The 116,063-nt window shown below is 40.3% G+C and overlaps 1 protein-coding gene across 1 annotated transcript; it reads left to right on the top strand.

Moving 5' to 3' along the window:
- Positions 1 to 2,462: 2,462 nt before the first annotated feature.
- On the top strand, positions 2,463 to 71,021 carry LOC124545630 (PR domain zinc finger protein 1). The gene is made up of 11 exons (XM_047124576.1): positions 2,463 to 2,478; positions 5,317 to 5,528; positions 56,779 to 56,898; positions 57,281 to 57,316; positions 59,241 to 59,366; positions 59,975 to 60,101; positions 61,479 to 61,734; positions 62,672 to 63,987; positions 64,501 to 64,729; positions 66,294 to 66,418; positions 67,724 to 71,021. Exons 1-11 carry the CDS (start codon positions 2,463 to 2,465, stop codon positions 67,879 to 67,881), a joined length of 2,721 nt encoding a protein of 906 aa, XP_046980532.1. The 3' UTR covers positions 67,882 to 71,021.
- The last annotated feature ends 45,042 nt before the right edge of the window (positions 71,022 to 116,063 follow it).

Below are 116,063 nucleotides of genomic sequence, written 5' to 3'. Positions count from 1 at the left end.
TTGATGCCGGAAAAATCTCAGTTTTACAAGGCAGTACTTCAGAGTCGGCCGCGTTCGAAAGGAGTTTCGTGTATCGTGGAAACTGCAAAACGACGGACTTTATTTTTGTTTCTTCGGCTAAACAGGGATCTCGGATGAAAGCATCTCAATTCAGTGGATAATGTGCAAGCTACTTCGAAGAAACATGAGCAATAAGTATTTTTTAAAAAATGTAACGCACTACTTTCCGGCCAAACCTTTTACGCCAGAACACTTCCTCCACTCGCCGTAGGTAAACTGGTGATAAAAGCGGCTCCCATCACTACAATTCGAACCAGCTATTTCTGGTCGAATGCCACTATATTATTGTTCTTACACTGATGATCTCTGTTAGGGGGGCGGGGAGGCTGATATGGAGTACAACTAAACGAAGATAATCCTTCAGCCATACTGTGCACGGTGAGAATGAGCTATGATTATGTCCATACAGACAAGCATTTTTATACAGTATTGTCTATGTTAAGGCGAATTTTTGACGCTTTAACTTCCAGGAGCTCTTACACTTGTGAACAGTCGTTTAACAACACTCAAATAAAACATTTGAAAGATCAACGTCTCTTCAGGTACATCTTTTGTTGTTAAAAGTTCGGAACTTCACAGACAATTTTGACAGCGGTACAGATCATAAACGGTTTAACCTCTACGTGTCTCTCAGTCAATAACGATTCTTCCCGTTAATGCTCGATAGTTTTCAACAAGTTGACTCATCTGAATCGCACTGATGAATGCCAGAAATGAAACCCATACGTTGCCAGCTCGCACAGACATTTTGTATTAGAGCAGATAAGACTTCGCAGCTAGAGCACACCAATGGAACAGTGCGCCGAGCTTCAAAATTCTACACTGTGCATGGCTATGTATTGTCCTCACATAGTCCTTTTTATGCGATCTGGAAATCCTTCTTGATGCGCGTAATGTTTGGCGTTTTTGAACTGATGCGAAATCACACAATGGCTGGCTTATCCGTCGCTGGAATAAACGTGTTTTGCCACCTTCCTCGCGTGCCAACGCCTGCGCTGCGCGGAGGATATTGTTAAGCGCACGACACCGCCATGGATAAAAGCTCTCCTAAAATTTACTCTGCAGCCCTTAATCATTTATTCTGATTCGGTTACAATAGTTGTTTTACAAGAGATCGCTCCCCGAAACTGTTTGCTTGTGAGCACGAGTGGACAACACTAACAGTGCAGGTACCGTCATGCTAGGTTTTTTACAAGTCAATATCCTCCGCTAAACACGCAAAGCAGTACCACCGAACGGGGAAAATCTTTATTCCAGTATTGGACACAACTGCATCGACGCTTCTGGCACTTTCGGACGCACCGAGGTATAACAAAAACGTAGAGCACTCGAAACAGGACTGGGAACTCTCAATTTGATCGTAAAGTAGTTACTGAGTCACTTACTTTTTCGCTTCAGACCGGCTAACGACTAAGTGTAACAAGTAAGACGATAAGTCAACTTTATATCCCATTTCTCCTTCACTTGTTTACTTCTTTCATTTCCCTTAGTTGCTATTACTTTTCTTAATTGCATTCCCTGACTTTTTTTTTTAATCTCGGGGGCTGTTTTACTTTCTAATACCATGTTCATATTTTGTTATACAGTTTAATTCACTCATTGCTTATTTATACCAATTTCATTAAGATTTTCGTGTCCGTTCCTAAATATTATGGGTTTAATTCTTGAAAGTATTCCTTAATATTTTTTGTGAGTTTGCCAAGATTCATTCGTTGGAAGTTTACGTAAAATACTAATAATTTTATCTTAATTACATCTAACTATTCCGAGGTGTTGGAATGCTTGTTCCTTACCTCTTAGCTAAAATTTTTTCTCCCTTGTTGTTTGTTTTTCTTTTATCGTTGCTAAGTCTGCGAATAATTATTAAAATTGAGCTGAATAGCTCTACTGTGATACTAAATTTCTAAAGAGTGTTTCCTTTGCTTTTGTAAATGTCTTTTGTTTGCTGAAAAGCGAATTCCTTCTTTCGACGATTTCGCTAAGGTACTTACATATATTACGTTTCCCGATTTTTTTGGTGGTGCCGTTTTATGCTTAGCTACGCTAGGAACTGAGCCTGTAGTAGAAGGAAAAATGTTAGACCGTCTTCCTCACTTTCTCATTAGACCTTATGTGAACTTGTTTGTGGTTAGAGTATTTTAGTTACTGTAATGCGTAACAGAAATTTGTAGTTTGCATTAAAAAATAAGGCAGGACTGTTAAGACAGCCGCTATTAACAGAATGGATACTAGTTCGAACCCCGCTCAATGTGCACGTGTACACTTTTCCAATTTATTTCAGATCTCTCCGTATAACGAGCGACACAGCGTTTTATCATTTCCTCCCTGGCTTTGGTAAGAAGATGAGGCTTCGCAGTGCTGAATAGTGCAATAACCGCCTATGCACTCTCCGTATGGCTAGGATGGGGCCCACTTGCCGTGAGTGGTTTCGATCGCTCGGCTAAAAAGATGCACCATTCACAATGAATAACACAGATACCGAGGTGGGAAGTAAAAAAATGGGTATGCTGATAGCTAAAAGACGAATGAAGACTATCGAGGAAGACGTTGAGTCATATTCCAGAAGATATGGTTATATTTCAAAAGATATATTCGTTTCTTACCAGCAGAATATTTGCATTTTTTATGATCTGTTGACTAATTTAAATGGCACAGTAAATCAAAAGCAGAAAAAGAATTATTGTTAGCAACAATATGTATTGTAACCTAATTAAAAATCCTGTGCTCTGTTCTTTTGCGTATGTAAATCATTCTTGTATCCACCATGTGTGGACTCTCACTGACTCTCATTCCACATCCAGTAACTACATTTTTCATATCTCTTAGCTCTAACACTCTTTGTTGCTAATTTTATGACCTCTGAGTTACCCCATTTCCCATCAGACATTTATTTGTGTTTGTGTGGATACACGTAGGTGAAAAGTGAAGAGAAATTCAGAACTATAAAGGTCTCAACATTATGTCGACTTCCAGATTACGCAGAGACGCATACGACAGACACTGACTTACGAAAGAGAACCATAGGAGTTAGGAAAAGTGCAATACTGCAGGCCATTGACTTTCGAGAGCGCTTTCTTGGATTGTATAACAGCAACTTGACAGTAAGAAAACCAGCTGAGTAATAAAGACCATATAACAACAACCTCTCACGAAAAAAAAGTCATTTATTCACTTTGGTTTCCGTAACTAATGTCAACAGGAGCGATCTAATCTCACGCCTGATCGATGCTTTAGTAATGGTTGCGAATACTGATGCTCAGCATCTGACACATGTATAATTTGTATAAACAAACTAGTTATCCGCCTGGACTGCGTGAGAAGTGATTTTAGTCGATTCTGAGAAGACGTAGAGAGATGGAGGGAAGGAGGGGGGAGGAGGAGAGAGAAAGAGAGAGAGAGGGAGAGAGAGAGAGAGAGAGAGATCGTCTCCTTACCGTTCAATCAGTTTCTTTGTGCTGGCGTCCATAAACGTAATATACTTCAGCGAAAAAAGCTTTCAAAAAATTTGGATTTCATTACGCCGCTTCTGACAGATTTCGGCCTTTATATATCGTGGCATAAACATTCGTGTACATGTGTGCCAAATACATTCCAGGTCGTAGGCTGTCTTTGTCCCACAGGAATTTAATTTTAGACAAGCAGAAGGATAAACTAGCTTTGGAAACTCTTGTATCTCAGAGCTTAGAGCTCAGTGGATCTCTCTGGACAAAATTAAAGAATGAAGCAAGGTTAATGACTGACTACTCTGAAAGGGATTCGGAGATTCTAAAATAGCTTTTACTCAGTATCAACAAAAAACGTACTGACGGTCTTCGATAAACAAGACATTTATTAAGCCTATGTTACAATACTGAAGAAAATACACTCGAATGACAAAAGTTGTCCGATATCGTGAAGCACCTCATTTCATCCCGGGTAGTACAGCATCTCGACGTAGCATGGAGTCAACAAGTTGTCTGGAAGTCCCTTGCAGGAATATTGAGCCATGCTGCCTCCATAGCCGTTAATAATTGTGAAACTGTTGCCGGTGTAGGATCTTGTGCACGAACAGACAGACCTAATCATCATGTTCCATAAATGTCCGATGGGATTCATGTCGGGCGATCTGGGTGGCCAAATCATTAGCTGGAATTTTCCGGAATGTTCTTCAAATCAGTCACGAACAATTGTGGTCGGTGACAAGACATAGTTTTCGGCAACATGAAGTGCGTGAACAGCTGTTCTCCAAGCCGGCAAACACAAACATTTACAATTAATGATAGGTTCACCTGCACCAGAGGACGCAGTACATTCCATTTAAACACAGCTCACACCATTTAGTAGCCTCCAATAGTTTGCACAATGCCTTGTTGACAACTTGGGTTCATGGCTTCGTGGGCCGGCCGGGGTTGGCCGAGCGGTTCTAGGCGCCACAGTCTGGAACCGCGAAACCGCTGCGGTCGCAGGTTCGAATCCTGCCTCGGGCATGGATGTGTGTGATGTCCTTAGGTTAGTTAGGTTTAAGTAGTTCTAAGTTCTAGGGTATTGATGACCTCAGAAGTTAAGTCCCATAGTGCTCAGAGCCATTTGAACGATTTACAGAAATGAGTGGCATATGACGAGCTGCTGCTCCATTATACCACATTACTTTCAACTCAGTGCGCAGAGCCATTGTGCTAGCTAGACTGCTACTAGCACTTTGGAACTCACGACTGGTTCTTTTCGCTGATTTCATGAAATTTTTTTAGACCCACCTTCCGCAAAGCTCGACGCTCCCTGTCCTGAAGTACCTGCTTCTACCTGTATTTGACTTAACTGTGGTCGTTACTTGGCTTTTCTTTGCCACAATCACACTCAACAACCGTCGACTCGGGCAGCTTTAGACTGGTTGAAATGTTCCTGACGAGTCTGATATTCAGTTGACATCCAATGGCTAGACCAGGTTGGAAGCTCCGATTCATATTGCTGTTACTGATTCTCTACGCACAAAAACACTCGCTGCCTTCTTTTATACTGGCAGGTACGCCTCTAGTGATATCTAGTGGTCAATTCCGCAATACACACGGATTCTAGATACCTTTTTTTCCGGCAGTGTAGGTGTAAGCAGGTCCCAGTACCTCGAGGGCCCTTGCCGGAAACTTCCACATCGCCATCACCACCATCAGCAGCGAGAAGCAAACAAAAGTTGTCTCCCACCTCTGACAGGCATCTTGTTTGTGGTACAGGAGGAGCGCGACGGTGGCGGAGGCGGGGGCGGGAGTGGCGCCGGCGCCGGAGGCGGAGGCGGCGGGGGCGGCAGTAGCGTCCCCGTGTCGGCCGTCGTTGGCGCCGACCCCGCTTTTGACCCGAGCACCCTTCGAGAGGATGAGTTCGAGAAGCACGTGGTGTACATCGTGCCTGACGTCGCCACGGAGCCGGGCTGCCCCAACCGCGCGCAGGAGTCGCTGCCCCGCAACCTGGTGCTGCGACCCAGCCAGGCGCTCAGCGATGTGAGTATCAACCCAACATGTCTCTAGCTACTCTCTTAGTCTCGCCAGCAAGGGAGGCAGGTGAGTCCCACCGTGTGGTAAACCCAACGACGACAGACACACCGCTGCCGTCATGAAGGTATGTCAATTAAGTCCTGAAAATCTGCACCCATCATGGACTTCTCTTGAACAGAACATTTCTGTACTAAGTACGGTATTATCGGAGGAAATACGACTTTGCTTCTTTCGAACTTTGGTCAGACTGTTAACGACGATATGGGCATACAAAATACACTACTGGCCATTAAAATTGCTACACCGAAAAAAAAAAAAATGCAGATGATAAATGGGTATTCATCGGACGAAAATATTATACTACAACTGACATGTGATTACATTTTCACCCAATTTGGGTGCATAGATCCTGAGAGGTCAATACCCAGAACAACCACCTCTGGCCATAATAAACGCCTTGATACGCCTGGGCATTGAGTCAAACAGAGCTTGGTTGGCGTGTACAGGTACAGCTGCCCATGCAGCTTCAACACGATTCTACAGTTCATCAAGAGTAGTAACTGGCGTATTGTAACGAACCAGTTGCTCGGCCACCATTGACCAGACGTTTTCAGTTGGTGAGAGATCTGGAGAATTTGCTCGTCAGGGCAGCAGTCTAACATTTTCTGTATCCAAAAAGGGCCGTACAGGGCCTACAACATGCGGTCGTGCATTATCCTGCTGAAATGTAGGGTTTCGCAGGGATCGAATGAAGGATAGAGCCACGGGCCGTAACATATCTGAAATGTAACGTCCACTGTTCAAAGTGCCGTCAATGCGAACAGGAGGTGACCGAGACGTATAACCAATGGCGCCCCGTACCATCACGCCGGGTGATACGCCAGTATGGCGATGACGAATACACGCTACCAATGTGCGTTCACCGTGATGTCACCAAACACGGACGCGACCATCATGATGCTGTAAACAGAACCTGGATTCATCTGAAAACATGACGTTTTGCCATTCGTGCACCCAGGTTCGCCGCTGAGTACACCATCGCAGGTGCTCCTGTCTGTGATGCAGCGTCAGGGGTACCGCAACCGTGGTCTCCGAGCTGATAATCAAAGGCTGCTGCAAACGTCATCGAACTGTTCGTGCAGATGGTTGTTGTCTTGCAAACGTCCCCATCTGCTGACTCAGGGATCGAGACGTGGCTGCACGATCCGGTACATCCATGCGGATAAGATGCCTGTCATCTCGACTGCTAGTGGTACGAGGCCATTGGGATCCAGCACGGCGTTCCGTATTACCCTCCTGTGCCCACCGATTCCATATCTTGCTAACAGTCATTGGATCTCGACCAACGCAAGCAGCAATGCCGCGATACGATAAACCGCAATCGCGGTAGGCTAAAATCCGACCTTCATCAAAGTCGGAAACGTGATGGTACGCATTTTTCCTTCTTACATGAGGCATCACAACAACGTTTCACTAGGCAACGCCGGTCAACTGCTGTTTGTGTACGAGAAAAAGTTTGGAAACTTTCCTCATGTCAGCACGTTGTACGTGTCGCCACCGGCGCCCACCTTGTTTGAATGCTCTGAAAAGCTAATCATTAGCATATTTCAGCATCTTCTTTCTGTCATCTAAATTTCGCGTCTGTAGCACGTCATCTTCGTGGTGTAGCGATTTCAATGGCCAGTAGTGTAGGTTCCCAAATATACGAATGGCTTGAAGATTTCTTAAGTAATAGGACTCAGTATATTGTCCTCGACAGCCAATATTTGTCAGGGACGAGGAGATCGTCAGGAGTGCCCCAGGGAAGTATTCTCTACCTGTATAAATGGTCTGACAGAAGAGGTGAGCAGCAGTCTGCACTTGTTTGCTGATGATGCTGTGGTGTACGGAAAATGTAGTCGTTGAGTGACTGTGGGAGGATACAAGATGACCTTAACAAAATTTCTGGTTGGTGTGATGACTAGCTGGTAGCTACAGCTGCAAAAGAATCTAAGTTAATGCAGACAAGTAGAATAAACAACCCGGTAATATTCGAATACAGCATCAACGGTGTCCAGGCTGACACAGTCACGTTGCTTAAATGTGTAGACGTAACGTTTAAACTGATGCGAAATGGAAAGAGCATGTAAGGACTGTAGTGGGAAAGGCGAATTGGTTACTTTGGGTTATTGGCAAAGTTTTAGGAACGTGTGGTTCATCTGTAAAGGAGACTACATGTAGAATACTACTGCGACCCACTCTTGAGTACTGCTGGAGTGGTTGAGTTCACCGCCAGTTCGGATTAAAGGAAGACAGTGAAGCAGTTCAGAGGCGGGCTGCTGCATTTGTTACAGGCAGACTCGATAAATACGCGAATATTGCGGAGATGCCTCAGGAACTGAAATGGAAATCCCAGGAGGGAAAGCGACTTTCTTTTAGAGCAACGGTATTTAGAGAAAAGCAATTTGAATCGGACTGCAGAACGATCCTACTGCCGCCAACGTAAGGTTTCGCGTAAGGACTACAAATAAGAAAAATTAGGGTTCGTACGGAGGTGTATAGGCAGTCGTTTACCACTCGCTCTATTTGCGAGTGTAACAGGAACCGAAATGACCAGTAGTGATACAACGTACTCTCTGCCACGCACCATACATTGACTTGTGGAGTATCAATGTAGATACAGATCTAGGTGACCCTTATCCAGTCAGTCAAACAGGGACTAACAGTTTAACAAAGTTCAAATGTTCAAATGTGTGTGAAATCTTATGGGACTTAACTGCTAAGGTCATCTGTCCCTAAGCTTACCCACAACTTAACCTAAATTATCCTAATGGCAAACACACACACCCATGCCCGAGGGAGTACTAGAACCTCCGCCGGTACTAGCCGCACAGTCCATGACTGCAGCGCCTCAGACCGCTCGGCTAATCCCGCGCGGCAACAGTTTAACCTGAACCCCAAACAGCTGTGGAAAAAATTGGGTATCTTTCATACTGGTAAATATTACCACAGGTGAAATATGTAGCGACGGTTATAATCGTGGAAATGTCGGAGGACTGAACCCAAGACCTTTGGATCCATAGCCCGGTAATTTATGACCAAGCTATCCAATATATCAGTAACGGAGTAGACACACTAAAAAGGAGAGAGTAGAATCTGAACTTCATTTGACGTTTTGGTCATTATTAAAGCACTGAGGAAGGAAATTGGTAGTGCCTTTTTTGAGAAACCACCGCAGTATTCGCTTTAAGCGATTTGGGGGAATCATGGAAGAGAGAAATCTGTATGGGTGGAAGGGGATTTGAACATAGTTTGAACATCGTCAGATGCGTCTGCCTTCCGGAACTAGTATAGTGGTCCCAGTCTAACACCCCTACGGTTGTGACGATTGTGCCAAGCGGGGTGTGATGAGGAGGATCTGTTCACGCTCGACAGCGTCAAGAAAACGTTATTCACAACGAGAGATTTATTGATCAGAAATACAGGTATGTCTTCTCCAGGCGCCAGTAGCTCACTCGGGCCAGCAGTGTGCGGACCCAGTCAGCAGTAGCGGAGTCGTGTCACTCGGCAGTAGTGCCGCAACCATTACATCATGGGTGGTTTACTGACTCCCAGGCATCGCATGTGGCATGACTCTCGATGGACGGCAGCACACAGCACCCTCTGCGGGCTGATCTCTTAAGTGCTCTCGTTGAATACGTCTACCCAGGATACTCACCCTCAAGCCAAGCCCGTAGTACTAGGTCTATGTAGAGTTCGACCGTGGCCTCCAGATAGGAGACACAGGCTGGCAGCATCAGCGCCGCCTGCAGGAACGGGACAAACAGCATCAGTGGCTCCCCCCACGACGGCGGAAGGCTAACCGCTTCTTGGACCTGCTGGGCAGGCCTTCAGTAGGCCAACAGGAGGATGATGGTCTCTGCACCACATCAGTTCCGACTCGGAAGTTGGCACTGCAACTTACAGTTAGGTTACAGTGGCAGAGTCTTTCCAGCGAAAAGGGCAACTGCGTAAATGATTATAGACGATTAGGCACGCAGAGGGTCGACTGATATAGCCTCCCCTATATCACAGGACAGCTGCAAGATTGAGATTAGGAAAGGTGTAGTATTGACGCTTGATCTTTTATACACTCTACTATGCTGGGGGTAACACTGACGTCATATACAAGCGTTTTCTCGCAAGTCTGCCCTTGAGACTTCCGTAACTTGGTCTTTCATACACTCTTTTCTGTCGTATCAGTGTCAGAAAAGTTACTGTTGCGTTACAACTGGGATTTCTTGTAACAGTCTGCTCTGCCACCAGTATGACGACACTTGTCTGTTCACATTACGTCATTGTGCTTCATCTGCAAACTGGGCACTCGGCCGGTCCCGCTGGTTGCAATCACTGCCGTGTTCACCTCGACCTGCTCAACATTTCCTCGTAGCTGGCAGTTTGCCAGTCACTGACTCGGCCGGCTTCATTCCTGGTGTCACCAATCAAGAGCTTCAACATATTTTTAGTGTTAGCCTGCGATGCATCTGATGATTTCATAGACCGAAAGCAGTCATGAAATGATCATATGGCATCATTGTCAGGGAGACCCTACCGCGTCAGGGGCTGTTCGTATGTCTGGCGGATATCCTTCTGCTTGACGCCACTTCGCTGACTTGCACGTCTTTGTGAAGAAGACAGATGAGATAAAATGATAAGGACAACACAAACATCCAGGCCCCGAGCGAAGAAAATCTCCAACCCGGCCGAGAATCGAACCCGGTACCCTGAAGTCTAGAGGCAGTGACGCTAACCGCTAGGCCGTGAGTCGCGGTCATAAAATAAAGAAAACAATTGCGATCAAAGACTGTTTTCAGATCCACAAATTTTGAACATTAGGTCGCTGTATCGTAGGGTCATACTTCATAAAGTTTTGTTTGTCCATGTGAATTCTCGAGAAAAGCACGAAATGCTTAAATGCAAACAGCATGCACAAGCTTTGCAATTCAACAATGCACACGATCACCTCGTAATATTGCTCCCAACAGTCACAGCGTTATATATTTTTCCCAAGCAGTCTTTTTGGAAAATGTTCAAATGTAGATTCGGTCGAGGTCGAGAGCAATTGGGCGTTTCCATTTCGTTCTTAGCGCCAGAATATCCGCTATCAGAGTTGAAAGAAAGCCTGTGTGCTTAATTTAGTGGAAAAATGTCCCTCATTAAGGTTATAATTACAAAACAGGGCTTTTGTCAACCGCCAAAAAAGTCTTCCGAAATTAGACTTGTTAGCTTAAGCTGAAGCGGTTAGTATTGGCCATGGTTTCGTTTCTGTTTGATTCTCATGAGGATGCACTATTCACAAAGACAATATTACTATCCGACTGATTATTGTCTCATCAACAGAGTTACGTGACAAAGTGGTAAACATCTGCTAGCGGCATAAGTATCTTCATCTAGTTACATGGTCACCATGTGGTCACCATAGTTTATACTTATTTCTCTTTCACAGTCAATAACCATATAAAGTGTCGAGCTCATGGCGTTCACAATAGTCCAGGTGCATTCTTTTAGACAGTGTTAATGATCGTTTTGATGAAGTGCAAGGTACATACACGTATCCAGCTTAAGAAATAGCTTTTAGCTAAACATAGTCGTATTTTGCCAACAAAAACGAGATTAGACATACGTGGGTTAAAAGTGGGTGCTACAAGGTGATTCGTAATAGTAAATACACCTTAGACGCACGGGATCGTCAAAATCTATCACAGTTCTGTAACGTATCAGATAACAAAATGGCGTGGCATAACATCGTCAGGAAGATTTTAGTTCATTCTGCAAAAGCAGCGAATTTCTTCACAGTCTGCTTTAGTATTACCACAAGTAATGACGGATTATAAACCAGCAGTTTACTAGCTACACTTACTTTTGGAACCCATACTTGGTAGTAATATGTCGAGAACAGTAGTTCTCGAAGTCATAAAATCTGTATATCAGTTGCCTATTGTAGCACTAGGCGGAATATTTTGATGATAAACATGGGCTACTATTTTCCTAATTTTGAGATTCTTAAATATTATTTTGCGTTGTTCATCTCCATTGTATCACTGCACAGCATATCGATTATGAACCGTCGCCATAAACAGACCTTCGATGCAATGTCAACACGCCCACGGATAACCATCATGCCACGTGTTGCCTGTGGTCATGCGATTATTGTTTCACTTCGCTCGACCTACCTACCTAGACTCAAAAACATATCATATCAGTATTAAGTTAACATTGTGTCAATACTTGAAACAAATTTTATTTTGAATCTGGTCTGAGCATTTCTCCTTCCTACAACAACGCTCCTTCTCTTTTGATAGTCTTCACATTGTTCCCAATAATTCTGTATAAGTTATTTAATAAAAAGCACAAATCTGTCTTGAAGATGGAGACTTGTCTTCATTCGGCCACGGTAGCGTGGAGTTTAATATTTTCTTTAAATAAATAAGAAAAAGGCTTTAGGATAGGATAGGCACTCCTGATCAGTTATGAAATCACACGCAACATTCTGCTAATGATAAAACTGTATGTTTAACTACGTTACTCACCTGCTATAGCGGCCTGTATAGCCTAACGCAGCTAATCCAAATACGTAGCAGTTCCGATATTCTTTAGGTATAACTATTTAAAGTCGATGCCATCATTTTATATGGCATCAAGTCACTCCAATACGTCAGCGAAAAGAGTATCTTTGGTTTTATCCAACATGGAATTAAATGTGATTTAGACACAGCAGACAGATTCTTTGATATTCATATTAACATTCACCGTAATTAACTGTTGCATTTCAGAGATGGAAATGCGGTTGAAATCATCTCAGTAAGAAATGCTGTGGCAATAATAAATATTACAGTAGCGTAATTTGCGAACAAAAGGTCGTGCCAATACCATCATAGTTAATAGAGCTATGATAGTAATTTTTAAAATATCGGTTAAAATAGAATGATGACCTCATTAACTGATGTTTAAGGGGAAACAGATTAGTTTCACTCAACGCGTATACATTTAAAAACGGAAACCGCACCGCGCTACATTTACTCTTAAAATATGGAGACAGTAGAAACTTCAGATGTCCGCAATGCGTTTTGCGCATTGCTGGCATGGAACGCGGAAAACGTAATGCATATATCTCTGGTCTGAGAAATCTCCTTCTAAACAGAACACGTTTTAAATTTCTTTATTAGAGCTTGTATTATTCCGCTCGAAATGCACAAACGCCTCTCCAACGACATTTTGAGAGTTAATTTAATTGCTCGCGTTCTGTTATTTACACCGAAAAATAATCAAATAAAAGGCTCTTCTTAATAAGAATTGCCGAGTTTTTAATATGCTTCTCCGGCAAAACAGAGCCAGGGAATAAATATTTCTTGAAAGCTACAGAGCATTGGCTTTCGCAGAAAACAGCTGCCAACGAACCCGTCTCGGTCATCAACTTTCAGATTCCTGGTGCAGCGAGACGAGAAACTAGTAAGCGACAGGCGCCGCTGCCAACGACCTGAAATAATTTCAAGAGTTCCTGCCACGTTCCGTACGTGTGTGTGTGGGGGGGGGGGGGGGGGGGGGGGCACGCATTTCGCCTTTCTTCCTTCTCCTGTGTGTGTACTGTGGAAGGTGGAAGACGCGAACCTGATGATTAGCGGGGGGGGGGGGGGGGGGGAGAAAGACGCGGGGAAGACGAAAACGAAGAGATCTTGTTCCATTAAGAAAGCAAAGCACGTCCGTGCCAGCGACGATTGCCTAGAAGAAAGGTAAACACCGTTGAACAGTTCCTCTACTATTTTGTACAAAGGCGTTTTCTGTATGTGAATCCGGCTGACCCGCTTGGTGCTGACGTAACTCAACGGTGACCTGTAATTGTGGCCGCATGGACGCTCCACTTGGCTCATCGCGTGGCGCACACCCCCTTTGATCCCGTGCAGTACGTGGATGATTCAAAAACTAGAGGCACTTACACTAAAACGTAAAAATCGCCTTACTCGTATGGCCACCAGTAAAATGGTTCCCAGAAGGACATTCTCTCTAAAACACAATTCTATAACGAACCTACACTTCATTCATTGATACTTTCACCTAACATATAATTAAATCTATTTTCGCACTGTAGTAGAAAGAACTGAATACGGTGAAATTTGTTGAAAAATGCTGGTACAGCTCTGGAATATCCACCTCACAGGAGGCTTAACTAAACAACACGATTTTCTGTGCATGTACTGTAAGTATTAATTTATAGTTAGTAGTGCAATATGATACATAATACTAACGTAAGAAGTTGCCGTGTATGCACCAAACTAGGTCTGTATTTTACCGATTCTTGCTATCAGTATTTTTTTTCCCCCATCACTACTACTTTCATCGACTAAATTGCGTAGGAATGCTGAAATCAGAGCAGGGAGATTACATCAGGTACAGAGGCGTGCAGGTAATCATCTTTTTCTCGCATCATACTCGAATGCAGTAAAACGTAGAGTGGCTAATATTTGTTAAAATTTGAGTCGTCATAGTAGGTATAATATGCACTCGGACGAACGCGGTACAGTGGTTTATGAAATATGTAGATACGGACCTGTGTGTAAAAGCAAAAATTCAGCCGTCCCACTCTAAGGACTCAACAAGGGAATAACAGTTACCTAACGTACAATCAAAACATTAGAAGAATGGGAACTCACACCAGATCGCTGCCTGACAGAAGTGAAGCACCCAGAGACGGAAACGAAACGGAACTTCACGAAGTGAGAAGAAACGCGATGTTATTATTCGAGTGATTACAATATCGAGTCAAATTTACAAAGAACGCCCGCATCTCGTGGTCGTGCGGTAGCGTTCTCGCTTCCCACGCCCGGGTTCCCGGGTTCGATTCCCGGCGGGGTCAGGGATTTTCTCTGCCTCGTGATGGCTGGGTGTTGTGTGCTGTCCTTAGGTTAGTTAGGTTTATGTAGTTCTAAGTTCTAGGGGACTGATGACCATAGATGTTAAGTCCCATAGTGCTTAGAGCCATATTTTACAAAGAACTTTTGTGGCAGTATGGGCCCACCTAGCCCTCCTATCGGAATGATGTGCCGCAAGTCACACGGGATGACTGCCGGCATAGCCCCTTCACGTTGCTCATTCTTCGTGCACTGTTTCTAATGACCTTAATGTCGATGAGACATTCTGTCCTCTAAACAACGTCTAATTAAAACGTTGTGTTGTAGTGTTAGTAGGACACATGAGCTGTAACATTATAAACTGCCGCAGGGCTACACATTACGCTGGGTGAAGTGTCCAGATATCCATCAAGAGGTAAAACCAGACGTCGAATCGCTGCAAACGATCTATTGAAGTTACGCCCGTGCGGGACGCTGGCGCTAGATTGACACTGCAGTTACTGTCGTACGAATTCCAATAGAGACATTTATCAGAGGAGGACATCTGTGTAAGGCATTTTGTGCAGTCGTGACAGGATCTGATTTCTGCCCAAATGACATGAACCGATTTTTATACAGCGTTATGCACACGGGCTGTTGACATTGCCGTGTAAGGCCCACATTTGGCTCAATTACCTTGCGTTTGTGTTATTCAAATGGGAGAAAATTACACACAACTGATGTGGTTTGGAGATAGGCGACTTCCAGCCACGAGCGCCGAATCGGCCTACAACTTCAATGAAAGTGGGCATTTACTGATCGCCACGGTGAATAAATAAACTAGAATAAAAATTTTAGCATAACAAAACAAATAAGCTCTAAAACAGAAGAAGATGACGCTCCACGAATTATCCGAGTGGGATGGAACTTTTTAGATTCGGGAAAAACAGGTGATTTATTGAAGAGAAAGAGCTTCACAAATTAAGCAGTTCAGTAACGCAATGGTCCACCTCTGGCCTTTCTTCAAGCAGTTTTCGACTTGGCATTGGTTCACAGAGTTGTTGAATGTCCTCCTGAGAAATAGGTTGCCAAATTCTGTCAATTGACACGTTAGATTTTCAAAATCCCGAGGTGGTTAGAGGGCCCTGCTCGTAATGCTCCAAACTTTCTCAGTAGGGGAGAGACCTGGCGACCTTGTTGGACAAGATAGGGTTTGGCAGACACGATGACATTCAATAGGAAATCGAGCGGTGCGCGGGCGGTTGTTACATTGCTGAAATGTAAGCCCAGGTTGGCTAGCCATGAAGGGCAATAAAACTGGGACTAGGATATGGTCGACGTATCGCTTTGCTGTAAGTACCGCGGATGAGAGCCAAAGGGGTCCTGATATGAAAAAAAGAATTGCTGTCGTGAATATCATTCCCGACTGTCGGACCGTATGGCGAGCGATAATCAGGTTAGTATCCCAGCGCTGTCCGGGGCGTCTCCAGCACGTCTTCGGTCTGGAATTTCATTGACTGGAGTAAAATTGTCGTCACTGATGAGTCCCGCTTCGAACTGAGCCCGTGATGACCAGCGAAAACGTGTCTGACGGACGCCAGAAAGTGGTGGGATAGCAGCCTGACAACCAGTAGCAATGGTCTGGGGCGTCATTTCTTTTTATAGTGGAGCCCCTTTGGATGTTATCTGCAGACCCTTACAGCACAGCAGTACGTTGACGATATTCTACAGCCCGTTTTGTTGCCTTCATGGCAAGCAATGCTGGGTTTACATTTCAATAAGATAATGCCCGCCCACATAAGGCGAAAGTTTATACTGCTCGTCTTCGTGCTTGCCAAATCCTACCTCGACCAGAAAATGGTTGAAATGGCTCTAAGCACTATGGGACTTAATATCTCAGGTTATCAGTTCTCTAGACTTAGAACTACTTAAACCTAACTAACCTAAGGACATTACATACAACCATGCCCGAGTCACGATTCGAACCTGCGACCGTAGCAGCAGCTCGGTTCCGGACTGAAGTGCCTAGAACCGCTCGGCACCTCGACCTACAAGGTTATTGGAGCATTATTGTCAGGGCCCTCAAACCATCTCAGGGTTCTGATCATCTAACTCAGCAGTTGCACATAACTTGGCACGATGTCACTTAAGAGGACATCCAACGACTCTATCAATCAATGCCAAGCCCAATTGCTGTTTTCATAGGTGCAAAGGTGGACCAACGCGTTATCGACTTGCTCAGTTTTTGAAGCTCTTTCTCTTGAATAAATTATCCAGTTTTTTCTGAAATTGTAATCATTTGCTTGCATGCATATCACATCCACCGAATTCCGTCCCATTTGGATAATATCTTCGTGGCGCGTCGCTTTTTTTCCTTGCATTAACGAAATTAGTTCTGGATTATGTTCCTGGGCGTAGGTTCTTACTCTCAATTTGCTCCTCAAAGCGTCGTCTACAGCTGCACGAATTCGTGGTTGCCATCCGCGTTAACAATACCATTTCGTTACCCATTTATACGACTTACATAATTGTCTTCGCCAAGTGTGATTATTTTAGAACAGCTTCCTGGCTGGACTTCAAGCAGGTATCACTGTAGACTTATCCTGAATTTCACACAGAACATTCATGGTAGGTTGGGTTAGCAGAAATTGGATTCAACCAGCTCTCCTCCCTTTTCTGTCGTCCGCAGCTCGTGGTCGCGCGGTAGCGTTCTCGCTTCCCGCGCCCGGGTTCCCGAGTTCGATTCCCGGCGGGGTCAGGGATTTTCTCTGCCTTGTGATGACTGGGTGTTGTGTGATGTCCTTAGGTTAGTTAGGTTTAAGTAGTTCTAAGTTCTAGGGGACTGATGACCATGGATGTTAAGTCCCATAGTGCTCAGAGCCATTTGAACCATTTTTTCCCCTTTTCTGATAAAAAAAAAACTGGACATCACAGCTTCTTCTGTCACAGGTTTTAGAGTCATTTACCTTCAGGTCAAGCGCCTGCTTCCTGATGTGCGTTTACGACCTTGCTCCCACCGGGTGTACTGCGTAATATGTCCGACAGAATATGCCGGACAGGTAATAGCGCAGTATGGTGCCCTTTCTGGCGGGAGGTCAGAACAAAAGCACTTGCTGCGCGTTTCCGCTGCTGCCGTCATAATCTAAATTCCCTCACCTTTCATCATTTTCGTCCCATATCGATGGCCACCTGTGTGACTGCGGGACTGCAGACAACGCCCTGCCCCCTTCCCCATAGATTGTCCGCTCCCCTCAGCGTTCCGCAGGGGGCGCTACATCACCGCCGACGTGTGACGGAAAGCTGAACTAAAATTCACGGCCAGCGACGCTCTAGCCGGCGAAATCACCTCCGGTTTGCGGTTGTTCGTGGGAGTCCCAGAACTGGCCAATAGCAGGCCGGGCTCTCGCCAATAGAGCAACGCGGCGACGTTTTGTCTGGGCCGCGATCGTCACACTTCCTGCCGGCGTCTAAATCGATGGCAGGCTTCTTATCATCACTTTTTGCTGCTTCTGCCAATGGGATACCGCTCCGCAGCTTCCAATCAGAATCGACCCTGAGATATTGGTCACTGCGCCACACTGCCAGTATCAGCTGCAAAAGGCTGGGCAGAGAACCCTAGTCATGAGAAATGCAGACGTCATTAACACCTGTCGACAACGTGATCGTAAGTGACATGTTCAGCTATGGGGGATGAAATCAGAGGAGAGTTTGGCGGATGAAACTGATATTTCTCTACGACTGAGTTACTGAAACCACAAGACACCTACACTGAATGGCTGGATCGATACTCGAGCCACGCTACTCCTGAACGACTGACAGTCCCCTCCACCCAGCCTAAATACGTTCCACCGCTCAGCATTCCGTTGAACATTTCTTTGGCAGTAAATAGAACAATCCGTTTTTCTCGTCTACGCAACTAATACCATGCCTCTGTTTCTCAAGAAGGCGTATGTAGAGAAGCAAAATGTACTTCACAAACATAGGTGCAACTAATGACTTTCATGTCCAGCAAGCTCATTAGATAAACACGTAACCATCAATTTTGGTCACATTGGTGAAGACGAAACTTTAAATCGCACACTGGCACTTCGCATAAGAAAACATTAAAACAGGAAGAATAACCAGTACTCCAGTAGCAATGTAGCGGCGCCTTGAATGCTACCGCCATGCAGCACCGCTACTCAGCCGCTGCTAGAGTACTGTGTGTCCGTGTTTTACTTTCTCTGCTAATACATATCGATAAATCGAATATCGCACCAGACTAATTTGGGACCGCTCTATCGAATGGGCACGAAAAATTCCGCTTTAAAAATCGTTTTGTTTGTAATGGGAAAAAACAGACACTTTCCGTCGATAATGGGCGTCGCATGAAAGACGTGATGAGCGTTGAGCATTATTTACCCACGTCAGCTACACATTACAAAAATGTAATTGCAAATATTTGTCAAAATACCGTTGGAAATGCTCCTGACGAATCTTAGAAGGAACACCTTGTTGCTATGTGCTAGCCATTTACAGGCTTTTTTTCTGTGAAAATGGTAATTTTTCTGTCAGTCAAGAATGCTTCTGTACTACACAGACAGTTTTTAAGGAGAAACGTCTTACATTTACATTTCAAAATACTTCTGCCGTCACTCATATTTTATTTCCATAGGTAGGTTGTCAAATGTTTTTATAGCCGCGTATTTCTCGCCTTTCTCTGTCAAAGTTAGATCCATTAATGGGTAATGAGGAACTTTATTTCTTCTTTCAGTGTTGTGCTTACGAGTATCTTAAACTCAGATGGACTGTTACCAGTTTCGTAAGCGAAGAAATGCACTGTGGCACTGTGTTTAATTTTTCCAGCTGCATAAAGAAATGTCTGCAAGATGCACGTGTGTGAACCCCACGTACAATTCTTGTACAACGAATATTTTCTGTCTTTGTGAAAAGTTACACCAGAATATTATCTCAATGAGATAGCTAAGCATTTCGGCCGGCCTGTATGGCCGTGCGGATCTACGCGCTTCAGTCTGGAACCGCGTGACCGCTGCAGTCGCAGGTTCGAATCCTGCCTCGGGCATGGATGTGTGTCATGTCCTTAGGTTAGTTAGGTTTAAGTAGTTCTAAGTTCTAGGGGACTGATGACCACAGATGTCAAGTCCCATAGTGCTCAGAGCCATTTTTTAAGCATTTAGGACCTTGTTAAAATAATCATTCAAGATTTCGACTGAGGTGAGTAACGAAGAACACAGAATAGTTGTATCTGGACGAACCTGGCAAGAGTGTGAACCAGGTCCTCTTAGGAAAAAAAAGACTGTACCACTTTAATATTACAGGACGTAACTTAAAATTAGGCTACTTTGAAGACTGATTCATTAGCACACGACTCTACAGTGTTCATGCGAGATTCGATGTAGAGCCAAGGAATACGACAGTTGCAGCTGCATCCCCGATTTTTAATCTATTTCCAGAGCCTGTCGGCGGTCGTTACTCTATTTGCTTACTGAAACGGCGCTCCCACTGAATGATGCTCTGCAAACGGATTTTATCGGTTTTCCTGAGAGGGTGTAACTCGAGAGCGTTTGAGAAGACTCCTTGAGTCTTGGTGTAAACTTCAGCCCGTCATGGCTTTATTTTATTGCATAGCGGTACAGAAATACGCACAGCATGAAAAAGAAGGTTGGTTAGAAGTATTTGTACTGATAACGTTAATATCGGTAGCATCCTAATGATATCTCGAGCCATTCCATTATCTACGCTGTTGTGCTGTAATATCACTTCATACGCAGATAAATAAGTCAGCTCAGCTACTTTATTCCAAATACTGAATGGAAAGGTAAGTTTTCTAAAATTAACTTCAGCGTGTAGTCTATCTCTTGAACAGCATAATGTTTCTGGCTGCACAGACAATGGAATTAAAGTTCATTGAGGAAAATCTGAAATGGCCATCGGTAACAGAAAAACTCAGAACGGAAAACATCATTCAGAATTCCTGAAAAGCTTTTAAAATCATTTACCTTCTAAATTGAACCCCAGTAGCTGCCACGGCGAACTCGAGCAAAGTTATTAATTATTCAAAGTCTTTAAAGCAAACATGTGAGGTCCATGACAGCTGTAATAAGTAAATCCGTTCGAGCGTTATTCGTTGAGAAAGATGAATGCAATAAAAGTGAAATTAACGTGTACACAGACTACGTGAAATATTGAGCGCAATTCAACTATGCTCTGTCTGCATGTTTCATTCAGGAAGGTAGATAGTAAGGCCGGAAACAGCAATTGACTCGCTGCCGCAGTAAAAACAAACCCTACAGCGCAAGATTAAAAGCACAGTGTATATTTAGATTCAAAAGCAAAATTTTTCTCCCTGCAGAATAGGAACATTAGACATGTCTAGTTTTTGCATATATTTTTCAGACGTGAACTTTAACACGGCATCCCACAATGCGTGATTTAGATTTAAGCCAGTTCTTGCATATTGGACGTCAGTGCAAATTGGTGACAGCAATGAGTGTATACACGTACTTAGAGTTCAGATTATCTGACCCTATATGACTTTTTTTTGCGTTCGACTGTTAAATGGACACGGAACATTTCAATAAGAATATTTTATACAATTTTTGTATTTATACAATTTTTATACAATTTTTTATTTACAGCTCAAACTCAATAAACCCACCGCCCTAACTCTGCCTGGACCACTTTCAATTGTCTTTTAATTTCTCTACAACAAGTCGGTAGTTTGTCAGTGCTTAAGGTTTTGAACGTTAGTCCGCTATATCTGTAATAGTTCGTTTCAATAAGTTGGAACCGCCACGATAAAAGCCTATCGTCAGTATGATTTTCTACGGATGTGCCATTAATTCCTCAAACCAGCACATCTTCGTTGAAACAGCCTAGGCAAATATAGACATTTTCGTCAACAGCACGACAATGCCGCTGCATTAAAGACGGCATGCATTGCACAGAAACTGATGGAAATCCAGCGATATACTTACTGATAAGATTCGACTCCACACTGGTTTTGGCTCTCCGGACATTACTATCGACATCAAACCGTCACAGCACTCAATAACATAATGCACATAGTCGTTGATTAGTGATGCGTCAGTACGCAACAGCACACGCCATAATGAAAAGTAACAAACTCTAAATTCTGTCCACTGCCGATCTAGTAGTGATGGTTCAAATGGCTCTGAGCACTATGGGACTTAACATCTGAGGTCATCAGTGCCCTAGAACTTAGAACTACTTATATCTAACTAACCTAAGGACATCACACATATCTATGCCCGAGGCAGGATTCGAACCTACGACCGTAGCAGTCGCGCGGTTCCGGACTGAAGCGCCTAGAACCGCTCGGTTGCAACGGCTGGCAGTCTTGAGGGTGTCGAGGTTCAGATCTTCTCCAGCTAGTCTGAATTAGACGTTACTGAATCATCTGAAGGCGTTGCGGGCATGGTTCTCTCAAAGAAGCCACAGCCGAGTCCTTGTCCCAAACTCGAGCAATTGAGATAGTGTTCATTCTCTAACGACCTTGGTATCGACAGAATATTAATCAGTGAACATATTTCTACCATGATGCAGTTTACACCAAAACAGAGAACCATTATCCATAAACACAGTTGCATTCAATACCAAGTAAAGTGTACAACAAATGTTGCGTTATTACAGTTTAAAATTCTCCGAAGTTCCGCAACTTCGGCTCTTACGTTAGCGGGCGACCGAGCGAGGGAGAGTAATACCTAGTCACTGGACTCTCATTCGGGAGGACGACAGTTCAGATCCATATCCAGCCATCCAGATTTAGGTTTTCCGTGATTTGAGAGTCTGCATAGTTGCGAGGGAGACAGAACATTTCAAACTGGATCAATGCTCGACTTTGTTTAGCAATAACGTACGTCAGAATTGGTCGTTGATACTAGCAGAGCCTCTGTTTAAATTGCGCTGGTCCATTTTTGTCTTCCAGCTCACGCCGGACGCTGACGCTCCTACAACTGTACGCAAATCTCAGGGCAGGCAACTTGTAACCAACGGGGCGCTCATCCGTTCCCTGTCTGTCTAGACAGACACAGATGTAGCCGACTCTGACAGCGGAGAGCGAATTATAGCGGTCGATTTGCAGCCTAATTCAGCTCCAACACGCAGCTTAGCGCAGCTGACCCACTTCCGCACCCCATCCTCGCCGGCACGGGGTATTTGTCGCAGCTCGGCGACGTGTAAAGCCGACACGACACAAAGGAAGCTTTCCTGAAAACCGCGGAGGGATCGGCTGCAAAATCTTCTTCAGAGACTGCAGCTTACTTCACAGTTTAACAAAATAATCAAGGAAAACAGTGAGGTTAAGGCTTTATATCTCGCCGACAGCAAGGAACACTTGCTTCTTTGGGGATACGAAAACAAAAGTGGCTGTGGTCTATTTGGAGGAACCATCCTGACATTCGGGCAAAGTACAGCTGTAAAACTACGGTAGGTTACCGTAGACTACCAAAAGTAAGTTGTGACTATAGTAGCTTTCCTATGGTCAGTTCGTGTCATACCCACATTACCTGTACGTAAGGTGTGTTGCATACCTAGTAGGCGTTACCTCATGACGATTACTTTCTTTACGTGTGCGGTCAGTGTCTTCCGAGTTTACCCTAAAAACCGGAAGCGGTAAGCCGTCTAGGAAATGAGAGAGGATATGCAAAGGGCTGTGTAACCTACAAAACATTTTTGTTCTGCATAGTTATCCAAAATAAACAGTATTTATAGTAAAGTAGAAATTGTCAATGTTTAATTCAGGTTTTATTCCAAAATTGTCGATTTGCAATGTGAAGCAGAGGGATGTTGTACTAAAAATAAAGGTAAAAAAATAGAGATTTGTCATACAGGGTTAGAAAATGTGAACAAACTGCAAAACAAAAATATCAAGCACCACTACAGTACTTCGTCGAATTTAAATAAAATATGTTTCTGTTATTCATAAACAACTTTCTGATTTATCAGTAATAACAGGAAACTTTTGCCTTTGATTATGATGACTGTTCTGTTGAGCACAAAGCAGTAATAATTACATATTTTTATTTGTCTGCACATGTAAACAGTACATGCATCAAAACCGCTTTCGCTCTCTTACAACACCGTCTTAGTCGACTATCTCGTCAACACGATTGATTTCAACTTTCCCGTGAGTGTAATGAAAGAAAAAAGACTCTTTTTAACGCGATTCAAAAACTAATTACGTTTACAATTCACTCCAAACTTAATCCTTACAACCACAGTAGTATAGTACACTGAGGAGACGAAAATCTTGGTCCCGGCGGAGGTTCGAGTCCTCCCTCGGGCATGGGCGTGTGTGTTTGTCCTTAGGATAATTTATGTTAAGTAGTGTGTAAGCTTAGGGACTGATGACCTTAGCAGTTAAGTCCCATCAGATTTCACACACATTTGAACATTTTGAACGAAAATCTTGGGATGCCTCCTAATATTGCGACCTCCTTATTTCCGGCGTAGTGCAGCAACTAGAAATGGCATTGACTCAACAAGTCGTTAGAAAGTCCTTACAGAAATATTGAGCCCGGTTGTCTGCACAGCCGTCCAAAATTGCTGAAGTGTTTTCAGTAAAGGATTTTGTGCGCGAACTCTCTGTTATGTCTCATAAATGTTCGATGGGGTTCATGTCGGGTGATCTGGGTAGCTAAATCATTCGCTCGATTTGTCCAGAACGTCCTTCGAACTAGTCGCAAAAAATTACGACACAGTGACATGCCATCCATAAAAATTCCATCATTGTTTGGGAACATGAAGCCCATGAATGGCTGTAAATAGTCTCCAAGTAGCCGAACATAATCATTTCCAGTTAACGATCGGTTCAGTTGGACCAGAGGACACAGTCCACTCCATATAAACACAGCCCACACCAATAAGAACCATCTTCAGCCTCCACTGTGCCTTAGTGACACCTTGGGTCCATGGCTTCGTGGGGTCTACGCCACAATCAGACTCCACCATCAGCTCCAACCAACAGAAAACGGGACTCATGTGACCAGGTCACGATTTTCCAGTCGTCTAGGGTCCATAGGACACTTGCGTTAGTCGTGAGCTTCCATAGCCCATTAACGCCCAATTTCGCAGCACTGTCCTAACGTATACATTCATCGTACATCCCGCATAGATTTGTGTATGTTGTTTGTATGTTCGCACTGAAACTCGACGCAAACACCGCTGCTCTCGCTGCATCGGCGTGGTAATGAAATGTCGTGTGGCTAGTGCCTCCCGTCGGGTAGACCGTTCGCCTGGTGCAGGTCTTTCGAGTTGACGCCACTTAGGCGGCCTGCGCGTCGATGGGGATGAAATGATGATGATTATGACAACACAACACCCAGTCCCTGAGCGGAGAAAATCTCCGACCCAGCCGGGAATCGAACCCGGGACCTTAGGATTGACATTCCGTGACGCTGACCACTCAGCTACCGGGGCCGGACATCGGCGTGGTGAGAGGTAATGCCTGAAATTTGGTATTGTCGGCGCACTCTGGACACTGCGTATTTCGTATAATTGAATTTCCTAATGATTTCCGAAATAGAATGTGCCATTAGTCTAGCTCCAACAACCATTCCGTGTTCAAAGCCTGTCATTTCCTGTCGTGCATCCACAGTCAACTTTTCCATATGGCGGCTGGTCCCGGCGGAGGTTCGAGTCCTCCCTCGGGCATGGGTGTGTGTGTTTGTCCTTAGGATAATTTAGGTTAAGTAGTGTGTAAGCTTAGGGACTGATGAGCTTAGCCGTTAAGTCCCATAATATTTCACACATTTTTCCATATGAAGCACCTGAGTACAAATGAAAGGCCCGCCAATGCACTGCGCTTTTATACCTTATGTACGTGATACTACTGCCATCTGTACGAGTATATGTACAGATCGCTGTCTTATTGACATTTGTCAGCTCAGTGTAGCAAGAATACAAAACAAAAAAAACTATTTGTTCGTTGACTTTATGCTGTTAAAATTCACAATATTCTGAGGCAAAATTTACACAAACGTCCGTTTTATGATTTGTAAGTGTAAATATAAGAAACGACTTTATACAAAATCTTCAGAAGCATGCATGCGCTGCAGCTTAGGTGGCTTTTGTAGACCAATTTGATGTTTTGTTTCCGAACTGATAAGACTGCAAGTGTCCTGTATTAATTTCTTCGTTTCATCTCTACGTACACCACTGTCGAACGTGTAAAATACTTATCGTATACACCGCGTGTATCGAAATTTCGTCAGTGTGCAGAAGAACGGCTGATACGAGAATTACAGTAACCAGTATCATATTTTTGAACAATATTTATTAAAGTTTGGAAGGTAGGAGACGAGATACTGGCAGAAGTAAAGCTGTGAGGACGGGGCGGGAGTCGTGCTTGGGTAGCTCAGTTGGTAGAGCACTTGCCCGCGAAAGACAAAGGTCCCGATTTCGAGTCTCGGTCCGGCACACAGTTTTAATCTGCCAGGAAGTTTAATATTTATTAAAACTGCAACCCATTTAGAGCATTCTGAGCCGGCCGGAGTGGCCTAGCGGTTCTAGGCGCTACAGTCCGGAAGCGCGCGACCGCTACGGTCGCAGGTTCGAATCTTGCCTCGGGCATGGATGTGTGTGATGTCCTTAGGTTAGTTAGGTTTAAGTAGTTCTGAGTCTAGGGAACTGATGACAGATGCAGCAGCGCGGTTCCAGACTGCAGCGCCTAGAACCGGTCGGACACAGCGGCCGGCCAATATAGTCAGTGCCAGTATGCCTCGTCGACGTCAAAGGGAGCCATATCGGAATGTGAGTGAGTTCGAATGGGGCAGAATGATAGGTCTCCGAGACACGGGGTTGTCATACCGTGACAGTTCGGCTCGCACATGGCATGCTGCTACGACAGTGATGTGTGCGTGGAAGCAGTGGATAGAGGAAGGTCGTACGCAGCGACGAGCGGGAAGTGGACCACGGAACATGACCACAGCACGGGATGACCGTCATCTTGTCCGCATGGCTGGAGCACTGCAACATGCGTGAACTTGTCTGCATCGACGGTTCGTCGCCGTCTGCTGCAGGTTGGACTGGTTGCGCGCATGCCATTACGTCGGCTTCGATTGTCCAGAAATCACAAGCTCCTCCAGCTGCAATGGGCACGTGAACTCCGTCACTGGGGTGCTGAGTGGCAACATGTAATCTTTTCGGATGAGTCCCACTTCAACGTATCCTACAGTGATGGCTGCATACGTGTTCGGCGGTACCGTGGTAAGCGCAACCTGGAGGGCTGCAATGTGGAGCGGCATAGCGGACAAACAACAGGTGTAATGGTTGGGGGCGCCATTGGTTACAACAACCGATCTCGCCTCGTTCGTATTGCGGGCACTTCGAACAGCAACCGGTACCTAACGGTGGTCGAGAGGCTGAGGTACTCGCCCATCGAACATGGTATGTCGTCCATCGAACATGTCCGGGATATGGTTGGTTGGCACCTGGTGCGTCACGGTCCTGCAGTAACTGGTGTCACGGATTTGTGGGCTCGGATGCAAACTGCGTGGAGGGAAATCCCTCAGGGACGTATTCAGAACCTAATTGATTCAATACCACGGCGTATAGCAGCTCTAAATGCAGCGCATGGTGGCCACACGACATACTGAATAGCAGGGGCAAAGGGTATGTACAGATTTGAAAAGGCAAGCAATTGTTACTTGTCATGTACCTAACCTGTGGCACTAAATTAATTGAATTCATGCGCTTCCTTCTCGGTGCTACAATTTCCACAAACGGCAGTGTATGACACGTGGTTAGGCATGTATATACTTCCTTAGGCAACACAAAGAGAGAGAAGGAGAGTGGTGATTGTTTTCTCATCCAGCAGATATGCACGCTATGCTATCTGATTTGTCAGAAATATAGGTATCTTGTTTGGCTGATTTGGGTAGCGAAATCTGCTGTTTCGTCAGCCGAATATCGCCGTCACCTTGATGAGCTGTATCGACAAATTTCTAGGTCCTCCTGGAAACGAAAATCATAGCAGTGAAGTGACATATATGTTTCTCTCGGTTGTATGGAACGGCAGTAGTGAGATTGATTGACATGGAGACTTGGAATAATGGCAGAGAGGACCTATGGTGTTTGGTTGTGCCCATGGCCACACTGCAATAATTATATCAACGAGGTTTGTCCAGCATTTTTATGAGGAATGGAACAACATATGCAGTCATGTAACATGGGATGAGAACAGTGGCTGTAAAAAAAATAAATAAAAAAAATTTAAAAAAAATCCTTACTGGCATGCACCACAGACGAATGTCACCACTTTCAATGGCAATCTGTTTAAAACTTAACAAGAATTTCTACTGTTGGTGAATGCAGGTCCATGTCAACCAGTTTCCGAACGAACGTTGCGGAAGGTACTACACAGAGTGGCACTGATCACAGCGGCACATACTGTTGCACTTCTACAACGGGTCAAATAACGCAAGAGTGGACACTAACTGAATGGTTCAAATGGCTCTGAGCACTATGGGACTTAACATCTGAGGTCATCAGTCCCCTAGAACTTAGAACTACTTAAACCTAACTAGCCTAAGGACACCACACACATCCATGCCCCAGGCCGTTAAAGCTGCAGTGTGCAATGGAAGCAGCTGAGGGTGGAGGTGATTCTGTGATGTTTTGGGGGATATCTTTCCCGCCATTTTAGGCCCATTCATCCAGCTTACCGTGAACATAGACCAGAACGTTTATTTCACGATTTAGGGCATTTTTCCTTTCTTGTACATCTTCATGATGAAGATGCTGTGGGCACCTCCACATGCCAAAGTGACGACAGCTGTGATCACAAGGCTTCAAGCATACATTCCTGGTTGGACAGGAGCTCGAACACTTCGACTAGCCCATTAATATACGTGATTTTATTCCTGTAGAAAATTTGTGGAACTATTTGGACTAGCGGATGAAATGTAGGAATCTCAATACCCTTGATTTTGTGGCTCTACGGATACTAATCCGCAGTGGGTGGCTTCAGCTGGATGTGGCATCTCTACAGAAGGTTGTGGACTCCCTTTCTAGCCGTATTGAGGCCCTAACTTAGGCTGCCGGCGATGTTAAACGGTATTGGTGACAAATTGTGTGGTTTGCTAGAATCTGCGAACTAAGACGAACGTCAGGAAAAGAGATGAAGAGTGTTAATATGGAAACAAGATGGAGGGAAAATGGGTGGATGCTCACCATCATTGTCGATTCGCTTTATTTGATCTCACCTCCTCCCATCCTTTCTCCATCTCGACCCTCTGCCGCACAGATAGAAAACATACAACAACAAGTCTGTGTAGTGATACAAAACTTGGGGACGTTTTTCCTCACCGAATTCTTCATCTACATCTAAATACATACTCCGCAGTCCACCATACGGTGGGTGACAGAGGGTTCCCTGTACCATTACTAGCCATTTCCTTTCCTGTTCCACACGCAAGCAGAGCAAGAGAAAAACGAATACCTTTCAAAAAATGGTCTAATGGCTCTGAGCACTATGGGACTTAACATCTGAGGTCATCAGTCCGCTAGAACTTAGAACCACTTAAACCTAAGTAAGGACATAACACACATCGATGCCCGAGGCAGGATTCGAACCTGCGACCGTAGCGGCCGCACGGTTCCAGACTGAAGCGCCTAGAACCGCTCGGTCACAACAGCTGGCGAATACCTTGATGCCTCCGTACAGCCGCAAATTTCTCGTATCTTACCTTCGTCGTCTTTACGCGAGATGTATGTTGGTGACAGTCGACTCCTTCTGCCGTTTCCCTGAATTTCCTCAATAGTGTTCCTTGAAAAGAACGTCGCTTTTCGTTTCTATATACGTAAATTATCTGGTATAGGATGGGCAGGAATCTGCAGTTGTTTACTGATGATGCTGTGGTGCACAGTGATGTGTCGAAGTTGGGTAACTGTGGGAGGAAGCAGAATTTCTATTTGGTGTGATGACTGGCAGCTAGTTCTATATGTAGAAAAATGTAAGTTAATGCGGATGAGTAGGAAAAACAAACTTGTGATGTTCGAATGCAGCATTGATAGTGTCCTGCTTGACACAGTCACGTCGTTTAAATATGTGGATATGTTTGCAGCCGGTCGCAGTGGCCGAACGGTTCTAGGCGCTTCAGTACGGAACCACGCAGCTGCTGCGTTCGCAAGTTCGAATCCTGCCTCGGGCATGGATGTGTGTGATGTCCTTAGATTAGTTAGGTTTAAGTAGTTCTAAGTCTAGGGGACTGATGACCTCAGCTTTTAAGTCCCACAGTGCTTAGAGCCATTTGAACAATATAAGTTTGCAAAGCGATATGAAATGGAACGAACATGTGGCTATTGTGGGTGGAGGGGGGGGGGGGGCGAATGGCCGACTTCGGTTTATTGGGAAAGGAGAATACAAATAGGACGCTAGTGCGACCTGTTCTTGACAACTGCTCGAGTGTTTGGAATCCGTACCAGGAAGGATTGGAGGAGGACATCGAGGAAATGCAGAGGTTGGCTCAAATGGCTCTGAGCACTATGGGACTCAACATCTTAGGTCATAAGTCCCCTAGAACTTAGAACTACTTAAACCTAACTAACCTAAGGACATCACACACACCCATGCCCGAGGCAGGATTCGAACCTGCGACCGTAGCAGTCCCGCGGTTCCGGACTGCAGCGCCAGAACCGCTAGACCACCGCGGCCGGCAAATGCAGAGGTGGGATGCTGGATTTGTTAGCGATAGGTTCGAACAACACGTGTTACAGATATGCTTCGGGAACTCAAATGGGAATCACTGAAGGGAAGATGCGTAACTTTGTGGGTCCTTTCTTTTACCCTCTGCTTTTTTCCAACCGCATGGGATTCTGCGTTGGGCGCTGGACGAGTGACTGGTGATAAACATAACCATCAAGGATAGAAGCGGTGTCGCACGGCATTGACGCAAAGTCTCCTGAGGATCCAATTTTTTATTTTATTTATTTATTTATTTTTTTAATCCGTTGAAGAGGGGCAGCAGCCTCTTCAGTAGTTGCAGGGGCAACAGTCTGGATGATTGACTGATCTGGCCTTGTAACGCTAACCAAAACGGCCCTACTGTGCTGATACTGCGAACGGCTGAAAGCAAGGGGAAACTACAGCCGTAATTTTTCCCGAAGGCATGCAAATTTACTGTATGCATGGAGAGCTGCATCAAACCAGTCTCAGGACTGAAGACAACAACAACAACAACAACAACAACAACATTATAGTCTGAGTAAACCCGACGTATTTGCGCAACATAAACGGTTTGATCATGAAACTTTGCTAATCCACGGCAGATGTCTTGAAGCGGAAATTCACAGTCGATAGCGCGTAGGCCAAACCCGTTGTACCACCTGTGTGATGTTAGCTGAGCGACACTAATTGTATCGTCCACTGTGCGCAGAGCGGGTGTACAGCTTGCGAACTAAACGATAGTGTGGATCTGCAAGTGAGCTCGAAGGAAAAGGTGTGGTTTGACGCCATAGACATTTCGTTTGGCAGCCGGTGCCCTGACCCCCAATCTCGGCCGCGCCGACGGAAAAAAAATCACAATAACAAATGTGCGTAGCCGCGGCACGTGCCGGCCGGTCCGGTGGGCCGAGCCTCCCCCCCTAGGCGCGCAGCTCGGCGCGAGCGCGCGCGGTTCGCGAGCGGTACTCGGTGCTCCGCCCCGGCAGATCGAACCCCGCGCCCTGGCGCTGACGTCAGCGTCACGTGACCGCCGGAGAGTGCCGCTCCGCCGCCGCTGCCGCGCCGCGCCGTCCTAGACCTAGACCTAGAGTAACTCGGCACGCGCCAGACAGCCCGCCGCCCCCCGCCCCCCGCACGCCAGCCCCCGGCCACACGGGTCCTCCTCCTGCCCCACTCCCGGCGGCGGCGGCAACGGCGGCGGCAGCAGCGGCCAGAATCCGGCGCGCGCTCTTCGCACTCTCTCGTGCGTCCAGTCCGGCTTCACATCCCGCCGGGCCCTGCGCAGACCGGAGCTGACACGGCCGCCTCTCCGCTGGCCTCTGGTCACGTAAGGAGCGATGACTCTGGCGTTCGCCTGCTACGCTGCGCGCTTACGCCCTTTAGCGCCTGCACGACGAAACACGCCTCACTATTCTCGTTATACTCCCGAACATACCTCTGTCCCATCACGCTGCCCTTCCCGTCCTGTCAAACAGTGCACCTCCGGCCGCGCATGCAAAGGTTTCCCGCGCGCTTGATTTTGTAAGGGGACGCTGGCCGTCCTAGCCGTAGGGCGCCTGCGCGCTCCCGATCTAGCCCTTCAGTTAACTGAACGTGCCTTCGCCGCGTCCCTTTCCGTCCCTTCCGCTCGACCCCTCCAACTTTGCTACTTTGCTACACCCCTTGGCACCAACCCACCTACCACCCCGTACATCCGACATTCTACCGCCTGTTTTTCTTTTATATAAATGCTGCCTGCGCGAAAACAGAGCTATCAATTTACCAATTAGCACGTGGCGGCGCGAATAAGTGACAGAGTGCCGCGCTCCTGTAATGCTAATTGGCCTAACTAACTCCCCGACCGATGACTGCAGTAAAAAATAGACTCGAATAGCACTGCCGATCAGTCGTGGTGAATAATACTTCAACTGTGTCACTCTTTTACACCGATTAACTGTAAGCCGAGACATCTAACAGGCTGCAAATTGCATCTCAGTGTCTACGCTGAAGCTAAATAATAGCTGCATGACGACGCTACAATAGTTCATAATTACACAGATTACTTCCAACGCTTTTATCTTTCATCTGTCTGTTTTTCGATTAGTTAATATAACTTATCATTCCCAACAGCTTTTACTAAACTACCTTTTATAAATAATAACAAGTACATTATCAAAGGTATGTATAATGCTACAATGCATGCTATTCTCTTTTGTCCCGTTGTAAATTAAGGTCCCATGTACAAATTCTACGAAAGATTTTTTTTCAATCATAATTGTGCTTCCAAATTTTCAGAGCAGCCTTCGACATTGCAGTACACCAAGCTTAAGTTTGCGAATCTGTTGTTCCATTTTTGAAAAAAAATTACATGTTTTTATCAGAATGTTTCCAGCTCACCTGATGGCGAATTTTAGTTACGAAAATTACGCAAGGCTGTTAGTGAATTTCAGTTATTGATCATACATAAGCCGTATGACATTTCAGCTTAATATTAGCCCATCGAATTTTTTTGTTATTCATTTGTAAATCTATGATGTAGTCTCTTTTCAGTATAAAATGTGTGCAAAAAAAAATCCCTGTCTGACATACGTTAGACCATGTTAAAGACGCAACAGGTATTGTGGTAATTGAAATATTGCTGTATATTCTCTGTATATTGTATGCTTCTATTGATTTTACGTGTTGTCACACAGTGATTCCGAAGAATCTCTCTCTTTCGTTTGTATCCTAGCGAGCTAGCGAGGGCACACGCCGCCAGCCCCCCACCACACACGCGGGAAGCGGGGGGGGGGGGGGGGCGGGGGGGAGAGGTTAAATACGGAGAAAACCCAAGGCGTTGAGATGGAAGCACGAAAAAAAAGAAAGGAAAGAATGAAAATTCCTTTTCTGTTCTTGCTCTTTTTTTGTGCGGGGGAATGGTGTGTGGAAAGAAATTTTACTTACCTGCTTGCAAACCACATGATCAACCCTCTTAAGCCAGCGGTATTTTAGCAACCCGCAGGGAAAGGTACCCACAGAACAACGCAAATTTATTACATTTATTTATTATGCAAGTTTTTGTTTTTCCAGACAAGTCTGCTTCTACGTTTAGAATTGTGTTTCATAGCATTTTGACAAATTATGGAGATCCTAGTCACGAGCCTGTCACATTACTAAAACCGGCGCCCATCATTATCTTAGGATCGTTGGCTGACCCTAGTAGAGTGTCAGAATGGATGTGATGAGGGATGGAAGGGGTGGTGGGTGATGGTAGGGAAAGGCTGCTTGCTACAACACACATGGGGAACTGTCTTAATGTTTACGTCAATTACGTGTGCTGCGAAGGTCTTTTCAAAATGAAAGCCCATTCCTTCATTTCTGGAGACATTTCAATGCGGCCGCTGCATGAGGTTGAGGTTGTCTGAGATGTGCTCTAGTAACTCTACACAAATGAGCGTGTATTTGATAGTACACTACGATGGGCATGGTTTACTCATAAGTGAAGCGTACTGGGGTGAGTTGGCGTTAGATGTCGGTCGACTCATTTTATTGGCAAACACAGTCACTTCCATCTGTTGACCAGGTTCGACCAGCACAACTCTTCTTCACTACTCGTACAACAAGCAGTGTGCTGTGGCATCCTGTGCATGCCCAAGTCAGGTGCTGTCATAGTCAATTTTCCATTACGCCCTCCAAAAATTTCTCGACACATTTTCACCTAGCATGAAAACGAACTTGAATAATCTCTTGTTCTTCCAAATTTCCAATATTTTGTAAACAGTAGCAATGAAAGTTTATATCATCGAATGCAGTATTCGTTCGTTTGACTGTCCTGCGTCATATACTCTACTAACATGTTTGCGAACAGACTAATTACGTGACTTTGCTTCATATATCGAATACCTCTTATATCAGTATCACCGAAACACAATGTCTGATTTTCCTAGTATTTGACTCAGCCCATCCACAAAACAACAAAAATTTTTTCGCTGCTGGTGTCCATTCCAGGAAGAAGACAGCAAGCAGTCAATGAGAGATGCAACGCCTTGTTATCCTAGGAATTTGTCTCCAAAATTTACACAGCTGTTGTTTATGCCAGTGAGGCTAGAAGTAAAGTTTTGTCGAAAAATTTACCGTAAGTTGGGACGGAATATTTTTGTACTTATATTTAAAATCTCCAGACTGGAATACATTTGAAATGATAGAATACGGTAAATTAAAAATAAAAAGACACCATTCTCGATGCCACAGAGGTCATATTACTAACTTGGGATAGCGACTGGATGATAACCGATTTCCAAGTAGAATCTATTAATGAACACCAGCTGAGCGAAGGAAACAAGGAAGTCCACCTATGAGATGGATGTAAGATGTTCATCACGCGATAAATGCTAGGGTCCTTCAGGAGGAGATTTTTTTTTTTTTTAATTATCTTTTGGAGGCGTGGTCATACAGCCACCTCAGTAGTGGAATGTCAGCAATGATTGTAAGGGCAACACAATACCCATTCCCAAGCACAGAAAATCTCCAATCCAGCTGGGAACTGAACTCAGGCCCCATAGATTAGGACTCTGCCACCCTGATCACACAGCTACTGGGCTGCATGCAGGAAGGAGATTGGACAGACAGGAAACTGTGGAAGCTGAGAAGCGGAAAACAATGACCATTGTTCAAATGACGGACATACGGGATGTTACAAAAGATATCGACAGACTTGGGGGGTTGAAGAGGATGTTGTGAGGAATGAACTGAGGATAGGAACCCATATCTGGAAATGTCATCTGACGACCCCACAGGGCATCGAAGTCATAGGTGCCAGCGCCTGCTAGCAGGCCACCCCTTTGGCATCAAACGTGACTTTGTACACTGACGGACGATAGGCGGAACGTCTCACAATGTTGTTTAGTGATTGCGGCTCTCCTATCCCCAATTTGTCCCTCAAGACACACTCTACAACCCCTCGAAGTTTGTCGGTATTGTTTTGTAACTCCATGTGTGGGGTACAAAAATTGTTTTATCTAACTCTCAGTAAACTGTTAAGAAGATCTTTTCACTTGACTTCGCTGGCACACACAACAACAACATCGCACCTGTAGCGTATGTAGACATACAAAAGAATGTATAATTAATACATGAGCACCTGATGATGGAAGTGTACTGCCAAAACGTATTTTGCCAAACTAAATATCGGTTTTAAATGTAACTGAAGCAGCAAATGGTGTTGCTTATAAAATTATTATTACTCTTTCTGTGGCTAGCCTTTCTAAATGGTAGAGTTCATGTAAAATAAGACATTGTAATACAGATAGATTGGCATTAATGAATGTACTGATACATGTAATTTATGGGAGATTAGGGGTAAGAGAGTGCCATTTAGTCCTTAAAAGTACGAATAAATTGAGAAACAAATAACTGATCATCAGGGTAGTGCTAGCTGGTAATAATTACTCATAGAGATCTAGTATGGGCTGTAATTATCGTATGGCAGTGAAACTTTGTAAATATTCTAATGCGTTAACGCGGAACCGATGTACGCTGGAAAAAAATTAGTTCCAGTTCTGGCCATCAAGTGCAAATCTAGCACAGCATCTCGTCGACGTCTCCGTTGGTCATACTGAACAATTTGTGTAAGTGACAGTTACTAACAAAATTAACATTTGACCTTTCCTGTCTACATCCCGTTCCTAATCCAATGCATATGGAAACTTTTTTATACGTCTTTGATGAAGTCACAGTGCCATATCTTCACCTGTGGCGTAAATTGGAAGTAGTTTTTTTCCAGCTTAAATCGGTTTCGCATTAACGCACTAGAATATCTACAAAGTTTCGCTGCCACACGATAACTACAGGCCACATTGGTACTCTATGAATAGCTGCACTTAAATTATAACCACCTGGTGTTATTAGCTCGCTGGTTTCGACATCCTTGTGGTCAGTAGGTATGATACTATAGCAGGCTGTAAGCTCCCGCGTTCTCTCGAGCTCTAAACGGGTGAACGTAGACATTGATTTGGGGGGGGGGGGGAGGTATAACATGAAATCTTTTGCTGACACGTTCAGGAAAAGAAAAGTGAGGCTTTCGCTTTCGAAGAAAGAGAAAAAGAGGGGATCGGTGGAAGAAGGATGGGGGGGGGAGGAGGAGTCTAAGTGAGAGGAATGGAGGCACAGCTTTCAGAAATAGAACGCAGAGTTGGCGTGCCCTCAAAGTGGAATGCGGCTCGCAGAGGCAGAAGCGGGCTTATAGCTGGTGCAGCGGCGGGAATATAACCTAACCCCAAGGCCGGGACAGCGCTAGCCGCGCGAATCCCAGAGACCAGAATAGAGCGCCGCGCCGCGCTGCACAGCGCACCGACTACCCGGAAACTGCGCGTCCCAGCGCGACCGCCGATTATCACCTTCTCGTCCCCAAGTTGCCACCACCTGCATTGCTGGTTAAGGCTGCGATAGGCACCTAGCAAAGAGTCCGACAACCAAGCGCATTTATTCGAAATTTCCCGTGCCTTACTGCATCCTTTTGTCGTTGTTCATCAGCATCAAAATCTGCACCTACACGTGGATATTAACTCCACAAGCCCCTGCATAGTAGGCGGTTCTTCATCAATAAAGGCCACTATTATCTCTATTCAGTTCGCGTATGTCGTACGGGAAATATGCCTCTCGATAACCTCTGTACGAAAGCTATGGGACGTTTAAGTAAAAAAGAGATTATTCTCCACAGAAGATTCTCAGAACATTTCCCGAGAAAGTTCTAAATGTCGTATGATTAAAAATTCGAAGCATATTCTCTGACGAGGCAGTTCTTACTCACTACCTCCCCTCCTTGAGATCGTCTGTGTCGTCTGCCACGTCCGGCACAGAAGACACGCGTAATCTCACATTTCAATAGCCTCGCTCAAACAGATAAACTATTCGATGTGCGAATATGGGGTTGGCAGAGTTGCACTACGTTTCGATTAATTTTTGATGTTCAAAAATGGTTCAAACGGCTCTGAGCACTATGCGACTTAACTTCTGAGGTCATCAGTCGCCTAGAACTTAGAACTAATCAAACCTAACTAACCTAAGGACATCACACACATCCATGCCCGAGGCAGGATTCGAACCTGCGACCGTAGCGGTCGCTCGGTTCCAGACTGTAGCGCCTAGAACCGCACGGCCACTCCGGCCGGCAATTTTTGATGTCTCGGGAACACATTATGCGAACGGAATCTCAAGAATACATTTTCGTCTTCTTCAAACCGGAACTCTGTCGGAGTTTTCTAAAACGAGATAATTTTGTTTAATTATGACGCATAATGATGCACTTGCACGTCAGGTACTTAAGCGGTTGCCATGCGGTTTAGTTACGAGAAACAGATACCTAGGTTTGTAATAAAACAGTTACAGATTTTTCTGATCCGCTAATTATTTCTAACAAAATCTAACATTTATGCCGTAAGAAAACATGATGATGACATCTGAAACTGTCTATGACGCAGTTGTTTAGTGTAATTTGTGTCTCCTCCTACGTCGGGGTGGAAACATGGATCTACACCGAGCGAGGTGGCGCAGTGGTTAGCACACTGAACTCGCATTCGGGAGGACGACGGTTCAATCCCGCGTCCGGCCATCCTGATTTAGGTTTTCCGTGATTTCCCTAAATCGCTCCAGGCAAATGTCGGGATGGTTCCTTTGAAAGGGCATTTCCCATTCAAATTCCCCAAGAATCTCTGTTCCACTTTTGTGTGGGCGATAGCGGCCTGTTACGATTTTAGCCACGAGAAAAGCTGTCCACACTTAGAAATAGTAATTCCTTCTAGGTAAGGCTCGCGAACACTCGAGCAGCATTCAGCAACAGACCGCGATTGAGTCTTGCGTGCATGTACCTTTCCTCCTAACGATTTCAAGTATTCGTTCAATATTACGTCACTCACTCCTAAGGATTTCACCTAGAAGTATATAATTAATAACTTAGAATCATATTAACCGATTCTTTTTTACTGCCTATACTCATCGAAACACGCAAAATTATCCAAATTATTCGGTTTTTCTTCTTCTTAAATTTGGCGAGAACACTTAATTGACATTCCGCCAATGAATTATTTGCTAAAAGGGTGCATTTGCTGTAAGAGCAGCGGGTGTTAGCGTCAGGATACCAATATTTGTAACTCCGCATTACATATGACTCAGACTTTTCTCGTTTTTTCCGTAATAATTAGAGAAACTGATTTCAATGTAAATAGTTTTGCTCTTTTAAAATAATTCTGCTTGTGACTTACTGCAGCGATATTATTTTTATTGTACGCATCAGATTCCGCCGTTATTTGCTTCGAATGCATCAGATGAAATATTTCAGCCTATTTGGCACATTCTTCTGGCAAATGGAGTACACGTTCACAATTTCCGTGTCAGGCATTCAATTCAAAGGCAAGCGTGACTCTGACCACATTTATTCCAAACCGACAGTTTTGTTTACAATTGGTGAGCTTATCATAAAATAACAATCAATCAGCATGTGTTGACCTCGATGAGTGCTATAGGAATTGTGTTAATGGATTCCGATTTGGACAGTCCGTTTAATGTATCTAAGAAGTAGCATCAGAACGCTTAGGCTAGAAATTCTACTGCGAGCTTTTCTTTAGCCTCTTTCTCGTCAAACCAACTGATACATTCATCTGTGCTGGTTCGCTAAATATCTTAACACCCTTGTGCTTTAGCGACACTGAAGACTGAACAAAAATCTCATTCAACAGTATATTCCTCCTGACTTCAAGATATATTTTTTACTTCTTGGTCACTGCTGCTGCTAATCATTTTACGTGATTAAATTCCTTGCTTAATATTCATGACAATACTCCTCCCTTCCGTTTCCCGATTCCTGATAAAACAACTTCAGAAAACGTTCTTCTCAACTGAAAGTAAGGCTGTTTGGAAATTATTTCACAGCGAAAAGAGTTTTCACCAAGAAAACGATGTATTCCATTCACGCCATCCACTTTAATGGGGATAAGAATACCCTCCACAGCTGTTCTGAAATTAGCCGTATATATCACGTCCCACTAAGTTTCAAAAGCAGCGAGGTCCCAATAACGGCCCGAAGAGTTACTACCTGTAGCATTTAAATTACACGCCTGGAGACCGGTGTGGCGCGAACTCGACGCCAGCAACTTCTTGTTCGTGACTATATACACTCCAGTGGCGCACAGTGTTTTGCAAACGAAAACCGCTCTGCAGTTAATCACACTGCGTATTGATTGTGTAATACGTGGCTGCAGGGACACATCGTAGAAGCTACGCCACTAATTAAATAGTCTGAGCGCCAGAATCGCATCTCGTGGTCGTGCGGTAGCGTTCTCGCTTCCCACGCCCGGGTTCCCGGGTTCGATTCCCGGCGGGGTCAGGGATTTTCTCTGCCTCGTGATGGCTGGGTGTTGTGTGATGTCCTTAGGTTAGTTAGGTTTAAGTAGTTCTAAGTTCTAGGGGACTGATGACCATAGATGTTAAGTCCCATAGTGCTCAGAGCCATTTGAGCGCCAGAAGGAAGCCAGCGCATACATCGTCATTGGTGTCAAAGAAAGCAGATTGAGCAAAACATTTACCAGAGGGGGAAAAAATTAAAATGTAGCCGTTACGCTCTGAAGTGGTGACTGTTATACACTTTATGACAGAAAAAAAAGACGCACCACGAAGAAATTATCCGAATGGGACGGAAATCGGTGGATGTTATGTACGTGTACAGGCAAGGAAATGATTACAATTTCGGAAAAACTGGATTATTTATTCAACTAAAAGAGCTTCACGTACTAAGCAAATCAATAACGCGTTAGTCCACCTCTGGCCCTTATGCAAGCAGTTATTCGACTTGGCTTTGATTGACAGAGTTGTTGAATGTCCTCCTGATAAATATCGTGCCAAATTCTGTCCAACTGGCGCTTTAGATCGTCAAAATACCGAATGGTAGGCGGGCCATGCCCAAGATGCTCCAAACGTTCTCAGTTGGAGAGATATCCGGCGACCTTGCTGGCCAAGGTACATTTGGCAAACACGAAATCAAACAGTAGAAACTCCCGCCCTGTGGGGGCGGGCATTCTCTTGGGGAAATGTAAGACCGGGACGGCTTGCCACGAAGGGAAATAAAACGGGGAACAGAATATCGTCAACGTAACACTTTTTTGTAAGGGTGCTGCGGACGACAACCAAAGGGGTCCTACTATGAAATAGCACCCCAGACCATAACTCCAGGTTATCGGGCCGTATGGCGGGAAACAGATTGGTATCCTATCTCCGTCCAGGGCGTCTCCAGACACGTTTCCGCTGGTCATCGGGGCTCAGTCCGAAGCGGAACTCATCATTGAAGACAATTCTACTACACTCAATGAGATTCCAGGCCGACGATGTGTCTGCCGACGCCTCGTACAGCAGTGGGTGGGATACCAACCAGACTGTAACCTTTCATACGGCTGGACAACCACGAGTGACGATCTGGGATGCCATTCCTTTCCGCAGTAGGATCCCTTTGGTTGTATCGCACCCTTACAGCACAGCAGTACGTCGATGACATTCCACTCTTCGTTTTGTTGTCCTTCATGGCAATCCTCCTGGGCTTACATTTCAGCAAGACAATGCCTCTCCCGCACACAGTGAGAGGTTCTGCTGCTTCTTTTCGTGCTTGGCGGACCCCCTACCTCGGCCAACTTGGTCGCTGGATCTCTCCCCAATTGAGAACGTATGGAGCAGGGCCCTGGAACCATCTCGGAATTTTAACCGTCTAGAGCGCCAATTGGACACAATTGGTCACTATATGCCTCAGGAGGATATGCAATAACTCTGTCAATCAATGCCAAGCCGAATAACTGCTTGCATATGGGCCATAGATGGATCAACGTCTTACTGATTTGTGGCCGAGTGGTTCTAGGCGCTTCAGTCTGGAACCGCGCGACCGCTACGGTCGCAGGTTCGAATCCTGCCTCGGGCATGGATGTGTGTGATGTCCTTAGGTTAGTTAGGTTTAAGTAGTTCTAAGTTCTAGGGGACTAATGACCTCTGATGTTAAGTCCCATAGTGCTCAGAGCCATTTGAACCATTTTTCTTACTGATTCGCTCAATTTGTGAAGCTCTTTCTCTAAAATAACCCACCCAATTTTTCTGAAATTGTAATCATCCTTTTTTCTGCGCATGTACATCACATCTGCCGACTTCCGTCTCATTCGGAAAATTGCTTCGTGCTCTTTTTAAGAATGTATTTTGTGCAATCTACGCAGGTTCGTTTCGTAAACATCATTAGTGATCTGGGATCGATAAGTTTATCTGTGAGTCAGCGGTTCTGGATTTAACCTTGTTACAAAGTAAATAAAATGGTTCAAATGGCTCTGAGCACTATGGGACTTAACATCTGTGGTCATCAGTCCCCTAGAACTTACAACTACTTAAACCTAACTAACCTAAGGACATCACACACATCCATGCCCGAGGCAGGATTCGAACCTGCGACCGTAGCGGTCACGCGGTTCCAGTCCGAAGCGCCTAGAACCGCACGGCCACACCGGCCGTCTACAAAGTAACTGGTCAGCTTATGAGCTAAATAGCCACCAACTTTGAAAGGCGTCCATTTCGCTCTTAAAATGTTGAATTACATTGTAGCTAATCGGAAATCGACGATACGTGAAATAACACGGCGAATGCAGATGAGAGATATTTTAAAAAAAAAAAAATCTCTTATGCACTGGTTTCGTTTTATCTTGTGACGAAAGTTAGTTTTTTTCCGAATAACTGGCATATTACAACAGCAAAGGAACATGTTGTACAAAAAAACCATGGCGAATTTGAATCTCGAATCACAGCCGAATGCTCATCATGGAACTGGTATTTTCTTTTTCACTGTTGCACTGACCAGCTCCCAGTAACCGTACAGGGAGTCAGTAATCGATAATGGCGTTACTTGCGCCTTCTGCTGTTTCTTTCGGATTTCCTTACGCGCGTTCACTTTCGCGGTTGCGGCAAGCCTTGGCAACCAGTTCATCCATTTGCTCCCTCACGGGCGCTTTGCCAGACCTGTGCTGACCCTCCCACCTTCTCCTCGCCCTTCCCCACCCTACGAGCTGTGAAGTCGTGACTTGGGCTGACTTAACCTGCGGATAAGCAAAGAATTGCTCTCTCTCTGTACAATTTCGATAGTCTTCCCTCATGGCGTAGTTCTGTTGCCTTTGTGTTTGCATATGCTCGTGCGGCACATATTGTGGCGGGAAAATATGTGTTTAAGAGGAGGATCTGGTCGAGAGATACGGAAAATGGCTGGACTTCGGGATTGTTTTTATCAAAATGGGGATTTTATCATTTCATTATACATACATTCGTGTATGAAAAAAAGAATTATGTCATAACAAATCATAAATGGCGGGTGCAGCCTCGCGGCACATCCTGGATTGCGCAACGCACTATATAGACTCAAAGCTGTTTCTAAAATCGAAAATTCTTAAAGCAGAATGAACTGAGAGGGGGTGGGGGGGGGGGGGGGTGGCACCACGATGTGGTTGTAAAAAATACCTCGGAAAGAATGGCAGTTATCTGAAAAAATGTCAATTTCTTGGCATGTTTTTCTAAGTTCAGGTGTTTAAAAAAATACTTGCAATTCGAATAAAATAAACTCCCGTTAAAGGACACCTAAATTTAATTATCCTTCATTTTAAGAAAATCAAGTGAATAGAGATACGTGCGTCTAAAGTTATACATGCTCTAGTTCTGAATCTGGAGTTGCATTTTTTTCAATCCGAGCTCTATTAACAAACTGATATATTCCTTGTTCCTGTCAGACCGCGAATTTTGTGCTGTTCGTCCCTATGACGATTCCTAACACATTCATGGTCTTCAAAACAGATGATAATCTTCGTTGAATATACCTGCAGCTATATATGCTACTATTTCAATTGTTATTGCCCTACAATAAAGATATTTCGGTACCAAAATGTTAAATGAATGTGCATGTTCCCTGAACATTACCACGAAGCGTAGAACAGATAAGGATGAAAGAAAATTTAATTTGTAATTGTTTAAATTTAAACAATATTCTATAAAAGATAAGCAATTAAGAATGTATGTTGCAATGAGTACTGGATTTTTGTGTGCGGTGTGTAATTAGAAATAAGAAGAGGTGCATTTATCACAAAAATAGCAATTATGCAGTGCATATGTGCAGATATTTCTACTGATGACGGAGGACAGTATACTGAACAACCTTACATTAGAATTTACCTCATTAACAAGGCTAATAATTATAGCTATTAAGAGTCTCATGTTTTTAGTTGGGTTAGTGGGCTATCTCTAAGTTAATGTAGCAAGAGCAAGCCACTAATGTTCATTTTCCCCTGCGCAGCAGGTAAGGAGTTGAGGCGTGGACGCAAAACCTTCTGTCTATAATGACAAGCGTAGTTCAGTTAATTGTGCAGTTACGGAGGCGCAGATATCACGTCGTAAAGTTTATGAAGTGTTTCTGGGAAGACTTCGACACAGAGAAAAAAATAGCCAACACACTGAAGAGTGAATATATTAAGGTACCACATACAAAAATACCTTCACTAATACTCATTACGCCCTGTATGTCTGACGTGCCTAGTCTGCAATGGCGCGCATGGCAGCAGCGGCCTAAAAAGACGGAACCAATGACTTACGAGCACCGTAGACAAGAGCACAACGCCAACGGTATAAAGCAGTGCTTTCCGTGTTCAGAAGTACAACGCTCTCACCGCACAACGATTGGTGGTTTTTGTTGTAGGCTATAAGCACATTTTAAAGTGTAAACTACATGGTGTGGTTTCCAGACAATAATCAAAATCATGCAAACACTCTGATATGTGTTAATAACGAAGTTCATACACCATAGCATTGTGCATCTAAGAGTGAATAACGTTAAAATATGTTTTTAATAAATCTAAACTTCCAAATAACGCAAGACTCCCTGTGGACTCTCCAGTCTGACTCTCCAGTCTGACTCTCCAGTTTGACTTTCCTAAGAGAGTCCAGCACTAGCACTAGCATTATCATTTATTAGCAGAGAGGCAATACACAATTTGAAGTAAGGTGCTCCCATTGGTAAATAAAGACCACGTTTAAAACGAAGACTTTATAAACTATTTTGCTCTGGCAAGTGCAGAGTGAATACCTTTTTACCTTCGTGGACCACCGCTTTCTTATCTGTTGTTTCCCATAACTCAAAGAACGACAGGTGCCGGTAATTTAGCGTTGAAAGTGGGCCCATTGATCACAGGAGCTGGGAACATATTTCAGATTACGCGGTAGCTATCGTAGGAACCAGAATTCGCGATTTTCAGCACATTTGGTCTGACTAATTGCTTGCTCGTCCCGTTTACAAACCCAGAGCCAACTGTTATTACTTTTTTTACTAGTCGTCTCACCCAATTTCCGCTGTCGATGGCAGACCTCGTAGCGCCCAGGAGAAATCACGAATCTGTTGCTAAACACCCGATGCGAATGTATTTCGGCTGCCATATTTCCATGCTACGAAATGTTAAAACTAATGTGGACACATCCAAAAATTTTTCACAAACAGTTCAAGATACCAAGATAATGTTCTCAGCAAATGATAGTACGTCAGGAGCAAATATTTTGTTTTATGACGGATACTTTTAAACTTTCATCTGTCGAAGAATTAAAAACCGCCTGTGGTTTTCAAATAGCACGATCTATTTTTAAGAGCATGCAGTAAGCCTTGAAAAAAAGAGTACAGTGCAATATGGTAGTATACGAGTATGTTCACAGTGGAACTTTTTTCACAAACTAGCCGGGAAAATTGCTTCTGAATGTAAAACCGAGCCAGGTGGCGTAGCGCAATTCCACGAATATTTCCATGAAAACATAGCGTAATGGCGCTAAAATTGCCAGAACTTCACCCTCAAATTCAGAACAAAAATTTCCGACTATTATCAGACAAATTCCACAGTGAACATCCCCATCTTGTATTTACATATTCGTATTCTCGCTTTCCACAGTTTATCTACCGAATACATTGGACGAGAAAGGCTCGAACTAGAAGAAACCACTAGAGAAAGAGTTCTTGCAGGCCGTAACAATGACTAGTACAGGATAGGGATGGCGGTTATCGCTGAAATGACCGTTTTTTCGGTTGTATCGTCTTTTTCGTGCCCAGTTTAACTTTGCTGTTAAATAGTTAAAAAGAACCGATTTTTGAAATAACCGATTTTCGTTTTTTTATTGCTGTTATTTTCAGTAATAAGTGTAGACATCGAACCATGACTGAAAAATTCCAAGACTTCCTCAGACTTTTGCATTAAGCTCTCAAGATATACAGAATCAAAATATAAAGTAGATAAAAAAAAAATTAGTCCGTCCACCGTTTGCTGTTTTTCTCGAAAAGTAGTAATGGGCTGAACACTACGAAAAATCACCAATGTCCTCTTGTTGATTCTAATTTTTTGAAACTCTGCTCAAAAAACATGTTGTAATCGAGGATCATACCACTATTTCAGCATCACGAATAGTCAGTGCTGAAGTGTGAAAACTGAGGTTGGAGCTCTCTTTATTTTTTTGCGTTCAATTGTCCGTTTCCAAGGGCTATAAGCAAATAAAGGCGTATGCACGCAGATCAGCTACTGTCTATTTCTATCATAAAGTATGTACGAGTTGTTAAGTTTTTTATTTATCACTGTTACCATAACATCCTTTTCCTTTTATTATTGCGCAGAAATGGTGGACACACAATACATTAACCTTAATTCAAATGAAAAATTTTTTAAAAGAAAGTTTTATTTAAAAACCAAAGATTTTAGCACCGCTGTTATGGTAAATTGATATTCCGATTTTTTATCCGATTATTATTAGTAAAAAAAGAAAGAAAACTGTTATAACCGAGGCGAAACAAATACCGAAAATTATTGGTTTTCAGAATTAAAATACCAGTATAGGTTTTAACCGGTCGCTTTTTTCCATACCTGCTACAAGATCCGTAGAATTTCTCAGTTCGGCCACGAGGAACAGCGGAAAAAAATTCAAAGATATGTGCGGATCAAGAACAAACTACAATCTCTTTTTTACTTCTTTCATGACATGAGATGGAAGGCAATAGATATAATTTCGCTTCGAGCAGCGGTTCCTTACAACAGCGACGGCTGAAGTTACGGCAAAGGCGTTCTACGGAAACTTTGATCCCAAGCTCATTTAGTCAAGAGGGTGGATATTGGCGCAATAGCGCAGAAGAAAGAAAATATAAATGCTAATTTGACCGGCAGCCGTTTCGAGTCACGCTAGTGCGGAATGATTTCCATTCATAAGCAGAGAACGGATATTTTCTCATTACAATGCTGCTGCTACCGATAGCTTCCGGAGCCTCTCAAGTCGGATAGATACATATGGTTTTACACTGGTAGCAACCTGCCTGAAAATGAGGCAAACTGGTTAAGAGTAAGCTATTATCAACCCTCGTAATGCCCTCGAATTACTAACGAAGGTGATGAAATACAAACTTGTACAATGCACAGATAGCGGAATTACTGCAGGTTTTCCGTGCAGTGGTTCCTCAGGGTGATTTACTGTTGCGTTACAAGCAACGCGCTGAGCTCTTTCTGCGTATACCGAGGAGACAAGGCGCTGGTTTTGTCTGTGTATCTGAAATTTATTGCCGACCTACCCCGACAGAGTAATGCGCTGACTGCTCGCTTCTAAGACAGGGAAGTAAGCCAGACGCGTTTTGAATGTAAGCCTTGCAAGAGTGTACCTCTTCACTATATCACTGCTGCATTTGTCTGGCATTTCATTCACTGTGACCATCGGGAAGGCTTCGAGTTACGATACATCACATTCCATAATTCTATAACCTGCGGTTCGGTAACAAAATGTAACGACTAAAAAAAAATATTTAAATCAATGTTACGATTGAACATTTGCGACTAGTTGAAACTGAATGTCGTTTTTGGTTGATACTTCATCGACAAACGTCTAGTAAAGAAGATACTACGGCCGACATCAATGGTTTCCAGTCGATATTATAGCTGATCAGATAATCTCACGGAAGACCCCACTTACATCACATTAATTTACACGCGGTGAATTTCGTTATAAGAGGAAAGAGCTGCGACTATGCCAAAATCATAGAGCTGATGTTCTCCATTTCGCTGGTTGCCAGTACATCGATTTGCAGATGGAAGAAGTTTCCACATTTCAGTAGATGAATGACAGACTGATTCCTCAGTTCAGCCTCCCTCTTCTAAGGCTCTGATGTATGTTGATGGAAATAAGAGGTCGATGTTGCGAGATTGTTGAGCGAAACAAGATGAGATTACTTCTATCGCCAAATAAGGAATTAATGTCTTTGATAAGCTTTTCCCACAGTTGTTAAATAATTCAAGCAAAATATGTTGAAAATATTAATCTATTTCACTATCAGTTTCGATGGTCAACGATCGTTCTTAGATAGCGAAACCGCCTTCTCACATCCTTAAGCGTAAACAACAGTGACGTCATAAATGCTACGTCAAATTAGTTATATCAAATGTGCTTCAAACGTGTTTATCCTCGATAAGAACATTTGTGATCAAATACATGTTCAGCTTATGTCATGGAAGTTAATACTTCCTATTTCACTGCGAAATACGATCGTTTGCAGTAGGTTTCATCTTTTAAAGTTGGCCCAGGCATAAACTCACTCGAAGTGCGTTTAGTTATAAATTATTTTAGGGAAGATGAAAATGTTTGAAACATATTTTATCTTACAGTTAATTTAGTACAGAATAAGGGTTTCCGACATCAGTAAGAGATGATGCAATCATTTCCGTTCCTGAAGATGATTTACTATTTTCGTAGAAATATCAAGTGACTCTTCTTTGCGCTGTTTGTTTTCTCAACAAAACTTCTGATGTTTCTCTCAGAGTTCTTGCTTACTTTGACGTCATTATTGATGAAATATGTGCAATAAGCTGGGGAAGAGCTTTTCCCATTGTACGTAGAGTGTTTAAATTCGCCTCGCAAAGCTGTTACAGTAATAAAATAACAAACATGTAATGAATCTGTTTTACTCGTCCATATAATCAGCTAGGTGATATGTTTAGAATGTTCAACGGTAATGTACACACGAAACGTTCAGTATTCACTGGTCACATTGCGCACTAAATATCTCTTCTTTCGCCGACGATCCGCATCCGTTACTACTATTACAATAGCAGTTACCGTTTGACATCGTTACCACAGTAGGTACTTGGTTACAAGTGCAATAGCTGCCATAATCACATTAATTAAACATCGATCTTTCGCCCAGCAAATAAAGGAAATTATCTCCTCGTTTCCGTTGTTTGTTCTTCTAGCACGGAAATCGTCTGTGTGAACATGCACAAATTCAGCCCATTATCTGTCCAGTAGAGAAACGCCTAACTCACTCAAAGAACGAGAAGTTTCTCACACCGTGCGTTTTAGGGCAGCGCAATGGTAATCAAGAAAATGCTGATGGCAGAACCAGAAAAAAATATACAAATGCCACTAACAGTGTCGTGTTACGTAAAATTTTTAAAATATGTGGTGCAATAACGTACTAAACGAATAGATTCCATACAGACTAGCTTCGGAAAGAATGTTACGCAAAAATGGAGCTAGAAGGGCTTAATCTGGCAACGGAGGTAACAGTGGGTGGAAACAATAGTAGAGCATAACAAAGACTACAACTGTGGCACAGATTATTCAATACTCTGTGTACAGGAAACACACGGAGATGAAGAATCGATGAATACTGAAAAGAAACAAAACACGGTGTAAAAGCACACTACACACATTATATCGATGGCTGTAAGCAAGCAAATACAAAAAAGAGAGAGAGAGAGAGAGAGAGAGGAAATACGATCTTCAAAATTGCTAATCGTGAACAAGTGCCGAATGATTAAATCAAATGAAAAAGTTCGAAAAATTTGGCTTAAAATCCCACTGGTACATTTATTTCTGTTTTTCATTTATTTTTCCGGTTGCAATAAGACTAGTTTCGACCGTTGTGTAGGGGCGCTAAATTTACAGTTCGCTTAAAATATTAACGTGTGTCGTGTGTGCGTGTCCGATACACCTTGTTCAGCATCATTTCTGAAAAGTTCGTCCTGAGACAGGTATCAGTTTATTCTGAACTGAGCCCATAGAGTTCTGACGCAACCGATAGCAAAAATTATTGCAAACGCGGGCAAGTTTCCAATAAAAATACGTGTTTCTGCTTGCAGCTTAGATATTACTAAAGGGCGCAGAACGCTTTGGGACGTGTTACACAGGGCAAGTCAAAGAAACTATTCACACTAGACATCTTTCTACTTGTTGAATAAATGTTAATTTCCACATACAGTAATAATGTCCTCTGGTGACATACCACACGCATCGTTACAGCATTGTTAGTGATCAGTACATATGTATTATTTTTAATGGCACAAATTCCGCGACGTGTTGATATTTGGTCTTCAACAAGTGGTTAGAGTGAAAGAGAAGATCTCTCTTACCTTTACGCATCGGGTCCAGAGCTGCGTGCTGCGATAGCGCAAAAATCTAATTGAAGGGAAGTTGGCTTAATACTCGTAGTTGGGAATTCATACCGTTTACAGGAAGAGCACAATTATAGCATCGATCTGACCGTACGAATCACCCTTAAGCCACGACCTACAAATAGCGGGTTGGTTTTTTCACAGGACAATTTCCTCACATCCAACTGAGTTACTGTTCGTGTTTACTTGACATTGAGTGAAAATAAGAGACGGGGGGAGGGCGGTCTGGTGAGGAAGGGTGAAGAGAGGAGAGATAAGCCTTTGATATGGATACCAAGTATGTATTCCAACCCAGGTTTTCGCTTTTCACAAACAGTATTTAAGGCAGCGGATGACAAGCAAAGGAAGACGAATACATTGTGTTAAAACGAGGAGTGCTTCTGGGTAGCCTAGCAGTTAAATATTCGCTGCGGACTATTTTCGATGTCCATTTCAGCAGTCAGTTTTAATTCAGTACAAACGTCCGATATCCGCGTGTTCCTAATTTGCTACTAAGCGATCACACCATCTCTAAAGTAATCATGAGAAGTCTCTATTAACAGTGGTGTTGGTTTGTGATTTGGCGAGCACGAAAATAAACCACTAGAGATAATAATTAAAGAAGTTCGTTGAAGGTCGACAAACACATCCTACTGCGTAAAATATGACCACGAATTATTTTTCCCCGTTCTAAAACTACTTTTGCGTTTATATCCACGTGTCTGTAGCCGTCCGAACACAATGCCGAAGTCGTTTGATACAGTCGAGAAGGTTTTACTAGCTCGCACTATGGAATACCACGATGTAGTCCTCACAGCAGAATAATATCCTTTATCTGACAGTGGAAAATCTTTCCCTCTCTCCTCTTCCTTTTTCTCTCTCTGTTGATTCCACTTCTTCTCACAGAGCTCGTCTCAAATACAAAACTGATACGGTGCTAATCGTCTCAAAATTATCCAGTGAAACGAACAACGGATATGTCATTTAAACGTTTTCTGTGTCATCTAATAGTCAGCATCTGGGAAACTTCATTCCACGCATGGTATTAGAACTTCTCGTTGTAGAACAATCGATTTTGCCAAATCTGCAGATTCATCAAACGACTGTATAGTTTTTTTGGATCTCAGAACTTTTGAAATCGGTTGAACATGTCTATCATATTGTTGCGTCCCTCCTTGTTGTTGGAACTGAAGTTCTCGTTACCTGGAAAAGACGAAACACTGCAATGAGTAACATACCAATACAATAGGTACCTGTACTTCGCAACACAGTTTTCTGAGGCGCTGCCCATATGACAATTAAATGCGAGGAAGATACATTCAGTGCTTTATCAGAAATACTGCACACAAGAATGGCGTGCTCCTGGTTAATTCCACTAACGCCATATCACGGAAGCATATGCATGCAATCCATATGCATGTTAAAAGGACTCAATTACACCAGTATCGCAGCACCTGATCTTTTTACCCTGTAGTCGTACTAAAACACCGGTAATCGTTTCTAGCGATACCTGGCAGAACTATGTTCAGAGTCATTTTGGGCAGCACCTCGCGAGTTTAAAAGCCACTGGATTAACTAGTTTTGTTATCCACACATGACAGTAAACGCACGCAAACGCAGTTTACGTTCAACAGGTTTGGAGCTTAGCTGCAACTCAAATTTTACACAACCGACTGCCCAACAAAATATTAGCAAAGACATTTGTTTCTCCCTGTAGTCCACGAAACAAAAAGTTTCACATCGTCTTCACGGCCACCCCTTGCAAGATGGCTTTATACACAATATTGTTTCGACAGACTCGTTTGAGACAGATGTTTAAGATTATTAACATAACAGTAGGAAAAAAGAAAAATGAAGGAAACGGTCATTATAATCTTCAAAATCAGGGCAATGAAAGTGAAGATAATCTGACTGAGATGGTGTAGCGGGTCACATACAGGACAAAATGGTTCAAATGGCTCTGAGCACTATGGGACTCAACTGCTGAGGTCATTAGTCCCCTAGAACTTAGAACTAGTTAAACCTAACTAACCTAAGGACATCACAAACATCCATGCCCGAGGCAGGATTCGAACCTGCGACCGTAGCGGTCTTGCGGTTCCAGACTGCAGCGCCTTTAACCGCACGGCCACTTCGGCCGGCACACATACAGGACAGGAACAGATTATATTTGCTACTTTTCTTGTTATGAGAGACCATAAAATTAAAAATATACCAGAACTGGTTAATAGGCAAAAAAGGGAAGCAGAGTATAGCGCAAAGACAAACGAATTCGACTAGATAAATAAAGTAGCAGAGTTACGAACGTTGCCAGATGACTGCAAAAGAAATCCCTCGGCTTATATCAAGCGTTTCTTTTTGTAAAGTAGATCACTACCGGAAGTCAATTACAAACAAATCTCAGCAAAGAGCGATAAGATAACGAACCAACTTCCTGTTCTACAAGAATAAGCATGTTAAGTGAAATTTTCAGTAGGCTTCATAAATACTCTAAGAAATAGGCGGATGTATCTTTTATTACAATAGTTTCTAAGAATAAGAGGAGAGAAATGGAAGTTCGCTAGCTACAGAACGAAATAAACCTGGAAGAAGTGCTGAATTTGAGTACGTTACTGTCACTGTGAAATTTCTTGCTCGGTTTATAAACAGGCTTACTCTACATATGCTGAGTCTGATTTACAAATATAAAAAATGACGTATACACTTCCTTTCTCCTGTGCTTCATACATACATAACAACAGGCCATAAGGAAAAGAATTTTCCTCACAGCAGTATTTCATCTTGAGGCATATTTTCGATAAAATGTTGTGACGAGAAATATTCCATCCAGAGGACTAGGTTTCAGTTGTTAGCTCCATAATTTCGTTCTGAGGCAGACTGAATACCTTGCTTAATATCTGCTCTTTGCAAAATGAGTCCTACCAAAGAGCGTCGCTCTACATCTCGTGTTCGTATCGCCTCTGTATATGCACAACTGTAAAGTGGATCATGGAACCTACAATTAAGAGTTCACGAAGCATGCGATAAAGCACTCGCACAGACTGCGTACGGAATAACCGCCAAAGTTACGAGAGCGGGGTTTCCCATAGCGTCTAGAGCGTATTAAATGGGGAAGTAGAGGAACGTAAATGTGGTGAGAGGACGTACAAAACCTAATTTCTTGTTTTTGTTCCCGACCGAAAAATTTTGTCCGAAAACCGGCACTCCAGAGCACAGGTAATCAAATTCGTGCTGGAAATTTTTTAGATTTCCCATTCAGGGAAACGTCGGTACAGTCGTAATTATCACAATAATTCTGCAAAATCCTACTACGATTCTCTAGCGCACAATCCGATTAAAACTTCAAGCACGTCTGGGCGAATTGGAGAGTATATCCTTTTTAATAGTAAGCTTTCGGTCGCCATTAATCGGCGTTGTTACTCATCTGATTATGCTAGGAGTAAAGTAAACACACGGCATTTATCGTCTCAGCAGAAGAGATCAAGGGCCAGGCTAAACCTATTTAACATAAAACGGGGAGAAATTTGCGTGAAATATAAGTAGTTCGCAAACAAATGGGTTCTTTTAATTGCCAATGACGTTTGGAAACTACTCAGATTTTTTTATCTTGTCGAACACCGGTATAATAATAATTGGTGCAAACAATTCCAATCGGCAAACTCCTGCTTCGATTCTGTGGCGCACCGCCAGATTAAAATTTTAGACAAATCTGAGCTTTCGTTACCCGCTAATTAGTGGTATTAGTCTGACCTACGCTAGGAGTAAAGAAAACACACAGCGTCTGTTGTCGTGGAATGAGCGTAGGAGAAGTCAAGACGTAGCCAAAAAACATGGAACCTAAAACGGGGAGATGTTTGTGTGAAATGTGAACCTTCGGCAAGAAGCTGACCGTTTTTAAGCAGGCCCAAGTCATATCTGGCACGTGAAGTTTGCTTCCCTGGAACAACATTATAAAAATGATGATCTCGCAGAGACGAGTCTGCAAAACAGAACATCACAGGTAATTATGAAGCTGGTGAAACACGTCAAATTTAAGGAAACGTACGTTAGTAAATGAAAGCACTTTATACGTACCGACAAATACAAAAGTTACCTTAATTACATGAATAAACCAACATCGTTTATGAAATGGTCACAGAAAAAAATGGAAGTTAACAGACGTAAGAGCCTACTACAGCAAATGAGATTACAAGTTCCTTCACCATTGCAGATAGACGCTATATGTCCACTTCCACGTCAACGTGAAGAATTGTAGCAGGTGTCAACCAACGTTTCTTCTTTGGTATTATGTTGGTGCTGTTCCGTTTTGAACACTTCCCCCGACGTCGATACAATATCAAACAAAACAAAAAAACAGAATATAATTCTCTCGCCTCTGTAGGTAACTTGACTGGTTATTCTTACCTCTTCACTTGCTTTAAATTTAGACAGCATAGTGTCAACAACAATAATATCAATACTCTCCTACGTTGCACCCTGCCCAAATCTTCCTTTGTCCCTTCTTTGGTCCACAACTCATAAAGAGTTCGAACAATAATCTCCTCGGATAGACGCATCTGTCCCGCTGTCAGGCGAGAGTACTACCGGCATATCGTAGAAGCTCACGTTAGACTTAACGCAAAGGCAGAACCGAGATGTAAAATGTTACTACGGGAATGGCGGTCCAAAAATAGAAACTGTAATTTCTTCCGCCATTCTCCGCTTCGATTAGAAACTGGGGCTAAAATTTCAATCCCAGTAAACTACAAAATACAAACATGGTAAAGCCAGATAACGATAAGCACAACAATTACATTTTTGTCGGTTGGTAATTGATTCGCGAGTTCACATGCTGCAATTTCCGAAAATTTATTTCATATTAGACATAAATTACACTACTTTAACCAGGGCGAGTGTTTTCGCAAACTAGTTCAATACCAGCTACGGACGCAGGTGGGAGGACACTCATAAGCTAAGTCAGTCTTAGCTACCAAAGAAAGCCTCCGCCGGAAATGCGGCTACCACCCTGTAACCTGTGCTGACTGAGACCCCGCAGTGAAAACTGACAGCTACTCGCGACAGCCCAGACTTGATTTGCTCCTGCATATATTTCGCCAGACCCGCTCCCTGGTGTGCTCGCCCGAATGCGACGCCGGGGGAACTGTCTAGTTGGCGCCAACCCGGGAAGGCACCCGACTGGTGCAGACGCAGATCCATCTGTCGGCGACTTCTGGAACCTCAACGCTAACTCTGCAGCGGCGCACGACGGCAGCGCTATAATATTAAGCGTCGACCTGAGAAATGAAAATGGGAGGGAAAAACGAAACGCATACTTAAGAGAGTTACGGCTTCGTAATAATTTTCGATCCGGCGTAAATCCTGCAAACATTTCTGAAATTCATTTTGAGCAGTTCTGTATTATTGACCTCGACTGTACTGTTCGTTATGTTTATTATAATTTATAAATACGGTATCCCACATTACTGTCAATGAAGAATACCACTATTAGTTTTCGGCAAGTCCTAATAAAACCATGAAGCAGCGTTCACTGCACATCAAGTAGATAGAAAAGTTATCGAAGATGTGTCACATCGAAAGGTTTGCACCAAGCTGGGAGCAACACAGCAATATTGTCAACGATATATAGTCTACAAAACTAACCATAGCTCTATTTAGTTGCCTGTACAGTAATAGTTATACAGGCTGAAGTAAAAAGTGAAGCTCTCATCAACGTACCTATATATACTCATTGTGCTATTTACGTGGTAGTAGTTATAAATTTTAATTCTTGGTCTGTTAAAACTTTTTTTTTTCTTCGTTTCTCATTTCTCCTATGATCTAGATATACCTTCAAGCGTATCAATACTGCAAGCGCGAAGTTTCTTAAAATAAAAGTGTGGCTTTCGTTTTCCGTAATCGGTTAACAAAATTCCGTGATCACTTCGGTAGAATAGTGCAGCAGTAATTTTTTAAGTGAAGCTAAAGCTGCTTTTTTCGCTGATCAGTGCCGACTGACGACCCGAGCTGGAGGCACCAAGCTCAGAGGGGCGCAGTGCAAATATTTTAATGGTCTTACCAAGAGTGTAAGGAGAGCTTTAAATCATACATGGCTTGTGACTTTGTGAGGCAAAATGGTTACGAATCAGTCCTGCCCACATCATTGTCCACCTGAGATGGTGATCATCTTCTAAAGACCTCCTTTCTTTAAAAGTGGAATAAGCTTAACGTTTCTACCATAATAACTTTTGATACGCAGTGAATACCAGGTTCACCCCAGAGACCAAACCATTCTTTCATCGTCCACATAAATTACAATTTTAATCGTGTTCCGATACTTGGTCAGTAAGTTAATTCCTTGTGCTAAAGGGAATATATAAGGGCCTACAAAAAAGTTTCCATTCAAAAGCTGTACTGTCCAGAATCAGTATGCCTAGCAGGCAAAATCACTGTGAGCATTGAGACAATCATCCCACCAATGCACCAGGTTGAAGATACCTGCTTGGTAAAAAACAGTCTCCTGTTGTGTGAAGATGTCCATAACTGCCCACTGCACATCCTAACCCAACAGGAATCCTCACCTCTTTTCTAAGAGACCGAAGGGGTGATAGTTGTATGAGGAGAGGCAGGACAGGCTCTTGAGTGTCTCCCATTTGAGTTAGCATAACTTCTGCATTATGACATTTGTGATGTGGGGATGTGCTTTTATCCTGAAGCAGCAGCACCCCTTGTCGCAGTTTTCATTCCACATCGGTAGTTTTTGACAGACATGCTGCCCCACATACATTCTTCGTTGTATGATGGATGTCTACCAGAGTTCGTCTTTCAGCAGCCAAAAATAACAGCATTTTGGCCGTGCATTTGGTAATAACATTGCCACAGTACATATTTACTGCTTGCACATCAGAAAGACACAAATGCCACATTAATCCCTTGTCTGCATGTCAGAGCTTACATACCTGCACCAGAGTCTCTCTACATTGCATGTATGCTGCAGCAATACCCTCAAATGGAAACTTTTTGATCGTCCCTTATATAATCTTCTTTCAGGTAAGCCTACGATGTGGACTTCTGTAGCTACCCATGACTTAGTTTCATACAATTATGTGTTGTTTGCCACAGATTGGCTCATGCTTATTTCATCTCTCTTCTGTTTATGCATTTATGATATTGTTTATTTATGGAATAACTGAACTTGTAAGCTTTTATTCTGACTGATTCTGTTTATTTCTATGCCAAAGACCATTTGTGCTGCACATTATGCAGGTAAGCAGTTTATTAACTTTACCATTTTTCTTTTATTTTAGGTACAAGGTGTTTGGAGTACTGGGTACATACCACCAGGAACCAGATTTGGTCCTCTTGTTGGAGAAGTTTATGCCAAGGATGCTGTTCCCAGCACTGCCAACAGAAAATATTTCTGGAGGGTAAGTACTCAACATGACATGTGTATGTATAGTAACCAACGAACCAACAACCACTGTTGTTACCTGTAACCATGGCACAAATTAACCACCTCCCAAAGGCATCAACTACAAGGTGGCTGGGCTATTACTTTCATTTACTATTGCTGGAGAAGTTAATGCATTGTTTGGGTTTCTTTATGTGTTAAAAAATCACGATATGGTGAATACATAATACACTTCACATAAAACTTTGCATCTTGAACAAGCTGTTACACATTAAATTATATCAGACCATCTAACAGTAATAATAATAAAATCTTTGTGACACTGGTGTATGGGTTTGTTTTCTTATTGCTTGTTTTTCCACTTCTTTTCATGTCATCCTTCTAAAACACACAATCAGGTGCAAATTAAAGAAGAACTGGGACACTGGCCTAAGGTACAATGATTATTATTTTCACATATCTGAAACTACTCACAATTAAATCACAAGGATAATATGTAAGCTAGTTAAAAGGTAGAAATTAAGGCACATATACAATAGCAGAATTAATTCTGGACACTTTGTAGAGATTCATTGAATATTGCATTCAGGTGTCCACCAACATCATCAGAGGTCTTGTGGTTTGATCACTCTGAACCATGAACTGCCTACGGCCTCTTGTAGCTCACTCTGGTTACTGGGATTCATGAAGCCATAATTTTCAATCTTGACCTCAAGTTCTCAATTGGGATGCTGTGAAGAGTGTTGCCAGGACAGGTCAGCACACTAATCTGGTGGTCAGTAAGCCATTTCTTAATGATTCTAGTGCTGTGACATGGTGCCCCACCTTGCTGAAAGTTGCACTGATGTCTATTATCTTGAAACAAATCGTGGATATGTGGCAGCAATTTGAGCACTACAACCTCCTCTTGGTGTTTTTGGTGCAGATGTTGCCCTGTAACACTTTCAGACACCCATTGCCATGTCTTGCAATGCAGCCCCACACATTGAAACAGATGGTATGCTTCATAGTGGCAGTGATGCACTCAGACAACAAGTCTTCATTTGGTCTACAATGAATGAATTTAAATCCACCATTTTCAAAGATACTGATCTTAGTCTCATCACTTCTAATGATTCTAACCCCATTCTCTTACATCCACTTCCTCTGTGCTAAGGCCCATTGCATACATTTCTGCCTCTGCATTTTGTTCAGGCAAGATTTATTTCTGGGAGTCACTGTTTGTAAACCATCTTCACAAAGTTATGATCTGACTGTTCGAACAGAAACTTCAACCTCTGAAGTCTTCAAGAAGGCATGAACGTCTTCAGAAAAATGTCAACAATCTTAAAGTCTTCATTAGTCAGTGTTGGTATTCTGCTGATTATTTGAGCAGTTTTGGTTAACGCGGTTTCTTCATACTGCTTGCAGATTTTCCTCACACCCAACTTTGCAACACCTGCACCCATGCTTTTTGCTATTTCTTCATAAGTGCAACCTTCTTCATGAATTATTATTGCCTTACTCCTTTTACTCTGTGACCAATCAGCATGTTATGGCCCCAGAAGCGTAATTTCCAATACTGTCTTCTGTCTCAGCTCACTTTAAATAAATCTTGCACTTCAACAACAATAATGTATTGCTTGCTTCTGTAGCTATAACAGTGTTCAGCATACTTTCTCTTACTATAATATGCATTCCTTGTTTGACCTGTCAGAACAGAACAAATGACAGGCTTGCTTTGCAGTTGCACAAGGATGTAAAACAGTGAAGTTTGCAACTGCATTTAGTGAAGTTTATTCATCTGCTTTTAATGAAAATATAACATATTCTATTTTCTAAAACTGATAAATATTTAGTATACACATCATACAGAAAAAATAGAAGAATAGCTCATTGATTTAGTATACTACAGCTTACATGCATCTCGTGATGTTAACTGAATGAATGTTTCAATTAAGTGTCCAGAATTAAAACCATCGTGTTTAAAAGCAAGCACATATAAAATAAGATGTTTAAACAAACCAAAAAACTGTCGAAAGTAAAAAGCACATGGCAATTATTATATTCTTCATTTTTCAAATCAATGCTCTATACATTATTGAATATACATGTCAAGAGTTTTAGTTTTCCTGCCTTTCATATACAAATGCATGCTTCACTTTTTTGCCTTTGTTACATATTTAAAAAAGAATAATGAAACAATATGAATGAAGTTTTCATTCCATTCATATATTGTATTCTGCCACATTCAGTACAAACATATAAATGACACCACATCATAGCTGATTAATTCCTACTGAATAGACTGATTAAAAACACATGTAATAAGTATTGTTTACCCATCTATCTAAAATGCAACCACTTTTGTCATTTTAGGTCTACAAGGACAATGAATTATATTATTATATGGATGGTTATGATGTCAGCAAGTCCAACTGGATGCGATTTGTAAACCCAGCATATTCATCAGAGTCTCAAAATCTGATTGCCTGCCAGTACAAGGTGAACATTATCTCCTTTTATACAAAAGATAGGAATAGCCATTTTCTTTTTATAGTTTTTCTTTTTATAATTTTAGTAAAAAAAAGAAAGAAAGAAACAAGGTGAACATGAATGTGCAACATCAGACCCAAAGAAATTCATTTGTTAACTCTGTAAAATCAAAATTGTACTTTTTAAAACTTTTAACAGTGGGAAAAAAGTAAGACAGACTTTTTGGGAGATACACATAAAAGTAATTAATTAATGGAGGAAAAATGAATATGAACATGGAAGCAACAGTTAAAGAGAGAAAGCAGCTTTTGTCTTCAAATTACAGTAGTGTGCTCATTAATAAGAATTGAAGTAGGTGGAGGATAATTGGTCCATTACAACTCCTTGTCTTACAGATAATTCACCATGCATTGGAAAAGCATTGTATTATTCTGAAAACATCTAACAGGTTTATTTTTAAGTATTTAAAAGCATTTCTATAAAGAGCAACAGAGAATTTAATTTTTTCATTAAATTAAGAAACATTAGACATTTTTTTAACTCTGTTTCAAAACTTCCATCAATAAAAATAGTTGCCTATAATAAATTTATCATTTATGCAAAATTTCTTCTTACAGATGAATATCTATTTTTACACAATCAAGCCAATCCTACCCAACCAAGAGCTGTTAGTGTGGTACTGTCGAGAGTTTGCAGAAAGGCTTAATTACCCACTCACTGGGGAGCTCATGTTGCAGAGAATACGTAAGTCAAAATTTACAGTCATTTGTGTGCATCTTTTGTTAGTCATCTTTATCTACATTGGTTTCATACATAACCATTTGTTCCAAGAATGTTTGAAGGAGGGGGTTGGCTGAGAGTTAAGGATTCATCTTCTAATGATTTTTTCATAATAACTAGGAATACATCTTCAGGACTGAGTATTAATGAAACTCCAAACAGCATGCTGAGAACTGATAACCAACTGTTTTGTATATTGTGGTGACAAAAGACTTGGGATAGTAATATGCACATATGCAGGTGGTGGCAGTACCACATACACAAGATATAAAAGGGCAACACTTTGACAGTTTTGTCATTTGCACTCACGTGATTCATGTGAAAAAGGTTTCCGATGTGATAATGGCTACATGATGGGAATAAGTAGACTCTGAATGCAGAATGGTAGTTGGACTAGATGCATTTTGAAAATTGTTGGGAATTCAATATTCTGAGATCCACTGTTTCAAGAGTGTGCCAAGAATACCAAATTTCAGGTATTGCCTCTCAGCACGGACAACCCATTGGCCAATGGATTTCAATTAATGACAGAGAGCAGCAGTTTGTGACCGTATCAACTGGAACCCTGATGACTGGAAAACTGTGGCCTAGTCACATGGGTCCGGATTTTAGTTGGTAAGAGCTGATGGTAGGGATCGAGTGTGGTGCAGACCCCACAAAATCATGGACTCAAGTTGTCGACAAAGCACTTTACAAGCTGGTGGTGGCTCTGCAATGGTGTGGACTATGTTTATACGGAGTCTACAGCGTTCTCTGGTGCAACTGAGCCAATCATTGACTGGAAATGGTTATTTTCAACTACTGGGAGACTATTTGCAGCCATTCACAGACATCATATTCCCAAATAATGATAGAATGTTTATGGACGACAATGTGCCAGTGGGCCACAATTGTTTGCAGTTGCTTTGAAGAACAAACTGTACAGTTTGAGTGAATGATTTGGCCACTAGATCACCCAATATGAAGCCCATTGAACATTTATAATAATTGAGAGGTCAGTTCATATGGCTACAAAGGCAACATGTCTCATTATTTTCTGCAAGGGACTTCCATCGACTTGTTGAGTCCATACCATGTCATGTTGCTTCACTATGCTGGATAAAATGAGGTCTGACACAATATCATGACATTAGAAGGTATCCCACGACTTTTGTCACCTCAGTGTGTGCTCACCCAGTGACACCATGACAAAAAAACCTTTGTATTACTGATACCTGACACTCCACAACACAGAACAAATAACAAAGTAATGGGAACAAATATCTCAATATAAAAACATATGCATTTTCTGCAAGGACACAATGACTTACCAATTAAGTGATGCACAATTTTATGAAACAGGACAGCAGGTTAATGGTGTGGCACCTCCAGCCTCACTGCCTGAGGTATCAACAACAGCTGCAGCCAGCCCAACGCGGCCTCCCAGTAAGGATGCTGGAGCACCATATGAACCAAGAACCACACAGTTCACTCCTACAGCAGATGGTTCTGTGCGTTCTGATGAGGGCTACCACAGCAACGAATACCATGATGATGCCTTCACACCACCTGAGGACAGCAGTGATTCAGACAGTGATAATTATGTCCTCGATTTCAGGTGAGGGATTAAAAGTATGATTAAAATTATAAAGTTTCTGGAAATAACATATTCATAAAGCTCTCAGTTTACTGAACTTTCATACCAGCACAAAATAAAATGTGCAATGATACAGTTTAAAGCAGTAGTCTCACATTTACAAAAAGGCTGGTGAGCATGTGGTGGGAAGAACAAAGACATCTCCTGTTTTGAATTTAAATATAATGCTGATTTCCAAGGTTATCATTTTCAGTATAACATCAAATTGCAAATTTCAATTCATATTTACATTTACACTACTTCAAAGTAGTAATATTCTGGCTTCACTGAGTTCTGTTTCAAAATATAAATGTGGGTATATTTGTAATTTGTTTCATGAAGGCATTTTCATGTGTGTGCAGCATCTAGTGAAAACTTGAAAATTTACTTATTATTCATGTTACTGTAGCACAAAATTTTGGAATAATATATTTGACAGTTCAAACATATTATATACCACAAGCTCCCCACAATATGGTCTACTGACATGACATACACATGTTATGCCCCACACGACTTTTAAAAAATATTTGAAGTACATTTCAGCTATCTTGTGGTATTTTCAATTGCACAAATGTAAACATGTTGAGTAATTTCTAATGGTCATATAACACTTGAAAAATGCAGAGGAAAAAAGAGACTACATATTATAAGAATAACAAAGATACATTACAGGCAACAAGAAAGGCATTTTATATGCTTGTACCTATTAATTTATATGAGTTGTTTATTGATCACAGTTAATGTTAGCATGTATAATTCTTTACAAGAAGTAGTTTTTTGTAGTAAATTACATTCTAAAAATAGCTTCATTATTAGAATGTTATTAAATAATGTTACATTATAGTAAAAGTGTAAGGAACATTTATGCTTTATAAATTAGTGGCAATATTTAACTACATTTTTTTCTAATTTTCAGTAAGAAATCATCCCAAAAAGAGACAAGTGTTGTTGTTGAACCACCAGATGTTCAGAAAAATGAATACCGGAAAGTAAAAATCAAGATAACAAAAGCCTACCATTACAAAAGTGCAAAGAATGAAGCAGTACCAGAAACAACTGTTGTCGCAGACCATGAGAAGGAGAGGTTATCGCCTGTCGCTACAGTTCATGCACCACCAGCACCAGTAGCGGTGCCCAAATCTGAAGTACTAGATGCACCACCCACCAGTACCACATCTGTCATTGTCAATGAGTCATCACTGAAAAAACCATTTTATGAGCCAGATGTCGTACGTGAGCCTACACCACCAAATCGCCATCGTGTAAGTCCTCTCGGAGGCACGAGCATTCTCGAAAACATACTGCTGCGTAACAGGCCAAATGCAGGTCAGCAAGCAGAAGTCAGTGAGAGAAGTAATAATAATGATGGTGGAAGCAATCCACCACATGCCACACCACCACCACCATCTTCACCGACAGAGATGGCATATTCTTACAAGAAGTCACATCGCTACGGACCACTTCCGTGCAGTCCAGACTCTAGTTCTGGTGCAGGTCACATCATCCCACAGCAGCCCCCACCACCACCTCTACCCTTATCACCGGTTCACCAGCCACACATGATCCACCACCCCGTACCGAGACATCGATCACCACGTACGCCAACCCCGCCTCCTCCACCTCCACCGCCTATGTTATACAGCCACCCTCAACCCATTGCTGTACCTCCTCACCATCTTGATGTCTCATATTTACCTTCTACAGCTGGTCCAGCAACTATGTTCAATACCCATCAGCCTCCATATCCTTACGGTTTGTATGCCACTCCAGCCCCTCCACCACAACAAAATGGGCACCATCCTCATCATCCACCACCTCACTTACCAACTCCTTCTTACTCGCCACCTCATCTACTACATCCACCTACTGTTGTTATGCACCACCCCAATACGAGCAGTCATCAGATGCTAACTCCCCTTCAACCATCTCCTCCTTCTTCATTGTCACCAGATGGCAGTGCGGGAGTAACACGGAGTAACAGCCCCCACAGCCCAAACAACAACACTGCTACAGGAAATGGGCGTGGATATCGGTCTCTCCCTTACCCACTGAAGAAAAAAGATGGAAAGATGCACTATGAGTGCAATGTGTGCTGCAAGACCTTCGGTCAGCTGTCAAACCTCAAGGTGCACCTGAGGACACATTCCGGGGAGAGACCATTCAAATGCAATGTTTGCACAAAAAGCTTCACACAACTTGCACACCTGCAGAAACATCATCTAGTCCACACAGGTGAGGATTAATTTTAAAACCAAACATTAGGACTAAATTAGCATGAATTATTTCTTTGATGCCACTTTCTAATCATGCCAACTTGAAAAACAATAGTAAGAATTTCTTTATACTATTTCTTATAACAATTAACGATGATAAAATGTTATTTCTGAACACATATATTTTATACTACCACCCCGCTCAACAATGTTAAAAGATCCAAAGTTAGATGACAGCCGGCCGCGGTGGTCTAGCAGTTCTAGACCACGGTTTTGTTAGATGACAATGTAAATTATTCTTGGTTAGTTGAAGGCATTCATTATTCATCCCATTTGTAGCACTCAATATTTGTAATGCATATGAATTACTAAAATTATTTTTTAAAATATTTTAGCTTTAATAGATATATTTGTCAGTTGTTTATTTAACAAATACTGTTCTAAAAGTATTAATTTCTAGAATACTTGTGATAACAATCTACTAAACCAAGTCTTATGGCTTACACTAATATCTTAAAAACAATTTTTCCAGGAGAGAAGCCTCATCAATGTGAAATTTGCCAGAAGAGGTTCAGTTCCACATCAAACCTAAAAACTCACTTGAGACTACACTCTGGTCAAAAACCTTATGCCTGTGACTTGTGCCCTGCTAAGTTCACACAATTTGTGCATCTAAAATTACACAAGAGACTGCACACTAACGAACGGCCCTATACATGCCAGGGTTGTTCCAAGAAGTACATCAGTGCTTCTGGTTTAAGGTAAATTTTATTTTACCTTCTTGTACTAGGAATATTATGTTTATACGTAAAAATAATTAACTCTATTACTTTTGTAATGAAACTAGTTAGTTCATCCAAATTGCCACTCTGTGTTAGACACCACATAGTCAACAAAACAAGTAACATTTGAAATTCAGGGACAGTGGAGTCATAGGCACTAGATTGTATTTGTAGTACCACACAATTGATTTAAATTACAGGAAAAAGATATTTGAAATATTTTTTGTGAATTGCATTTTTTATGTATCACTGTTTATTAAATTCTTAAAGACATTTCATAGCTTTGTTTAATGTGCTATTATGGCCTAATTCATGTGGTTTCATCAAAGTATCTTCAACTCCTACTTAAAAGCTGGCAATGACTATGGAACATTGGGAAATTTCCAGCTGAGGTGAAAAAGTTAACTAGAGGGAAATAAAATACCACCATTGTAGTTGAAAACTCTATGAGATAGTAAAAAAACTGTAGTGCTCTAGAATCATCAGAAATAATCAGGTACTAAGCATGTCCATTTTATCTTTAATAGCAAGATACAGCTTGTACTTCCTCAGATACTTGCTGGAAGAATGAATCTAGATTTTATTACATTAGGGAATTAGGTTAGGAAATGGAAAACTAAAAATAATGCATGAATTTTGCTATTTGTGCAGAAAAAATATCTGACAATGGCCAAAGTAGAGAGGATATGAAATTGACACTCACAATATAAAGAAAAAGTTTCTGAAAAATATAAATTTATTAACACTGAATGTTTAAATTTATTTTATACACAAATTTGTATGGAGTATTGCCTTATATGGAAGTAAAGTTTAGTTGGAAAAACAAAGATGATTTGGTGGGTAGAATGGGTAACTAATGATGAGATATTGAGTTAAACTAGGTAGAAAAGAGCTTTTTGGTACAACTTTACTAAAAGAAGGGATATGTTGATAATACACATCCTGAAGCATCGAGGAATAATTAACCTGATAATGGAAAAGAGAGAGAGAGGGAGGGGGGGGGGGGGAGGGAATGAGCAAAAATTGTAGAGGGAGGCCAAGGCTTGAGTACACTAAGTAGGTTCAAGAGGGCTTAGGTTGCAGTAACTGTGCTGAGATGATGAACCTTGCACAGGATACAACAGGATGGAGAGCTACATCAAATCAGACTGAAGGCAACAACATCATGCCAAGGCAGGAAATAGTAATACAACCCAACTGTTAATGAAGTTATTAACATTGAAAATATTGAATTTGTAGCAGTGTTATGCTTGGTAGTCACAGGTAAAAGGCTGCTCAAGGCTAATCTTGAATCTTTACAAAACTCACTGTAGGTGCTGAATGAGAAGATGTGGAAACATTGGTATTAAAAGACAGATAGAAAAGTCATTCACATTTACGAATGAAACAAATAATATGTATTAATTTCTGCTATGGAGAAGGAGATTGATTTCACAGTTATTTATTCATCAGTTTACCTCTGGCACAAACATTTAATATGCAATAAGGTCTCATAATATTGTGCATACAACTAAAGGTGTTTAACATACCATTGCCTTTCCAGGACACATTGGAAAACCACAAGCTGCAGGCCAAACAACATTGAGGAAGAGCTGGCATTAGCAGCTGCAGCAGCTGCCGGATCCCCCCCAGGATATTTTGAATACAATAGTATGGATGTCAATATGGGTAAGCTGATGCATTTCATGAACATTCATAAACTTCATTCATTGTAAATAAATGCTGACTGGTTTTACTAACATTTCCATCATGGAAAAGTCAATAAACAGAGAAAATGAAGTTTTCTAGTCACAAAACAATTTAGGCATTCCCTATAATCTTTTACCTTTCTTCCCTCTCAATACAGGGTATACATAAAATCTGGGAACACTTTCAATTATTTATTGCACAAAAACTAAACATTATACAGATGTCATACATATTGCATTCTAAAGAGAAACTGAAAGTTTTTTTTACAAACATTCAATATGTGAACCATGAATGATCTGGCAGACATCAATATGGTAATCGAATTCTTGCCATACCCGCCCCAGCATGGCATCATCGGCTGTGCAGTCACTTCCCATATTCTCACCCAGAGATCTGCTACATCACGTCGTAGAGGCGGTGCATACACCAGATCTTTAATGTGTGCCCACAGAAAAAAAGTCACACGGAGTGAGATCTGGTGATTGGGGAGGCCATTTCATAAAACAGCTGTCCCCTTCTGTAGCATGGCCATGTTTGCGACTAGTGCTGACTATCAGAAAATTACCAAACTATGCTGTGGCAGTATACATTGAAAAAAAAAAAAAAAAAAAACTTTCAGGGTTTCTCTTCAAAATGACGTATGTATGATATTCGTACAATGTTTGGTTCTTATGTAATAGATAATGGAAAGTGTTCCTGTACCCTATGTACACCCTGTATTTATTATTTTCTATTGTACACAAAATTTCTTAGAAGTTTAGGGCATATCACAGCAGCATCAATACTTTTTTGTCTTCTTTTTTTTTCCTTTTTTTCTGTCTCTTGCAGTTTAACAGATTGACATACATTAATTTGGTAGAAGTGTTGTTACACAGGGTAACAAAAGCAGATGACTGTGTAATATGTTGTTCATGTGTTCAGTTTTATGATATTTCATTAGATTCAAAAACTGGATGCATGGTGTGAATACATATATGACAAGACATACTATTTCTAATTTTCAAGTTAACCCAGTATTCAGCAATTTTTTATAAACTTTTCAGAGATACTTCTTTTGAAGATTTCAATTCTGAGTCAATACAAGTACAGTAATATTTCCTACAACTAGTCACATACTTCAGTTTTCCCAAAACGATGCCCTATACCAACAGTGATTTTTAATCTTTTTATGTTTCTGGGTACTGCCTATGCCCAGTTGTTTCTATGTCTATATTTTCAGTATTTCCTGACCATTTCAGAAAGTTGTGGCTGTTAGATTATATCCTCCAATATTTCATGTTGCAGGAAGTCTTGAAAGAGAGATGCCAGAGATGGACTCAAAAGACTCTTTCACCAGCCAACAATCCCAGCACTGCATTGCGACTGCCAACTTGGGATCACAGGAGCCACCTAGGCCAAGTGTGATAGAATCTTCACAGCCACATGTTATTGAATGCACTTAATGTGGAATTGTTAGTGTTGAATACAGAAAAATGACTCATGTGATGCAGCCAGTGTTAACTGAACCAACACATTAGATGTACCTCCATTTTTCTGTGGTGATGTTCTTAGTTACATTTTTAAAAGTTCTGGATGTTTGCTTCCCATGATTAGATGTTATGTGGTAGAACATTCTTTGAGTGTATAGTTCATATCTTGTAGTGAGAGATATCATTTGTAAAACTGTGATTGTGGACATAAGATCACAAAATGCAGACATCTGTTTATAAGGGTCATTACAAGAATGGATGATATTAGCATGTGGTGTCAGTGCAATGACTGACTCAGTTTCAGTCTAGCGAAACTGGGGACTATTATCTCTCTGCATTCGTGTTTCACCACCAAAGCTCCTCAGATTTTGCTTAAGTATCAGTAGGATGGTGTTTAGATGCTATGAAGTAATTTTTCTTGATGCACTAAGAAAGCAGGCTGTAGGATTAGGAATAAATGTTCCTGCAGAGGTTCTGTTGTAAATTTGTATCTATTTGTAAAATATTTCTGTTGCACAAACTATATGTTATCACACATGTGTCTCCACTCTTTTCCTCTTCAGCTATTGATCTTAAGAAAAGGAAGAAGTGAAAACTTCTCTCCTCAGATAATACTGTAAATATTCAGAGTATTTAATATATTTATATCAAGCTTGTCCAATGTATGTTTCTGGGAAACATGTCATTGCACATGTTTTGCTCTCATTTTATTGTAATTGATGTGATGAATGTTCTAAGTACAGTAATGACTTTTGAAGCAGTTATTGGTGCCAGATAAAACTGATACTACATATAGGGGTGTAATGCCGATATGCACAATAGTTATTTCTCTGATCTTTAGTTTTAAAGCCATATAGATATATGTAGCTGAGTAATATCCTGCTATGTAGCTGCAGTTACTCTCTTAAAAGTATCGACATGTAGACAGAGGGATATTTATTGTGTGAAGTAAGGCAGTTCTGTGGAAAAGTGAAACAACTGTTACACTTCTTCCAATTTAATTAAGTTTGGTGAAACGATATTCCAAATAGATGCTGTTAAATGTACTTACACTCCTTAGAGCAGATATTCCACTGCCCATAGATAAGTAAAAGTTATGAGATACCACTGTCAAAGAGCATAAAAGAATCACGTGCATATATGTGGATCAATGAGGGAACAGTTATAAGAGGTCATTTTGTCATGTGTCCTGAGAATCAGGACTGTAAAGCATTATACAAGTGAAGTGCTGAATTCATCTAGAAGTACTCCACATCTGAGGTGAATATAAACTGAAAAACTGATATGAGGACAAAAGCCCACCGACAACTAATTCAGAAAAATGTTAGAAAAAAAGAAGAAAATATTCAAAGCTATCTTTTAATACTAGGGTTAATGACAGCATTTCCAGTTCAAAGCGTGTGTTTAGAAACATAACTGCAATATTTGCTCATTTGTCTTAAAGGGGTTGCATCAACACTTGTTTCCTGTGCAAGTAGACAGAGTGATTAATTGTTAAATGTCCTGCCATCAAAGAGTTTATTTAATGGTATATATTAGTCATATGTAATGTATATTTATTTTATTTATTTTTAAGTTAAACCCAAAGTTTGTTTCTCATGGAAACATGTATTTAATGAGTTGCTTTTGTTTCTCCATCCAAACAGAGATGGAACTTTTTTAAATAGATGGCTCCTCTTTATGAATTAAAAGCCTTTATTTAGTATGTACCATGTACACCAACATTAAATTTTTAACTGCTGTGGATGGTATATTTATTCAAGGAAGTATACAGCCTGGAAGCGGTGTTCCTAGAGCAAAACAGAGAATGATCTCATTAAAGTTATTGATCACATAGATCTAATCCAAGAATTTTTTGGAAAAAATGCTTTTCTACAAGACAAGTACTTCTGTTAAAGTACTGTGTGAAAACAGCTATATAATGATATAATATTTTATTAAGATAAACATTTGAAAAATAATGTATTTGCATCACTTAAGCCCACTGAAATAAATTTGAAAGTCTTTTCAGTTAAATTCATAGAACATTTATTTGTAAGTCACAATTTTGTGCATTTATTTACATGTACACACTTAACATGTTTGTTAAGTGACTCAATTCTGTGTGATTAGCTCATACTTTTAACTTGACTAAAATGCACTTTGTGCCTTCAACCAATTATTTTATCATCATGTGAATATTTATTATTGTTATGAGCTTGATTACCCAGAAACTGAAATTTATTTTAAAATTTTGCTGTCCATTTCTGTAGGCTTATGCATCAGTATGCTGCTGTATTTGCCTTTTCAATTTTAATGAGTATATTGTCCTGCCAGCAAATTGTACATATTAGCTAAATATTTATTTCAGAAAATGTGTGCATCATATCCCATTCCCCATATTTAGATATATTTCTCATGGTCTTTAGTGTGTGTGTGTGTGTGTGTGTGTGTGTGTGTGTGTGTGTGTGTGTGTGTGTGTGTGTGATGCACACAGATGTGCATGCACATGTTTGCAGTGATGGCTTTGTGTAATTTATTAATGCTGTGTGTTGTTGATGAATGTCTACAAGTTTTTGAAAATATTGCTACACATTTTTTTACATTTTAGAAGTCTGGCCAAGCTAAAAGTGTGAAACATTTCCTACTTGTATGCCAGTTCTTACCATCAAGTGCATACATTAAGTATTACATGTAATTCACAATAATGTAAGTAAAGATTGTATTGGTAATGTTGACAAATTTGCTCAATATTACTTATGTATATAGTAAAAATGAAGCTGTGAATATATTCATATAATTTTAAATATGTAATTAATTTGAAGAAATTTATACTCTACTGGTGAAGTATATATTATTATGAGAGTGAACTATTGTACACATGTTTCATATTTAGACTTGTGCATCATTTTGTGAGTAGTCAGACTTGTAAAATGTATTCTGAGACTTGGCACCATAATGGTATTTCTTCACTGTCATCTTGTAAATGTCTCATTACTATGGTAGTATTATTTATTTTGTTAATTTAAAAGTAAATGAAAAAGGTGAAATCACCTTCTCTGTAAACAAATACAGAGTTCCATGACTGAGAACCATACTGTTTAAGAAAATAAATTGTTTATAATAACTTGAAACTACTGTTATTTCTACAATATCATGTCTTTATATCGTAGAAACTGCACATTATGCAATGAACTCTCATGTTAAGCTCATATAGAATAGAAATGTCAATTGTTTTATTTTAATCTTTAGGTGTGTCAGTAATTTCAGCAATCCGACAGGCAGAGGCGTGAAGCGTTAAAATATCTGACTATGTGAGGGAGTCTTCAGCTACAAAAGGAAAAATAATCTCTGCTATATGAACTTTTATTGCTGTCTTTCTTGAGTCTTTTATGCTCTGAAGATCTGTACTGAGCTGACATATTGATGGCAATAAAATCTGATTTACAGTTAAATTATTATATTTCTTTGAAAATATTCCAGTGCCTGAAAATCCTTATCTTATATTGCTGGAACTTTATTTTACTTAATGGATGAAGTTAGATTTTTGTTATGGTAGGAACTAATATCTTAATAATTGCACAGGTGTCCAAACCATACAAACAATACCATCAGGCTTGTATACTGTGATTATTTGGCTATTGTGTTGTACTGTATGGTGGTTCAATAATATTCCATTCTAGTCTTTGTCTAACTTTTTTGTGATTCACTGGATGTCTGCAGAGGATAGGATCCAAGATAAATATTCATTGTGTTGAATGTTGGTATTCTTAAATCAGTTCCTATAGTTCAACCTTTCCTTGCAAGAGGGCCCTATCAACCTCATCTCCTTTTCTCTGTACCAAGTATTATACATTATCTCTACTCACTGGTTTAGTATTGAGTGGTCCATATTAGTTACTTAAAAACTTGAGCTTATACATGATAAAATCAGTCTCTAATTTACATTCCTCAAGCAATCCTAGCACTATGAAAAATGCATGCTACTTGATAACACTCTGAATAAGTAGCTCCAATCTAGTTTGCAATGCTGACACCTTTGTTTTCACTCCTAATGTCCATAATATTTACACCACCAACAGCCAGGGAATGTGCCACACAGTTTTCATAAGTTTTGTGACCACACTCTATTAGGCACCATACATGGAATTGAAACAGTTAAAAAATTTACTACATTTAGCCCAACTGTTGATTGTAATCTCTTACTTTAAGGTGATTACAATGTTCTAGAAGCTTGTTTTAATTACATATGGTCACACCTTAACAAACTGGCTTCATAATTTCTATCCTCATTCTAGTTTTTGGTCCTTGCACTAGTTGTTTTGCTTCCAATTTTAGTAGTTCAATAGTAATTCTCATTTTAATTTTTGTAATGTACTTGGTAATCGCAGTAATTTGAATTTTTAAAATATTTCTCAAAGTATTTGCCCAAGCAGCCTATCAGCAAAATGAATGCTTCCAAGTTATGCACTTTGTCCCTCAAACTACTTTGTAACCAATTTTTAGCCAAGAGCACTTTCTTTAAACTTTCATATGACTCATACAACTCCAATACTTCTGCTGACCATAGTGCTGCATTTTATGGCATACTACAGTTGTTGTACAGCAGAAAACTTCAGTTCTTCATACTAGCAAGTCAGCAATACTTCACAAAATGATCTAATAAACACTGTTGGCTAAATTCTTTCTTTGTGCATTGCATGTACAAGAGCTCATTCTGCCCAATTCTGCAGTGTGATTTATGCATTTTTAGTCTTCTACTGATTTTCAAGTTGACTGATTTCAAAGCTTAATTTTGGTATTCATTACTACTTACTGTAAGCATATTGTGAATTCCCATTTAAAGTCACTCATGACACTGTTCCAAGAAGGAATGAACAGTATTCAGGGATATGACAGGAACAATCATTTGAAGCAAACAAGCGTAGTAAATGTAGGCTCTATCAAGTATACCTTAAGAGCTATGAGTACTTGTTCAGTACAAAAGGTGTTTTTCAAAGTAGTGAAGATGAACTAGTGCTTTCTTTGCCCCCTTGTTTTGGTCCATGTGACCACCTCTCAAAATACTGAAAGTAAAGAGCTTCCAGTAGAAAATATTTGTTTCACAAGGATGAAGAAGTGGTCAAAGCTCTTAAATTATGCATTTTACAGCCCATGTTTACTGGACTTATTTGCTCTGAACAAGCATTCCTGTCATATTCCTCAGTACTATGCCGTTTGCATAAATGTTTACATCCTCCTCTAGGTTCACACTTAAAAACCTACCATCTCTTTCATATTGGCAGTATAACACTTTTTGTTGCTCTGATCATCTCTGAAATTAAAACTGTGATTCATGAGATCACTTTGTGCACATTTAGTGGTTATTGTAAGTTCCATGAATCCTCCATCACTTAGTCCTTTTTTATTTTTCTTACCTATGTTCCTGTTCTAGCCCAAAATACAAATTCTGTCATTCCAACTTGCATCACCAACTTTTATTCGAGTTTACATTTCTCTATGTGCCCCCACAAATAGGCTCCATTAATCATGGTGACATTTTTTTTAATAAGAAACAGCCCACATCACAATTCAGGTAACCAGTTTTAGTCTATAAGACCATCTTCAGAGCAAAGCCTCCAAATGACATGAGAAGCCAATTCATGGAGCTGCTGTGTAGTAACAACTGGTACCTGTCACACAGTGCACCAGTTGGTACTACACAGCAGTTGTGCGGATCAACTCCTCATGGCTTCTGGAGGCTTTAGTTTGAAAATGATCATACAGATTGAAACTCATTACCAGTATTAAAAATTAATAAACTATTGTGATCTAGACTACTTTTTATTAAAATATAGGTATGATCATTGTGGGTCACCAGTTACATAAAAAGTTATGATGATAAATCTTTAGTATTGATTTTAGCCAGTTGATTTTAGACTGATAGTCCACTAAAACTTTGTTGTGTCACAGCTTAATCTCAACCACGACAACAATTTACTAATGTGTCAACAAAACACTGGGTCTCTATAATAGTGGGAACCTAATTTGGCTGTCCTAAACTGTCCAGAAAGCATAGACATTGGTGATTCCCAGTGCTGGTTGTTCTTGTAGATAACATCATTTCTTTCCACTTTGGCAGGCTTGGCCTTATTTAAAACTGCTACCACATTTTATGGCTCATTCTTGAAAAAAAAAAAAAAAAAAAAAAAAAAAAAAAAAAAAAAAAAAAAAAAAAAAAAAAAAAAAAAAAAACAATAAACTTTAGTGTTTCTATCAACAACTGAAATTAGTGTTAGGAATCGCCATTGGAACATTAAAATCAAATCCTGTTATAGTTCCTAAATATAGCCTCCATGCATAAATAAAACATAGTTCCAGCAAATATAGAATAAGGCTTTTCAAGCATTATATTTTCAATGAAATATTGTAAATTGAACTTTCAATCAGAATTTTATTCCCTAAAGACATTAAGATACAGAGACTCTGAACACAAAAAATTTAATAAAACAGAGCAGGAACAGATAATTGAGATGTGATTCTTCTTCTGTAACAGCTCATACCAGCTCCATAACACAGTTTGAGATTTGGTGCAACTGAACAGACTGCCAAATTGTTCAAATTACTGACATGTCGAAGACACGAATGAAACTTGTAAGGACACAATAGGAGATCATTACAATTGGATATTTCATGTACAACAGCAAAAAATCTTGACATGAGTAGTTTTCAACCAGAGATACCAAATAAATGAGCTGAAGCACAGAGGTTATCAACAGGTCATCTTCCAGAGGTCACCAGAACTGCACCAATACAAATAATGGAAGTTACCTTCCTTTACAAATTTAAAAAACACAGTATGCAGAAAACACTGTTGGCCAGAAATACTAATGGCTTCATTCTGCCTTAGTGAAGAAAGAATGTATGTCTAAGAGTAAATAGACAAATGTTGTTATGGAGGCAGAATGAGATACTGTAGCACTTCACTTCAAAGAAAGGGAAATTTTTTTCACACCAGTTCAAGTAAGATACAAGCTGTAGGTTTAAAACGTTTCCTTTGGGGGATTGTAATCTTCATGGCCCTAATTTTAGTTTTCTTTCCATTTAATATAATTTTCCAAGTCACTTATCACACATTCTGCAACTATACTTTTATTTCTGTAACAGTAAAAGAGCATTGTAGTTCTGCATTCACTCTGCACCTTTAAGGAAACTGAAGTATTGTTTGTCCTGTGTAGGAAAAAAATGAACATGTGCAGAATAAAATCTGAATATTCAAAATCCAGATGGCTTACTGACAGTATAAGTTTATAACATGCAGCAGATGGAGAATGGAGAATCATTATTAGGAAAGGGTTGAGATGTAGTATTATGCTAATTTACTATGTGGTGTTCCTCTTTCTAGATGAAAGAATTATTTTTTTTATTTATTTTTATTTTTTTTTTTTTTTTTTTTTTTTTTTTTGTAAATTGCTTCATAACAAATTTAGAAGTTAATCATCACAATTATTTCCAGCTGGACACAGTCCCATACAAAGGTCCACTGAGAGTCTTACTTGTATAAACAATTTTATTTGCAAAGGATCTCTAGCTAAAAAGTACAGGTAAGTTAAGAAAGAAAAACTACCAGGTAGGAGCACCACAGACCTGATCAAGGAACACAAGTGCTTATTTCCAGAATCCAATATTCCTTCATCTAGCAAAGAGGAAAGAGCTGTAATACTGAAGACATCACTTTAACTAAATTGAACCAGTTATTATGAACAAGTGCAGTTAAAACAACGAAGTGTTGTCAGTAAGTTGGGTAGAAAAAGTAACTGAGGGGGCGATAAGTATACCACACACAACTCAGATTACTTAGCTCTGCAGTCACTATTAGAATAATACACAAAACAGAATTTGAACTTTTACTCTCAGAAAGAAACTCCGACATGTACAAACCACACAATGTGTTTAAGGGTTTTTCAGTTCCTTGTCATGTTGTATTTTTTTGTATACTCAAGCAGTCAATGACTTCCTGAGTCATCACTGTCAGGAGTTAACTTTTTGTACAAATGGGTCATGTGGTACTTAAGTATTGGTGGTCAAATTATGGCTTGGAGACATTACAAAGTCATGAGCCCCTCTATGTACTACCATAAATTACGTCAATGTCTGTGATGGAAGAACATTAGTAACGAAGCTGAAACCATTCGGTTGAAAGTAACTCAGTTTATTTTTGTTTGATGAAACAAAAGCCTTATCCTTTGCACCAGCCTGCTGAGATTCTGTCATTCATGAAGCTGCTGAGATCAGAATGTTCAACAAGAATTTTAACCAACGCAGTGGGCATATCTGTTGTGGCTCATGAAAGTAGGCTCTCAGTACTGAAAGACTGCAAAGAAATAGGCTGAATTATCTTCCATCTAAGACATTGACAAAAACTGGTAGCATGTCTCCATGACATAATTCAACCAACTGCATATGAAAATACCACATGCACAAATTAGTGTGACAATTCACTCCAGATTATGACAACACAGAAATCTTCAAAAGTTTGAGTATACAAAGAAATATGATGTTGGTGCTAATTTGTAAGCATTACTCAATCTTAATGAGAAATAGTTGGCACTAAAAATTGTAATCTCTGACTTCTCTTAGACTAGATAACGGACAATCTCAAAAGCAATCTTGTAATTGAAGACCACAGGGGAAATAGAGAGGTTCTATGCAAGTGATTTCCATTGAGTTAACTAGGCTCTTTCTAGAGTAAGTAAGTCCAAAAGACAACTGACGAATAAATAAAGTTTCATTTTAGAACATTCCTCACCTGACAGATGTCCTGCAGTAACTAGTTGTCAAATGTCCGTCATAAGGTTGCCAGGTGTAATCTAGTTTTATACCAAGTTTAAAAATAATGTATGCAACAGAGCATCAATTAACATGAAACATTTTGACATTTATGGTCATTAATAATAACAACACAATCATCATCTTTGTGAGACGTCATACATAATATTGTCTGTCGAAATCACAATCAAATCCAGATCCAAAGGCAGGGTCATCAGTGAAGTACAACACTTAGAACTGGAAGCACGTTCATTACTGACAATAAAGTACAGTCAGAACAGAACTGACCACTTGGACAGAGAGTGCAGCTATTTACACAAACATCGAATATTCCAGAATGCCTATATTTATACAAAAGTCAAGTATTCCAGAATATAGAAACATGGTATATTTCAGGAACCTTCCAGAAATGATAAATACTAAATAACTAATTGCTGGTGGTTGGGTTTGAACTGGTGACACATAGAACACAAGCCAGCAATGTTAACCAGTATGCCACATGGCATGCACCACACTTCGCTGCATTGCTCCCTCTCCTGTTTCAGAACTTCTTGTTGGAGCTGACTACAGTATCCTGGATGCAGTTCTTGTCAATGGTCCTCTGCATCATGACTCTGGTGGATCCCTGTATGTTGGTCATGCTGTTACATCCTCTTCTCTATGCTGAGCATTGAAGGTAGCCCATCCCACAAAAGCTTCATCATTGATGAGTGGGTCCTAAGTTTCCTTGAACCTCCCACCATCAGCCTGGGCCTCTGAAATGTAGTAAGGCTTTGAGTGGAGAATATGGATGATCTCCCTACATTTTTGTTTTCTTGATGAAAGGTCATAATCCTCTACTTCATAAGTGATGCCTGACAAGCAACGAAGGATATGATACTATTCAGAGTAATGATTTAGTAACTTTTCTGATTGTATCACCTTCCACACAGGTGTGAAAATACAAACCAAGTCTCCCTGGCTGTATCTCACTGGTTGGAGCTTTGCATTGTAGTGCTTTCAGTCACTCTCCCAGGCATCCATGGTCCATATGTGAACCAGCTGCCTTGCTTTTTGGTTCTGGTGATGAGTTGTTTCACATAGTCATCCTGAGTATCACCTTGTTGAAACAGGAACAGTGCATCTAATGGCATTTCAGCTTCATGACCATAGAGCTGAAAGAACAGTGTGAAGCCTGTAGTGTCTTGGTTCATTGTGCTGTACGCAAATGTCATGGAGGACAGTATTGCATCCCAGTCTCTACATTTGATGTCAACATGTATTGAGAGCATATCTCCTAACATCTTATTAAAGTGTTCTGTGAAGCCATTCGTATGTGAATAGTAGGCAGTTGTCAGCCTGTGGGTGATGTCACAACATGAAATTATCTCTGGCATTAGTCTAACTGGAAAACTCTTCCACAATCAGAGATCATCGCACAAGATAGCCCATGCTTCAAAATGAAGTCTTCTACAAGGAATTTTGCAATTTCTGGTGCTTCAGCAGGTGGCACAGCTTTGGTGATGGCATAAAGGTGAGGTAGTCAATGCAGACTATTATCGATTGATTCCCATTTCCTGGCTTTGGGAACCTCCCCAAGATGTCAGTTTCAGTTCAGTGGAATGCCACTGATGTAGGCAGGACTGGCATCAGATGCCTTGGAGGTAACTGCAGCATGTGCTCCCATCATTGGCATTCCTTACAGTGGCTCAGATAACATCTAATGGATTAGAAGAGACCTGGCCAGTGATACCTGCATCTGATACTTCACAAATCCAGGAGCATTGTAGAAATATTTCAGGGTCACTGGCCACAGGTAAGGTGGAATCATAAGCAGTCATTAGCACCTCTTTGGCTCATAGTTCATCTTATACAAAGTTTTGTTTATTAATTGGAATACTCCTTTGGTCAATTCCTTACTCTTCAAAGCTCAGTAGTTTTCAACAATGTTGGATCTTTCCTCTTTTCAGCAGAAATGTCATTTAATGCAGCAATTACTGAGATTTTGCCTGCACTGTTGTGCTCCACCAACTGATTCCTTGAAAGGCAGTCAGCATTCTCAAGCTTGTGGCTGTATTTATATATTATTGTGACATTATACTCCTGAAGTCTCAGTGCCCATCTCACCAGTGGACCCAATGAATCCTTCACATTGTTCATTTAGCAGATAGAAAGGTAATCCATCACCATGGTCAATGGTTAGCCAAATAAATACAGCTAGGACTTGGTGAGGGCTCAAATAATTGCAAGGCACTCTGCCTCAGTTGCAGAGTAGTTTTTCCTGATGTTGGACAATACTCTAGAAGCTCTTTTCAGCATCTCCCCCATCTGTACTAGAACTGTTTCTATCCCAAAACTGGTAACGTTGGTGTGAAGTTCTACTTTGGTATTCTCATTATACAATTCTAGACCTGAATAAATTTTTATGTCCCCTTAAGCACAAGGAAAGACTTTCCTGCGCCTCATTCCAGGAGAATTTTGCATCTTTCCCCAGTAGATCTTGCAAAGGACATGCCTTAGTAAAGAAGTGCTTTATGGATTGCTGGTAGTACAAGCACTTTCTGAGAAAACTTCTCTCATCACAGATATGGTGAGGAGTCAGAAAATCTGTGATTGCTCTTATTTTCTCTGGACTGGAATAGATTCCATCGCCATTCACTAGGTGCCCCAAGATTTTTATTTCTTGGGTGAAAAAAGGATAATTTTTCGGTTTCAGGTGTAGATCTCCAGTCAGATATTCTTCAAATGTCTTCAATAAAAAGACAGTGTCATCCAGATACAAAAGGTATGTTGTCCATTAAGATGTCGTAGCACATTGTCCATCACACATTAAAAGGTAGCTGGAGCATTACACAGTCAAAACGGCATAACTTAGCACTCATAGAGGTTGTCAGGAGTTATGAAGACAGTCGGATCCCAGTTAGCCTTATCAGTCTCAATTTGCCAGTAGTCTACCTACATGTCCATAATTGAGAAATACTTTGCTCCTTTCAAGCAGTCCAGGGAGTCATTAATACATGGCAGTGAATAGACATCTTTCTTTGTGATTTTGTTCAGTAATCAATGTCTTCACAAGGAGCACTGGAGAGGATCAATGACTCTGAAGTTTCAGTGATGTTATCTTGCAGCAGCCTCTCCACTTCCTCTTTGGTTACCTGTCATTTAGTCAGTGACACACTGTATGAGCATTGGCCAATTGTTCAGTGACACCACTTGGTCTGTCTTCTCTCGATTCCGGATTTGAAAGAATCCAAAAATTGACACATAATGGCTATTGCTTATCCACATTGTTCCTTGGTTAAACCAGATACTATTGCCAGTTTGACAGCTTCCTCCCCTGCTTTGCCTGTAGTGGTAGTGGAGCATGATTTTCCATCAATGACATTAAGCTGCCCTTCCTGGACTGGTTCAGCTGTCACTAAACACGTACCTTTAGGCATGAGCTGCACCAGCTTGTCACAATTAATGATCCAAGATTCTCCTTGACCACCAACAATGCTTATGGTTGTGACTGGCAAATAGATTTCTTTTCTGAGCCTGAGTACCTCTTTGCAACTGTCAGAAGCTTCACAGTTTAACTAATGACTGGAACTTGTCTCAACAATAACAGACTAACATCATCTTCAGTGGCACACAACTGCCCACGGCAACTTTTGTTATGCTTGCTTGTTGGAATAGCTTCATCAGTCTGGGGATCTGATCTTCCAGTATCTATTACTGCTTGTGATGGCTGCCAAGAAGGCTCTCCAAGAATAACATCACAACTACATTCTGTTAAAATGGCAAACCCAAAGGATTGTGTTCTGTCATTGATAGTTAGTGTTGCAATAAGTGTTCCTGTCAGCTGAATGTATTCCTCACTTGCAGCTTTCAACACAATTTTTATTTTATTTTCTTTTTTTATTATTTTTTTTATCATGAAACATAGTTTGCTGTAGCTGACAATGATAAGCATCAAACATTAGGTTGGGCATTGATGGTACAACAAAATTTCCTGACATCTTGGTGACTGTCTTCCAAGGAGGTTTTACATCCATGGCAGCCTGTCCTCCATATATGGTCACCTAACTGAGTTTTCCTGAAGTCTCCAGCTAGGCAAGCAGATGGCACCTCTGTATAGCAATGGAGAACAGCTAGGGCTCATTGTGGATCTACCTCGTCCAAGGTGCGGCAACAAGCTTCAGACCATAAATCAGCTATAATTGTCTGCAGTTGACTGGTGTGAACAAGACTGTTGTGATAGGTGACATCTTACAGATTAATAGCCATTGAACACTCACTTTCATTCTCTGCAGCTGTGCACAGTGTGTTCAAGGCATCCACAGTGAACATGGACTGGCATGTTATCCTCCAACCTCCAAATGTCTGTTTTGGTGGGTGTTTTACTTTGTGGAGGAGCTGTTTGTACCTCGATTAATCAGATGTTCGGTTGTTGTTCAATAGCAGCAGCATAAGTCTGGGGTAGCTGAGTCCATTCTCCATGGCACATTCATCTTGTGGTGCAGATTGTTGCAGAAGATTAATGCACCTCTTTGTCAACATTCTCTCTTACTTCCTGACTTATGGGTCAACATTCATGGCTGCATCTCTTGTGTACACAGTCCAGCAGGACTGATTGCCATATAATGCAGCATCTCTTTCCTCACACTTTGGCATATGAAAGAAGAAAGGTCATGATCTAACTAAAACTGTCAATAGGACTACATTAGAGAGTTGAACATATCTCCTTGGTCCGACTCTTTTTTCCTGTTGTGTTTCCTTGATGTGCTGGCACTACTTAGTGAATTATTCTGTTGTTGTGACATCCCTTATCAGAATAGCTTGGTGCATATCTTTTGCGACTCCTTTCATCAAATGTGTGATTTTTTGAGCTTCTATCATACTCAGATTCACAGTGTTGCAAAGGGCCATAACATTTTGTATGTATGGCTATCATTTTGCCATAATATTGGGCATTGTTCTTCAACTGTCCTTCTCTTAAACGGAATTGCTGTTGATTGTCACCAAATGTTTTCCTCAGTTCAGCTTGGAATTTGTCCCGCCTACTGAGTTTGTCTTTGTTGTTCTCAAACTGTTGCTGAGGCATGCAATCCAAGTAAAAGACTGTATTCGTCAAACACATCATGTTATCCCACCTGTTTTATCTGGTGGCTAGACAAACCCTTTCAGCCATTTCGTATGGCACTGAGCAGCATCTCTAGAAAACATCGATGGATGCCTGAAGTGCAGCTCACTCACTGCTGTTTCAGAATCCATATGTCTCCTGAATATAAGGATCTTACGTATGATGTACTACTTGTATTCCTGTTCTTGTCTATGTACACAATGGCTTTTACATTGCGTACAGGCAGGGTGATTAATGAAGTAAAACACATAAGCACCAAAAGCACATTTATGACTGATACATGTACAGCCAGAACAGAAATTACCTCCTCCACAGAGAGTGCAGCTATTTATTGCAGAGGCACAAACTTTCTGGTATGGGTTAGTAACATAACGTCTGTATGCTACTAGGTGTGCTATCAGTATCATTGCTCTACTGTTGAAACTGCTGCCACCTTTAGAACTGCACTTCACTAACTTCTGAAGGTTTCAATTGTCTCAATGCAGATAATTTATCACTTTCTTGAAATTAAAGTGTAGGCACAATATCTCATTTATTATGCAATAATAAATATCAGTAGGTTCGACCATAATGTTGCATATTAGTGGTGCAATTGACTGCATTGCTATGTCAACCAGAGGCAACCTGATACTGCAATGCCGCAGTGTGCAAGGATCCCTAACAAGCAAATTAGTTAATTTCAGTTCACTGTTAATTGCTGTTTTAAAGTTAATATCCACTAGGATCACTTTTGAGACTGTTAATTGCTATACTTTTTACAGACGGACAATCTATAGCTCCCTTCACAAACATCAAAATATTTAATGTTAAATTCAACTATTTATAATGTTTAACAGCCAACGACAACCATAGGTTACTTCTTCAGTGTGGTAATGTCATATTAGCCTTAGATCAGTGGAACTGACTTCAATGGAAGTATCTCCTCAGTAGATAAATTTCAACCATATCTCCATTAGGGTAATATCAAAGAAATCACCACACCAAAACATTTATGTTCTATTTAACAGAACAAAACTTTATTTCTGTAATCAATGCTATTGTCGATTTGTTCTTACATAAATACAGGAATGTTTCTTTCATTAGCCTGTTCTCGTTAATTCTTACACTGATTGTCAATTTTTCTACTCCATTCCGTCATGTGTTTTCTCCAAGTTATTTAAATTTACTTACATGCTCTATTTTATCTATCTGTGTTTCTATGAATTTTTATGCATTTTTTATATTTATTCTAATTTTTTTTTTCAGCTGAAATGTTGGGACTATTTCTATTTTTTTCCAGAAGATTTCTCACTCTGTCCCTCACATAATAATCTTCTAATCCTATGGACAATTTTCATAGGGCATCTGATATGACATTTCTGCTACTGCCCACATAATACATCTCAAACTCAAACTCTTGAAGGAATAACCCCCACCTCTTCAGTTTCTCACGCAACAGTTTCCTATTTGAGTCCCCAAACTATGGCTAAAGCCTCCTTCTCAGTGCTGGTATTAATTTAGTTTGTGTTTCTCCAAAACTCGACTGGCAAACACAATAATCAGGTGGTTTTGTGCCCAACCTCAAACTTCATTTGAAAACATTTGCACACAATACCATAGAATGAACCATTTGAAGGCATTTTAAAGACTTCATCCATTTTAGTATGATGTAATAGGTTGGCATCCATCAGTTCCCTTTTTGTACTGTCAAAACTTCCACTCTCCCATTCACCCCACTGTCTCTTGGCCTTTCGCTTCAATAAATACAATCTATCTGGGTGAATAGTGAATCCAGGGAGGTGCTGCCTATAAAAGCCCACTATAGCAAAAAATGATTTTAATTCCTTCTTATCCTTTGAGTATTGAGTATTTTGCAATGGCCTCTATTTTACATGGGTCAGCTCTTATATCCGGTGCATTTACAATATGGCCTAAATACTTAAGCTCTTGAACCCCAAAAGAAAATTTATTCACTTTTACTGTGATTCACTAAAACTTTTTGTAATATTTCATCTAATATGTCTTTATGTTCAGACTGCATTTTTGCGATAATCGTGATGTCTCAATGCATAATTAAATCTTCTACAATAGACTGAGACCTATGGCTTGGTCCAGAATCCTCAGGAACATGCTTACTGTTATATTTAATCTGGAAGGTAAAACTGTGAATTGATCATACAACTGGACAGATATCTATGTAAGGGAACCTGCCAATATCCTGAGGTAAGAAGCATGGAACTTATGTATTTAATATCTTACAGTTTTACCAAAATTTGTTCAATAGGTACATAACGATCTATTTCCATGTCAATGTTTTCCTTAAGAGTACAGGCGTTGGGTATCAAATGCACATCTCCAGAAGGTTTTCGGAATATGAATAAAGGATTCATATGTAGACTTGGTGTTCTCTCAGTAACACTTTGTCAAGCATATTTGCAGGGATATGTAAACTGATGCCAACAGCCTACTCTTTACTCTTTGATGTTACTGTTACTCTGTGGTTGTTACATGCTCGTGTGTGTGTGTGGGGGGGGGGGGGGGGGGGGGGTCACAGTACAGTAGTGCAGATACTGATTTTCATTAAATAAAACATTCTTTCATGAAGCTTTCACAGTATTCACTTAAAATGATCAAAACTAAAAGTTATAGGCACAGGAGCAGGTGTCAGAACAACATTTTATGAATGTTAAAAACAGAAGTTGTGCATGAAAATCCAGAGTCTGTTAACGAAGTTACATGCATGCCAATTTTCTTTCTTTTTTTCTGTTGGTCAATCATCTGTGCATATAAATTGTCATTTACTTTATATGTTCAGGCCTAGAAATGATTCGTGCAGCCTCATCTGGACTCTGCAGTAGTTGAAAAGTCACTAAGACTAGAAAATTATGATGTGGAAATTTACCATGAAGGTGTATTCCATCTGTTGTAACGGCGACCAGGACGGTCGCGGGGTAGCAATGATGGAAAGCGTGGTGGGACCCGCAGAGAGGCCCGCGAACAACAACACAACGGGGGAGGATGGACATGACCAACAAAGGGAAGAACGAATACAACACGATCGAACAACAGAGTCACAAGGAAACAAACACATCCACTTGTACACAGAACAAGGAAGAAAGCTATCTAGCATGAAGTGAGGTGTAAACCGATGTATGCGAGATTAGACTCACTGGCTGAGCGCGAGGCAGGCGCTTAAGTATGCTATCGGGGGCACCGCTATTGGCCGCTGGGACCACATGTTCCATTGAGGTGCCCTCACACTAAAAGCAGACCAGGAGGCGCGCACCACCACAGCTTACGGCGTGATGGTGCAGAGACCTCTATGGGTCTTCGACGTCCATGACATCTGGCGTTGCTTCAAATTCCGCGGCGCGTGGTACCAGACCATCCGTAATGAACAGTGGGATGCTACACAGAAGACTAGACAGTTCTGAAAGAAAAGAGACAGATAAACACATTCTCAGATTGTACTCCTCATGAACAAAACAAATTATGCCCATATAACAGATACAAATGCAGCTTGGATGGCCCTAGAAAAGCATCTGAAGACTCTGGACGCACACATAGAACATTAATCACAAACCAGTTAGACAGATGCAAGTCACTAGACGGCTATTGTGATCAAATCATAATGACTGCATTTAAGTTAAATGAAATGGGGTCCCTGTGGAGTGAAGAGTGAATAGGAAATTTGCTCCTTGCTGAATTATCTGGTCCTTATCAACCTATGATATGGCACTTAAAAATAATTGCATGATTATCACCAGAGAGCATAACCATTTTACTTCCAAATGAAGATATGAGTGATAAAGAGGCTTTGGAAGGTATAAATAAGAAAGAATGGAAAATAAGCAAAGGAAAAAGAATTCTCATCTCTAGTTGGTAATGACATGTTGAAAGAAGTGCTGCCCATTGAAGAACATCTCACAACTTTAAGTAGGTATTGAAGATAAAGCCTGGGACTAGCAGTGCACCAGAAACATTAAGGCATATCTAGTGGCAAAAGGTTGCTGTCAAGTGCAAGACGTTAATTATCAGGAATTACTTAGTAGTAAAACATGCATCCATTAGATATTTCTTATCTATGGTAGCTTGAGAGAACTTGAAAATTAACCATATTGAAATCACCACTGCTTATGTCTATGGAGACCTAAATGAATAAATTTATGTCATGCCACCAGAAAATTTTGCAGCAGCTGGCAAAATGCTGAGGCTGAAGAAAGCTAAGCTGTTTATGGACTTAAGCAGGATAGTCAGTATTGGAACCAAAAAACTGATGAGGTGTTGAGAGAACCAAAATTTTCATAGAGATGGCACCAGACCAATCATCATAGCTTTATATTTTGATGATATGCTACGATTTTCAAGTGGTAGAAATGTTTTGAATAACATCCAAAATTATTTGAAGACATTTTTTGAGATGAAGGATTTAGGACTAGTGAGCCAACACCTATGGATGGAAATTACACAAAACCATGAAAAAGGAAACATCTGGATCTGCCAGGAATTCTATACAAGAAAAGTTCTGGAGAAATTTGGAATGAATGAAGGCAAACTTGTGTCAATGGCTTTCAAACTTGATTTGGACTTCAAGGCAGTCAAATCGGATGACATAAATGCACCTTATCAGGAGGTAAGTGGAAGCCTTCTATATCTATCAAAAATCTCCAAACCTAACATATGTTTTACTGTTAATTTCATTAGCAGATATAATCATTGTTTTAAAAAGATCCATTGACTATCAGTAAAAAGAGTTTTTAGTTATTTAAAGAGAACCATGGGCTCTAAGCTAGAATTTTTTTAGAGAAAGCAGTAGAGAAACAATGGTCTCCAATGATTCTGATCGGAGAAATAAAATCAATGTTTGATACTCTTAACTGGTACATGCCCAAAAACATAAAACTCATAAAATTTTTGGACTAGCAAAAAACAAAAACAAAAAACTATTGGAATTTCTACTTGTGAAGCTGAATAAGTGGTTGAGCATTGACTGTTCAGGACAACTTTTCTCTGAAGTGGATCCAAGTAGTGTCACAAAGTCTGTTAAAGTATATTGTGATAATAAAGAAGCTGTGCAGTTTGTCAAGAATCTAGTAACAAATTCTAGATCCAAACATACAGATATTAAATATCACCTTATAATAAGACGTGTTGAATCAGGTGTAATCAATATTGAACATATGCCTTCCGAAGAAATGTTAGCTAATGCTTTTACAAAAACTCTAAGTAACACAAGACATGAAACACATAAGACATTGTGGCCTTGAGAACTAAGAGATGGAGTGGTTGGTTGGTTTTGGGGGAAGAGACAAAACAGTATGGGATGGAGTGGTAGAGTGGGTGTACATGTGAACTTCATATTCTGTGTCAATGTCAATTTAAGAGGACATGTTAAGATATGTAAATTGATATTAATGGCTTACTCTTTACTCCTTGCTATTACTGTTACCCTGTAGTTGTTATGTGCTTTTTGTGTGTGTGTGTGTGTGTGTGTGTGTGTGTGTGTGTGTGTGTGTGTGTGTGTAGGCAACAGTTGTGAACATACTGATTTTTCATTAAATAAAAACACTTTCACAAAGCTTTCTCTGTAATTGCACTTAAAATGCTCAACAATTTTGCTAAGCACTCGACCGGCTACCTTCTTTAAAGAAAACGGTACAGGGTAAGGTTTAACAAAGAAAGGATTATACTTACATTCATAAGCTTGTGTAGTCCCAGGTAATACACACTCCTCATTGCAACTTAATGCCTTGCTAGTTTGAACTTTTTCTAAAATTTAATTGTTGGTCTCGCTATCTTCTACGCTTCTGTGTTTCAGGCATTGTAATCCCAGCAATATATAAACATTCAAATTAGGAATAATGAGGAAACTGTGGTCACACACTAAGTATTTAAGAAGTAGAATTGTAGTGAATGAAGCCACCTACAGCTTGCTACAATTCATGATGAAACAGCTACTAGTACAGCAAAATACTGCAACTTGGGTAAAGCTGCTAAATGTGTTTAGTGAATGCCATCAAAACATCAAAAGCTTAATAAAAGGTAGATAGAATTTTAGCAGATTTGTGCATATTAAAATCACTGAAATTGAACAGAATCATCTTGCTGGAAACAAGCTAATATCATGCAACTGCAGAACCAATGTAAAGAAGGAGGAAATGATTATACAGTATACTCTCCATTATCCATGGTAACTGGAGACTTGAAAACCATGGATAATCAAATTCCACAGATAACTCACAATTAAAGTACACAGTGATGCATTAGAGTTGTTCAGAAATAAAAATTACAACATCATAATTAAAATCTCTTAACTAATATTTATAATAAATTATACTTTATCTATCACATTATGTGTCTGAATACAGTACTTGAATTGGTCATTTTATAAACAACATAACTCCACATTTTATGCAAAATGAGTTCCTTATGTCCATGCCTAATTTAAGGGTGGCCACAGCATTCCATATACAAACAATGTAATTTTTGTCTTCCTTTGTGTGCTTTTTGTGTCTGGTAAGTTTATGTTGGTTTTAGAAATAACGTAACTCTTGGAGTTCTGTTGTTTCTAATCTTAATGTGACAGTACTGCTAATTCTACTGGTAGTGCTGTGATCTGCTTATTCTAGTAATTGCTGAACAGTTGTTTCTCTTTTAGACAGAACAGAACATTCTTGGTCTTGGTTATATAATGTGAATACAGGGTGCAGGTTGACATCAGCTTTATTTTATAGTTCTGTGATAATGGAAATCTCTGCAGAACAAAAGAGGAGTATGAGGAATGAAGCTGAATACAGGAGTGAGGTAATTAAAAGAGCAAGTGTTGATGGAAGTGAGAAATGCAATTGTAAGAAAGCAAGTTTTTCTGATGTTGATATATTTCATTAGACAATTTTTTTTAGATAGATTTAATAATTTCAAGACCAAAGACAAACAGGGTATGTACTTACAAGGTCTCATGGCCTGTAACAATGTACAACAACCTCATTCATCTAAAAATGTGTCGTCGATTAAGCACAATTACCGTTTTAAGTACTTCATCATGCTCAATGCTGAAAGGAAGGTAATTTGTCAGAGGGCATTTAGCGTTTCCCATGGTCTTAAGGGTGAAAGTAGACTCCGTCACCTTAGAGAATTGTTGATAGCCAGTAAGTCTTCAGTTGATTTAAGATGAAAAAACCCCACAGCATGTTCAAAGCCTGTTGAAATTAAGATGCTCATTCATCAACATACTGAGCCTTTTCCAAGAAAACAGACTTGCTATTACTCCAAGGTGAAAAGTTACCTTGGTGCAAAGTTAAATGTGAAAATCATGTTTCAGATGCTTAAAAAAACACATCCTGATGTAGACATTACATGTCAGTACCAGGCTTAATACTTCAAAGACCATTTTCAGCTCAGTTCTGGGAGACCTTCGGCAGATACCTGCTGCAGAAGCAAAGTTCTGGAACAGAAACTAAATTCTCCAAACAAGATTGCTGAAGCAGAATTAACAATCCACAAAAGAAGAGCTAAAAAATCTTACAAGATGTGATTAACTTCAAAGATTGGTGGCCTCCTCTTCAAGCTTCAATGAATCTGTGCAAAGAAAGGGAGGATCTCACTGTTATTAAATTTGACTGCAAGCAGAATATTGCACTTCCTAATATTCCAGTGCAGGGGTTGTTTTACATTCAACAGCTAACCCTCAACATTTTTGAAGTTCACAATGCAAAATCAGGAGATGGTCATCTTTACCTCCATGAAGAAACCCAGGATAACAGTGCTCCAAATGAAGTAGCTTATTTTCTTGTGCATAACATAGATAATTGCATTATGGAGAATGTACAGATACTGCACTTCTTCAGTGATAGCTGTGGTGGTCACAACAGAAGTCACACCATAGTATGGTGTTTATTGGCTCTTGTAGAAACAAGAGCATTTTGATAAAAATCCAGCACTTCTTTCTCCTGAGAGGACTTTCTTTTCTCCCCAATGACCATGATTTTGGTGTTGTTAAGAGGCTTTTGTCAAAGTACAATCAAATTTATCTTCCAAATAATGTATGTGAGAATAGTAAAGTCAAAAGTTCACGATTACTATGGTAAGCATTGAAGATGTGATTAACTTCAAAGATTGGTGGCCTCCTCTGTGAAGAAGATAGTAAATTCACTGGAAAGCAAACATCTTTCAAGAGACAAGTTTAGTGCATTCCAGATATCAACATTAAGACATTTCAAACACTTATCTCAGCATCCAGTGGCAGTAGTTGAACCACCTTTCACCAACACAGCAGTGAACATACACTCATCTTGCAGGGTACTGGGAAGTGAAATGTGTGTCAACTACAAACAAGGGCAAACAGCAGACAGCTGTCAGTCACTGAAGCTAGACATGCTGACCTGAAGAAGATCTTGCAGTATGTTTCTGAAGAATATCAGCAATTTCACCTTGGAATTTTGGACAATCATTGATCATTTGAAGTAATTGTCTTCAGTATTGCATTTGTGTTGCCAAGTCATAACATTATAAGATTATTTTTGCTGTGTAATTTTTAAAAAAATGTTGCTGTTATTGTGGTGGTCTTCAGTCAAAAAACTGGTTTGATGCAGCTCTCCATGCTACTCTATTGTGTGCAAGCATCTTCATCTCTGAGTAACTACTGCAACCTACAACCTTCTGAATCTGCTTAGTGTATTCATCTCTTGGTCTTCCTCTATGATTTTTACCCTCCACACTTCCATCCAATACTAAATTGGTGGTCTCTTCATGCCTCAGAATGTGTCCTACTCAAGCTGTGCCACAGATTCCTCTTCTCCCCAATTCTGTTCAGGACCTCACCATTACATGATCTACCCATTTAATCTTCAGCATTCTCCTGCAGCACCACATTTCAAAATCTTCTATTCTCTTCTTGCTTAAACTGTTAATCATTAATGTTTCACTTCCAGACATGACTACTCTTCATACAAATACTCTCAGAAAACACTCCTTGAGATTTAAATCTGTACTTGATATTAGCAGATTTCTCTTCATGAAATGCTTTCCTTGCCATTACCAGTCTACATTTTACGTCCTCTCTAATTTGGCCATCACCAGTTACTTTGCTGCCCGAATAGCAATACTCATCTATTACTACAAGTGTCTCATTCCCTAATCTAATTCCCTTAGCATCGCCTGATTTAATTCCACCACATTCCATTACCCTAATTTTGCTTTTGTTGATATTCATCTTAGATCCTCCTTTCAAGACATTGTCCATTCCATTCAACTGATTTTCTAAGTCCTTGGCTGTCTCTGATAGAATCACAGTGTCATTGGCAATCCTCAAGGTTCTTATTCTTTCTCTCTGGATTTTAATTCCTTACTCCAAATTTTCTTTTGTTTCCTTTACTGCTTGCTCAATATACATATTGAATAACACTGGGGTAGGCTACAGCCCTGTATCCCTCCCTTCTCAACCACTGCTTCCCTTTCGTGTCCCTCGACTATTAGAACTGCCATCTGGTTTCTGTACAAATTGTAAGTAGTGTTTTGCTACCTTCAGAATTTGAAAGTGAATATTCCAGCAAACATTGTCAAAACCTTTCTCGAAATCTACATATGCTATAAACATATGTTTGCCTTTCCTTAACCTATCTCCTAAGATAAGTTGTAGGGTCAGTATTGCCTCACATGTTCCTACATTTCTACAGAATCCAAACTGATCTTTCCCAAGGTCGATTTCTACCAGTTTTTCCATTAATCTGTAAAGAATTCATGTTAGTATCTTGCAACCACAGTTTATTAAACTGATAGTTCATTAATTTTCACAAATGCCAGCACCTGCTCTATTTAGAATTGGAACTATTATATTCTTCTTGAACTCTGGGGGTATATCGCTTGTCTCATAGCCATCCTGCATAGCCATTTTACCTCTTCTGTTACCCAAGGATATATGGTCTTTTTACCTACTTGATCCTCTGCTGCCTTCATTATTTCATCTCTCAAAGCTACCCATTCTTCTTCTATTATATTCCTTTCCTCAGTTCTTGTCAAGCATTCCCTAAAACTCCCTCTGAAACTATCTACAACCTCCGGTTCTTTCGGTTTATCCAGGTGCCATCTCCTTAAATTCGTACTTCTTTTGCAGTTTCTTCAGTTTTAATCTATAGTTTATAACCAATAAATTGTGACCAGAGTCCACATCTGCTCTGGGAAATGTCTTACAATTTAAAACCTGGTTGCTAAAACTCTGTCTTACCATTATATAACACAGGTCTGCAAAAAAATATTTTTTGAAAGTAGTTCAAAATTTGATAACTGACTTTTATGTACTTTTCAACACTGATTTCAAAAATGCAATCCATTTTTTCTATCACATCAGGTTTTCTCACAAAAAAGGGAATATTTTTGGGTATAATAACAAAATTTAAGCAATTTATCACATTTTTTCCAACGTTATAAAATTTTATTTTATTTATAAACCACGTTCTAAACTACATTTCCAGTACGCTTCCATTTCTGTTTGAGCTCATAAGTCTTTATAATAATGCCTTCGCTTTCTGTCGAAGCTTCTTTTGTTGCTTTTCCGGCTGTGGACTCGTTGAGGATCATCTCTTTTTATCACCCAGCAGTAGTCCGCTATCATGTAGACGTTCCATCTTCACTGATATCGTCTTTCCATTTCTTTGATGCCTTGGTGAAATCTTTTGCCCTTCTCTTAACCTACATCACCAAGGTTTGCAGGGACGTAGTCAAGGTGTGAGTGGAAAAAATGAACTTTAATGCTCATCTTACAGCCCAGTTTCTTAAAGTTGTCAAGCATGTCTGCAACAATTGTCTTGTAGTTTGGATCTCTTTTGTTTCTTAGGAAACGGATAACAACTAATTTTTAAAATATCCATGCTGCCATTTCTTTTGTTCCCATTTTGTCCACAAAGTTGGGATCTGTCATTAGTTTAATGTCTGGTCTGACAAAGATTCCTTCCTTTAGCTTTGCCTTGGATGAACCAAGTAACTGTCCACAAAGATATCTGAAACACTTCCCTTCTTTTGGCAATGCCTTAACAAATTGTTTCATCAGCCCCAACTTAATGTGAAGTGGTGTAAGTCCTCTGAATCAATACTGTACATGACATGCACATGGTGATGCAGAAACTTACATTTGATGTTGGACATTATGATGATTTGCTGGCATGAAGTAATATGCCGTACGTTTACACAAACATGAGTTTATGTACATATTTCCTGAGAAGTCATGAACTCATAAATTTATGAACACACAAATTACATACTCAGTTACACATTTGTATTTTAGTGCTGTATTCCTCTCACACATACACACAACAGTACCTGGTTGGATATTCTTTCTGCACTTTAATTTGCTTAGTAGCAGATAATATAGATGCAAGATTTTTGAACATACTTGCATTAATGTTTTACTCTTTACAGAATTCTTTGCTGCAATTTGTTTCATGTTTCTTTCCATCCATGTGGAGCAGGAATTCACTTGCACTGTAGAAACAATGAACAAGTAGGAATGATTTTAATTTTTTATTAAATACAGTCAGGGACTTACTGTTTTTTTATTTCTGATGGCAAGCTGTTGTACATTTTAATGCCTTTGTTGAAGGGAGAGTTTTTAAAAGCAGAGGTGCACATTTCTTTAACATGGAGTTTCATTTTCTGCCTAGCACTATAGTCATGGACATGTACATTTTTATCAAATTTTGTAATATTACTTTTACAAATTTGCATAGTTCTAGTATATACAGGCTGCCAAGGAGTAGGATGAGCAACTTTTGGAAGAGAGGTCTGCAGCTATCAGTCGGCTTTGCCTTATTCATTATTCTTATAGCTCTCTTTTGGGTGAGGAGAATGTTTGGGCTATGTGTAGAGTCTCCCCAGAATATAATACCATACTGCATTACACTGTGGAACTGTGCACAGTAGGCTGCATGAACAGTTTTTGGGCTTGTGCAGTATGTGAGGATTCATAGGGCATAGCACACATTGGTTAGCTTACTATTAGTTTTATTAATCTGTGTTTGCCATTTTAGATTTTCCTGGATCCATAGGCCTAGAAATCTTGTCTCTGTATTTAGGAATATTTGTGATCTGTGTAATTTCATATCAGGCATAATTTTATTTGTTCTTAGGTGGAAGTTTAGGTAAGTGGTTTTCTTTGTGTTAACTATGAGTTTGTTTTTCTCAAACAAATCACCACGTTCATCCGTATATCCTTTTATGGCCTCTTGGAGTTCATGTTCATTTGTGCTTGCTATGAGGATACTGGTATCATTGGCGAAGAGTGTACTGGAGCTGGCATTGAGTTTGATGGTAGGTAGTTTATGTACACAAGGAGGAGCACTGGTCCAAGTATTGAGCCTTGGGGCATACCTTGTGTAATATTGCAACAATCAGAGTAGTAGGTTTCGATATGTCCTTGATTACTATGTGCACATTTTAGAGTAGGAGAGCTATTTTGTTTATGAAGTTTTTGATGATAAAATCTGGGATGTCATCAATTCCAGATGAGAATTTATTTTTGAGGTACTTTGTGCTTAGTACAATTTCTTCAGCAGTAGTTTCCCAGAAGAATATAGATTCTACAGTAGTTGTTATTTTGTTTTGTCTGTTGGGTGTGGGTTTGTTGATGCTATGTAACAGATTTTTAACAATATTTTCACAGTAATTGTTGAAAATATTTGCAATTTCTTGTGAATTAGTAACTTTGGTGTTGTTGTGGATCAGAATAGTGTTTTCATGTGGCTGTTGATTTGTTTCATTCCTTATGATGCTCCACACTGCCTTGGTTTTGGTTGAGGATGTTGCCACATAGTTGACATTTGCTATTCTCTTTGCTAGTGCTATGACTTTTTTAAGGATTGTGACATATTGCTTGACATACCTTTCTTGAGATGAGGTGGGGATGGGGTTGTTATTTTTCAGATACTTCAACAGATCTCTCTTCCTTCTGCAGCAAATCTTTATACCAGTTGTTATCCATGGCTTCTTATTGGTTTCTTTTGATGTTATGTGTTTGAGTTCAAGAGGAAAGGCAATATTGAAGCAATATAGAAATGTGTTTAGGAATGATTCCATTTTTTTGTCTGTATCGTACTTTGTTCCTTATTTCTGCTGCTAAGGAATCATTGAAGATTTTCATGTTTTCATTGCTGTAATTTCCTACTTTAGTTGTGTATTTGTTGTTGCAGTCCAAGGGGAGAACATTTGTAAGGTATAGGACTTGGCCACAGTGATCACTATAACTTGCTGGTAGGGACAGTTTACAAATATCTGGTCAAGTGTGGTTTTGGTGTTGTTTTTGCACCTTGTGGGGAATATTACTGTGGGATTCAGATTGAATGAGTTAGTGAGATTCAGTAGGGATTCTTTCACACATGCAGTAGACTGGAAATCAACATTGAAATCACCACATATAATTAGAACCTTTTTGTTTTGGTGAAGTTTGTTTAGGAGTGTTTCAAGGTTTTTTAGGAAGACACATACATTGCCTGTGGGAGAATGATAGATACATGGTATGATTATATTTGCTTCTAGAATTTGATTACAGCTGCCACAAAATTGTTTTCTTTATTTAAGTGGTGAAACTGGTCGGAGCTTCTATAGTTTACAGAATTTTTGTAAATATGGCAGCACCTCCACCTTTCTGGCTTTTCCTGCAATAGTGGGAAGCTAATGTGTAACCAGTAGGCTAGCTGAACTAATTTGGTCTGGTTTCAGCGAATGTTCTGTAAGGCAAATGACATTTACATATTGTAGGTATGTTGTGAATAGGAGTTCGATTTCTGCAAGCTTTTTTGTTATTGACTGCACATTTTGGTGGTATATGGAGAAGTTGTATGTATGTGGACACTGACGGCTCTTTTTTATCACCTCTATAGAGGTCAGGGGCTTGGCCATAAAAATTTTTTTAGATTGAACATCCTACCCTCGTTGGCATAACCTGTATGGTTTACACTGGTTTCGTCTTTGGGTACAAGGTTTTTTACAGTTATGTTTTGTCCCTTAAATCTAAGAGGTATTATAGGACCACATTGTCTCTTTTTTTGCTCTGCAGATTGTGATATGTGATTTGCGATTTCTCTTCTGCCAAGGTTGTTCAAGTGGAACCCATTTTGTGTGTAGTGTTCTCTGCGAAATTTGTTAGCTTCAATTACAGTGACATTTGCAAGTTTTGAATAGAGCTTATAGATTTGTCAGTCTGCGTTTGTTACATCTGTGTTTACACATGACCAGTTTGGAAGGTCATGTCTAAATGGTATACCCACTAGGAACACTTTCTTTGGTGAAATGCTTGGTAGTTTGTTTTTTAGTGTTTTTGGTAGATTCTGGCTATTGTTGCAGATGACTCATTTGTTCCTGCTGCAAGTACAACAATGTCACAGGTGCATGTTTTAGGGGAGTTTTGATCAATGTTTTTAGGACAACACTTGCATTTGCTTGGGGATAGACATAACCAAAACTCTGAATGTGGTCACCTTCATTTAGGAATTTCGATATATTGCAGCCTTGGCTGTTGCCCAAGATGATTGCCTTAAACTTTTGTTCAGTCATTTTTTGTTTTTCATGGAATTTCCTAACCATTTTCACTTTGTTTTGGGGATCATTGGTGGGTAAACATGAGTTTGTAAGATGTGTTTGTGTCATTTTCTGACATATGTTTGTCTTACCTGATATTAAACTTGGTTGCCCTTTACCTTTTGAGCTACTGGTGCTACGTACATTATTACTGGAGTGATTGATTGAAGCACTAAACACCTTTTTGGGATCTACAAGGCTTTTCCTCTCAACATTTTTAACCCCTACCTGTAAGGTTTCGCTCAAGGGCTAAGCTTTTTTTATGTAGTGTTGCTTTCTGTCTCTACTGTCCCATTCACAGGGAAAGCAAGGGAACTTTGTATAGCCACTTTGTTGACTAAGCAGCATTGAAATCACTTTTAAATCACCACATAGTGTCCATCTGTGGTCTGAATAGCAGAGTTTGCTTAAAACCAGTTCAAGGTTTTTGTAACATTCTTTTAAGTGATAAACTGGTATAGAAGCATACTTATTTCCATTGTGTAGAAGCACTGCTTTAAGGCTTCTTTTTGAAGAATCAATAAAAAGTCTCCACTCATCAGGAGCATGTTCTATTTTGGAACGTGCCTGGAACATCACTGCAAAACACCAGGTCACCTTCTTGAGAGAAGAAAGATACAAACTCCTTTTCCCTCAATTGATACCAAGAAAAAGGATTTACCCAGAGCCAACATATGTTTATCTTTCAATCTAGATCCTAAAACCTCTCCCAATTCTTTAGAAAGGCCTACATAATCGTTCAGTTCAGAGTGTGAGAATGGAATGGGATCGGATGTGCCAGGATCGTAGCAATCTCTGTCTTCTTCACTATCACCTTGCTGAGCCAATGGCTCGTGATCATGTATATCATCTAAAGAACCTGTAGGAGAGGGTATTGGTACTTCAGGTCCATGAGGAACAGGGCGAATGGCTGACTGAATCTTAGGGTAAGAAATATCCTTTTTGTTTTTCAAATTGAAACCTTGTACATTGCAAGAACAAAAATAGCAGTCATCACTATGTTTTTTGGGCTCCCTCCAAACCATTGGTATTCCAAAATGTAAGGACTGCTTTTTTACATTGAAACCATTGCCTCAGTTCTTCAACACACACTGAACAAACTTTGTAAGGGGCCCAAGGCTTGTCTTGATTGCCTAACTTTATACCAAAATAGGTGAAATATACTTTTTCAACAAAATTGGAAAGGTTTCTTTATTGCTTTTTAATGGTATAGTTACCACAAATGTAGCAGAAGCAATCTGGCAAGTTTATACATCCTCTGGTAGCCATTGTCCATAAAACAACTTCACAACACAAGAAAACAGTCACTACTTTAAAGCACTAGTAACACCAACACGTGAACAGCACAGAGTGACGAGGTACTGTGAACTGAAGGACAATAGCAGAAGCTCACTGTTTGGTGATGGCAGGGAAAGGGGCAGCGCGACAGACAGGCACTGACATGAAAATACTGCTGGTTTCTCCTAATTACTCTTTATTTTACATCCATCTAGTATAAAACAGCTAAATAACAGTTTATGGAGATCCTAAAACATAAAATTCAAACTCACTAGAGTGTTGAAATGTCAAAAAAAGCTAAAACTAGACAAGCAGTTTGGGAAATAACTGTTCGTGATGGAATTTTTTCACTATTTTTCCCAAAATCAGCATTGAATACAAAATAAAAATCAGTTAATAAATTTGAAACAAATTTTTATGTCGGAGACCTGCGCAATCAATCTGAACCCTTCTGGTGTCTCCAGGTCACTTCTACATATGCAACTTTCTCTCATGATTCTTAAACCAAGTGTTGGCTACGATTAAGTTACGCTCTGTGCAAATTTCTACCAGGCAGCTTCCTCTTTCATTCCTTACCCCCAGTCCATATTTATCTATTTCTTTTCCTTCTCTTCCTTCTCCTACTATCAAACGTGCAAGCCTGTATACTGACAGTTTACAGACCACTGCTAGGGAGCATCTTAACTTTCATAAAGCAGCTAGAAACAGTTTTAATAATGTTATGGAGACTTAACTGGAGAATCACTGTTCCTGGAGATTTTATCTTTGAATTTTTGCCAGATAGTACTGACAGTTGTTGATATCCAGTTTTGGATTATTTTTCACATTAAAATTTCCTGCAGGGATTATCAGACCTATTGTACCAGCTATTGACAATTAGTTTTCAGACCAAACAACTTGCAGTGGTTTAGCTTTAAAATTATTTACCTGACCATGATGATCAAATCTTAATAATAAAATTCAATGACCAGTTAAGGCCCAGATCACAGAAGAGAAGAACTATATTGCAGAATCATAAACAATGACCTGATGACAGTGTTTAGAAAGATTACAGGAAGAATGCTGGGGAGATGTTTATAAAGTGACAGCGTAAATTGAAGATATCTTGTGCTATGAAAAATGAGCTCTACACAAATTAAAGAAAAAGAAGAAGTCAGGATCTGAACCTTGACTACCACCAGTATTCATCATCAAGCCTCCACTCTGTCATTAAAAAAGCAAAACTCAACTCATGCAGTATGCTAAAAAAAAAAAAAAAACTCTCCAAGAATAAGGCAGCAAAAGGCAGTCATCGAGGTGAAATAGCGCTACCAGAAAATAGTTCTGACAGAAATAGTGAGTTAGTTTCATGTTCTATGTATCATTTTGCACAATAAATCATAATGATGTGAAATGAGTCAGTCTGCATTCACATCACAGTTTAATTTGTATACATGGTTACATGCTGAATCTTTATAAGTTAAAATAATACAGATGTGAGTTAGTAATTGCTATGCATTACCATTTACACATTACAATAACAGAAATTCTTCTGCGGAGTGAAGGGTTTGTGAATGAGAAATTTTTTCAGTTTGTTTCCAAATTTTACTTTGCTGCCTGTCGCATATTTTATATTCACTGGTAAGTGAAGAAAAATTTTAGTTGCAGCATTGTGCACCCATTTTTGTGCTAAAGACAACCTTAATGTGGAGTAATGAACATTACTTTTCCTCATGGTATGGTAATTATGTACATCATTGTTCCTTTTAAACTCCAGTGGTTTACTTACAGCAAACTTCATGAGAAAATAAAGATACCGTGAAGCAGAAATCAGAATGCCCAAGTCCTTAAACGGATGGCTACAAATGACTGAGGGTGAGCACCTCGTATTATTCTTACAGCACATCTTTGAGACATGGAGACTATCTATATAAAACATCTTGAAACAAGCAATCATTACCTTTCAGCAACAGAATAAGATATCAATGTCATACACTCTTCCTCACAATCAGATGAAAGATGTTCGTGTAAAAATGCTGTTCAGGTAGTTTGATGTAAAAAATATCGACAGTGCACACTCCACTTTTGGTTTGCGCAGAGATGATGAGAGAATTGTGACCACAGGACATTGGCAAGGTGCAATGCTGTCAAGAGTCTCTCTGAAGGTGGTGTTTATACTTCGGAATTGTGGCTCGATAGTATTTTGAAAGCACAGTGGAAGTATCCCTGATGGCAATGTAAACACCAAAAACCAGTTGATAAAAGCTGTAGCAAAATGTTATTTCTTATGTGTTGTTCTGTGATCCATTTTAGACATGTTATTCTGAGTAATACCAGATATGTCACCACACACTGTAGTTATTAAGTTCAAGAACAACTAATACAGAAGAGTTCTCTAAAAAGCAGTTACATCATTTTGAAGTGAACTGGCATAGTTGTGAGCTTTATTGCAGCCCTCAGTCCCCTGGATGGCAAGTTCATTGGATCAAGAAAGAATGGGTACACAGTTATAAATCTTCAATAATGTAAAAGTACTCTTGAACAACATTGAGCCGACAGACCAGTTAACTGAGAACTTATTTACAACCTGTACCTAGGGACCCTATTAAAACACTTAAAGCACAGTGTGTACAATTCCTTGGTGTCTAGTAGGATGTTGTTGTTGTGGTCTTCAGTCCTCAGACTGGTTTGATGCAGCTCTCCATGCTACTCTATCCTGTGCAAGCTTCTTGATCTCCCAGTAACTACTGCAACCTCCATCCTTCTGAATATGCTTAGTGTATTTATCTCTTGGTCTCCCTCTACAATTTTTACCCTCCACGCTGCCCTCCAATACTAAATTGGTGATCCCTTGATGCCTCAGAACATGTCCTACCAACCAATCCCTTCTTCTAATCAAGTTGTGCCACAAACTTCTCTTCTCCCCAATCCTATTCAATACATCCTCATTAGTTATGTGATCTACCCATCTAATCTTCAGCATTCGTCTGTAGCACCACATTTCAAAAATTTCTATTCTCTTCTTGTCCAAACTATTTATCGCCCATGTTTCACTTCCATACATGGCTACACTCCATACAAATACTTTCAGAAACGTCTTCCTGACACTTAAATCTATACTCAATGTTAACAAATTTCTCTTCTTTAGAAATGCTTTCCTTGCCATTGCCAGTCTACATTTTATATCCTCTCTACTTTGACCATCATCAGTTATTTTGCTCCCCAAATAGCAAAACTCCTTTATTACTTTAAGTGTCTCGTTTCCTAATCTAATTTTCTCAGCATCACCCGAATTAATTCAACTACATTCCATTATCCTTGTTTTGCTTTTGTTGATGTTCATCTTATATCCTCCTTTCAAGACACTATCCATTCCGTTCAACTGCTCTGACAGTTGCTGTCTCTGACAGAATTACAATAATGTCGGCAAACCTCAAAGTTTTTATTTCATCTCCATGGATTTTAATACCTGCTCCAAATTTTTCTTTTGTTTCCTTCACTGCTTGCTCAATATACAGATTGAATAACATCGGGGAGAGGCTACAACCCTGTCTCACTCCCTTCCCAACCACTGCTTCCCTTTCATGCCCCTCAACTCTTGTAACTGCCATCTGGTTTCTGTACAAATTATAAATAGCCTTTCGCTCCCTGTATTTTACCCCTGCCACCTTCAGCATTTGAAAGAGAGTATTCAAGTAAACATTGTCAAAAGCTTTCTCTAAGTCTACAAATGCTAGAAACGTTGGTTTGCCTTTCCTTAATCTAGCTTCTAAGATAAGTCATAGGGTCAGTATTGCCTCATGTGTTCCAATAATTCTATGGAATCCAAACTGATCTTCCCCGTGGTAGGATTCTACTAGTTTTTCCATTCATCTGTAAAGAATTCGCGTCAGTATTTTGCAGCCATTACTTATTAAACTGATAGTTCAGTAATTTTCACATTTGTCAACACCTGCTTTCTTTGGGATTGGAATTATTATATTCTTCTTGAAGTCTGAGGGTATTTTGTCTGTCTCATATATCTTGCTCCCCAGATGGTAGAGTTTTGTCAGGACTGGCTCTCCCAAGGCTGTCAGTAGTTCTAATGGAATGTTGTTTACTCCCAGGGCCTTGTTTCGACTCAGGTCTTTCAGTGCTCTGTCAAACTCTTCACGCAGTATCATATCTCCCATTTCATCTTCATCTACATTCTCTTCCATTTTTATAATATTGTCCTCAAGAACATCGGCCTTGTATAGACCCTCTATATACTCCTTCCACCTTTCTGCTTTCCCTTCTTTGCATAGAACTGGGTTTCCATCTGAGCTCTTGATATTCATAAAAGTGGTTCTCTTTTCTCCAAAGGTCCATTTAATTTTCCTGTAGGCAGTATCTATCTTACCCCTGGTGAGATAAGCCTCTACATCCTTACATTTGTCCTCTAGCCATCCCTGCTTAGCCATTTTGCATTTCCTGTTGATCTCATTTTTGAGACGTTTGTACTCCTTTTTGCCTGCTTCATTTGCTGCATTTTTATTTTTTCTCCTTTCATGAATTAAATTCAGTATCTCTTCTGTTACCCAAGGATTTCTAATAGGCCTCATCTTTTTACCTACTTTATCCTCTGCTGCCTTCACTGCTTCATCCCTCAAAGCTACCCATTCTTCTTCTACTGTATTTCTTTCCCCCATTCCTGTCAATTGTTCCCTTATGCTCTCCCTGAAACTCAGTACAACCTCTGGTTTAGTCAGTTTATCCAGGTCCCATCTCCTTAAATTCCCACATTTTTGCAGTTTCTTCAGTTTTAATCTACAGTTCATAACCAATAGATTGTGGTCAGAGTCCACATCTGCCCCTGGAAATGTCTTACAATTTAAAACCTTGTTCCTAATTCTCTGTCTTACCATTATATAATCTATCTGAGACCTTCTAGTATCTCCAGGATTCTTCCATGTATACAACCTTCTTTTATGATTCTTGAACCAAGTGTTAGCTATGATTAAGTTATGCTCTGCAAAATTCTACCAGGTGGCTTCCTCTTTCATTTCTTCCCCCCAATCCATATTCACCTACTATGTTTCCTTCTGTCCCTTCTCCTACTACCGAATTCCAGTCACCCATGACTATTAAATTTTTGTCTCCCTTCGCTATCTGAATTATTTCTTTTATTTCATCATACATTTCTTCAATTTTTTCGTCATCTGGAGAGCTAGTTGGCATATAAACTTGTGCTACTGTAGTAGGCATGGGCTTCGTGTCTATCTTGGCCACAATAACGCATTCACTATGCTGTTTGTAGTAGCTTACCCACACTCCTATTTTTTAATTCATTATTAAAACTACTCCTGCATTACCCCTATTTGATTTTGTATTCATAACCCTGTATTCGCCTGACCAAAAGTATTGTTCCTCCTACCACTGAACTCCGCTAATTCCCACTACATCTAACTTTAAACTATCCATTTCCCTTTTTAAATTTTCTAACCCACCTGCCTGATTAAGGGATCTGACATTCCATGCTCCGATCCATAGAATGTGTTTTCTTTCTCCTGATAACGACGTCCTCTTGAGTAGTCCCCGCCCGGAGATACGAATGGGGAACTATTTTACCTCCGGAATATTTTACCCAAGGAGACGCCATCATCATTTACCTATACAATAAAGCTGCATGCCCTCGGAAAAAATTACGGTTGTAGTTTCCCTTTGCACTCAGCTGTTCACAGTACCAGCACAGCAAGGCCGTTTTGGTTAGTGTTACAAGGCCAGATCAGTCAATCATCCAGACTGTTGCCCCTGCAACTACTGAAAAGGCTGCTGCCCCTCTTCGGGAACCACACGTTTGTCTGACCTCTCAACAGTTATCTCCTCCGTTGTGGTTGCACCTACAGTATGGCTATCTGTATCGCTGAGGCACACAAGCCTCCCCACCAACGGCAAGGTCCATGGTTCATATGGGGAGGGGGGGGGGGGGGGGGTTGTCCAGTAGGATAACAATTTAAAATGGAGTCAACACATAAATAAACTAACAAAATCCCAGTCCAACATGTTATGTCCTTAGAAGCACCTATTACCGTGTTAACCAAAAGACAGGAGTGTTGACTTATTACATATCTTCATTCTCTCATCTTATGGAATTACCATCTGAGGCATTGCACCTAAAGTAAATAAAGTGTTTATTCAGCAGAAACAAGCAGTAACAGGCTGATTTCAAGAACATTTTTCCACACAAGTGATATGACATTTGGTATATCCAACCCCAACTCTGACATTAGATATGGTTCCTTGACATCTTGATAAAACATTTAAAAATAAAATAAATAATTAACACAAATAAAAACAAAACATTGAACGATCACAGGATTTTGATGGTTTGTTTTGTCTTTTAAATTAACTGCTACCTAGGCATTTCTTTGCAACAGAAATAAATTTCTAACCTTATTCCATTGCTAAATATTAAAAAAGAATAGTTTATTTCCAATTTAAGGTAATTCCAGAGATCTTTAAAAGCACTTCATGAAAACAGAAATAACTACATACATTGTATTGTCCTAGCTTCAACAAAAACATTGTGTCTTTTAAATTGAATGGGAAGAATGAAAATACAAAATTTCTGTTACATCTTAGTTTAACGAGACAGTAACAAAATTTATACAAGTTTTTATTTATCTTAATTTTTTATTGTTTGTAGATGACTGTACTGGATTCTAAAATCAACTGTCAAGGAGTTTTAACATTAAGAGTGTTTTCCATCCACCTTACAAGATTAGGGCACTACTTGGCTCTTTGAAAGATGAGTAGGGGCTTAGGAAGCCTGGCATATATAAAATTCCATGTCAGTGAGGGAAGGCTTACATCAGACATTTGATTCACACAGTTCAGGAACAGCACTGTCATACAAGGCTACAACAGCCAGAAAAATCAGCAGTAGCAGAACACTGCTTAAACAAGGGATATGGGATGAAATCTGATAAAACTGTGATTGCTGCCAACACTTCTGGTTTTTGGAACAGTGTTTATAAAGAGACGACTGAAATTAGGTTGCCAGACAATTTGATTAAAGAGACAATGGGTTTCCTCTTAGCAGGATGTGGAACCCCATACTGTCCTGCATCAAAACAGAATGTTCTTCAGTGCAGCCAGTCTGAGGTTCAAAAATCGTTTCTGAGTGCATATATCATTGTCAATATGTCACCTGACTGATCTTGGAGGGGAGCAACTGTATTTGGTGATGCATGCGCCATGCGCAGTACAGAGACCTATACAGGACAACTATTTGCAGCCATCTCATCAGGTTTAAGTACAACTCAGCAGCAGCAGCACAGCATTTTCCTGAAGATGGCAGAGAGTTGGATCACTGAAATATTGAATGAAGTTGATTTTAGGATCTGGAAGCAAAGCCAAAGAGACTTTCAAGAATACTTAACTATTGTATCTAACAAACGGAATAATACACAAAAAACTAACATTCATGAGCACAATAGTTCTTATAATGTATGAAAGACATTTCAAAAGGATATTCTTTAGTTCAGAAAGAATTCAATTAAAAAATGAACATGAATGGCTTCTTTGTTTGTGTGGTGCCACCTTCATTTCAAACACCAAGTGCCAGATACAGACCACCATCACAGCTGTATCCCACCTTCCTTGGTGTTTTTTACCACACACCGAAAAATCTGCGCTCACCTCTCCCACATTCAGTCTAAGGAAATCAACATGTAAATGCAAATAGTGACCTTTGAACTGCAGTATCTCTAAGTTCTAGGTAATTTTCTCTTCTTTTCTTGTCTAGAAATCAATGAAGCAGCATTCTGAATGATTCCCATGCATTACATTCTCATGGAGTCATTGCTTCTTCCATATCTTTAGATTCTAACAGGAGCTGGATCTGGGCCCAGTAAAAATTCTACCTTTCACTTTTGCATCAGATATCTGAGGAAACATTTGTCTTTTAAAATGAAGAGCAGCAGAATAGCTAGCCTTTAATTAACTGTTTAATTAGTCTCAGTTTAATATGCAGAGTGAGTAACTAAATTGTTTTCATGGTACAAGAGGCCTTCAAAGTATGTTATATGAGCCTGGAATTAACTCTTCTGTGATATGCTGCTCTTTGCTATCATGGTGTTGGGAAGTTTCTCTGCTATCCCAAAGACAGAGGAAACGTGAAGGTTTTGTGAAGAAGAGATACTAATCATCTTGTTTATGATTTAGTCATTTTGTTTATGATTTACACTGACTGTTTCAAAGAGAGCAGATATCCATTTCATTATTTCACGCCATCGCAAAAGGACATAGATTCATTTTTTAATATGTCCAAAAAGGACATCTCATCTGATTCATCTGATTATTCAGACGAAGACGATAGAAGACCGACTACACCTGGAAAAGACATAGACTCTGGACATAGACGAAAAAACTCCGATACGGAAGAACATAAAGAAGTAAGTCAAATAAAAAAGCCAAAGTCAATAACTGTGACAAGCGACAACGACGATACTGACAGAATAACGATAGAGGTAATAGAAATTGTAAGGCACAAAGTAGCACTATGTGGCGGCCGTGACGTCACGGCCGAGGGTCAGCGGGTGGCTGGGGGTCGTTGGCAAGTAATCAGTTGGTGGGAAAGCGGCTAACCTTGAATTGTTTTGCAATGCTAATAAGATGTGAATCGGGTATATAAGGAGTAGCGTTGTATCGGTTGAGTACGTTTCAGTCTGTACCTGATGAACAAGTGCTACTACAGTCATAGGTCTGAACAGTGAAACAGTGCGTAAAATCGTGGCTTTCAAAGAAGAAAGGTATTTATAATATTATTTTAATTAATTTGCGTTAACTCGGAGCGATACAATGAGTTCATCCAACTCCAACTTGAGTTCTTCCAACAGTGTCTCTTTATTGAGTAACGAATTGCTTCCTCTGAGACGCAATATTAATAGTAGTACGATTCGACACTTAGTTTTTGAAAGTGACAGTGAAGGTGAGAATGAAGAATCACTCATTCGAAGCCGAGAATCTGATGATCAATTTGTCCAACGTTGTGCAGATTGGACAGCATGTATCGATGAGAAGGTACTTGTGTCAACTAAAGACTTACTCTATGGAGGACAGACAATAGTTCTCAAAGGTTTGGGTTGGCCAAGCTGTTTATATGATAACGCAGTAATGAAAGCAGTGCCAAACATGACATACAAACTATTTACTCGTAATGAAGAATTTGAGAGACATTTTAATTGGAGTGTTGTAGCGTTTAGGAGATATGATCACTTTATGCGTATTTGTTCTCTAAAAGATAGAGATTTGATAACATGGACAAGATTTGATACGATGCGTAAGTTACAGTATAGGATTAAGATTGTCAATGTTAATTATAAATTAATATCACTTAACCAATCACATACTTATTGTCTCAGACACTATGAACATATGAGAAAGCCAGTTTTATATAATGTTTTATGTACAGATTGTTATTTGAATGTTATTGTTAATACTCACGACGAAGGTAAATTACGTATACTAACCAATGATCATTTTGTAAATAGACCATCTAATGTATTATATCTGACTGAACAACTGACACAGGACCATTACGGATTTACAACACAAGAAATACTATGTACATCCAAGGCTCATTACTTTGTAATTCTAGATACAAGCAAGTTCAAATGCCTGTTTCTGTATTTACATATCCTGCAAGAAAAAATCAAGTAAAGTTTATTCATTTAAAGGCGATGAAAGAAGCTAACCTTTTGTTTTCAGGAATTGCAAATCCCTTATTAAGTCATCCAGATCTTCCGAGTTTTGGAAAATATGGTTCCATTATTGAGTCTCCATCACAGTCAAAAAGTCAATCACTGTTAGTATCTGGTTGCTGCCCATGTGGTAAATGACTTGGTGGTGCTGCAATCGGCAACTCCTCACCATGTGTCACTGGAGCAATAGATGTGGTTATAATAGGGTAAGCCAATTTCTTTTATTTTCTTTGTACCTTTGAGCTTGATAAATCCACAATACAAAAATAGCAATCATCATAATGTATTGAAGCTCCCTTCAAATTTGACAGACAGCAAGAGTCTTATTCTTTCTTGTCCCATGACACCATTCTTCCAATGTACTCATAGAGCAACAGCTTCCATATCACACATGAGAAGCCCAAAAAAGATCCAGATCTTATACAAGCACTTCCAAGGAAGTTTTATATGCTTCCAAGGAAGCTTTATATGCATCACAAAACTTTATGCCTAATACAACCTTATGTCTAAATTGTTTATATCAAATTTAATACAGACATAACAAAAAGAATTATGTGGTAATTCTAATTTTTCTTAACACAGTGTTGGGTGCACAGAGGAAACATGAGTACTTTGTGAAGAATAGATACTAGTCATCTAGTTTATGATTTATGCTAACTGTTTCTTTTCACAGCCTTTCTTCTGAATCATGTGTAAAGAAAACACATCAACCAAAACATACAACCAGTTTTAATAATCTAGAAAACTGGGGAATAAGTCTGCATTTGAGTGTTTACTTAAGGGCAACTTATGGAACTAAGAAAGAAAAAGGAGACAAAACTACTTTAAAAAGTGAGAATAGGTACTATCTAATGATTAATGAATGAGTAATTGAAAAATAACAATTCCATTGTTATTTAAAAAATATCATCTAATTTTATACTGATGTGTTAAACATAAGGCACTCCACAAATTAAAGTAGTTACACTTGGATGCTTCTGGCAGCCCTCACAGTTTGGCACCACAAGCAGTCACTTGTATTGCTTGGGGCTTAAACTGCTGCTGAGTATGAATATTGTGTAAAGTAGGTAACCATACATCTTGCAGGAGCTGTTTTAATGCTCTTGGAATTCTTAGACTCACTAGCCAATACATTTACACATAAATGGTTTTTGTTGCAGATAAAACTTTGTGTCAGCTGAATTGTGATATACAGTCACAGTTCGAGACACAAAAATAATTTGCATGTAGGCTTTGCCTTTGGGCTTCAAATGGAGTTATTTACTCTGGTGGTAAGATATTCAACAAGCTGCCATCTAATATAAAACAAGAAACTGGAATACCTAGCAAATCAAAACAAAAATAAAAACATAATTCATTAGCCATGATAAAGTATCTTAATATCTAGATTAATGAATTGAAAAGTTTTGTTAGCTGCTACATGTCAATTAGTAGTGTTTGTTATAAAGCAAGTGGTAATGTTCTGTACACAGGACTCAGTTTTTACAGATTTAAAAAATATTTTCTTTGAAAAATATTGCTGTAATCAAGTAAGTATGATGCACATAAACAGCAGCTATATAATAAAAATGAGTACATAACAGCTTTTTTCAGAGCAGCATCTAATTTACTTCATTAAATTTAGATGGTATAAGCATGAATGGCATTAGGCATTACAGAAATAAATTATCGATGATACAGTGTACACATTAAGTTTCTGTGATATCTTTGTCTCACATTAATGTATACCGTGATTCATCTCAGCCCTGAAGGTTCTTCTTTTCGATGAGATCCATAGAATACAACAAACAACTGAACAAATGATTATGTCCTCTTTTTGTCAGGATAATTTTTTGCTCCATTTGTGTAGATCATTGTTGTGATTTTCACTCTGAAGACTGGTTTGATTCTGCTTTCCACACTACTGTGCAAGCCTCTTCACCTCCAAATACCCACTGCAACCTACCTACATCCATTTGAACCTGCTTACTTTATTGATCCTTCATACCCTACGCTGTGTCCTATTGACTGATCCCTTCTTTTAGTGAAGATGTGCCATAAATTTCCTTTTTCCTCAATCCAAATTAGTATCTGCTCACTAGTCACTCAATTTATAATCTAATCTTGACCATTCTTCTGTAGTAACAAAAATCACAATCTTCTGTAGTAACAAAAATCAGAAGCTTCTATTTTCTTCTTGTCTGAACTGCTTATTGTCCACATTTCACTTCTGTATAAGACTACATACCAGACAAATACCTTCACAAAAGACTTCCTAACACCTAAAATTTATATTCAATGTCAAGAAATTCATCTTTCCAGAAATGCTGTAGGCAGTCTGCATTTTGTATCATCAGTTATTGTGCTGCCCAAATAGCAAAACTCACTTACTAATCCATTATCTTTGTTTTACTTTTGTTGATATTCATCTTATAAAGTGTTTTCAAGACACTATTCATTTCACTCAACTTATCTTCCAAGTCCTTTGCTGTCTCAAAGAGGATTACAATGTCATTGGCAAACACCAAAGTTTTTATTTCTTCTCCTTGAACTTTAATTCCCTCTTATCTTTACTGCCTGCTCAATGTATATTCCTACGTTAAGTTCCCTATACAAAGGGCGTTCAAAAAGTTTTGCACAGTCATCAATTTATTTATTTATTTTATTTTTCCACAGGAAGAGAATAAAATTTTTTGTGAACATACCTGGAATATTTAGCTATACATTGAGCCTACTCAATGTGTAGCCTCCATCAGCTGCGATGCATCTGGCCCAACATTCTTTCCATGATGTAAATGTACTTTGGTAAAATTCTGGGGATTGAATTTTACACCATCGCTTGACACAGGCAATAAGGTCTTTCTCACTATTAAATGTTTTACTGTGCAGGTGTGCCTTCAGACGACCAAAGAGGTAAAAATCAGATGGAGCAAAGTCCGGACAGTAGGGAGGATGAGGAACAATTTTCCAACTCATTTTCCTGATTTTCTCCTGCGTCTTAATGGCTGTATGAGGTTTGGCATTATCATGATGTAGTCTGATGAGGTGACCCTGAAGCTGTGGTCTTTGGGTCTTGATAGCACATCACAGCTTGTCCAATGTCCAATTGTGGAGCCAGGTTCCAAAAAGTCAATGAAAATGACACCACACTGATCCCAGAAGGAGGCCATCTCCTTTCAGCCTGTTGTTTGTGAAAGTCTTGGATTCTTCTTCTGAGGGGAGCACAGATGATGCCACTTCATGGATTGGGTTTTGCTCTCAGGTTCGAACAAAACCAACCCTGTTTCATCCTGGGTAATGACGCCATCAAACCACTGTTTCCATTCTTCAGTAAAGGTCTTCATGAGTCCCTTGCACACATTCTTCCTCATTATTTTCATTTCTCTTGTCAATAAACTAGGCACCCAATGTGCACAGATTTTTCTGTACCCTAGTGACTGTACCAGTGATCCCACACTACCCAACAACAAATAAGTCATTTCAGCATGCTGCCATGTTGTCACACATCTGTCATTTTGGATGATTTGATCAATGGTCTCCTTATTCACATCACTCACTGCCATTGATGGTCTACCACATCATGGACTGTCCAGTAGAGAGAAATCACCTTCTTTAAACCCTGTAACCACTGCTGTATACTGCTGCAATCCACTGTGTCCTCCCCATAAATAGGGAGCATCTTCCTGTGAGTCGATGTGGCAGAGTCATCACCAGTCTCGAAGAGGAACTGACCGATGTCGCAACCTGACATCTACTTCAAAGTCCATTATGGCTTACCTGTAAATGATAGAAAATTCTTTTATATACCAACTTACAGCTAAATGTTCCACATATGTTCAAAAAAAAATTCATTCTCCTCCTGCACAAAATAAAAAAATTAAAGACGACTGTGCAGAACTTTTTGAAGCCCTTTGTATTACAGTTGTAGGAATTCTTGGTAGGTCAGCAGCAGGAATGACACTTACGTGTTGGATAATTATACACTGAGTTTGTACACAATAAGTTGTCACTAGGAAATGAAGTCCCCTCACAGTTCATAGGTGCTTTAAGGAGGAAAGACGTTATTCACAGATATACTGACTGCTTTAATATGAATGTACCAGGGGAAAAGTCCACCTACTGGGAGAAAAATGAGGCATATCTGTAAATGTGACACGGTATCATACTAATAGTGTCCTCCTTTTATTTTGAGATGGCAATCCACACTTAACTGAAATTACAGTTACTTTATTCTCTGCTTCTGCAATAACTTTAAATCACATACTCAGTGCATTATTTTTGTCATTATTGTTCTGCCAGCAGAGTGTGTGTTAGTGTAGTGTTGTTGTTATTGAGTCCTGGTGATCAATGGTGGTTTTTTCTTTGATTTCCTTTTACATGCAGTGTGTGTGTCAGTGCAATGTTGTTGTTAGTGAGTCTGGGTGATCAGCAGAAGGCTCTCCTATTATTTCTTTTTACTGCAAGAGCACAGGTGTAGACTGTTTACCTTTGGCTGAAAAAAATGTTGATTGATTTACATCTATAAACCACACTAAACAACTTAAACCATATTGAAGGTTAAAAAGATTTAAGCAAGGATCTCTGCATGCATTCACATAAGCCACATCTCAATTGAAGTTAGAAACTGCATCTGACCATCATTGCTGAGGAAACAAGTGTTACCTCTAGAACCTGGTAATTCTCGTCAGTACACCTATAAACCAAATCAACACAGTTCTTAATACCATGTGTGATGTGTGTATTTGTGGCTGTATTAGCCTAAAAATAAAAAAAAATTAACAACATATCCAACATCACAAAATGTAATTTTCTGCTGCCAAAAATAATACACACTCTAAAGCCCTTCATGAAAAAGCAGGTCTTGATGGAATACCAACTCATGTAGTAAAGTACTGTGCTCATTAATTAGTGAGACTTATGACTGATCTGGTTAACTCAGCTACGGAAAATGTGATATTTCCTACATGGCTGAAAAAAGAGTAAGGATGTACCCATTTGTAAGGATGCTGATAAAAAAAATCCTGCAAACTAAAGACCAATTACTATCACATCTCTCTTATCTAAACTAGTGGCAACAGTCTTGAAAGACAGAATATTACATTTGATAGGTAACAATAACATACTCAGTGAGTCACACCACAGTTTCAGAAAATGTAGATCTACCACCACGGTCACAGCTAACATTGTAACTGATGTTTCTGGAGCACTAGATGAACAAAGAGAAGTCTCTGGAGTCCTCCTTGACCTCTCAAAAGCATTTGATAGTGTGTATCACAACAGACTAACTCACAAACTAAAATTTGTGGTATCAGGGATATGGCAGATGACATTATAAAATAATTCATGGAAAAGAGAGCAGAGCGTATAAGTAAAGAACAAGACAAGTGGTGCTACTGTAAATGTGCACCCTAATTTTCAACTAGTAAAGTTTGGAGTAGCTCAGGGATCAGTTCTGTGACCCATTCTTCTCACTGTGTCTGTAAACAATATGACGTCAGCAGCAGATGACAATGTAGTAATCTTTGCAGATGACACTTAAATCACTGTAAAAAATGACTCAGTAGAATTGGAATCAAGTGTCACTCCAAATTTGAGGGAAGCTTATCATAATTTTAGTGAAAACAACTTGTTTGTAAATGCAAATAAGATAACATACATACAGTTACAAGCAATTAAAACTATATATATTCACAATATATGCTTCAAGATAATTAATTCAGTTCTCAAAAGTAAGCAATCACACATTCTTGGGTGTCATTGTCCATAAATACTTGTTATAGCATGATGTATCAATAAGGAATTCTGAAAAGTAAGCACTACTCTTAATGAGAAGGACAGCAAACACAGACACTGTTGTGACTCGCAGATCTTTCAAAGTGCCGCCGTGCAGTTACGCGCATCCTCTACATGCAGCGCTGTCTGCCAGCCATGCAGCAGTAGTGCCACCTAAGCAGCCAGCCAGCCAGCGGCCGCTAGACTCGGACTCAGATATGATGTGACTGTTATGTTAAAGTGTACACACATCTTACTCTGTTTACTTGATCTGTGACTTTCATGTATTGTGTCTTCCTTGAAATATATTTGTTCAATTTGAAGTTATAACGACTGGTGACGAGGTAGTGATTTTTCTTTTCTATCGTTGACCCACATGTTTCCATGGCTATTTTAGAGCAACTATTGCAAGGTCTCATAGAACAGCAAACACTTCTCACAAATGCGATTCGTGATTTCGTCATGGCATCAAATGCGGCAGGGCATCTCTCGTCGTTGTCTCTACCTCCTTTTCCTCCTTACAACAAGACGGCAGAAGACTGGTCTGATTACGAAAAATGTCTTCGACAGCACTTCTTGGCATTTCATGTTGCGGATGAACAAACACGTAAGTCTCTATTACTTTCATGGATTTCACCTCAAATGTATCGGTTGTTGTCGCAATTGGCTCCTTTGAAAGATCCTGTGTTGATGTCCTTTGCTGAAATGTGTGAAATGTGCACACTTCTGTCCGTCTATTTTCAAAAGCAAACACATGTGGTAGCCTCTATTGTTGCCTTTTATCGTTGTCAAAAACAACCGAATCAATCCTATCACACTTGGGATGCTGAACTTCATGGCCTCAGTAGAAAGTCTCAATTTGTTACTGAAGTTCACAAAGAATCCTACGCCGATTCCATGGTATGGGATGCTATTATCCAATCAGCACCCGACAAAGAAGTTAGGCAACGTGCCCTTCAGTTGGCAAATCCGACTCTAGATGAAGTCCTATCCATCTTTTAAAATTTCTCGCACCGCTGGAGCGCAAATAGAGGCATGGGGCAACATCGGGGAAATACAACCTCTGTGGGCTGTTGACGAAGTGTGTGGTGTGTCCCCGCCAGCCGACGTGGCTGCACTCCGCTCCCAAGCATAGCCTCGGCCTAACCATAAACAAACCTCTAAGAAACTGCAGCAAAACCCACAGCAACTTCCTTCATGACCGCGGTGTTCTACGAAACATTCGCGAGAAGATTGTCCACAACGGTGGGCCATGTGTCACAAATGCAAAAAAATGATCATGTGTGATCTGGTTGCAAATCTGACCGCATACATGATGTTCATGAACATGACGCTGATTCTGATTCCCTTTCAGGGAAGTTGTTCCTCACTGTCCAAATACTTGGTCGAGATGTTCGCAAGCAGGTGGATACTGGTTCTGCTGCCACTATCATCAACTTCCTCTCGACGCTGCTTCCCGGCAGTTTCTGGTCCTTAACACGCCTTTCGGCCTCTATCAATACGAACAATTGCCATTCGGGGTTGCCAGCACCCCTGCTCTCTTTCAGTGATTCTTGGAAGAATTATTGCTCACTGTCCCTGGTTGTATAAATTACCAGCACGACATTGTTGTCACTGGCTCCACCACTGAAGAACATCTTCAAAATCTCTGCACACTTTTTCATGTCTTACAGACTGGCGGTCATAAGTGTATTCTCCAGAAATCAAAATTTTTTCAGGCATCTATCACGTACTTGGGGTTTCATCTCTCTCGGGATGGTATTTGTCTGCTTCAGCAAACTGTCGCTGCGATCATCAATGCCCTTCCTCGGCCTACACCTGTTAAGGAACTGCAGGCCTTCTTGGGGAAAATAGCATACTATCACAAGTTTTTACTGTCTGCTGCTTCGGTGGCTCAGCCATTGCATCGCCTGTTGCATAAAAATGTGCCTTTTCACTGGTCCGCGTCTTGCGATGCGGCTTTCCAGAAATTGAAGACTAAGCTGAAACAGGCCGCATGCCTGGCTAGTTATCGACCTGGCCAACATCTTGTTCTTGCCACAGATGGCTCTCTCAATATGGGGTTGGTGCAGTCCTTGCACACCGTTTTTCTGACAGTTCTGAACAACCCATTGCTTATGCCTCAAAAACGCTCACGGATGCCCAACAAAAGTATTCTCAAATTGAAAAAGAAGCTTTGGCCATTATTTATGCTCTTCATAAGTTTGGTGTTTTTCTCTATGGATCCAAATTTCATCTTGTTACGGATCACAAACCACTTGTTTCCTTGTTTCATCCATCAACGTCACTTCCTGACAAGGCTGCACACTGCCTCCAGCGTTGGGCTCTTTACTTGTCTCATTTCAATTATGAGATTCATTTCCGGCCGACGGCTCAACATGTGAATGCTGATGCACAGTCTTGCCTTCCCATGTGGTGCTGATCTGGCATTTGATAGGGACAAACTTTTGTGTTTCCACCTGGATGTTGCCAAGCAGCGGGTTGTGGACAGGTTCCCCATCACCGGGGACCGGCTGGTGGCTGCTACGGGTTCTGACCCTACCCTCTCCCGTTACTGCCTCACAGCTAGGAATGGTGTTATCCTCCTTTCCACCGAAAATGCTTTGCCGTGTGTTGTGGTACCTGCGTCTTTGCGTGCTTCGGTCTTGCGCCTTCTTCACCAAGGGCACTGGGATGTCTCTCGCAAAAAATCTCTGGCGCACCGTCATGTGTAATGGCCAAGCATCGACTCTGAAATGGCACACATGGTCGCTGCGTGCGGCCCTTGTGTGTCACAGGTTGCTGCCCGGAAGTCATCTTTGTCACTGTGGCCTTCGCCTGAGAAGCCCTGGGAGCATATTCATGCTGACTTTTTGGGACCTTTTTTAGGTACTTATTGGCTTCTCGTTATTGACGCCTACTCTAACTTTCCTTTCATTGTCCGTTGCACGTCGCCTACCACCACAGCAACCACCAATGCTCTCACCCACATTTTCTCCTTGGAAGGC

The sequence above is a fragment of the Schistocerca americana genome, chromosome 8 (assembly GCF_021461395.2).
Source record: "Schistocerca americana isolate TAMUIC-IGC-003095 chromosome 8, iqSchAmer2.1, whole genome shotgun sequence".
NCBI lineage: Eukaryota > Metazoa > Arthropoda > Insecta > Orthoptera > Acrididae > Schistocerca > Schistocerca americana.
This window is presented reverse-complemented; position numbering and strand designations above follow the sequence as displayed.

Coding starts and splice junctions, on each gene's coding strand:
- LOC124545630 (XM_047124576.1), top strand. Junction 5,529..56,778: donor CCAGCCAGGCGCTCAGCGAT/GTGAGTATCAAC, acceptor CTTTTATTTTAG/GTACAAGGTGTTTGGAGTAC. Junction 59,367..59,974: donor TGATTGCCTGCCAGTACAAG/GTGAACATTATC, acceptor TTCTTCTTACAG/ATGAATATCTATTTTTACAC.